This window comes from Hyperoodon ampullatus (genome assembly GCF_949752795.1).
Source record: "Hyperoodon ampullatus genome assembly, chromosome: 17".
Taxonomy (NCBI): domain Eukaryota; kingdom Metazoa; phylum Chordata; class Mammalia; order Artiodactyla; family Ziphiidae; genus Hyperoodon; species Hyperoodon ampullatus.
In genome coordinates this window covers 62657287-62799012 of record NC_136930.1, presented here as the reverse complement: position 1 = coordinate 62799012, position 141726 = coordinate 62657287, and the positions used below count along the sequence as shown (strand labels likewise).

The window sequence follows — 141726 nt, the reverse complement described above, 5'->3', positions numbered from 1 at the left end:
GATCACACAGGTGGTAGAGACAGCGCCAAACTGGAGCCTAAGACTCTCTCCTGCCAGAGCCATCCTTTCAATTCCTTGATTCAGGCTCCCACTGAACTGTTCTGCCTGCTGTTCCAATGCAGATAATGTTCATTTAAAGTCAACAACATAAATCCCCCTCAAAAATATTTTTTGAATAATTAAGTGTAGAAGAACTTATATTCTTCCAAAGTCTAACTTTGATTTAATGCAATGTAACAACGAAAATTAAAGTCAACATAATTTTTAAATCTTTGTAAACCATTGTTTAGGGAATTATAGCAAACATGAGCACCTGCTAAATTCATCTTTTTTGTTTATCAACAAATATTGACTATAGTGTAAGACACATCAAAAACTACAGAAGTAGACAGGGGATGGTGGAAGTGAACTTACACCTGCTAAATCAATAAGACACGGACCTTTGGAAACTTGACCATCAAAAGAAAAGAATCTAACTCAGTAAGTAGAATAGGAAAGATTAGTATAGAAAAGATCCTAATGCAGCAAGTAGCTGAGAAAGAAATTTGAAGGAGGAAATGGTAATGGGTCAAAGCTATGTATGGGAAAAATCCAAACAACAAGCTCTTCTAAGTAGGAACTGATGACAGAGTTTGGCTTATGAAACACAGGTGCTAATTAAAATACTGATCTGCCTCATTTCCCCCAAGGCGCCAGTCTTTGAGAGACGGGAAACAAAGCAGTTCAGAAAGACCATAGGTTAATCCATAGGGCTCAAAGACCCCTGTGCTGGGAAGTTCAGGAACAGGACTGCTCCCTCAAACACCAGGAAGCAGGGCTTCCCTGGTGGCGCAGTGGTTGATGATCTGCCTGCCGATGTAGGGGACACGGGTTCGAGCCCTGGTCTGGGAAGATCCCACATGCTGTGGAGCAACTGGGCTCGTGAGGCATGGCCGCTGAGCCTGCACGTCCGGAGCCTGCGCTCCGCCGCGACAGTGACAGGCCCGCGCACCACGATGAAGAGTGGTCCCCTGCTCTCCGCAACTAGAGAAAGCCCTCACACAGAAACAAAGACCCAACACAGCCAAAAATAAATATAAAAATAAATAAATTAAAGAAAACAAAACAAAACACCAGGAAGCAAAAACAACTCCTTGGGCTCCACACATAGCATTCATTACATCATGGAGCCTTTCTGGTAAACAATGATGTCCATTCTTTTAGGTCCTTGACTCAGACCCCCTACTATTTCTGCTTCCGTAGACCTTTGCTATTCGAATTCCAGAGAGGTCAGAAACTGCAGAGTGTTAGAAACCCGATTCCAGAAGCTACCATTCAAATTAACCTTATGGGTAAACAGTGTGTTCAGAAACACAAGTGCAACGACATTCCATCTTATCCGGCTTTACCAACGTGGACTAAGGAAAATTACTCAGTTGTCTTGAGCAGCTGCCCTATCAGAAAGACTACAGAACCATTTCATTCCCACAATTCCAGCAAAAATAAGGAGCAGAAACAACCCGGAAGTAGGGCGCTATCTGGTGGACTAATTTCACAGACTCCAGAGTATCACTCCCTGTGGTAGATAGAATAGCCCCCAAAGATGTCCCCATCTCACTCCCTGGAACCTGAGAATATGTTGCCTGATATGGCAGAAGGGGCTTTGCTGGTGTAAGTGAAGGATCTTGAGATGGGGGTATATCCTGGATTATCCGACTGGGCTCAATGTAATCACAGGGTCCTTAGGAGAGGGAGGCAGGAACGTCAGTCAGAGACGGAGACGGGACAACGGAAGCAGAGGTTGAAGTGACACAGGGCCCCAGGACAAAGAACATAGGCAGCTTCTTGGATCTGGAAAAGGAAAACAGATTCTCCCCCAAAGCTTCCAAAAAGATCATAACCCTGCCAACTCATTTTGGACTTCTGATCTCCAGAACTCTAAGATAATAAATTTGTGTTGTTTTAGGCCACTAAATTTGCGGTAATCTGTTACCGCATCCATAGGAAATGAATATACTCCCACAACCATCAAATACTCCAACACCCAAACAGCTGATCAAATTCATAATTTCATCATTAAATCATATTTCATAATTAAACCATTGTAGTTGAAGTATAAATACCCTTAGGAGGAATAATAGCTTTTGAGCCTTATCGTTTTTTAGTATGTACAAGCTATCACATCTTTTTCTGAGAGGAAGTTTGAAAGAGAAAGAGCTTGGGGATTAAATGAGGCCAAGGGAGGACCTGTAGAGGAGGAAGGGGTGTCTAGAGAGAAGAAAGAGGAAGTCACTGCGAACATTTTCTGTTTCACAGTTTTGCCTGGGCCTGACCTTGGCCATAGTTTTACCTCCTGCACGTGCTTTGCTCTGTTCCACGAACCAAGGCACCACCCCTGATGCTCAGCACCATGACCTAGCTTGTTACCACCTCACGGCTTTTGCCCTTGCTGTTCCCTTGGCTTTGAATGCCTTTCCCCAGACCTTTGCAAAGCAGGCTCCCTTCACTCCACCCATTGTCACTTAGAGTGGCCTTCGCCAAATTCTCTGTCCGACCCAGCCACTTCTCCCCCACCACTCTGCAACACATTATCTTGGTTTATTTCCTTTGTTGCAAAGAATCACTAATGGACGTTATCCTGCTTGATTTCTTGTTTATTATCTGTCTCCCCAGCAAAAATACAATCTCCATGGAAGAAAGAACTTTGTCTCGTCACCAGTCTATCCCCAGTACCTAGAATCATGCCTCACACATAGTAAGCGCTCAATAAATCCCATTGAATGTACTGAATGAGTGAATCAGTTATGTGACACCCGAGCTCTTCCATGTTACCTTCTTGGTTCAGTCTTCCCCAACCACGTTATTTAAAACTGTAACACATCTCCAGTCCTTCTCAGCCACCTCCCCTACATTACTTTTCTTTATAAGATTTATTACCATCTAATATATTTAATAATTTACTTAGTTTTTAAATTATTTGTCTCCCCTATCAGACGTGAAACACCCCAAATGTAGGAACTTCTGTCTGCTTTGTTCTCAGCCTTGTCCTCAGGCTTAGAACAACACATAGTATCGAATGGATGAACAGATGTTGCATAGGGAGCAGAATTCTCCTAAAAATCCAGATTTGGGGATCTTCTTGAAAATGTGGGAAATCCCACAGCATTGGACACCCTTCCCCACACCAGTCAGTGGAGCTGAGGACAGGCTACCTGGATTAGACAGGACGTGGGCTTTCTCAGGGCCACGTTCTCTACCACCCCTACCTCTGTTAAGAAGTTGTCAGTTGCAAAACCCATCTCACTTGTACTTTGTTTATCTCAGGGTAGAGAAATATTTCTCTAACCTTGTCTCTGTCCAAACTGAAGGAAATGGACGCTAGACTGGAAGGCCCAGCCGTCCATTCTCACTCACATTATAGACTTCAGAAATACCAAGACATTTAGAATTCCCTAAACATGCCATACTCCTTAATCCCTTTGGGTCTTTGCATGCAGAATACCCCTGTCTGGAATGCTTTTCCTCCTTCTCCACCTGAAAACCTTCTCATCCTGACACTGTGAATGGAACACTGAAGAATCAGGAGGTGAGAATGGAGAGGTGGGAAGAAGCACGATCATATGGGACCATTGTCCTCTACATTAGGGAGTTTCTAGGATTTTCTTCTACAAGTGATAGAAAACAACTTAAGAGCTGTCTGTTTTAGAGAGAAGCTGAGAGATCCTTTGCTATATAGCCTGGGAAATATGAATATGATATATAATAAAGAGAATGTTATATTTCTGCCATCTGAAGTCAGTCTGTGTTTAGAACATTTGTGGTCTGACGTGGCAGTGAATACTGTTCCAATGGCAAGCCTCGTCACCTCAACACAAAGGCTGAACAACTGTAATCGTTACAGTGCCCACTAGGGGCTGATCTCACACAGCATTTCTATACCTACAACCTAAGCTCTACCCTTCCTCATTTCTGACTATTGACTTTTATCCACACCATTCTCTCAAGCCTCCAAGTCCTTGAAATTCTTTCTCTAATTTGTCTCCAGTATCTGATAGCACCAAATACTTCCTTGGAAACGGACGGAGTCAGGACTGCTGAGCACTGGTCCAGCTGAGGTTTGTACCTTCTCAAGGTCACCACTGAGCCTCGAGTTTTGTGCTCCTTGGTAGCTCTGGTAGACAGGATAAGTCCGTCAGCTACAAGGCATGGTTTATCCTTAACTGAAAATATTTTCACAATATCCATTATGGGGAGTAAAATCACATTTTGAGTGAATAGGATTTGTGAATTCTACAGTAGGTATGCAACTTAATTTTTTAAAAAGAGGTTGGACTAGCTGGAAAAATAACTATAGAGGTAAAAGGGACAAGGTTATGAAAGCCCAGAGAAGTGAGGAGGCATCTGGAGAGATTCTCTCATTTCTCCCCCTTTACCTCATCAAATCAGTTAATTTAAGTAAGTGGATAAGATACAGAATAAAAATTTTAATGCCACTTATTTTACTGGGGGGAGAGGGTAGTTCTAGGAGCATGAGAATCACCTGAGAAGTTTTTTAAACTTACCAACATCCAAACCTCACACCAGAGCAATTCTATCAGAATTCTTCAGTTGGAGCCCAGGTAATGCATGTTTTTAAAATATTCCCAGGTGACTCAAAGCACAGTGTTGGCAACCACTTCTCAGGCCTCTTTGGGCCTCAGGTACTCAATGAGCACTTGTTGAAATGAATTTGTAAAATGAGGAGATTAACAAAGATGACTTCTACTGTCCATTCTAACTCTACAGCTCAATAAGTCCATGGCCAACTATAACTTTTTTCATATTCAGAATAATCCCCCCAATCTAGACTTTTCTGTACGAGAAATAAGCAGGCATCTATTCAACACTGGTGTAGACCGAGGAAGTAATTTCTCTACCCCTTGGTATCCGTTGGGAGAGCCATGAGATAAATGAAGAATTACATGCTATTGGACTAATATGGAAATTATCTGAGTTTGCGTTACACATATGGTATGGGTCCATCTCAGATCTTTTTAGCTTATTTGGGTGTATTGTCACAGTGGCTTAGAACTTGGCTGAAATGAAATATTTTTTGTTTCCTTCTACATTGTGTCACTCAAACTTTGCACCTTTAGCAACAGGTAATCTAACTGTCCAATAAGAAATACGAGTTCGTCTACTAGTATAATCTGTGATCAAGGATTAAGTGAAGTATAATAGGACTGTTTCATGACCTCTGTAAATGAGATCTCAGTGACAGACAGGATATTTTCTTGGCTCCCATTACAACTGATTCCAGGAAAATGGAAATTGGCACTTTCTTGGCCCAGGTCTATGTAAGCATTTGTTCTCTCAGTTTACAGAAGTAAATTCTCTTTCTTTTAGAATTTACAAAGATTGAATTCAATGTCATTAGTGACCATATCTTTTTAGAATTTGTATAGCCTTAATGCACAGCAATTTCTTTCTTTTTTCTTCCTTCCTTCCTTCCTTCCTTCCTTCCTTCCTCCCTCCCTCTCTCTCTCTCTCTCTCTCTCTCTCTCCCCCTCTCTCTCTCTCTCCCTTTCTTTCTTTCTTTCTTTTTAAAGGATATTAAAAGCCAACTGAATCATGTACCTGGTAAAAGGTAAGCCCAGGAAAGCAAAAGTCAGGAAAAATTAATTAAAAAGCCAGTATCATCCACTTGCCTTTGAGCAGATAAGGATTATTACAGAGAAAGACAAAGTCAAGGTTCATCTTTTGAAATAAAAAAATAGGATTTCTGAGTCTAAGACAGTAGTCTTGAAAGCCAGGCTTTGTTGAGAAACAGTTTTCTGAGTTAGTTTATTTTAGTTCCCACTGGCATATCTTGAGGAGAAACAGGGGAGAAAGATGAAATCTTCAAGGTGGAGCATAGCTGAGTAGAAACTATTGCCCCAATGAGATGGCTGTATTTAAACAGGAAGAGACCAAATTAAGAGTAATGTATACCTGAAATTAACACTATTATAAATCAACTCTACTTTAATTTTTTTAAAGAAGAGTGTCTTAAATGGTAGATTTAAGGCCCCACCCCCTGCACACACACTACCCTGTGGGGTGAGAGTGTGAGGACAAACTGATCCACCTTCAAAAATAAAGCAGCTATAATATTATTTGTCAGTGTGAATGGTCGTGTATGAACATCCTCAACCCCAAAGCAACTGCCAGCTTCAATCGGAGCTAAGACTTATTTTCTGCACAGAAAAGATAAGGAGCAAGACTGAACTGGAGGGCTAGTCCCTCACTTAATTCGATGCAATATAAAGAGGACTACAAGGATGGGTACAAGATGATAAGTGGGGCCAGTGGAAAGAAGTGGTTCTTCTGATTATGACTTCTGGAAGCAATCGTGAAGGAGGTGACTTTTTTGTTGGGCTTTAATGCTCAGATAGATCTGAAGGGATTGGAGGGAAGGTTTTGGCTGGCAAAGAATGGTATGGGAGATGCCATGAAGGCCGGGGCACACTAAAATAAAAAGGATTAGGTGATGCTCTTGCTAGACTCTGGTGTCTAGTAAAATTTAATGATTTAATGACCAGAAAGCCCTACCTGAGAGATGATTTGTCCTTTCATAGCTCTTCAATGTTTTATGATGTATTAATACATCATGAACATAATATTGATCATTGTATTGAAAATCCTAACAACCATATTCAAATATAGAGAATGGACATAATTTATAATCTGTCCTATTTTTACATAGAACATCACCCGCAAAAAAAAAAAAGAAAAAAAATTCTTGATGTGATCAAACACCAAGTCAGGGAAAGAAACATGTACTGGCTTAAAAATCTAAAGAGACTGAGGTCACCTGTCATTTCTTGCCAAGTGTACAGCCACTGGATTCTAGAAAAATGAGAAGCTGGTTGTTCATTTTATAAGTAAACCACAAAGTTAAAGATTCACCACATATTGCATTAAAAATCAATAGCTGGTACAAGCTGGTACTATGTATTTATTTCTGATATGAGAAATCAGACACGCCTGCTGTTAACGAATAATGACATGATACTGTGGAAGACTACCTAGGAAAGCATACCAGAGCTGCTTAGTCATATCAGTTAATCTTGCTGGTAATTATTTCAGGGCTTCTCACTGAGAGACTTCAGAATTCTCTAGGCCAGGAGTTCTCAACTGGGGGCAATGTTATCTCCAGGGGACATTTGACAATGTCTGGAGACATGTTTGGTTGTCACAACTGGAGAAGATATACTGGCATCCAGTGGGTAGAAGCCAGAAAGGCTGCCCTAAAATGCATAGGATAGTCCCACACATACACAGAAAAAAGAATTACCTGCTCAAAATATCAATAGTGCCGAGGTTGAGAACTCTCCTTGGCACGAAAATGAGTACTCGAAAAGCATTCACCCCCAAATTTCTGACTCCAAATCCTAAATCGGTTCTGCAGATTTTTGGTGCAATCATTGTACAGGAATCTATATCCACCCTAATATATGCAGTTGTCAGGTAGAAAGTAGTGGCATGAATTCAAATCCTCACTTGACTATTTATTGAGTGAAATCTCGTTTAACCCCTTTGGGCCTTAGGTCCTTAGCTGTAAAATGGGGAAATAATAGTAACTATCTCATAAAGTTGATGTGATGTTTAACTAAATAAACAAATGTAAAATTCTTAGAACACGGTCTTGCCCACAACACTAAATAAATGTAAAGTTTTGTATTGTTAGGGTTAATTTTATCATCATTATCATCATCATTACTTGACATAAAGAGAAATGTAAAGATTTTCATTTATCTAGACTAACTTCCAAAAATTCAGTCATTTGAATAGTAATTTTATTATTTCCAGTATCATCTAAACTACTATTTACTTAAGATTTTTCTTTAAATTGTCACACTTCACACTCTTCATAAACTTTTCCTGTCCTTTGCAGGTTTGATACCTTAACTGTATCTTCCTAATGCACATAAAATAATGCCATGCTATCAAAGCAAAGATTTATCTTGCTGGAGGCAGAGTCCACCTCCCATCAAAGAAGTTATAAATGCCAATATTCCCTTTCCCAGCTGCCTTTGCAGCCGAGGCATGAGCACGTGACCTCAGCCTCACCAACCAGACGTGCTCAGGCTGGAGTGTGAATCAGGAGCTGCTGACCAAAAGAAGCAGGCATGTGTCAGTCTTCTCAGTCTCAGCAAGATGAGCTTCAGTGGCTATAGTGGCATGCAGCCCTGTGAGGCTGAGGTGGCAGAGATTCTCTCGCTGACCCAAGATTACCCAGAATTGAGTGGTTTCCCAGAACTGCAAACTCAAATGCTAGAGGGACCAAGGCAAGTAAATGAGCAACGGGAGCCAGGTCAGTGGGTAGCGGGGACGGTGCAGTCTTGAGCTCTCGTATCCACTTCTAACGTGGGCATCTACTGCTCGGTTCCAGCCATTGGTTTTCCTGTGGAGATAGAAGCCCTGTACTACCAGGTCTGATTTTTTGAGAGAAACAGGAACTCTGAATTTTATGTGGACTTGATGGGCAACCAATTCAAACACACAAATAAACACTCACCGTGTAGGGCATCATTGATGGGCACGTGCCTGTGAGCCGGCTTCTGTCCTCAGGCCACCTATATGCAAATGTCGGGGTATTCCTAAATCCTCTCACTTCTTATCTCGCCTTCAGTGGAAGGGTTAATGAAGAGAGAAGTTAAAGCAGCCTCTCTATACCCCTGTAATATTTGTAAGGCTTCAAGTAGCTGATAATATTAAGTAAAAACATCATTAGTAATAATAATATTATTAAGTAGTAGTATCACTTATTACTTATTAATATTATTAAGCAGTAATAATAACTGTAATATTAGTAGGACTTCAAGACTTCCATATTTTCTTCTTCTTTTTTTTTTTTTTTTGCGGTAGGCGGGCCTCTCACTGCTGTGGCCTCTCGCGTTGCGGAGCACAGGCTCCGGACGCGCAGGCTCAGCGGCCATGGCTCACGGGCCCAGCTACTCCGCGGCATGTGGGATCCTCCCGGACCGGGACACGAACCCGTGTCCCCTGCATTGGCAGGCGGACTCTCAACCACCGCGCCACCAGCGAAGCCCAAGACTTCCATATTTTCTACTAGTCTTCCACGCAGAAGCCTTATTCCCTGAATACAACACAGTTCCATGTCTGTATTTTGTTCATGTGGTTTCATCTTCCTTTATCAGCCCCATTTTGCCTGACTCCTTTTCCTTCTAGACCCTATTCAAGGCTCACCTCCTCCTGGAAGCCTTTCCTGGTTTCCTCTCCCACTTCTTCCTCCCCCACTCATCCACCTTAGGTTAGGTACCCCAAAATAGGAACAAAGATAATGTTCCAAACATTAAAAAAAACACAATGTCTTTGTACCAATTCTCTAGAAAACAGCTAGACAAAGCTTACCTCTTAACAGTTTATCAGGGGGTATAATCCCAGGGCAGCAAGAGTAAGGGGGAAATGACTGGAGTTGGGAAAGGACAAATAACAAATATAAGATACTACGTTCCTAAGCAGGCCACCACTTCTCAAGAAAACACAGCTGGTTGCTAAGTCCTGTGTGATACCTCTCAGACACAGTGAGTGAGTGAGTGAGAGGAAGGAATTCCTTAGAAAGCTGTCTGTCACAGACCAGATTTTGTTGTGACAAACCTCAAGGGATGGAAACATTTCTTGAGCAGGAATTTAGTTCGTGCAAATATTCCTTTAATAAATGGATGATTTGGCTGGAAATAGCTGTGGGGTGTGTGTGTGTGTGTGTCTGTGCATGAGGTTTTTCTCACTTTAAACCAGTACAGGTTAGAAAGGCTGGGACTCTCACCTACATACCCACAGATGAAGTATGTGCGTGTGAGTGATGCTGTAATTCTTAAATTGTTTCCCATGACCAAGAGTTCTTGTAAGTGTGGAGAATTAGCGCATACTAATCCACTACTTCGTTCATGAATGAAATAGATCATCTATTGAGTACCTACTACATGCCAGTGGCTCTGGGGGTTGGTGGTGACAAGGCCAAGTCCCGGCCCTGGTGGAGTTCACATTCCATTGGAGAAAACATAAAGACTAGACAGTGACACAAACAACATAGTTACAGATTGTGAACAGTGTGAGGCTGTGAGGAAGGAAACAGGGTGACCTCAAAGCAGTTACTTGGGTGATAGGAGGGGTGAGGGATCCATATTTTAGCTCCTTCCTGTCTGCAGCCTCCCACTGGTCAAAATGTGAGCCGAGGGTTGGTGACGTCCCCACACCAGAATGAGTGGCCACGTGCACACAGATCTAACAGTGGGCCTGCCTCGCCCGTGGCACTTCCCCATCATATGAAATGATGTGTATGTGCTTTGTTCAACAATTACACGACCAATGACACCAATAGCATCCTTATCACTTACGTCTTTAGCATTTACATATTGCCCAGCACACAGGAGGGAGGGAGGTGAGTTTGGTTTAGGTCGGCAGATATCCGTAAAACATCTAGAGGTTGTCAAGTGGAATGAAACCCATAGGTGGGTGATAACCATGTTGAAATACAAAAATCCATCTTTTTTGGCTGTGCGGCTTATGGGATCCTGGTGCCCTGACCAGGGATCAAACCCGGGCCCTCAGCAGTGAAAGCTCGGAGTCCTAACCCGTGGGCTGCCAGGGAATTCCCAATACCGCAGCTTTAACGGGCCTTGTTGTATAAGTCAGGGTTCTCCAGAGAAACAGAATCAATAGGATATATAGATAGTTATATATAAGAGGAGATTTATTATAGGACTTGGTTCACACAGTTACGGAGGCCAAGATGTCCCACAATCTGCCATCTGCAAGCAGGAGAAGCGGGAAAGCCCGTGGTATAATTCAGTCTGAGTCCAAAGGCCTGAGAACCAGGAGCTCCGAAATCCCAGGGCCGGAGGAGATGGAGGAGAGCAGGAATTGGTTCTTCCTTCACCTTTTTTGTTCTATTAGGGCCTCCGGAGGACTGGATGATGCCTGCCCACATTGGTGAGATCGGATCTTCTCTACTCAGTCTACTGAACCAAATACTGATCTCTTCCTAAAACACCCTCACAGACACACCCAGAAATAATGTTTTACCAGCTATCTGGGCATCCCTTTCCCCAGTCAACTTGACACAGAATTAACCAGCACACCTAGCAATCCAAGGTGCATGGGCTTCTGGCCTTGCTCTCCATTCCTATACCTCCCCCACTGCCTCTCCTACCCCCTCTGGCCTCGCAGGCATCTAGATTCTCTTCAGGTACCACAGGACAATCTTACCTTGGGCGGTGGCTCTGGATAAAATGCCACCAAATTATAAAAACCTGCAGTGTATATAATATCTACCACTAGGCACCTGGGGTTTTACTCTTGTAGATGTTGTGTGATGTTCACACGCCTATACGATGCAGTTGACTTTTCTACAAGAAGGTTCTTGTGTATTTTTTCAACCAAATAAAAATGTTCCTTTTAATGGTCTCTATTGTACTAATTAGTTTTCAACACTTGCCCCCAGCAGAGTTTCTCTCCACCCCCAGAATTCCCCTGATGACACAGAACCAACAACAAAGGAGCATTTTTACATAGAAAAGGAGTCCTCACCCATATGGAATTTTTGTATTTATTAGGGGGTAAAAAGTGCCTTTTGCAATTCTTTTCACGTTTCATTTTGTGCATCCACTTAGCACATAATTATTCTTTGTGTGTTTGTTTTCTCAGCTATTTACTAGATGTCTGGCTACATAGCACCTGGCTAGATCTCTTCATTCACTGATACTTTAAAAGGCTTCATGTTTTCTAGCCATTTAACATGTATCCCAAAAGTAAACTGCAAAATTTTCAATTTTCTCTTCTCCAGGGGCTAATAAATATACGAGTGGGATTAAAAGGTGGATTTTAAAACATAAATTATGGAAAATAAAATAAGTCACTGTATCTAAATTACGAATTAAACTCTTAGTAATGCTTGATTCCACTTATTACTTTAAGAATCCTATCTCTAAGAGTAGTCTTGACGATCAGGAAAGATAAAGAAACCTAGTTATCTGTTAAAAAGTGACACATAAAGTTCACCACTTCACCCTTTTGGCAACTACATTTTGAATGGCATACTGGTCAGCAGGTGATTTTTTAACTTTCTGTTGTATCAATTACTTATCTGTTATCACTGTGCATGACTTATATTACAATTTGCTACAGCCTTTCTTTAAAGATAGCTTGGGAATATTCATGAGATCTGAAATGCAGGCTGAAAAAAAAAGATTTTTATGGAACTGCATGACTTAGTCTACCTTTTGCCATGTGTAGTTCATCAAATAAAGCTTAATCAGACTGCTAAGAGGAGCCCACACAGGCTGTGGTCCCTGGGAAAGCAAAGGGCCTCAGAACAAATAACTTTCAACATGTACCTTCTTTATAGAAAGTTCAGGCCTTGAAGTCAGCCAGTAATATAGAGCCAAAATATGGGGGAGTTCAAAAGGCTTGGAACCCTTATCTCAGGCATCGTAGTCACAGCGTACCCTTAAAAAGTAAAATTTAATTTATAACATGAGTCAGGCTTTAAGATGCCATAAAAGTAACAGGAGTTTGAAAGTGCGGATTTTGCATCTTGCTACTGACACTGCTTTGCCCAGAATCATGAAATGAAAGTCAGAAATAAAAATATTCTTTTGCACATCGACACAGGCAATGTTAGCCTTGGGCAAATTTTTGGAACAACGACGAAGAAAGTCTTTCATTGGTGCTAATACACTTTAATAAGAAAGGTCTCCATAAATGGACCTAGGTGGAATCACAGAATCAAAGTCATCTTAAAACAGAAGGAAATTTACAAGGTACTTGGCCTAACCCTCTTGGCTTTAGAGTTATAAGAATGGAAGCACATAAAGAGGAGGGAACTTGGGTATGGTCATCAGATAATTACAGAGACACGGGATGGTGTGGAGCATCTTGTGGCCAAGGTGACCAAGGAGACCCACGTGTCCTGCGTGACCTTGTTGTACACTGCCACGTGCTCTAACTCACTGCAATCAGGCCAACTCTGATTCTAATCAGCCCTCTTTACACAAATGAAATTATATTTACTAATGAAAAACATTAAAGTAATTAAAGTTTACTATTAATTTGTAATGAAAAAATAAAACCATCTGAGAGAAGATTGCTTCTGTTCATGTGATATGTATATTCCTGAAAACCTGCAAGGTTAATGTTTACAGTCAAATATAGTTTAGATACTTGTGCTCACTTCATATGACTCCCAGGGGTACTCAGCATGGTTAACTGCTTTCTTTCTTGAAACACTCTCTTATCTTGCCTTTCTAGCCACCACATTCTTCCAGTTCTCCTCTGCTCATACTCACGGCTCCTTCTCTGCCTTCTGCTTTCTCTGTCCAGCAGGTGACCACTGGCACAGGTAAGGCTCAGTCCTGGGCCTCATTTCTCTTTCCTTCTCTCTCCTTTTCTCTCTCCTCACACTCTCTATCAATAATCTTCCTCTGGGACTTCCCTGGTGGTGCAGTGGTTAAGAATCCGCCTGCCAATGCAGGGGACACGGGTTCGATCCCTGGTCCGGGAAGATCCCACATGCCGCGGAACAACTAAGCCCATGCACCACAGCTACTGAGCCCGTGCGCCACAACTACTGAAGCCCACGTGCCTAGAGCCCGTGCTCCGCAACAAGAGAAGCCACTGCAATGAGAAGCCCGCACACCGCAACGAAGAGTAGCCCCGGCTCGCCACAACGCAGCAACGAAGACCCAACACAGCCAAAAATAAATAAAATAAAATAAAATTGAATTAATTAATTAAAGATACTACTAATCTCCCTCCAGCTTATGACTTCATATATGCCAACGATTCCCAAAGTTTTCTCTAACCCAGGCATCATTCATGCCCAATTGCCAGTCTGCCGTCGCCACCTGGGTATCTAATAAGCATCTCAGACTGAACATGACCAAAGCCCCAAATCTTGATGCCCTGCTGGGAGATCCCTTCAATCCACCCCAGCCTTCCTCACCTCACATCTGGGAGGGACATCCTTGATTTTCCTTTGCCCTCTGTCCCCACATCCAATCCATCAGCCAATCCTCTTGGCTCCACCTCTAAATCCGAGCCCACCTCTAAACTCCGCCTTTGCATCCAGGCCAGTTCCACCGCTCACCTGCTCAGCTGCAAAAGCCTCTTCACCTATCTCTTCTGCTCTGCTTCCCTGGGATCCATCACGTACACACAGCAAGGGCTATCTTTTAAACGCTAAATCGGATCGCGCTGCTCTCTTCTCGAAAATGCTTTAGTGATTTTGCAACTCTCTACGAGTAAATTCCAAATCCCTCACCACAGCCCTCGAGGCCCTGCTCGGTCTGATCTGCTTTCCCTGCTCTGCACTCAGCCCACTCTCCCCACCCTCCCCTCCAGCTGCCACAAAACATCTTTCCTCTGTTATTCAAAGGCACCAAAGCCTTTTGACCTCAAGACCTCTTTTGGCCTGAAATCGCCTCCCTTTGTCCTGCAAACGCTGTGTCTGTTCTTCAGGGCTCATCCCCCAGCCCCTTCCTCCTACTTGCCTCTCCTTCCTGCCCCCTGACAGGTGGCCTCCCCAACTGTTCACCCTCATATCACCCTGTTTCTTTCCTCACAGCCTCACACTTTTCACAATCTGTAACTATGTTGTTTGTGTCACTGTCTAGTCTTTATGTTTTCTCCAATAGAATGTGAACTCCACCAGGGCCGGGACTTGGCCTTGTCACCACCAACCCCCAGAGCCACTGGCATGTAGTAGGTACTCAATAGATGATCTATTTCATTCATGAACGAAGTAGTGGATTAGTATGCGCTAATTCTCCACACTTACAAGAACTCTTGGTCATGGGAAACAATTTAAGAATTACAGCATCACTCACACGCACATACTTCATCTGTGGGTATGTAGGTGAGAGTCCCAGCCTTTCTAACCTGTACTGGTTTAAAGTGAGAAAAACATGCACAGACACACACACACACACCACAGCTATTTCCAGCCAAATCATCCATTTATTAAAGGAATATTTGCACGAACTAAATTCCTGCTCAAGAAATGTTTCCATCCCTTGAGGTTTGTCACAACAAAATCTGGTCTGTGACAGACAGCTTTCTAAGGAATTCCTTCCTCTCACTCACTCACTCACCAAATACATGTTGTAAGTCAGCTGCTGTTATTTCCACGTGACAGGTGCCATACAAGCTCCGGATATAGAAGGGTAAAGAGGAGATATTCGCTGCCTTATTCCAGGGTGAGAACATGCAAACAGAGAAATAAAAACAATCCAGTGGGGTGAGGGCTGACCTGGAGGAGACAGCCTGCATCCCACGATGCTACATATGCATTTGTTTTATCTCGTTTCTTTTTTATCACTTTCTCTGATGAACCATCTGACTTCTCTGACGGGCTCTTTCTTTTTACCACCCACCAAATATGCTTTCTGAGCCCCATCTTCAGCCTTCTATTCCCTTTCTCCGTGCTCGGCCTCTGCACATCTCAAGACGCTAGCACCCCCTGCGTGGATGGCTCCCTGACCTGGCTCCGTCCCTGTCTTCTCAGACAGGCCCAGCTCTTCTTCCTCCGACTGCCCTCTGAACTCCTCTCTTTGGGGGTCTTCTGGAACCTTGGCTTCCACGTTTCCCTCCTTCCTTGGTTGCCCTATTGCTAAAGGTTGGCACCAAGTCCCAGTCACTCCCGTTGGAAACCTTGGTTTCAAGTTTTCCGTTTGCTACTATTCCAGTGCAGCCATTCTCATCCACATCAACTTTCCAAGGTCTCCTCAACCCTCCCCCTGTCCCCTCCACATATCACACTCCTGGTCGCCTCCTGATCATTCCCCAAACAGCATTCACCACTTCCAGTGCTGTGCCCCCATGCCCTTCCCCCACCCCTTTCAAATTCTTGCCACGTCACAGCCCCCAGAGTAAGGTTCATGCCCCCAGGAAGTCTTCCTCATCCCTTTGGGATAGTCATTTACTACCTCAATTATATCTTGGCTTCCAACTGTACTTTTTAATATCTATCCTCTGCAGATAAATGTTAAGTGCCAGGAGGGCAACCACTCTGTCTTTTACCTTCCTTTCTTCTGCCCCGTGGTGCCTAGCACAGCACTATTACGCTCCTCACTTAGCGACTGATACGTATGTGTTGATGAGTCAGTGCTGGGTTCTGAAATCCTGCAGTGTAGACCGAAGGTGTTTCATCTTCAGAGAAGCCCTGACAACGGAGCCCTGTCAACCAGTCAGCACTGAGGCAGAACTCACAGGGGCAGAGTCTACAGGATGGAGCCATCAGGAGAGGGATGCTGTGCGGGTACCCGGGCAGCTGTTGAAGGTGCCGGTGGCAGTGGCCAACCGCAGGCAGATCAACCCAAGAGGATGCACAGAAAGCTGTACCGGAAGAGAAAGTTCCAAGGGAAGGGCATTCTGCTCCCCTTTTGGTGGCTCCAGTCAATTCTCAGCCTCTGAGAGGCTTCAAAACACTCTGGGCTACTATTTCCACCTCCTCCTCCCATTCTCACAATTTCTCCTTTTTCCCTTTCCTTTCTCTTCTCTTACTCCCATTATGCCTTCCCTTTTGCCCTTCTGCAGTGGACATCTCTTGCTTTGGCCAGCCTACCATCCATTCACCCTCTTTTTATTAAGAGCACCCCAGTTTTCTCTGGGTGACCAGGCCCCCCCACACACTCAAACCTCGTGGTTTGGAGGGGGTTGGCTCCACTCTCAGCTCCAGAGGTGACATGAAACCCAGTCCTCACAACCTCCCTCCAGCTACAATGGCCAGTTCACAGATGCGTGATGAGTCCCAATTTGGGCCAGAGAATCGGACCAGGACATACAGTGAAACTTACAGGAAAGGAAAAGCTCTCATGTTCTTTTCTATAGCTTTGGAAGTGGGAGGATGAAAATATGAATCCGCTGGCAGCCATTTTGCCTGTGAGAGGGGGGATCCCTTTAAATGGGGAGAAAGCAGAACTGGGACATGGAGGGGGACAGTGGATCCTGGGGACATAGTTTGAGTAGCTGGATCCAGCTATGCCGGAAGCTAACTACGTTTTCCAGTTATAGGAGCCATTAAATTCCTTGTTTGTTTAAGTTATTGCTAATCAGATTTTTAGTCACTTGCAACCAAAAGAGTCCCAACATACCTTCCTAAATCCAACTGTTCGTAGTATTTTAGGACTGGAAGTAAATGTAGAGAGGAAGTCCAACTCTTACATTTACTTAGTTGAAACCCAAGAACAGGAGACTGTGACTCTGATAGTTGTACCAGAGACCAGCCTAAAATTCAGGTCTTTGCTCTCCCAGAGCTATGGTTTATTTTTTGGTTTGGGTTTTTTTTTTTTTTATCACAAAATGCTACATTAAATCAAGGTGTTTCCTCTTATGTAGATGCTTTATTCCTCCAACCAGAACATAAGCATCTAGCTGTGGGAACTGTGTCCTAAATTTTTCACATGCCCTGCAGCTTAGCATGATGTCTTACATGTGGCAAATATGCAATAAGCCCTTGTTAACCAATCAGTGAGTTAAGAATGTATTTTGATCTGTGAGAGTTTTGCTTTTATGCTTACAAGATGAAATGTGTTACTTTCAGCGTTTTTACTACTGAAAAAAATTTGGAGTATGAAAATACAGTTGTTTTCAGAAACTATAATCATTTCCTGCAGATTTTAGTCTTTTTGTCTTAAGCAAGATTTATTAGCATCTACATTTATTATTTAATGTAGAGAAAAAAAGTATAAACAAACATGACAAAATATTAACTTTTTTGCTTTTGTTTATGTGGAAGAAAATAGCAGTCCAGGGACTTCCCTGGTGGCGCAGTGGTTGAGAATCCTCCTGCCAATGCAGGGGACACGGGTTCAATCCTGGTCTGGGAAGATCCCACATGCCGCGGAGCAAATAAGCCCGTGCGCCACAACTACTGAGCCTGTGCTCTAGAGCCCGTGAGCCACAACTACTGAAGCCCTCGCGCCTAGAGTCCGTGCTCCACAACAAGAGAAGCCACCACAATGAGAAGCCCGTACACTGCAACAAAAAGAAGCCCCCGCTTACCACAACTAGAGAAAGCCCTCACGCAGCAGCGAAGACCCAATGCAGCCAAAAAAAAAAAAAAAAAAAAAAAATCAGTCCAAAAATCAACTATAATTTTTGGGTTCTAATTAAATTGCTCTAAATAAAGAAAATACTATTAATTCTCCCTGCAGAAATAGATATTAGGCAAGTGTTCAACTTGACAGTTATATTTAGAAAATCAGCATCTGTGTATTTTTGTTATTTTGAATACTGTATGGCTACAATATAATCTGAAATACTTGTTTGTATTATCATATGAGCTTTCACCAGGGTATTTCTAAATGGACGTTTTATTAAATACAAATTATCCAGCATAATGTATTTGCTCTGAGAATCATAGCAACTGATGAGATTCTTTTGTTTGTTTTTTGAGATGTTGCATTAGTTTCCTAGAGCTGCCATGACAAAATGCCACAAACTGAGCAGCTTGAAACAACAGAAATTTATTCTCTCATGGTTCTGGAGGCTAGAAGTTCAAAATCAACATGTTGGCAGGGCTGTTCTCCTTCTGAAATCTGTAGGGGAGAATCCTGCCCTGCCTCTTCCTGGCATCTGATGGTGGCTCTCAGTCCCTGGTATACCTTGGCTTGCAGCTAAATCACTCCAATCTCTGTCTCTGTCATTGCAAGGCCTTCCCCTGTGTGACGGAGTCTTCATATGGCATTTTCCTCTTCTTATAAAAACACCAGTTATAGTGGGTTCTGGCCCATCCTAAGTACCTCCTCTTAGCTTGGTGACATCTGCAAAGACCCTATTTCCAAATAAGGTCACATTCAGAGGTACTGAGGGTTAGGACCTCAGTGTGTCTTTTTTTGGGGGGTAGGGGTGAGATACAACTTAACCCATAACAGATATATAAGTAACATTTTTAAGAAGTGTTAGAGGGCTTCCCTGGTGGCGCAGTGGTTGAGAGTCCGCCTACCGATGCAGGGGACACAGGTTCGTGCCCCGGTCCGGGAAGATCCCACATGCCGCGAGCAGCTGGGCCTGCGCGTCCGGAGCTTGTGCTCCGCAACGGGAGAGGCCACAACAGTGAGAGGCCCGCGTACCGCAAAAAAAAAAAAAAAAAGAAGTGTTAGAAACTTAACCTTGGTGGGCTAAGGAGGAAAGACTCTCTGGCAGGATTGATTTCTGACTTGCTATTGAGACACATAATGTTAGGAGATTAGAACTTTGCCTGGCATCACCACTCTGAGAACCACCAAAATCCAAGAGATGTAAATAAACAGGCCCAGCCTAATAAAGAAAGATGCAGCACCTGTAATAATTTGGAATCACTAAATGTTTATAAAGATACCAAAACATAAAATCCCCAAACCCCTCCCATCATCCCTCTTGCGCCCTCTTTTCCCCCATCAAGTCTGCTCACTCTTCTTTCCTAGGCAGTTCTTTTTCTGCCCTCTGGACCTCCAGCTATGACATCCTTCCAGTAATGGCCTGGGGTCATAGGAATTCCCCCTTGCTGCTGTTGCTTGGAATTATCCCAGCCACCTCCTCACACCCCCATGGGGAAGGAGAAAAGGATGAGATGATACCAGAAATAGTTCTGTTTCAGTCAAATCCAAACTTGGCTGTGGGTACATTTAAATTATCAAGAGGTGGCTGTAGTGGTGGTGATCTAGAAAAATAAGGTGTGTCAGCTTCTTTCTTGGCCTCTAAGCTTTCTATCTTTCACCTCCCTGGAGCCATAAACCATATCTCTTCTTGATGAATTGCCGGTGTTCCATAACTGGGCAGAACTTATCTCCACGCTGAGCACGGCACTGTCAAATTGCCCCTGCTCCTCCTGAACTTTGAGCTTCAACACCCTGGGGTGGGAGAGGAAGGGAGGGAGGAAAACTGTCACTGATCAAGGGTTCTAGGAGGGGTTAGTGACACAGAGATCATTCCAAAGCCAGCACGGAGGTAGGGCAGGGAAGACTAGGCCCTGAGAAGTCTGGGGCTGGGAAAAGGAGGTAGTGAACTACAGAACGCAAACTAGACACCAAAGGCAAAGTAATCAGGAACGGTCAAAGCGTTAGTTGTTAACTTATATCTTCTTGCCTTCTGCCCTATTCCACTGTCAGTACCCAGAGGACAGCTGTGTCTTGTTTACCACTGCATCTCCAGCAACCAGCATCCCACCTGGCACACAATGGACTCCAATCTCTTTGGCCATCTTTCATTTCCTGTCATTTGCAAAGCCCTGTCCTATTTCTGAGGTGTAGCACAAACTAAAACATCTGACCTGGAACACTTTCTCTTTTCAGATGATGCTCTTCTTCTCATCCCTTGGTTCACAGCCTAAATGTTAGCTCCTTGAAGAGTTCTATCTCTATTTAAAGTAAATTATACATACTCTCATGCACACAAGTGTGCTCGTGCACACACACTTTAGCTTCCATCACAGCATCCTGTTTGGTTTCTCCATAGCCCATACAACAATTTGTAATGATTTGTTCTTTGTATATCTCCTCCACTTGGCTGTACATTCCAGAAAGAGAAAATTCATATCCCTTTTGTTCACTGTTGTAGTCCAAGCAATTAGCCCATCCAAGAGATGCAATAGATAAAGGTTAAAGAACAAAAGAATGAATATATAAGCAGAAGCTAATAAACCTATAAGAATTTTCATACTATGTTACATGGGAAGGTAGCATAAAATAAGGATGGCATCTTAGACCAGAAGAGGAAAGAGGAAAGATTAATAACATCTAGGATCGATTGAATAACCAAAACTAAAGCTGAATCTATTTCTTCCTTATTCTACATCAAAATCAATTCCAAATGAATCAAAGATGTAAACCTTAAAAAATGAAGTCATTAAAAAAAAATTGAAGAAAATGTACAAGAAGTCTTAATCATCTTAATGCAGAGACTTTTTCTAAGCAAGTGAAAGAAGAAAAGATAGTTTTTATGTATTTAAATATATCTAACACTTTCTTCACACACATATATGCAATGAAAACATCAACAGAGACAAAAGATAAATTGGGGAATTATAACTGTTATGCTTGACAAAGGCCTGGATTTTATTATATATATTGTGACAAGTATATAATGAAAAAACTAATAACTCAAAAATAAAGGACATAAACAAGCAGACCACAGTAGAATTCATGCAAATAGCTTTTAAGGATCGGGATATATAATTTTAAGAATATCAAAGGAAAGGAATGTAAATTAAACAGTGAGATAACCATTTTTTATCTTTGAAATTGGTAGAAATGAAAAAGTTTGAAAATCTTCAGTGTTGGCCATTATGTAGAGAAAGGAGCACTGGCATATTACTGTAGGAAGGTATACACTTTGTCTTTTTTTTTTTTTTGCGGTACGCGGGCCTCTCACCGTTGTGGCCTCTCCCGTTGCGGAGCACAGGCTCCGGACGCACAGGCTCAGCAGCCATGGCTCACAGGCCCAGCCGCTCCGCGGCATGTGGGATCTTCCCAGACCGGGGCACGAACCCGTGTCCCCTGCATCAGCAGGCAGACTCTCAACCACTGCGCCACCAGGGAAGCCCATACACTTTGTCTTTTGAAAGACAGCCTCGTGGGTCAGCTGGCCTTTGAAAGTCGTTCAGCATTTTTATGTCTGTGTATGGGACAACTTGGCAACATCTCTCAGAATTTTAAAGCATATACACTTTGGCCAGCTATTGCATTCTTAGATTTTATTCTACAGATAAACATGTACACATATGCAAAGATGCATAAATGAAGATAGTCATTCAAAAGACCAAAATAACCTAAATGACCTTGAATAGTGGACTGATTAAATAAGCTTTGGTTCATACCCATAGTAGATGAACATGCGGTCACTGAAAAAGAAATGTGCCAATGTCTTGTATCTATTTAGTATATGAAGCCCAGAAGGCATGGAACAGAAGGCAATGTACCAACCCATTTGTTGAAAGAAAGCATACCAAAGATAGCTAGGCAGATAAACAGACAGATAAACATGGCTGTGTATGCATACCATTTCTGGAAGGGCTCAAACCTCAGAGGGCAGGGACTGAGTGGTCAGTAAGCTTACTTTTCACGGTACCTCTTCATATTATTAGGGGGAAAAATGTACCATCTGCACATATTACTTTTTAAATTTAGAAACTAGCTAAATTATAAAAATGATGTCAGCATAACTCAATGTAGCCTTCAAAAAGATCCTTTGTAATAATAAGGGTGATGTTAGTAAAATAAGACGATTTTTCAGTCTTGTTTGGTTAATGCTTTTATCACTCCAAGGCATAAAATCTTAGTGAAAACGTACACTTTTTTTTTTTTTTTTTTTTTTTTTTTGGCCACACCATGCAGCTTGCGGGATCTTAGCTCCCCGACCAGGGATCGAACCCCATATCCCCTGCTTTGGGAGTACGGAGTCTTAACCACTGGACCACCAGGGAAGCTCCTAAAGGTATAAAATGTTAAATGAACACCTAAAATAAAAAAGAGTAACTCTTTCAATAATCCAGGAGTGAGAAAGGTTTAGCCCTTTAGTTGTGAATAAGATATTCAACTTGAAAAGCCAACACTCGATTTATTAATAAATATTTTAGTTTTAAAAGATGGCCAACCAAGGCAGTGTGGGCAGGTTAAGATCATTTGTAGCTGCTGCCACTCCCTACCCATCCCCAGCAATGTGTTCAAATGCAATGCCAACGGTTACTTATTAAACTCAAGAGATATTATGCCCTGGGAAAGCCATTATAAACTTGGCCTGTAGGAGAGCTGACCTCTTAATGAAATACAGAACAACTATCTCTGAAAAAAAGAAAATGGGCAATCGCAGTGTAAGTATTTATTGCTTTCGGGAATCAAACCAAGTTCTAACTTTTGGTTAGCATGTGGAGAAATTTAAACTATGAAATCATGATTGATACTTTTATACTTTATCATTGTGATCACTCCTAATTGTTGGTTTTCACAACAGCAAACCATGCTTTCAAAATGCATTTGGAATATATTTTTTCTCCATTAGTCAGAAATCTCTTTGGAGGCGTGAAAGAGAAGTATTTAAAACAAGGTGGTAAACAGTGCCTTGCAGAGAGCAAGTAGTTAAAATAGTATTTAAGGAATATATGACTAAAGATGTTAGTTTGCAGCAAAGCTGCACAAAGTTTCATAGACTGTGCCCATCGGTGTTTTGGGAATACAGGCTCATGTTGCAAATATCAGTAGATAAAGATACAAGTACTCTCACAAACCTATACAACTTGGATTGAAAGGCGAAAATATCCCAGTATTTTTTTCTAAACAGCACCAAATGCCCAGATATTTGCAAATACTCACGGAATGGATTTAATATTTTACTTTTCTTCTGAAATGTCTAGGCTCATGTGAATAGCATGTCTATAAACTATTAATGGCTAAAAACTGACAAAAATACTACCATTTGGAGCTAACTATGCACAAGGCAGGTCAGAGTTAAATCTTGATTTTTTTTTTTTTTTTTACAGCGAAAAAGGTATACTTAAAGCTATGGCAATAAGAATTTTAATAAGGTTTTGCTGCACCTAATGTGGCTTCCCACAGGAAGATGGATTTATTGTGTGTACACTAGGAGCGAAGAGAATAAAACTCCAAACTCTTCTGTAAACTAGAACTTTGTTAATACGATTTTCTCCTTTGCTCTAAATCAAACTTGTGCTCAGATGGTGGCAAATCTACAAGCGTTTTCTTCAAAGAGGCATTATTTTTAAAATCATCTGTAAGTAGCATTTTCATACTAGCCAAGGCTACGAAGCTTCCATTTAGATTATCTTTCAGAGAAACTGAAACCTACTTTTAAAATACTTTTGATCCTGGAAAAAAAAATTTAAATAATAAAATAAAATACTTCTGATCCTGCCTGGGCTCCCTGGTGGTCCAGTGGTTTGGACTCCAAGCTTCCAGTGCAGGGGTCATGGGTTTGATCCCTGGTCAGGGAACTAAGATTCCACAAGCCGTGCAGCGCAGCCAAAAGAAAAAAAAAAATTTTAATCAATAAAATAAAATACTTGTGAACCATGCAGAGGATCTCAGGAAAAATCACTGGCTCCTGGTTTAGCAGCTTAAGAGGATGTTTTCACCCTCTGAAAGTTACCCCTTGAAAGCGGCAGCTGGCTTGTGTGAGTGGTCTAGCATTTTATGTATTTCTTTTTTGACTCCCCAGAGCCAATCTTACTCCTTGTCAGAAGGCAGTCAACAGTTGTACGGGCAGGCCCAACCCTCGGCAGCCGTGCAGCCTCTCAGCCACCCATCAGGGAGTGGAGAGCCAGAGTTCCATCATCCTGTAAGCACTTTATTTTCCCTCCAAATCATAGGTATGACCAGGCTTTCTCATGGGCCCGTATTACTCACCAGTGACTTGTTATACTGGACCGTCCACAATCCTCTGGTCTGAAAATGTCACCATCAGGCATTACTTCCAAGCAGGGAAATTTTTCCCTAGAAAATGTTTGTTATAATATTTGCAGCTAAGGTAAAAATGTAATTTAGGAACTCAGCTTCTCTTCCCAACAGTGTCCGCTTAATGGTGTCCTGGAACAGAGTACGTGATCCTACACTATGCCCCTGTGACGTTGTAGAAAATATTAGTGGAATTTAACATGTGCATAAAGAATGAATATGTTCTAAGACTGTGTTTCTAGATGAGTAAATGCGAAACCTTTTTAAAGGACAAATTACTGCATTAGACAATGACTTGAAGAGGTACAAACTTAAAACTACGACGCTTATAGTTTTAAAGCAACTACACACCAAAACAAATTTGCAAACTAAATGCTAGTAAAATTCAAGTCCATGATGTGCAAAAGTATGTTATTGATTTAGTGTAATAGATAATGTTATTTTGCTGAGATTAAATGTAAAAATGGCGCAGATTGCTATAATGTGGTTTTTCTGAGTTGCGGCATGTCTAAAATATGATGCAGTGTGTGACTTCTTAGTTCTCCTGTCACGTTTCTCTATCCAAACTACTGAGAAACTTTTGTTTGTAAGACTCCCTGTAAGACAATTGGGCCTTCTCTTGGCTAAAACGCAGGCCTTTTATATTAAACCCCCCTCTGTTCTCTGTTCTTTTACCATGAGTTTGTAACAATTAAAGAATGGCTATTTGGCATGCTTTTTACATAGAAACACAAATGCAGGCATTGAAATCATGTGCTAGCCCCTGCTCATCCTGATGATCCAGTATGCTTTATATTTGTTTTTATATATTAGTTATTATCAGCACTAAAGACACTATATAAAAAGTCTACTAGGAAGGTTGAATTCCCAAAAATATGTCCACAAACCAGAGTCCGCAGATAACTGTTTGACAAATATTGCTCTAAAGCCAATAGAATGTTGGCCAGGAAGTTACATTTTCCAAGGTACTCTGATATGGAATCCTAGCCAATTCTGAAAACTTAAAAATTACTTTTTTTTCGCTTTGTGCTTTTCTCCAATCCTTTTGCCATCATTTTTTGAACTCAAGACATGGTGTTTGTGCCTAACCTATTTGGAGCAGTAATAACGGATACTTGGATATTATCATTTGCTGAAACACAGTGTTCAGAGCTTGCTCAGCCTGGAGGCCATGTCCCTGTGCTCAGTGAGCTCTGTGCAGAGACAGAAAAATAGATCTACAGGAAAAAGCTTAGGTTCAGCCAGATGACTCTTCTATTCTACTGTGTGAATTGTTTTCAAGAGAATCACCATCTAGAGGAAAATAGAATATTGACACAAAGAGTGAGATGACTTTGCCATAAGAGTGTGGCTATAGGTGGCAGGGTCATAGACAGGGAGCAAGATCTAGGGGTGCCATGGATAAATGTGGAAATAATCACAAACTCAAGAGGACTGTTGATTTCTGGACATTTTTTTCCAGACTAATGAACAGGCGCTAGAAAGGACTGCTGCCTTGTTACTCATAGTATGGACCCTGGGCTAGCAGCAACATCCACATGGCCTGGGTGCTTTTAGAAATGCAGAATCTCAGGCCCACTCAGACCTACTGAATCAGAATCTACGTTTTAACGAGATCCTCACGTGATTCCCATGCACGTTAAAGTCTGAGAAGCAATGAACTGGGGAACAAGTTCTTAAACTTGGCTGAGTGTTGGAGTCACCTGGGGAGTTCTAAAAATCACGGATGCCCGAGTCCCACCCCCAGAGAGTCTGAATTAATTAGTCTGGTGGTTGGCCCGGGTGTTGGGATTTCTAAATGCTCCCCAGGTGATGCTAATGAGCACAGAGTTTGAGAAACAGTGAACTGCACACCACGATCCTGACAAGACTAGCTCAGCACACCGCTGATGAACGAAGTGTCATTCTGAGCGTTGGTAAATGAAAACAAACTTGTAAATGTTAGAACATCAGCTCAGCAATCTGCCACAGTGTTTGTCAACATGCCACGTTTATGACTCACTTGTGCTAATATTTAGCCAACACAGATATTGTCTGAAATGGAGACTAGTTTGGGACTTGTAGCAGGAGTTCCAAACCAGCCAGCTCAGATGAGGGTGGATCGGGAACACCTGGGAGCTACATGACAGGGGGGGAACCAGGTCCAGATTCCTGAGGGAGGCTCTAGAGACAGGTGAGAATGTGTTTGGGAATTTGAGACAAAAGTAAGCACGGCTTCAACCAAGAGTGTACATTCAACTGTGATCCTCAAACTCAAAGAATCGCAGTGAACCCCAAGCAGAAACCAGCCTAGACCGTGCAGTAATATATCTCCTATCAGGAAACCTTTTGTCCCAGAAAGTTAGTCCTTCAATTACCACTATCCATAAGAAGAAACAAAAATGGCCTCTGATGTGAAAACATGACATGCACTAAAGCATACCTTCTCTATTTTTTTTTTACATCTTTATTGGAGTATAATTGCTTTACAATGGTGTGTTAGTTTCTGCTTTATAACAAAGTGACTCAGTTATACATATACTTATATCCCCATATCTCTTTCCTCTGGCGTCTCCCTCCCTCCCACCCTCCCTATCCCACCCCTCATATCTTCTCTATTTAATGACAACTCACCCACTTAAAGTCTAGCTACATTTTTGGCACAATTACACAATCTGGGCTGTGGAGATTTCTTGGCTATAATAGATTAAAAGCAGTCCTTTTAAAGAGGTGGTGGGGGAAAGGCTGGCAAGGACAAAACCACCGACAGAAGGAAAAACATGCAAACTGAACACTTGACCCAAGAACTCTAAAGTTATAGGAACCCAGGGTCACTTCGTGCAGGGGATGGATTCCAGCGTATCCCAGCACACCTGGGCAACTCTGCTCTACAGCTCGGCAACATGAATCCAAAGGCCCAGCAATGATGGGCATCCCTGTGGGTTTAAAGGGGCCTTTTGAAAAGATGAAGATGATGATAATAACAGACATTTTTCAAGTGCTTGCTAGACTGTGCGCAGTTCTGAAAGCTGTGGTCCTAATGTAGAAGCATGGGTCTACTATCAGGTATTCCTCAGTGCAATAGTCCCAGATATGGCCCCCAGGCCAGCATCATTAGTATCGCCTAGGCTTTTGTTAGGAATGCAAATGATCAGCTCCCCACCCCCAGACCTACTGAATCAGAAACTCTGGGGGAAGTGCCCAGCAACTGCTGCTGAAAAAGCCCTCCAGGAGATTCTGATGTTCGTTAGTGTTTGAGAACCAGTGTTGAAGCAAAAGCCTCTCACGGGCCTCACTAGAGCTGTGCCCTTGCTCTGAGCATAAACCATCCCCACCCCTCAGCCTGCCCACACGCCCTGACCGTGGCATGTCAAGCCTTCTTAGCCCCATGCCCTCCTCCTGGGCTTCTTACACCAAATGCAACCCAGAGAACTACCCCTTTCTGCTCCTTCCTCCACCCCAGACCAGGCCGCACACTCTCCTGCCTCCCATCTTAGAGCTGCACAGTGAGCTGGCGGCAGAAAGGCAGGGGGCCACTCTCCATCCTCTCAGCCAGCTCGACATATTCTTTTAGAGAAACTACCAGAATCCAGGTACTGTTTGAGGCTCTGGAGATAAAAAGAGGAATAAGATAAACAACCACAGTCCATGCCCTCAACATAGCTCACAGTCCGGTCAGGAGGCACACAAATAAATAATTATAATGACGTGTGGTGGACGCACTCACAGAAACGTGTCCATCGTAACAAGGTTCAAAAGTTGGACAGAGGAGGGAATGATGCCCTGTGGGAGAAGTGAGAGTAGAATAGGGTTTCTAGAGTGGAGAAAGGCATTCCTTGTAATGCAGGAGCACAGAGAGGTCCAGGAAGGCTGGTGCTGCTGGTGAGTTGAGCTCTAGCCCTGCCAAAGCACTCAGCACATCCTACAGCAATTGCCTGGGCAGCTGCTACCCTGTCCCGCAGGCTGTGAGCTTCTGAGGGCAGACGCTGTCTTACTCACTGCCGTAGCTCTGGGGCTTGACACATAACAGGTGTTCCATACATATTTTTGATAGAAAGATCAATGAGCAGGGACAGAGACAGGAGACAAGACTAGACAGGAGCACAGGGTTGAGACCCGACGTCCCTTGCATGCCATGTAATGTGTATTGGTTTCCTAGGGCTGCTGTGCAAACTACCACAAATTGGGGGGCTTCAAACAATGGAAATTTAGTCTCTCAAAGTTCTAGAGTCTAGGGACTTGGAAATCAGCATGTTAGCAAGCCCACACTCCTTCTGAAGGCTCTAGGGAAGAATGCTTTCTTGCCTCTTTCAGACTCTGGTGGCCCTGGGGCACTGCACTCCTTGGCTCCGGGCAGGATAACCCTAATTTCTGCCTCCATCTTCACAGGGCCTTCTTCCATCTGTGTCTCTATGCTTTCTCCTCTTCTTCTAAGGACACCAGTCATTGGAATTAGGACCCTCCCTAAGTCCAGAATGAGCTCATCTTTCTTTTTCTTTAAACCACCTGTAGAGGTTTGGTGTTTCTTCCTTATTTATTTATTTATTTATCTTTGGCTGCGTTGGGTCTTTGTTGCTGTGCGTGGGCTTTCTCTAGTTGCCTCTAGCGGGGGCTACTCTTCGTTGCAGTGCATGGGCTTCTCATTGCAGTGGCTTCTCTTGTTGCGAGCACAGGCTCTAGGCACGCGGGCTTCAGTAGTTGTGGCACGTGGGCTCAATAGTTGTGGCTCGGAGGCTCAGTAGTTGTGGTGCATGGGCTTAGTTGCTCTGTGGCATGTGAGATCTTCCTGGACCAGGGCTCGAACCCGTGACCCCTTCACTGGCAGGTGGATTCTTAACCACTGTGCCACCAGGGAAGTCCTGAGCTCATCTTGAGATCCTTAACTAATTACATCTGCAAAGGCTCTATTTCCAAATAAGGTCACATTCTGAGGTTCTGAGTAGACATGAATTGGGGGGACATTATTCAACCCATTACACCAAGGAAATTGCGCTTTATCGCCTTAAGCTAGTAGTGGTTTTTAAACTTTGCACAACAGATTCCTTTGGAAGGCTTGTTTAAACAGAGAGCTGGGCCCCATCAGCAGAGCGTCTGCTTCAGTAGACACGCTATGGTGGGGCCTGAGAATCTGTATTTCTGACAAGTTCCCTGGTGATGCTGATGCTGCCGGTCTAGGCACCACGCTTTGAGAACCACTACCTTAGGCAGTAGAGAAGCCCTAATCGATCTCAGACAAGGGAATGACAAGGTAAGCACTGCCCTTTGGATGGACTACGCTGGAAGCTGGTGGAGAAAGGTCTGGAGAGAAACATGACCAAAGGCAAGTAAAGCACTTGAAAGTGGAGAAAGATGATGAACCCCTGCCCCCAACTAAAACAGTGACGATGGGATTGGAGAGATGAGGATAGATTGGAGGGTCAAACCGACATAACTTGCTGACTGACAGGATATGGGAGGTGAGGGACAAGAAAGACTACAGCGGGACTCCAAGGTAACTGGCTTGTGCACGCAAGTGGATGATGGCGATGCACCCGGGGGATGAGGCAAAGTTTGCAAGGTGAGAGGATGAGTTTGGTTTGGGGATCTGTTGAGTCTGAGATTTCTGTGTTCCACCTGGGTTTAATGCCTAGCAGGTAGCTGGATCTGGAACTCAAGAGAGAAGTCTGGGATTGAGGGAATTTGTGTGTATAAATTCTGGTTTTTTGTCTGTTTGTTTTGTCTTTAAGTTAGTATGTATTTGTTCACAGACTATGGGACTCACAGTGGCTTAAATAACAAAGCCCTTTGATGATTAACCCTAACAGGAAGTCTGGAAGGAGGGGACTCTAGGGCTGGTTCAGCAGTTCAGTCACGTCGTTAAGGACTCAGGCTACGTCTGCCTTTCCATTCTGCCCCCCTTGAGGTACTGGCAACATCTCCCCTCCTGGATGCAAGACAATGGCCATGTGTGCGTTCAAGTTAGTAATCTCACATGATAGGGTCACAAGAAGGAAGGAAGGGGATGGAGAAAAAAAATGTCTTTCTCCTCCTGTACCAGTCCCCTATCAGTGAGGAAAATCTTTTGGGAACGCCCAGGCAGACATCCCTTTCTATCTCATTGGCCAGAATCGGTCAAAAGCCCATCCTAGACCAATCACTGGCAAAGGTGAAGAGGATAGTGATGGATCCTGATTCCTCTCCAGGGCTGGGGAAATCAACTTGTCAGCTAGTGTTCTTTCATTCTCTTTCTCTCTCTCACACACACTCTTTTTCTTTCCATGTCCTAGCCTTATTCTCTCCTATTGAAAATGAACTTTTTCTTTTCAATGATGGGGGAGGCAAAAGGAGTTGATGAAAGGGAGGCCTGGCCACAGATAGTTCAGGCACCACAGAGAGTTCCATGGCCTCACATAACTCCAGATTAACTACCCCAAGGAAAAGAGTTTTCTCTAAGCTTCTATACATACAATGCCAGGGAAAATTCTGATTGGCTGAGGTATGTGCCTACGTCTTTGAATATCACTGTGGCCAAAGTTGACCTTACCTATCGTTAGGGATGGGCAACATTGCTTTATCAGTATTGCTTTCTTATAACTATTGTTTTTATTAATATTACTACTACTACTTCAACGACTATGACTACTATTGGATGGACTGAAATAGAAAGGGAATGAAGATTTGAAGATCAGATGGGAAGGCAGTAAAATAATTCACCCTTTCAGTGATGGAGGTTTGGATTGTGGTGGGAATGAAAAGGAAGATAAAAATGCTAAGAAGAATTTTAAAGAAATAATTAATTAAGTTTGGATCCAATGCATATTGCAACTCTCTTACCAGGGGGAAGAATAACATTCATTGTTTTGATTCTGGAGGAGACAAAAACTTGCTCAAAGCAAATTTAGCTCTTTCACCTTGTTTCCTTTTCAGCAAATCTGAACTTGTTCACATACTGTTGGTTATGCCCTACTACACAGCACTATTCCATGCTGTAACGGCTCAGCTCAGCCCCCAATATTTTCACTTTTCAATTCCATCTGCCCAGTTATCATTGACTCTGGAGGATGCCAGAGTACACTAGCTTCCTTTTTTCCTGTAAGCGATGAATCCCAAGTTCATACTCTCACTGAATTGGCAAAAAAGAAAAGAAAAGAAAAAAAAAAACAGCCTTTGGCAATAGAAGAAGGAAATGGACAATTCTTTTCCAATGAGAAAAAGGTGCTTCATTTTTCATAACTCTTGAAGACATGGTTCCTTTCACAGTTGAGAAATAGTCATCACCTCCCCATCACCACCTTTCCCTCAACTTTTGTTGAGGCAGTACAGCAGTCATTGGATATCTAGAGGTGTAACCCTCTTCAGAGGTCTCTAACGCCCCAAACCATCAGTGGACAACCTCAAAGCAGACATTTTCCCCAGGACACAAAATCTGGTTTCAAGACAATGCATGTTATTCTGCCTCTAGAAGAAACTCTGAGTGGTCCAGACCAACACAGTACTGAAGGGCCCCCAAGAATGAGCCAACTGGGGCTGCCACTCCTGTGATGACAATGGCAGCTGAGAGGTGGTGGTTTTCCCCCAAAAGGCTGTTTAGCTCATAAGTTAAGTTCTGATGGCGAGAATGCAAAGGGCCTCCCTGCAGAAATACCCAGTAACAAGGCTGCCAAGCTACTGGTTTTCCTGCCTAGATGAACAGTGCTCATCTGGAAAGACATAATCATGAGTGAAATAATCAGGAGTCCATTTGCTCACCTCTTCTCTGGGTGTAGCCCCCAAAAGGGCTGCCCCAATAAGTCTTCCTCTACCAGAGCTCAGGGCGTGGTAGGCCCATCACATTGTTTGCGTTTCTGAGTGTACTGCCAGTAACGTTGGAAACAGTGGTACCCACCACCTTGAAGAGTCTTAAGTTCACATGTCCTTAAGGTCAGGTCTCAACCCCATAGTCACCTTTGATGGTAAATATCACATTGACATGTATAACCCGGACAGCATAGCCTAAGGAAGCTTGTCTTTCTGGAAAATGACCTAACTATACCAATCTTCATTAAAAGGTGTTCTTAAAATGCCAACATAAAAATAACCCCAAGTTTAGGAGAACAATCACTTTTTTAATCTAAAAAGTTTCACTTAGTTTTCAGAACACACAGCATATGTAAGGCTATATCATATTGAGATCTGATCCAAGGGGATGTTTTTTCTATTTTCAGCCTTATTTGATGAATGATGCAAATATTTGTACCCATTTAGAATGATGGCCAAACTACTAATAGTCATACCTGTCACTTTATAACTGCATCTCTGAAAGGGTGAATAAACAGCAGCGAAGTGCTCCCTGTGTTCTCAGCACCCTTCAAAGGTTTCCTAACACACTTTCCTAGCTATCTTGTCTACACCCTTGGCTAGCAGACTTCAAAAGCTGAGCCAAGTGAGAATAGGATCTAAGAACGGGCGGAATCAGCTTTGTTATCAGTGAGACCATGGTGACCATTAACTTTCTGCTCTGACAAGCATTTACGCAGATTTTGATTTAAAACCCAAAAAAAACAAGACTTTTAATCAAATTTATTGTTTCAAGGAAACCACGCCCAAGAAGCAATCAACTTAATTAAACAATATGCCACTAATTACCCAAGATTCATGTTTAAAGATGTGAATGACCCCTCTATTGTGTTTCAAATTGCCCATCAGTGTCTACTAAATGTATCTCTGGAAACGTCACCAGGATATTTTCCAGCTGAATTCAGTTCATTGACTTTAAATAGTGCAATGCTTTGCATTCGTGCTAACTGGTTTCAAAGTACAAATGAGTGACCAGTTAGAGGTGAAAGAACATTGTCCGGAGAGAGAGGAGTCCAGTTTTTACCATAAGCAAGTAAGTGACCCTGGGCAGATGACTTAACCACCAAGCCTCAGTTTATCTGTAAAATGAGGGAATTGGATACATTGAATAATGTTTCCCAGACTTCAGACATAAGTGTGACCTCTTGAACGTTGCCAGATACATGTGCCACATGTTGTACTAATAATTCTAGTAACTATTTTCTTTAAATCCACTCATCTTTTTGACACAAATTTATCTTAAAAAGAAACTTTGTATTAGTACCATAAATGGAAAACCAATATCAGCTGATGTTAATACAGAAAGTGAGTGTATTACATTCGAACTAAATACTATTGCCAGCCAAAGGCTCAGATCCTGTCACCTGTTTTCTGATAAAAAGACCTTTTGCGGGCTTCCCTGGTGGCGCAGTGGTTGAGAGTCCACCTGCCGATGCAGGGGACATAGGTTCGTGCCCCGGTCCGGGAGGACCCCACATGCCGCGGAGCGGCTGGGCCCGTGAGCCATGGTCGCTGGGCCTGCGCGTCCAGAACCTGTGCTCCACAACGGGAGAAGCCACAACAGTGAGAGGCCCGCATACCGCAAAAAAAAAAAAAAAAAAAAAAGACCTTTTGCATGAAATAGAGAAGGTGTTTGCAAAGTAACTATTTGAGGCTTTCTGGACCATACAACCTTTGTTGCAGCTACTCAATTCTGCCACTGTAGTGTGGAAGCAACCACTGACCAAATGTATATGAGTGGGTTGGCTATGTTCCAATAAAACTTTACTTACAAAAACAGGTGATGGGCTGGATTTGGCCCCAGCCTACAGTTTATCAACCCCTAGATTGGAGGAGTATGAAAGACATACTATTACCTGGCAAAGACTAACTACTCAGAAGATTCTAGAGAGAATTTTATTTTATTTTATTTTTTTAACATCTTTATTGGAGTATAATTGCTTTACAATGGTGTGTTAGTTTCTGCTTTATAACAGAGTGAATCAGCTATACATATATATATATATCCCCATATCCCCTCCCTCTTGCCTCTCCCTTCCACCCTCCCTATCCCACCCCTCTAGGTGGTCACAAAGCACCGAGCTGATCTCCCTGTGCTATGCGGCTGCTTCCCACTAGCTATCTATTTTACATTTGGTAGTATATATACGTCCATGCCACTCTCTCACTTCGTCCCAGCTTACCCTTCCCCCTCCCCGTGTCCTCAAGTCCATTCTCTACATCTGCATCTTTATTCCTGTTCTGCCCCTAGGTTCTTCAGAACCATCTTTTTTTTTTTTTTTTTTTTTTTTAAGATTCCATATATATGTGTTAGCATACAGTATTTGTTTTTCTCTTTCTGACTTACTTCACGCTGTATGACAGACTCTAGGTCCATCCACCTCACTACAAATAACTCAATTTCGTTTCTTTTCATGGCTAACATTCCATTGTATATATGTGCCACATCTTCTTTATCCATTAAAAGGAACTCCTTTCTCAGTTGGAATCTAATGGGCTTTAATACCTTCAGTGTTCCATGTCACTCACTTTGAAAAATGCTTGGTTGAATTTCTACCCTAAGAATCTATGATAAACCTCTTCCCTTTATCTTTTGCTCCTTGGATAAAGTCTAGGATTTCTTACTTGTACAGCCCTCAGTGTATATATTTTTTAAGTTGTCTTTCTCATTCACTGGGATGTCAATGGGAAAGTTCCTAATTTTTATCAGACCAATGGTTCTCAACCTTGGTTGCACGTTAGAATTATCTGGAGAGTTTTAAAAATTCCTATACCTAGTATATACCTATATCTTAATGATTCTGATCTAACAGGCCCAGGATGTGACTCAGGCATTTGTGTATGCTCACAATTGGCTGTGGCAAACTTACAAAGTCAGTCCCAGCCAGGGTGACCAACTATCCCGGTTTCCCTGGAACGGGCCCAGTGTTAGCACTGAAAATCCAGGATTTCCGGGGAAATCCCCAACCTTCGGCAGTCAGACAGCTGTTCACCTTAGTGCCAGCCCACCACTGGCAGAAAATCCTCGACTCTCTCCAAGAGGGGCAGGAACAGTTTCAGAGAGGAGATGAGGCTTCAGCAAATTTCCTTAAGTAGATCCATTCTCCACTGTTGCCCCTAGAATCAATGGTGGGCAACCAGGTGTTTAAAAAATGGACGGGCACGAGGCTCCGTGCTGTCAGTCCCCAAGCTTCTTTGGCCCTCTGAGGACTCAGGTAGCACAGTGAGGAATCCATCAAAGCATCTGTCCTCTGCCTCCCCTACCTCACACTGATAGGCCTCTTGCTAATAAGACAAACCGGCAGTCATTTTGCATAGATTCTGTCAGGTAGGGAGAAGTGACCCTTTTTTTTTTTTTTTTTTTTTTTTTTTTTGCGGTACGCGGGCCTCTCACTGTTGTGGCCTCTCCTGTTGCGGAGCACAGGCTCTGGACGCGCAGGCTCAGCGGCCATGGCTCACGGGCCCAGCCGCTCCGCGGCATGTGGGATCCTCCCGGACTGGGGCGCGAACCCGTGTCCCCTGCATCGGCAGGCGGACTCTCAACCACTGCGCCACCAGGGAAGCCCGAGAAGTGACCTTTTACCTGTGAAAATGTTGGACAGTTTATTAGGTTGGAAAGCAGTCACCCAAAAGGAGCAAACATCAGAAACTGGCCATCCTGTTGGCCTCATGCCTTTTCAGTCTTCAAAATGCCTCCACTAAAATGCAACTCCCTGGCACACCGTGGTCCCCGAACGACGATCCCTGTGAGCTAAGGGCAAGATGCTTTAGGAAAGGGGGAACTGGAAGATTTGGGATGAGATGGGGAGATAAGGAGGAAGAGTCCTGAGAGCCTGCTGGAGAAGTTCAGAAAAGCCAATCCCTCCCTGGCCAGCTCTGATCACCATTATGAGATCTCTCTGCCCAGTACTCTCGTCGTCTTTTTTTCCCCTGCTTTATTGAAATACGATCGACGTATAACATTACGTAAGTTTAAGGTGTACAATGTGTCGATTTGATACACTTATATATTGCAAAATGATTACCAGCATAGCATTAGCTAACACCTGCACCGTGGCACTTAGTTACCATTTCTTTTTTGTGGTGCTTTCTTAGCAACTTTCAAGCATATAATACCGTTTATTTACCGTTTATATATATATATATATTATATATATTTGTATATAATACCATTTATGTATATTATATATGTATATTTATATATAATACCGTTTATATATATATAGTTTCTGTATTATTTAACTATCATCACTACGCCGCACATTGGATCACCAGGAAGTATTCATCTTAGAACTGCAAGTTCGCACCCTCTGGCCAACCTCTCCCCCTTTCCCCCAGTCCCTGGGAACCACCATCCCAGTCTCTGTCTCTATGAGTTCAGCGTTTTTCGATTCCACATATAAGTGATATCATACAGTATTTGTCTTTCTCTGACTTATTTCACCTAGCAGAATGTCCTCAAGGTCCATCCACGTTGTCACAAATAACAGGATTTCCTTCTTTCTCGTGGCTGAGTAATATTCCTTTATATATAATATTCCTTTTCTCCCTTCCTTCCTTCCTTCCTTTCTTTCTTTCTTTCTTTCTACCACATCCTCTTTATATATTCATCCATTGACAGACACATATGTTGTTTCCATATCTTGGCTATTGTGAATGATGCTGCAGTGAATCACATTGTCTTATTTTATCTTCCTGAGATTCTGCTGGGTACAGCAGGTATTAGTCCCAGTTTACAGAAAAGAAGCAGAAAATATGATTCTATTTGACTCAGAAGGAATACTGGGAGCAGAGTTTGACAATAACGCCTCTTCTGCACACACACTTTGCCCTGAGAGAGGCTGTCCCTTTTGCCTTGCAAATAGTGATAACTGGCCTTCATTTTTCATTTCACTTCCTATTTTCTCATCATCAAGAACATTTATTGATCCCATGGTCATGCAAGTGGTCCTCAGCTTCCCTGGTCAGCAGACAAGTCACAGGTCTCGACTGGTGTTTCTACTAAAAAAAAACAGCATTCTAATAGTTGAAATGAGCTTTCTATCATTAAAATTTTTTAAATAAATAATTCTGGCAGGAACAAAAAAATGCTTGATGAGAAGTCAATAGTAGAGTTTCTGTATCCAGACTGTGTAGGTTTGAATTCCATTACTTACTAGCTGTGTGACCTCAGGCAATTAATTAACCTCTCTGTGCTCTGATTTTCTCATCTGCAAAATAGGAGGTAATACCTACTTCATAGGGTTGTTGTGAGGCCTGAGTGACTATACGTAAATTGCTTGGACCAGCGCCTGGCCCTTAGCAAGTGCGTTATATTCAGCTGTCATTCTCAATTTGAAGTGTTTCTCCCATAAATTTCTCTTAAACTCTTAGCTCCTGTTACTACTTCTCTACAAGTACAAAATCGTTTCTGATTTAGCAGAGAATTATGTAATCAGCTATTTTAAAGTTGCCACACAAGGCACCATGTCAGGCGCTCATTCAACACTCAGCAGGAATCAGGTCAGGAGGGAAGGAAGTAATAAAAATAACGCTGAGCCCTCACCACATGCCAGCATCCTGCTAAGCACTTTTGATCCATATCCTTAGAACAACCCACAAGAGATAGATACTATTATTACCATCTTTCAGATGGGAAAACAGAGACTTAGAAACCATAGGGAGAGAAATAGCATCACGCCAGATTCAAGGGTAGGTGTCTTGGAACAGGGGGGTTACCTATGTGATCAGAAAGAAGTCTCTCTCCCGAAATGAACCTCAGCATCCCCAACTCTATACAAGGCAAGTTTAGCCCAAACGGCCAATGTTAACTCAAGTACCAGTAACTAGTATGGGGATGGTCATTGCTAACTGCTGAGGAGAATACAGGCATGTCTGAGCCTCTCCCCAGCACGGCCTTCCTTTTGCTCCTGTTTAATGAGACCAGGCCATCGCCTAGTTCTAATCCTGGCCCTCTTTCTAGTCTCCCCAGCCCCCCTCCTGATTCCATGTCAGCTCAAACAGTAGCCCCCTTTAGATAGTGCACAGCGAGGCCTCTGCCCTGTGCTCCCCGGCATTTCCTCGGAGACTTCCTGTCTCAGAGTCTGGATACCAAGCAACCACTTTTAAATATTTACTGAGGAGACTGCAGCCAGACAAGCCTTCTGGGGAGCAAACAATCCAAATGCCACTCCCATTACATTCTGATATTATTTCAGAGTTTACAAATGACCCTTACATCCTTATGTCACCCAGCACCCCACCTCCTACGTGCCACCCACCGTGTGCTTACTGTAATCCGGCACTGTGCTACTGCATCCCGGACACGACTGCATCCAAACTTCACGCTACCCATGAGCTGGTGCACATCCACTGGGAAGATGAGACAACAAAGGCTCGGAGAGATGGGTCAGCTTGCCCGAGGTCCTAGGACCAGCAAGAGGCAAAGCGTAATTGAACACAGTAGGTCTGACTCACGATTACATCAATCATGTTTGTTCTGCAGCGGTGCTGTGACACGTCATAGTAAGCACACATGTACACAGACCCAGAAAGCATCATGCTGTAGTCTCTCCCTGGAATATCCTTTCCCCCACCTCCACCCCTCCTCTTCCCCCTTTTTTTCTGCTTGCCTAACTCCTACTCATCTTTCAAGAACCAGCACACATGTCAACTTCTCCATAAAAATTCCTCTTTCTCCTCTCAGCTATTGGCAGCCAAAGTGCTTACCGTATCATAACGCAATTGTCATTGATCTATTTCCACGTTAATTTCTCTGAGGACAGGGACTGGGATTCATAGACATTGAGTACCCCCTCACCTGGGGTAGTGCTTGCCACACAAGAGATGTTCAGTACTTGTTTGCTGAAGGAAGAGGAGGAAAGAAAAAAAGGAGATGGAAGGAGAAAAGGGAAGAAGGAAAAGGAAGAAGAGAAGGGAGGAGAGGAAGCAGGGGAAAAGGGAGGAACTGTTCAGAGGATGATCTAATTTGCCTGCTGTGCATTGCTTTTTAATGAATTCACGTGTCTCTTGTGGGACAGTATATTCTTATTTTCCAGTCTTGATGTTATCCAAATAGAAGATCAGGTCACCTGATCAGGTCGTACCTACTGATGAGCAGGAGTGTATTTAAATACGGGTGTACTCAGGCTGGATGACCCACCTGGAAAATTTTGGTTACTATATAATGTATAGAGCAACGAGTTTGCAAACACACCCCTCAGCTAACTTTTTCACACACTCCATCCCCAGAGTTTGCTGTGAGTTGGAGGCAGATTTCTTGAAACCCCCTTTCGATCATAAGAGTTAAGCCTTCCTTGAACTGTACTGGCTCAGAAGCCTTTGAGCAGGTGTCTGTTGCTCCACTCTGGCCCTTCTGCCTGGGGGTATCAGATACAGAGCCACGCTTCTTCCTGGGCAGTTGATGTGCTGAAGCTGGCCCATCCCTGAGTCATTTCGGAGTGGGTGTTTTCAACATTCTTTCTGCCCAGGTGACACTGCTTCCTAAGCTCCTAAAATTTCAGTTTATTGTCTCTGCATTCTCCCTCCAGAAAAAATCGTTCATTTGTTTCCTTGTTTTAAATGCAAGAACATGAAAACACAGAAAAGTGAGATGTAGACGCACTAGAAGGAAGAAAAAAACAGAAAAGCTCCCAGCGTAGTCACGCACCAGGCAGTGCCCTTTGTAGAGTTAGGAGTATTCGTTTCATTTTGAGCCTGACACACCAGCAAGATGGCCAGCACTGCACCCGTCTTGTATCTCAACGGGACCCTCACACCCAGGGGTGCGAATTAGCACACTAGCCAGAATGTGGTGTTGCGGTGTCAGCCCAGATCACCTGGACTCCACAGAGCCTGAATTTCTAACCATTTTACTGCCCTGGGTGAAATGCATGCCTGGATCCCAGCTGCAGGCGATGAATGAAAAACTGATACTCAGAGTGCCATTTACAAGGTGAAAACCCCTCAGGCAATATTCTGGAAAGGTCCTTACTTGATCTTCCTTCAACAAATATTGTTTACATTTATTGAGCACGTGCCCTCTGCTAGGCTTCATTTTAGATGTTTTGCATGAATGACTTCATGGAAACTCTCACAAGAGACCTATGAGATAGGGGATATTATTATCTGCATTTTGCCATGAGGCAACCACAGCACAGAACGGTTCCCAAACTTGCCCAAGGCCACAGAAGTAATAAGCCGTACCGCTGGATTCAAATCTAGTCTGACTAGAAACCTATGTTCTTAAAGTTGACTATTATAGCCTCTGTGGCTGCCTATTATAAACATGGGGTCTGGGGCATTGCGAGATAGATAACAGATGGATAGATGGATAGATAGATAGATAAATATATAGATGATATATAGATAGATGATAGAATCTCACAATATCAAGTTTGGAAGATGTCTGTATATTTCTATATGTATACCTTCCAAATCTGTCAAGTCAAAATATGCAGAATCAAAACCCTAAATATCACTACAAGACAAAACCCAAGAGTGGACCCAAAGCAGCAGAGGCAGGACCAGCATGCCTGTGGTTCCTCTAATCTGGCACTGGAAATGTTCTCTCATGTAAGCCTCAGATCTCAGAAGGCAGACACTGCTCCCATTTTACAGATGAGGAAATGGTGGCTTAGAGTTTAAATGGCCCAACTTTACATGACTGCTGAGGGGCAGGACCACATTCAAACTTAGATCCACGTGGGCTCAAACCCAGACTCTGTACTCATTTTTTTTTTTTTTTTTTGGCGGTACGCGGGCCTCTCACTGTTGTGGCCTCTCCCGTTGCGGAGCACAGACTCCGGACGCGCAGGCCCAGTGGCCATGGCTCACGGGCCCAGCTGCTCCGCGGCATGTGGGATCTTCCCGGACGGGGGCAGGAACCCGTGTCTCCTGCATCGGCAGGCGGACTCTCAACCACTGCGCCACCAGGGAAGCCCTGTAATCATTTTTATTAACCTCTAACATCATGTCTTTTTTAATGTGTCTTCTGAGTGTCAATGAAAATGCTGTTTAAAAAAAAAAACAAACAAAACCAAAAAAAGGAATGTTGCCCCATCTCTTTTACGCCTTGTAGTTGAAAGCAGGTGGACTATCCATTTATTTGCCTCAACCCTCACAAACTCAACCCTCTGTCCCCATCCTGGAGTCCCCTGCACCCCCATTTTGTGTCTCACTCACATTCCCGCAGACCTGCTTTATATGGAAGTTCTGCTCAGTGGCCTCAGGTTTCAAACACAAAATCTCCTGATGGGCAAACAGGCTCAAGGCCCCGAAGTCAGCTGCCTGGCCCACTAACAATGAACAATGGAGGTGGAATGTCCTTTCCGTGTATATTCCCGATTAATTCGTTACCCAGATCATCAGAACAAGCCAAGGACACCCCTTGCATCAACACTGGCCATCGCTGATGAATGCATCCATTGTAGACACTATCCCAGCCATGCCAAGGGGAAGATTCCTTCCACACAGACTGTTTTCTTTTTCTCTCTTTCCTTTTTAAATCACATCACATGGTTCCTTCCCTCTGACATCAAATATTCTGCTGTTACTAGGAACAAGATGCAATTCTCTTCTGATAAGGAAAACTAACCAACATGGCTGAGTCTTTCATTCCTAGAAGGGGACGGGGACTTCAATCTGCCCTGCTGAGGGTCATGCATCTGATATAGACTTTTACACTGCTTTATTTGTAAAGCAAAAAAGGAAAAAATTAAGTCTCAATATCATCTTTATTCCTAACATGGGGTTCAACACTCTCCCACTGCACCCCACGCCACCCCAACAGACATTGCTATTATTTTGGACTAAAAGGCATTTATTTTTACTCATTTTTTGGCCTTGGATAAACAAACTGGACATGTTTGGAGGGTCCTTTTCCCATTCCTCTGCTCTTATAACTCTGTGATATTTGTATCATGGAACCATCTTGCTAAAACAGAGAGGGAATGTCATTTCCTACCTGTCAGTCAGACAGTCCTGGTTCGAGCCCTGGCTCTGATTCAGCCGTTACCTGGCCAGCTGATCTTAACCAAGTCTCCTCATGGCTTCTGCAAGCCCTGACAGCACCTTTGAGCAAATGAGGAAAAAGTATTCCTCTGGGGGAGAAACAGCCCTGCCAGCACAGAGCTCGGCAAGTGTATCCCCAGCAAGACCCAGCTCCCACTGCCCTCAGGCCGGGCATAACCTGAACAGCCATTCACAAGTTCACAGCCATTCTCTGTTCCAACTTGTCAGTTGTGAAGTGGGATAGATAATAAGTCCACCAAACTCTTGCACCGATGAGGCTAAAATGACACACAGAATAGTTTATGAAGCCTGTCGCGAGATTTCTGCAGCTCCGGTTTAACTCCACCTCACTTCCTGAGTCGCACCTAATACTCCTGATGAAAAGCAAAGACAATTTACTTCTTTGAGATTGCTACTTCCCACACTCCCACACCCAGAGAACCAGCCCTTTTAGAATGTGATCAAATGGCAGGGTGGGCTTGGTCAGTGTGCAGCCTGTGCAGCTGCACAGGGCCCCACGCTCAGAAAGGCCCTGCTCTTCGTTAATGCTCTGACGTCACCATCTTGAAATTCTTAATCATTTTTGAACAAGGAGCCCTACACTTTCATTTTCCACTGAGCCCCACAAATTACGTCTCTGGTCCTCCCAACAAGCCTTCAGAAGCACCAGATAGCCTTCTTACGGCCCACAAAAGACTGGGAAAGGAACAGGGGACATGCCATCGCTCTGCCGAACACGAAGGCCCCAGTCATAATTAGAGTGTGAGGCAGGATGGTGCACGGGACCCCAGAGCATGAGCTTTAGGAGGCAGATTGAGCTGGTGCAAACCTGCATCCTGCAAGACCACAGACGAATTCCCTAACCTGCCTGAATCCAGGCTTCCTCCTCTGTAAAGCAGACAACAAATGCCTACTCCTCCCTGCGAATGATGAAGAAAGGTCTGTCAATGAAGAAGTTGTCTAGCACATGGCGGGCGCTCAACAAATATGAGTCCCTCTCCCAGCTTGTCTCAGGAATAGATACTTCAAGCTGAGCCAATGGACTACATTCCAAAAGGCAGTGGGGTGAAAGGGGCCCTGAGATCCCTTTGGCTCTTAAGATTATATGATTCTCCATTAACCAAAACCTAGAAGCCAGCCTTCCTCCAGTCCATAGTTATTCAACCTCAATCTTTCTCTCTCTCTTTCTCTCTCTCTCTCTCTCTCTCTCTCTCTCCATATTTCCAACCTTCTGGTCTTTGCTTCATTCTGAACCCATGCTTCTTTCATGTAGTGGACAGCATGGCTGCCAACAGCCCTAGACTCACACTCTGTTGGCTTAGCAAACCCAGCAGGGAGAGACATCTCTCTCTCAATATCTATATATCAACCCAGGGAAAACTCTAATTGACCCTGCTTGGATTACATCCCCACTCCTGAACCAGTCACTAGTGCCAGAGTGACAGGGTGTGTGTCCACCCAAGGGCAGGACGATGGGGCTCAAGCTTCGTGACTGACATCCCCCCGTGAGACCACATGAAATGGGGGAGGGGAAGTCCCCCAAAGGACACAGGGATACCAGGCAGATAAATGCAACTCGTCCTCTGTGCTTTATGTGGTTTACTGCTCATTGCCAATAGGTGCCCAAAGAAATGAAAGGAGGGACAGGGAAATCGGGGAGTGTAGACAGTAGCTCTTAAACCAGCCTTCACTGAAGGATGGGAAATAAGTGACATATGTCATCAAAGACCACCTCTGTGAGGAAAGACAAAGACAAAGAGAAAACACAGGGTGTGTTCAAAGCTACTCGTTGCGTGACTGCAATTAACCTGACATCTTTAAATTTTTAATAGCCATGCATTGATTTTTATGCTTACCTTTTGTTTAGGCAAGCAACACTGTTTTCCACTTCAGTGCTAATAGAAAGTTTCTTTTTGAAAAATAACTTTAAGCAAATACAAAGTAGGTCAATTGAAAGAAAAATAATAAGCAAATAATAATAACGTAGACATAGATAGCTGTGGACATTCAGTGCATGTATTATGCCAATGACTGAAGTATGGGAAACACTAGTATATATATAGAACTTTTTCTCACCAAGGAGCAGTAAAAACTAATAACTCTGCTATTGCTGGTCCATAGGGTTATCTCTGGCAAACTAAATATTATGTCTCTCATTGTGTGAATGGTAAAGCTTTTAGCCCAGATTGTCAAAGCGATCTGTAATAAGATCCTAGAATCCTCAGCTTCTGGCTGACAACACCTATTCTCTAGACATATTGTGTCTCGTGGCGAAGGTTGAAAACCAGCATTCCAGGACATTGGCCCACTGTATTACTCTCTGTTTCAGAGACAGACACACAAAGGTGGGGTTGATATGAAAATCACTTCTCCCAGAGTTGGCCGGGCTGATTGTCCTTGAGAACAGAGGGGGCCATTCTCCGTGGTCATCCAAGTCCAGCTGGATCCAGGGAGTACCAGCCATCTCTCTGGGGCCAGTTTCCCCAGCTGATTTCCACATGTACCCATGTGTAAAGCGGCAGCTGGTCCCTCGTTTGGATGTCTGCTTGGTCTTCCCATTAGCTGCCAACTTCAGCCAGAGATAATTATTAAATGCCTATATTGTCCATTCAACCTTTTCAATTATTTTTTTCTAGGCCAAAGAGAGAAGTCATCAGGGTTTTGATGCTGATAGAGATGCCAAAAAGCTGAACAAAGCCTGCAAAGGAATGGGTATGAAAGATATTTTGTTTGCTAATTTACTACTGAAGTTGATTAAACTTGATCTCATGTCCAACTTTCCCACGATCTTAGGAAGATGACCTCCCAATTATCTCGTATCTTCCAAGCTAAGTTGATCACTTTTAAGGTTCCCTTTATAAAAGTTCTCAAAGTTATAAGCAGATCCTATTACTCGTCAGGATTCAACATCACAGCTAGAAATTTAATATTATGACATTTAATTTGAACTTGAGATGGGGGAAACTTCATGAGAAGTGTCGTTCATACAATTCTAATGTCATCTAAACACTCTGATGCCTTTTATGGGAGCTGGTAGGGAATCAGGGCTGATGAGAACTGGTTTAGGGACCTGGAAGCTATATCTACGAGCAGAGCAAGTGGAGATAAAACTGTGGCCAAGGTTGAGAATCAAGGGGCAACACTGGAGCAACTATTTACAGCCAGGCCTAAGTGCATGGCCAAGGATGGGAGACTAAGCAAGAGATCAGGAGTAAGGTAAACCCAGGAACAAGGTGAGATGAGGGACGGAGCATCTAGGGCTAGGGCCGTGAAAAGAGGCTCTGGAGCCCAAGGAAGTCACTGAAGCAGCTGCATAGCACAGGGAGATCAGCTCGGTGCTTTGTGACCGCCTGGAGGGGCGGGATAGGGAGGGTGGGAGGGAGGGAGACGCAAGAGGGAAGGGATGTGGGAACAGATGTATATGTATGACTGATTCCCTTTGTTATAAAGCAGAAACTAATAAAAAATAAATAAATAAATAAAAAACAAAACAAAAAACAAACAAACAAAAAAAACAAGGTTCTAGTCCCAGAAGCTTGGAAGAAGGTGGAATTCGAAGCTCAGATAGAAGGATTTACCTTGAGTGGGAGGGGGGAAGGGAGGGAGGGAAGACTGAATGCAGAAATAGATACATTCATGGGTGTTGTAAGAGGAGAAGGCTGAAGGTGGTCACGTCTAGTAATGGGACATGGCTCCATGAGTGTGAGGCAAAGTTATCTGCTAAAGACATGGGTCTGACAATGGAGTATGGAGTTTGGGTGATAATTTGGAATACTAGCTCTTGAGTAGAAAAGAAGGCGGAGGTGGCCAGTATCGACTTCTCATGCTGAGAGCCCTACTGAATAAGAGAAGAAAAAGAAGGAGGCGGCCAAAGAACAAACTTACCTGGCTTCAATGGTATCTTAAGTTCTGGAGCTGTACAGACAAGGCAGCTTTACAATAATAGGTAATGTCTATTGAACTCTTTTGCCATACATGTTGCCTGCATTACTTCATTTGACAATAGCAAACCTCATTTAATCCTACTTTTCCAGATGGTTAAAGTGAGGCTCAGAAGGGCTAAATGACTTGTCCAGACTCACACATCTAGTGAGTAAGTGGTCAAGCCAGCATTAAGCCCAGGCAGGAATTAATTTCCTGCTCTTGACCACCAGCTGATGACCTTCCAAGCTTAGGGCAGCTTTCATCTCCATGGGGGCCTTCAGAGTTCTTTAACACACATCTCACATTCACTCAACAAAGCAACAAACACTTATTATTAAGCACCTTCTCTGGAGGGTCATGTGTGACATGTTTAGGGACCTGTACTTTGTTCTGACACAAGGTGGAATCAAGCAAGAATTCATCTGGAAAGCAACATAGAGAGTTGACTGGAGGACGGTGGGAAGGGAGATAGGGGGACAAGTTAGGGGGTGACCAGGGGACAGATGATGAGGCTGCTGGGCAGTGAGTACAGACAAGAAGGAAAAGATCGGAGGCAGTAATGGTCAGACACCACAGGGGCTGGTCGCAGACCAGTCGGCGTGCGAGGTAAAGTGAGAAGTCAGAAAGAACCCCCAGCTTTCTGTCTCAGGGAACGAGATAGGTGTTATCATCCATCAAGAAAAGGAGTATAGGGCTTCCCTGGTGGCGCAGTGGTTGAGAGTCCGCCTGCCGATGCAGGGGACACGGGTTCGTGCCCCGGTCTGGGAAGATCCCATATGCCGCGGAGCGGCTGGGCCCGTGAGCCATGGCCGCTGGGCCTGTGCATCCGGAGCCTGTGCTCCGCAACGGGAGAGGCCACAACAGTGAGAGGCCCGCGTACCGAAAAAAAAAATAAATAAATAAAAATAAAAAAAATAAAAGGAGTATATAAAAAAAAAAAAGAAAAAAAAAAAAAAGAAAAGGAGTATAAAAGGAGCCTCCAGTGTGCTGGTGAAAGTGTAGGTCTCACTTTAGACATGTTGAATTCAAGTGTCTGAGAAAATCCAATGGAATGATCCACATTAGTAGAAATATGTCTAGAACCCGGGAGAGAGATGTGGACAGAGACAGTAGACTTGAGAGACACCAACACGTGGGTGGCGGTTGAAGCTATGGGTGAGGATGCGCTCACCCAGGAAGTCTGTGTAAAGAGAGGAGAGATGCAGGAAATCCCAGCATTTAAAGCAAATGTAAAAGTAAGACTTGGAAGGAGTGGCCAAAGAGACAAGATGGGAAACAGGAGAGAATGTGTCTCCAGAAGTAAAGGGAAAAGAGAGTTCCCAGAAGAAAGGAGTGGGAAACAGTATAAAACCCTATTCACCCTGAAGTCAAGTAAGATGAGGAGTGAGAGTTGGATTTTACAGCTAAGAATAAATTGACCGTCTCTGCCAGAGTGGTTCTCAGCGGACAGCTGGAAGTAGAAGGCTCACGGCCCTTCACTGGGGTGAGAATGGGGATGAGGTCCTATCCCATCAGAGAAGAGAGAGGCTCACAGTTGACAGAATGTGGAGGTGACGGGAGACTAGACACATAAAGAAGGAGTCCACTGAAAGGGAGAGCTTGTAAATACAGGAGGGGAAGGGGGTTGCTGACCAAAACAAGATTTTAGAAAGCCTGGAGGAGGGGGAAATTCAAAACACAGGTATCAGGATTGACCTTGAATGGAAAGAGGAGGTGCGACTGAGAGCTGGAATTGATACATTCATGGGGGTAACAGGAGCAGAATGTTGAAGGAGCTCTGGCCTGGCAACGGGACATTGCGCAGTAAGGTGGGAGGCGAGGTTATCTGCTCAAAGTGTTGGGTTTGACGACGTAGTGTGAGGTCTGAGTGGTGCTTTGGAATAGACGTTGAGTAGAGATGACCAGGAAATGACTGCTGACCCCCTGTGAGGTCTCTGTTGACTAGAGAGACCACGATTTCACATGGGCTCAGTCCACATGGCTCTGTGATTTTCTCCTGCAGCCTGAAGGCAGGACAGGGGAAATGGATGTTAGGTTGACCCCAGGTTTGCTGATCAGGGGTTCCAGAAGAACAAGAAAGTGAGGGCATTTGAGGGGGCAGTACCTTGAGAGAAAAAAGATAGAGGGATCAAGGGGCAAGGTTGATTAATTTCCTCAACTTTATTTTGTTACATCTACTGGGGAACTTTTAATATTCTAGGCGTTGAGCCAAGCACGTTATATACAAAATCTCATTAAGTTATTCTCACAAAAATCCACTTTTCAGATGAGGAAAGAGGCTGTGACAGTTAAGTAACGTACCCAAAGCCACAACCCCGTAAGTGGTGAACACTGGGATCGAACCAATTCCTATCATTGCCTGAAGCACAGAGGCAGTGGGTGGGGACAGGGCTGTTTTATTAAATTTTCCTTTTCCTTATTGTGCTATAATTCACCTAGCATAAAATCCACCCTTTGACAGTGTATAGTTTAGTGGCGTTTAGTATATTCACAGGATTGTGTAATCATCACCTCTAAATCCAGAACATTTTCATCACCTAAAAGAAACCCCACATAGATTCACAGCCACTCCCTTCAGGTCCAGTCAACCACTGGTCCACTTTCTGTCTCTACGGATTTGCCTATTCTGGGCATTTCATGCACCTGGACTTATACAATAGGTGGCCTTTTGTGTCTAGCTTCTTTCACTTGGCATAATGTTTTATGAAGACAAGTGCCAGATTTTTACTTAGAGGTAAATTAGTGCAGATTTACTTTCCTAGGAATGGGTGCTGTGGTAGAATAAAGATGGCCATAAACTCTTTGTGTGACTCCGGAGAAAAGAACTGGGATCCACAGTGGAAGTTCTAGGAAGCCATCTTTTGCTTCTGTATAAGGAACTATCTAACTATAGAACAGTCTGCCTTGCCCAAGAAATGCTGAAGTCCCAAGGGAGCTGGGGTGGGAGACAATCTGGTAGGAAAGTTGTAGAAGGGATTTCTACATAGTAAGTATTGTTCAATAAATGGGTGGGGTGGGGCTGGAAGTGAAGGATGACAAGCAGGCTGCTTGGTTTGGGGGCATCAGAGGAAAGCTCAGCAGAGAGGAGCTGGTCCTTGCTCACATCCTGGCTAATCCTGTATTCGGACAACAGCTGTTGGGAGGTATGTTTGCCTGCAAATGTCAGGATGTTTAGAGTTCTGAGCTGTGCTGAGCGGCTGAGCCAGCCTCACAGGTGTTTCCCTGCTGCCTCTCGAGTGAGGGCCTGGCATCTGGATGTGGGTTGGAGACAGGAGCTGAAGTGGGTGTGGGAATGAGTCAGCTGTGGTTTATGATAAATCCCCAAGCTCTTAGCCACCACACAAGTTTAGTTCGCTAAGCACAGATGGAGCACCTACTGAATGCCAAAGTCATGCAGTGTACTCCTCCCCCTCCTTTGGGTGTGGCCACAAGGCGAGGCCATTCTTGTGCTGGTGACTGTTGGAGAGCCTCTTCTAGGTGCCAAGCTCTATGCTGGGTACCACACGCACATCACCTTGTGTAACCCTACCAACAACCCTGTAAAGTTGTACTATGATGACAACAGATGAGAATGCCGAGGTTCAGAGGTTAAATACTTATCCAAGGTCAAAAAGATATGAGATGAGGGTAGGGTGATTGCAACCTAGGGCCATCTCGAAAAGACATCATTTGGATGAAGGTCTAGAATTCCCACCTCTACGAATAAGAGCAAGCCCAAGCAGAATCGTACCATTGGCAAAATTCGTCTGCAAGACCATGCACCTATTTTGTTGCTATACCAGCCCTGCAAGGTCTGGATTTAAATGTCTAGGGCCATGCTGTCCAATAGCCACCAAGGTGAGGCATACAGGTCACTTTTAATTTTTTTTTAAACAGACCTCTCTCAAACTGCTTTTTTTTTTTTTTTTTTTTTTGGCCACTAGGCACGTGGGATCTTTGTTCCCCGACCAGGGATCATACCCACACCCCCTGCATTGGAAGCTCAGAGTCTTAACCACTGGACTACCAGGGAAGTCCCCATTTTTAATTTTTGAGAAGCCAAATATTTTTTAAATGCAGGTGAAATTAATTTTAATTATACTTTAGCTAACTCAATACTGTATCAAAAATATCATTTCAACACATAGTATCAAAGTTATTCATGAGATACTTGACGTCCTGTTTTTTTTTGTTTTTTTTTTTTCGTTTTTTTATGTGGTACGCGGGCCTCTCACTGCCGCGGCCTCTCCCACCGCGGAGCACAGGCTCCGAACGCGCAGGCTCAGCGGCCATGGCTCATGGGCCCAGCCGCTCCGCGGCATGTGGGATCTTCCCGGACCGGGGCACGAACCCGTGTCCCCTGCATCGGCAGGTGGACTCTCAATCACTGCGCCACCAGGGAAGCCCGATGTCCTATTTTTTGAATTAAGTCTTCAAAAGACCGTATGTATTCTACACTTGCAGAACATTTCAACTTGACCAGCCACGCTTCGAGTCCTCAGTCGCCACATGCATCCACTGTATCAGGGCGAGTGAGGTCAGAGGCCCTAGGCATCAGAAAGATTACGTGCACTCCTCACCCGCTCACCCACCTATGCAAGTCAAAGTAATAAGAATGTTGTACCATAAAATAATATTTGATTCTTACAAATAACATAAAACTGACAATTTCCTTGTTTGTGGTTTCTTTGGTGCCCCTGCTTTCCTGGCTCCTAAGTACCTGCTTGGTCTGGGTCTTGGTTAACCCAGAACCCCCGACGCTGGCGCTGTCAGGCTTTCCTCTCAGGACTCCATGCCCACCCTGTTGCCCCCATCCCAGCAAGGCCCTTCTGAAGATGACGTCTTAATCCGATAGTGTGTGGACCCCAACATTCATTATCCTCTCTGAAATGTAAGAGGATGTTTGTCATTCTCCCTCCGAGAAACACAGAAACAGGGGCTTAGAGGGAAAAGCTGCTATGGAGCTGCTATGGGCAGAGACGGCTGTGGCTGGCTTTGGGGCCTGCTGGGAAGTGGCTCACTCATTAGGCACCAGAGTCCCAGGGGTATCGGGGAGGGAACTTCAAACCCAGAGGTTCCCACCCTGCTGAAACTCAGCTCAGTGTGTTCCCAGAAAATGGCTGGAAGAGCCAAAGCCAGGAGGCCCTGCAGCACTCCCGGGGTTGACAGTCACCCAGTTCTGACCTCTACTGTGTAATTACTGTGTCAGATGAACAGTCAGAGCTGAGGTTCCTTCTTTTCTCATTTTTTTAAAAAGTCTTTCCCAGAACCACTGGGGACTGGTCCCAGTGCCTCAAATCATTGTAAATGTTTACAGGAAATTGTTCCACTGCACAGACTGCTTATATGACACACATACTGTGAAATGTAAAATGAGGTCACTGTTCGGTAAATCGCTTCTCGGTCGGGTAGTGGGAACAGCTCCCTGGATAAACTTGATACCCGGACTCAAAGTGCTCAAGAGAAATCTAGTCATTTCCAGGCTCTCCCCCACCTCCAGGCTGCTGCTGGGACATCCCCAGACTGCTTTGCTCTCTGCTTTCCTTTTAAAAAAACATTCAGGAAGGAAAGTCTAAAAACCCTTAGTTTTAAAATTTTAACTCAATTTTCCTGAATTATGCAGATATGGGTTGACTATAGCGACAGAATAGAGAATTTCCTACTGGTCCCTGCTAAATACAGGCCACGTGAGTAGCACACACAGCTTACAACCATGCAGAGACCAGCTCCATCATAATGCAGTGCAAACCTCTCCATGCATGCATTTACACATTCCTTCACTCAGCAAGTCAAGTCTGATGAATACTGAGAGCCTTCTCTGTGGATATTGCAATGAGCAAAGCCCCCTGCTCCCGTGGAACTTGCAGTGTGGGGTGGCAGAGACAGGAGAGAGGAGGAGGACAGGTAATGTGAGGGACACCGGCTGGTGTCCCAGAAAAGTCCAGTGAGTTGAGTCCTGAAAGAAGAATGGGAATAAAGGTGAGGGAAAAAGCTAAAGATCTTGCAGGCAGAGGGAAGAGCCCAGGCTGTTATTCTGGATTTGAAGGGGCCTAGATAGAAAGGTTTGAAGCAAAAGAGTGAGCCCGCTGATGTGCTCCACAGAAAGGTCACTCTGGAGACTGTGGATGCTGACTGGAAGAGGTGAGAGTAAGACAGGAACACCGTCTGGGGGTCAGCTCTGGCGAATGATACGACAGAGGTGAGGATGGAGAGAGATGGGTGGGTCTCAGGGCTACCAAGGAGGTGAATGTTGAGGTCTTCGTGGTGACAAATTAGATGTGGGGCGAGGGAAAGAGAGAGCGAGGGGTGGGCACCCGCACCCCTCCATTCCTGGCTGGCACAGTACAGCGAATGGGCCACCTGGGAGGCAGGAAGCCTCCTTCCAGAGATGACAACTGTAAGGGTAAAGGTCTGAGATGCGGAGGCCCTAGACCTGGGCTGGAGCAGCCCATGTGAAAAAAAAAAAGTTGGGGGGCTGGATTCAGAGATCTTTTATGAGAAAAAGAAATCCCTTTTGAGGTGAGATTTCGGACACTCCCCTGGTTAAAAAGAAACAATGTCACAGAGGAAGTAACTGGATACACAGTACGCAGGTGAGGCTACAGGGGGAAATGAAGAGGAAGGACAGAAATAAGTGCTGGAAATGAGCCGGAATGAGGCAGGCAACGAACGCTGACTATTTTTGCAAGTGAACTCATCCTAGAATTCTCTGTTTCTCCAACTGGAATCAGAGAGCTAGATCTTCCCGGAACCGTAAAGGTGGAACTAGTCCTTGAGACTAGGTGAACAGTCCACGGACACAGAGCTGGTGGCTGTCCTAGCAGCAGCGCACAGCTCTCTCACCGCTGGGTCAGAGCCATGTTTCTAAGTCCCAGCACTGGCTTTCCAAACGTGGCACTGAGGGCTGGGGCCAGAGTCAAACACCTGAAGTCTTTGCCAGCACCCCTTTTTCTTCCCTTCCCCGTCTCCAGCCAGGCCCCCCTTCACCCCTTCCCGCACCCTTGACCCAGATTTTTCCTGTTCCCAACCCGTCTATCAAAATGCATCTGCCCCGTATTTTGTTCCTTCAGGATCCTGATCTCTCAACGGAACAGGAGCCAACGTACAAGTCCAACTAACTCAATTCCACGGAAAAATTGCCAAGCATGCGATTTACAGGCAGCAGACATTGAGAGGAGGGCTAGGAACAGGTGAATGCAGGAAATCTCCAGACTTTGGGCTGTGAAGAGGGTTTTTTTAAATTCCTTTCTTGAAGTCTTGAGATACTGCTGAGGACAGCGGATGGACTGGCTTCCCAGGGCTGCCATAACAACGTACCACACACTGGGGGGCTTTAAACAGACATTTATTGTCTCTCAATTCTGGAGGCCAGGAGTCTGGAACCAACAAGTCAGCAGGCCATCCTCCCGCAAGGTGCTAGGGAAGGGCCATTCTATGCCTCTCTTCTAGCTTCTGGTAGCCGCAGGCGTTCCTTGGCTTGTAGATGCATCACTGCAATCCTCCGAACTCACACGGAGTTCTCCTGTGTCCCTTCACACCATCTTCCCTCTGTGTGAGTCTCTCTCTGTGCCCAAATTTCCACTTTTTATAAAGACACCAGTTATACTGGATTAGGTCCCACCCTAATGATTTCATTTTCACTCGATTACTTCTGTAATGACCTTATTTCCAAATAAGGTCACATTCTAAGGTACTGGGGGTTAGGACTTCAATGTATTTGGGGGAGACACAATTTAACACATAATAGTAGGTGTCCCGCAACAGCCAGGTTACAAGAGAGGAGTTGGATGGGAGGTCTGCCAGTGCCAGGATGGACAAAGCGGTAATATTCGAACAGAGCTTTACTATTGTCTAGATACGAATTTTTAGAGTCTCTGTCTCATCCTCTCACAGCCCCTATGCGATCAGATTGTCATAACTTCCTTCTACCAGAGAGTAAAAGTGAGACTCGGGGCAGCACTGCCCAATAGAAACACAATGCAAGCCACACATGGAATTTCCAAATTTCCAGAAGCCACATTTTTTAAAAAGTAAAAAGAAACAAGTGAAATTAATTTTAATAATATATTTTGTTTAACTAAAGACATTAACATTCTAACAGGTAATCAGTATAAAAATTATTGAGATAGTGCTTCCCTGGTGGCGCAGTGGTTAAGAATCCACCTGCCAATGCAGGGGACACGGGTTCGAGCCCTGGTCCGGGAAGATCCCACATGCTGCGGAGCAACTAAGCCCGTGCGCCACAACTACCGGCCCGTGAGCCATGGCCGCTGAGCCTGTGCATCCGGAGCCTGCGCTCCGCAACGGGAGAGGCCACAACAGTGAGAGGCCTGCATACCGCAAAAAAAATAAAATAAAAAATAAAATAAAATTAGGGAGTGAAATGAGCACACGCGTACTTCCAAATGATGATTCTGGTGGCAGTGTGGAGGGCAGGCTGCAGAGACCAGAGCCTGGTGTCAGGGAGACTGAGAACAAGCAGCACCTGTTCCGCAGTGACGGGGAATGAAGAGGGAGGAGTCATCTCGTAGCTGAGACAGATGTGGGCGTGGCGGTGTCGGAAAATAAAAGAAACGGAAGGTGGGCCCGCAAGTGACTTTGGATTTTTTAATTCAGGTGATGCCACACACTGAGATGAAATTAACAGGGTGGGGAGTGGATTCAAGGATAGACCAGATGAGCTCAGCTTTAGCTCCATGGGGAATTGAAAGGCCCTGGGATCTCCATGGGAAGCTGGCCACAGGCAGCTGGAAATGAGATCTAAACTCAGGAGGGGTAAGGGCTAGAGGTGCTAGTTTAGGACTCATCAGCCAAAGGGCAATGGTCACGGGTTGGCGTGGGGGAAGTGATGGCCATTAGCAAGGAGACCTGGCAGCTGAGTGCAGAGCGCAGGTACAAGAAGGGCTGATGGAGGATGCTGAGTGGGAGATGGTGGAGGGGCTGGAGGGAGGGACGGGGGGCAGACGCAAAGCACTCAAGCAGAGGACAGTCAACAAATTCCAGTACTGCCGAACAGTAAGGTACACGCGGCAACGAAGAAGAGGGTCTGAGCTGTGCCTCAGTTTCCTCCTCTGTAAATACGAGTGTGAGCCAGAAGACTTCTGACGCTCCTTCCAGCTCAGTCATTGGGGTGACAGCCCAGGGACAGTGGCCTCAGCACAAGCCTTGCGTGGATCTGACACAGCCCTGGGGCACTTGGTCATGTATGCTCCCCAGTGTCCCAGGACCCATGTGCACCTCAGGGCAACCATGGACCCCTACTTGGATTTCATCCTCACAACAGCCTTGTCTATTATCACCCCTATCTTATAGGTGGGAAAACTGAGGCTTGGTGAGGCTAATTATTTGCCTGATGTCATACGGTTTAAGGGATTTGAATCCAGTCCGAAGAAACTGAATTCAGGGTTCGCTGGTCAAATAGTCTTTCTCACCCTCACACCTGCAACACCTGGGTCATCTTTCCAATCCTGTCTCCAGGGTCAAAAAATGATACGTTCCCCTTCTTTCTTAGTCATTATCGTTTCAGTGCTGATCAAATACCTACAATGAACAAGTATTACTATGAACATCAGAAAAAAAATCGTTTTAGGAAGAGTGTGATTCAAAAGAGTTTAAAGCGGAACTGCCCCACATGCTCCCAATTAGGACTTTTCTCCTGAGATTAACAAGCTTATGGATGGGCTTGATACTATAGCAATTTGGGTCTATATCTTTTTTTTTTTTTTTTGCGGTACGCGGGCTTCTAACTGTTGCGGCCTCTCCCGCTGTGGAGCACAGGCTCCGGACGCGCAGGCTCAGCAACCATGGCTCACAGGCCCAGCCGCTCCGCGGCATGTGGGATCTTCCCGGACTGGGGCACAAACCCGTGTCCCCTACATCGGCAGGCAGACTCTCAACCACTGCGCCACCAGGGAAGCCCTGGGTCTGTATCTTAATCTCTTCCACTCCATTTTAAGTACCTGCAGACCAAGGAACATACCCTTTTTTTTTTTTTTTTGCAGTTTTTTGGAGGTATAAGTCACACACCTACAATTCACCCATTTAAAGTGTTCAATTCAGTTGTTTTTAATGTATTCACAGAAATATGAAACCATCATCACAATTTAGAGCATTTTCATCACTTTAAAAAGAAGCCTCCTTACACTTCAGCTATCACACTTCTGCCCACCCCCTCCCCAGCCACTATTCTACTTTCTGTCTCTGTAGAGTTCCCTATTCCGGACTTCCCTATGAATGGAATCATAATATGTGGTCTTCTGTGACTGGCTTCTTTCACTTAGCAAAATGTGTTTAAGGTCCGTCCCACTCATACTGTAGAATGTGTCAGTACTTCATTCCTTTTTCTGGCCAAGTAATATTCCACTGTATGGATACAGCACCTTTTAATTATCCACTGTCCACTGATGGACATTCAGGTGGTTTGCACATTTTGACTATTATGAACGATGCTGCTATGAACATTTGAATACAAGTTTTGTGTAGACATAAGTTTTCATTTCTCTTGCATTTAGGCCAAGGAGTGAAATTAAGGAATAGACCATATTTGTTCCTCTTTCCACTACAGTGCCTAGCATTGTGCTTCATGCAGTGTGAGGCCTCAGTGGGTATTTGTCAAGTGAGTGAAAAGAATACAGTTCTCAGCATAAGATATTAAAGCCAAAGGGTCCACCTAGGTTCCACCAAAGCCTGTGACCACAACCCTGGCTTCCCCAGATTGACTAAAATAAACGTCCATCTTGTTTCTTGCTCATTGTGATTTTGTCTCTCTCTCCTGCACTTCAGGAACTGATGAAGCCACCATCATTGAAATCCTATCAAGCAGGACATTGAATGAGAGGCAACAAATAAAACAAAAGTACAAGACAACGTATGGCAAGGTGACGCCGAGGGTCCTCGGCCGTGTGCACATGGCCTTGGTCTTGACTGTCTCTTCTGCTTCTTTTATGTTCCCAAGTCAGTGAGGACTATCTGTAAAGCTTTATTGAGTTAGCCCAAGAGAAACGAAATGAAACAACTATTTAAAACTTTAATTGACTTCAGAACAACTGAAATGGCCTTGTTAACAGCCTGTAAAATCAATATTGGTTAAGTCATTATTTTTCCAATTGACTTCTTTTTAAGTTGATTCCTCAGTCTTTTTTTCCCACTCATTTGGATTAATTCCACATACTAACTTATAGATAGGCCAGGGATTTGAAAACCAGTTTTCACAGGTGGGTCTTTATGTAAAAATTCTTCATTTATTCAGGTGTCTTCAAGAATGATATATTCTTTATAAGTGATTGTTACAAAAACTAAAAAACCAAAAACCAAAACCAAAAATCCCTCCATTTCGTTAAGCATCAATGCCTTTTCCTTTCTTTGCGTTATCTTTTCTTTCATTCTTCTTGTTGATGGTGTTACATTTAGAAATCTTTAAGAATGCATTAGGCTTTCTGTTTTCTTTATTAATATAGCATGAACACGATTTAACATTTTCTTAATGTCATTAGAATTATCAGTTTGCCAAGTAAATATGAATTATTAGGCTGCATTCTAATCCAAATGTATACTTCCTTTACAGTTTCAATAACTCTATGTATAAATAGATATAGAGACAGAGGTGGATTTTCTTACTTATTTGTCACTGGGGAAGCAACAATCTCTCTAGGCCTTGGTCTCCTCACAAATAAAATGAAAATGGTAATCTGCCTCCCTTCTCAGGTTGCTGTGAGAATCAAGCAGGGTAATGCTGGCACCTACCAGTAAAGGGAGGCTGTGATAGGTATGACTGTTTCCACCTTACAGAGAGAAAAAGTGGAGCTCATCTGTTTAAATGACTCATGCAAAACCACACACTTAGTAAGAAAAAGAACCAGCACTCAGATCTATGTCTTCCATCTCCAGGGCCAGTCTCTACTCCTGAAGAATCCACTGCCATGAGAGGAGCTATTTATTTATCCATTAAACAGTCCAGATGTGCTTTTGCAGTTCTTCTGCTTCCCTCTTCACAATCAGGCTTGTCAATGTCACTCATTGATGACCTTGGTGAAAATAAGTGAAGCTTCAGTTCAGCTGCATTTAATTGAATTGAATGACATTGAACTTTCATCCTTGTCAGCGTGCCTGACTATAGCATCCTCTCAAGTGCTGTGTCTACTCATATCCTACCGATATGGAAAGTCAGATACAGGCATTTTAAGCTTTGGTGTAAAATAAGTGTAAATGGGTTCAAAGTGAGGACTCAGGGGCTCTGTTAAAGTGCGTGTGCTCTAGCGCAAAACTCTGCAATACCTACATCTGCCAATCATTTGCTTACTTTCCAATTCTCAGCTGTGTTTCAAACAGCTGAGACTGCCCAAGAGGTGATCGAGAATCATACCACAAAGTTAGAAGACATTAGAGACAATCACATCTAAAGTCAGCTGAGCTCCAAAGAGAATAAGTAACCCAAGGTGACACAGCTAGTTAGCAGGAAACCAGGATTAGAGCCGAAGAATGCTGAGCTGGCTCCTAGGTCCAAACAGAATGTAAACACACAAGGATTTGTTTTCATCCTTGTGACGTACGAGAGAGGCAGCTGGGATTTCTCTTCTCTACAGTTCTATATAATGCCCATCTGACTTGAAAAAAGATTTCCAGTCTTCAGGTGGATCCACACCAGAGTACTGACCAAAGGCCTGTCTTCACAAGATCAGAGTTAGATGCAGCAACTGCCATGGGATGGAGCCAGTAATATCACAACCTGCTATTAAGACTGCAGATCCCAGGGCCTTGGACAAAAATCTTCTGGGATTTTCCTCCCAGGCCCGGAGCTCAGAGGTTCATTTGAGAAATAGCTGATTTGCCTTCTCTCTGAGAGTTCCTTTCAACATGAAATAATCATCATCATCATCATCACCACTTATTGAACATTGAAAATGTGCCAGGCACTGTGTTCAGTGTTTACAAGGATTGTCTTACTTAATTCTCCCAACAACCTTAAGAAGTCAGTCTTATTATTCTTCCCATTTTTCAGAGAAGGAAACTGACAGTTGGTGAAATTAAGCACATTTCCTAGGTCACAGAGCTACATGACTGTGTTGTTAGACATCATGCCATGGTGCTGAGTAGCCAGGCCCACACCATGCTGTAATTTGGTCTATCAGCTTCCAGTCTGACCCACACGGGGCTGTCTCTGTGTGAAGGTCTTGCTCTGAGGTCCTTCATTTAACTTGGGACATTGATGACTCTAGTTGGACTGAACGCCCATTCTTGATGCTTTTCTCATTAAACCATCAGGTCGGAGGGAGACGGTAGGAGCAGGCGGTCCACCTGTGATCGGAGGAGGCTTTGCCCAAAACAGGATGCCAGAGAGAATTTCATGCACTTCCCTTCCCCCACCTGAGTTCTTTCCCACGTGTGTCCCTTTCAGAATTTAACAAAATGCCAAAGTGACTGTATATCAGGTTTGCCCAGGACAGTCCCTCTTTAATTCCTGTTGTCCCCCTGCAATTATTAATAGTGCCCCCCCTTTCACTGTCAAAAGCATCCCAACTTGGACAATGAATGATCTGGTCTCCTAGAGATGACAAACCTGTATTTCAGTCTTCTCTAGCCAAGTATTTGGAGATGAGTCCTTTATCTTATTGAGGTCCAGTCCACGGGAATAATGCAATACCTCTCCTGCCAGGGCTGTTTTAGGGATCCGTGAGGAAGCTCTCTGAACCCTAAAATATTCTGCAAATGCTGGTTGTTACTGTGATTCATCTTTGGGGTCCCCAGCCCCGAGCAGGGGATCTTCCCTCTGCCTCTCTGCCAGCCTTGGCAGAAGATGGATGGGCACTTGGGTGACGACTGTCCTCCAGAGCAGGTCACTCATGCCTGTAGAGCTCCAGTCTAGATTGTGCCCCGTGTGTCCACGGCAGGTGTCCTGCGGTGGGGAGAGCGGACACCCGTCCCTCTGCTCTCAGCACGTTCCCAGACAAGACTCTCGCTGTCTTCCCACAGGACCTGGAGGAGGTGCTCAAGAGCGAGCTGAGTGGAAACTTCGAGAAGACAGCCTTGGCCCTTCTGGACCACCCCAGCGAGTATGCCGCCCGGCTGCTGCAGAAGGCCATGAAGGGCCTGGGCACGAACGAGGCGGTGCTCATCGAGGTCCTGTGCACGAGAACCAATAAGGTGAGTCCCAGCCGAGCCCTGGACCAACTCCCAAGGGAGCGTCCATGTGCCCATCAGAGGTGGTTACAGCAGCCAGAAGGGAAAGTCCTCCCTGCATTCCACCCACGGGGTGAGCAAGTGTCTGGGCAGAAACGCGTCCACTTGGTTCACACTGGAGAGATCCCTCTTCCAATCTTCTGATGGTCAGTCTTGGTGTTGCTGCTCCTGGCTTGACAGGATAGATCCTTCCAGAAGCACAGTGTCAATCCAGCTTTCATTTTTCTAAAGAGATGCACAGTTTTACATGAAGGAGGAAAGTTCTACTTTACCCTCCCAGCCTGACTTTGCGGGTCTCCTGGTACAAATAATACAGTAACAGTCCAAGCGTGGCTGCATCTAGCAGAGAGCACAAGAACAGGCAGGGGGGTGGGGGGTGCCAGGGGGGGTCCCAGTGAACACCCCCGGGGCCGCCACCACTTCCCCAGAGGTTTCCATGTCCTCTATCCTGTCCTCCCCTGGTCCCTTGGGCACATGCCACCATTTCAGGAGCTGAGAAGGACGTGCGTTAAGGCCCTCGCAGAAGCCCATTCATCTCTGGTTCCAGAGCCCATAAGGGCCAAGGACTTCATCAGGAGAAGAGAGGGCCCACGGGTCATTATCTGGGGACCCCCTGCCTCTTCCACAACACCCATCACATAGAATGGGGAGGTCCAGCGAGGAAATGCCAGGAAAATCCAACATCCTTGAGGCCTCTGGGTAGGAAACAGAAACAGCACTTGGAGCCGATGGCGAGGAAAGCCGCCCCAGTGCCCTGACACTGCAGTGCCGTTTGAGCCCCCGAGCGCCTACCACCTGGGCTGGCTCCTCCTGCCCAGCCTGTGTCGTCCACCCACGTCTCCTGAAGCACCACCAGGCTCCACGCTACAGCTGCAAACCCCTTTCCCGAACATCTCTGGACTTCTCTTCTTCCCAAAGGATAATAAAACCCCTCCATTCGGGGGAGTTTCAGGTTAGGATTGTGCCTTAAGGGAGGGTTAGTGCAGGAGGGCGGTATCAGTTCCGTCCAATCACCACACAACTCTCCCTACTCAATATTCCCATCCTTCCCAGAAGCACCAAAGTCCTAGCGACCAGGCAGCCAATATTTGGGCAGCCTGCCTTGGCAAGAAGGTTAATTGGGTCGTTACTTTTCTTTTTCCTTTCTTTCTTTCTTTCTTATTTATTTACTTACTTATTTACTCATTTATTTATTTATTTATTTATTTATTTATGGCTGTGTTGGCTCCTCGTTTCTGTGCGAGGGCTTTCTCTAGTTGCGGCAAGTGGGGGCCACTCCTCATCGCGGTGCGCGGGCCTCTCTCTATCGCGGCCTCTCCCGTTGCGGAGCACAGGCTCCAGACGCGCAGGCTCAGCGGCCATGGCTCACGGGCCCAGCCGCTCCGTGGCATGTGGGATCTTCCCGGTCCGGGGCACGAACCCGTGTCCCCTGCATCGGCAGGCGGACTCTCAACCACTGCGCCACCAGGGAAGCCCCATGGTCGTTACTTTTCTAATCACGCTTGCCTACACGTGGTTCACCCTCAGCCTAATCTCTTTCAGGTCCTGGTCTCAAACAATGAGCAAGTTCTTTTGTTTTTTTTTCAATCAAATAGATCTGACAGTAAAAAGAAGAAACGCAGGGAGAGAGCAGGCCTGGGTTCAGGCAGATCCTGAGAGTGGGCTGGAAGGAGGAGAAAGGGGAGGGGGCTGCAGAGTCACCGGTGTTCGGCCCCCACCTGCTTCCTCCTCTCTCCCACCCACCAAAGCAACATCGGCCTGGCCCTCATCTCCTGTCGCTCCCTCTCCCTTCTCCCCACCACGGCCCCATGACTTTTATTTTAAACAGTTTATGAGAGACGCTGTAGAGAAACGCCTGCTCTTATACGCTGCTGGTTCAAGTGTAAACTGAGGCCGCTCCCAAGTGGCTCAAGCCATTGCAATATACAGCCGCACCTTGTTTTATTGCGCTTTGCTTGATCGCGATTTTACAAATAGCACATTTGTGGCAACCCTGCATGGAGCAAGCCTATCAGCCCCATTTTTCCAAAAGCATTTGCTCACTTCCTGTCTCTGTGTCATATTTGGTTAATTGTCACAATATTTCAGAGCCTCCACTGGCAGAAAGATGGCGACTTGCTGAAGGTTCAGGTGATGGTTAGAAATTTTTAGCAATAAAGTACTTTTAAATTAAGGTATGTGCATTGGTTTTTTAGATATAATGCTATTGCACACTTAACAGACCACAGTAGAGTATAATCATAACTTTTGTATGTACTGGGAAACCGAAAGATTCGTGTGACTCGCTTTATTATGATACTCATTTTATAGGGGTGGTCTGGAACCAAACCCACAATCTCTCCAAGGTGTGCCTGTAAAGCAGTTCTTCCTGGCACACACCCTAGAGAGAGACTTGCACTCCTGTACACAGCAAATTGTTTACTGAGTGCAGCCTTGTTTGAAGTAGAGAAAAACTGAAAACAGCCTAAATGCCCATCAATCAGAGGCTGGCTAAATAAACAGGAGCTTACTGTAGGATGGAACCTTTTGTATCCATTTAAATAAAACACTAGGTGACTAACTAATGTGCAAGCATAGCTGGACCTCCAAAACCTATTACTGAGTGAAAAAATAAGTCAAAGAACAAACAATATGAACAGTATTCCACTTTTTGAACACATACGCAAAACAGTTCTATATATTTGCGGTAGCACAAACATACGTATACAAATGTAAAGGGAAAATATGCACTGAACTTCTAACACTGGCTACCTGGGTGGGGAAGGGGGGAGTGAGATGGGGTGAAGGGGTAGTGACAGAAGATGTTAGCTTAGCTGTAATGTTTTCACTTTTAACTAAGGATGACATGTGCTAAAGGACTCCACACAGCTGGGGACTTGCTCTAGGCCTAGACCTTGACCTGTAGGGACAACCCCCTCTGGAGCAAGTCATAAAGGCATCCTGTGTCCAGAGACAAGCTCCTGCCTCTTCCCTTTGCTTGTCTCTGCCTATATTATTGATTAACCCCACCTTGGAGTACTGATTTTTTTTTATTACCTCTCCTAGGAAATCATCGCCATTAAAGAGGCCTACCAAAGGTGTAAGTGACCGTTTGTTCTGACTTTAAAGAATGTTCCTTCCAAAATACCTCTGGGGGACTAAATCTGCTTTCTCTCCTCCTTTCTTCTTCCCCAAAAGTATTTGACAGGAGCCTTGAATCAGATGTCAAAGGTGATACAAGTGGAAGCCTAAAAAAAATTCTGGTCTCCCTGCTACAGGTAAAAGTAAAAAGGTCTAACCTGCTTTATGATCTTGGGAAACAGCCCTTGGCAGCATGGGACCATGATGAAAAAGGCAATTTAGATGATAAACGTTTCCTTCTTTTATTAAAAATGTTACTGAGGGATCATCAACCTGTGTTCTGTCAACCCAGCTCTTGTGAAATTATTCAACGGGTATTTTTCCCATCATAACAATCCGCCTAGTCATTTGCAGTTTACAATCCCTTTTTTTTTTTTGCGGTATGTGGGCCTCTCACTGCTGTGGCCTCTCCCGTTGCGGAGCACAGGCTCTGGATGTGCAGGCTCAACGGCCATGGCTCACAGGTCCAGCCTCTCTGCGGCATGTGGGATCTTCCCGGACCGGGGCACGAACCCGTGTCTCCTGCATTGGCAGGCGGACTCTCAACCACTGCGCCACCAGGGAAGCCCTACAATCCCTTTTTGTTAGTGAGTTATCTCATTAAGCATCATCACCTCACTTTGCCAGTGAGGAACCTCTAGGTGTACACACAGTAAGACAGCTTAGGAGCAAGAACCAGCCCATCTGACCCCAAGTAGGGCCCTTTTCATGACACAACTTACTTCGAGGATTCACCCCAAGTCTAGGCCTGTAAGAACTGCTGCAGGCAGCTTGGCCTGGAAAGCAGGGCTTTAAGAATTGGCCCTGCTAGGACACAGCCCCCGCGGCCCCCAGCCAGATGGCATCTGCACTCTCATTGACACACCCATCTTTATGAGCTTTGTGTGTTTCCTCTGCTTCATTACTCTCTATGTGGAGAGACTGATAGCAGAGAATACACAGAGTAGGCTTCACCTGTAGCACGAAGAGTATATGTGTTCTCCTGCTGTATAACAAATCGCTGCAAACTCAGCAACCTAAACTATGCAGACCCATGATCTAGCGGTTTCCATGGGGCAGGGGTCCTGTTGCGGGTTAGCCAGGGTCTCGCCAGGCTGAAATCAAGGTGTTGGCCAGGGCTGCCATCTCACCTGAGGCCTGGGGTCCTCTTCCAAGCTCACTGGCTGTTGGTAGATTTCGGTTCCCTGTGGTTGTACAACTGATGTCCCTGTTTTCCTGCTAGCTGTCAACCAGAGACCACTCAGTTCCTAGAGGCCATCTGCAGTTCCCTGTCATGGCCCCATAGACAGTTCAGAGCATGGCTATTTGGTTTCTTCCAGGCCAGCAGGAGTTCATGTCTCTGACTTCTTCCATCTCTGACCTTAAAGAGCTCACCTGATTGGGTCAGACCTACCCAGGATAACTGATTAGGGATTTTAATTACATCTACAAACATCCCCTTTGCCATATAAACATAATATGATCACAGGAGTGGTATCTCACCATATTCACAGGTCTTACCCACACTCAAAAGAAGGGGATTATACAAGAGTGTGGGCCACCTGGGTCATCTTAGAATTCCACCTGCCACTAAGGGCTTAGGTTAGACCTTCAAAACTTTCTATGACCAACATTCAGGGCTCTTCAGGGCTGGGACCCTGAGAAGTGACATTTGATATTTTGGAAGGAAGACTAATAGCTTCCCAACAGACTCATTCTAGGGGACATCATGAGGTTTCTTAGAGGTCAGTGGGGTTTGTGAGTGACCCTGGTTTCTACAAAAAAAAAAAGGAAAAATGTGTTGTCACAGAAGCTACTCTGTTTATCAGTTGTGCCCAAAAGATGGCAGCAAAGAGCAGCATGGCCACTTTGCCAGGTTTTGTCTAGCTTCAGGCCACCCCTCTGAAATGACCCCCTTTTCTAGGACTTTCCCTTTTTGTTTTCTGTGGTCAAGCAGGAACTCAAGTTAATAACACTGTGTTGATTTTTCTAGGCTAATCGCGATGAAGGAGATAATGTAGACAAAGATCTAGCTGGTCAGGATGCCAAAGATCTGTACGAGGTAAGTATGCAGATGTGTCAGTCCCTGCAAATCCTTTTTTTTTTTTAATTAACATTATTTTCAACAACTGTTACTTTATTTTATGCGAATTGGAATTACTTGGGAAATAAGTATGATCTTTAAAATATTTTTCATATATACGGTCTTCATGAACCTAAAAGAATTGCTTTTTCTATTCTTATATTCTGGGGTTAACCACCTTAGATCCATTTTGGAACAAGGGAAGGTATAAATAATATAAATATGTGAGGTATACTTGTGGGTTAGAAGTTTAAAGTGCTAGATCGATCAATGTGGCTTAGATTCAGTGCATATTTTACCGTTTCCTGTTAGGGAGGCCTGGTCACACTCTGTTTATTCAGTCTTTTTGCAAAAGGCTTTTTCAAAATGTTTGCACTCGGCCCCTAGGCAGGGGAAGGCCGCTGGGGCACGGACGAGCTTGCCTTCAATGAAGTCCTGGCCAAGAGGAATCACAAACAGTTACGAGCCACCTTTCAAGCCTACCAAGTCGTAAGTGATCCAGTACTAAGGCAAGGAATTCACACAGAAACTGAGTCTCAAGTTATTTCCAAAACAAGCCGAGATCTGGGATATGGAACTGGGCGGCAGGGGGCGGGGTGTCTTTTACAACAGTGGTTCTCAATCAGGGGTGATTTTGCACCCCCAAGGGATATTTGATAATGTCTGGAAACGTGTGGGGTTGTCACAACAAGGTGCGCTGGGGCGAGCAGCTATTGGCATCTAGAGCGTCAAGGCCAGGGATGCTGCTGAACAGCCCACAGTGCACAGGGCACCTCCCACAACAAACAGTCATTCGGCCCCCAGTGCAGTGCTAAGTTTGGGAAACCCTGCTTTGCAACAGAGGCTAGGCAAGCAGGAGAGTGTCAAGTTTAGGAGAAAAGCCCTAGAGTCAGAGGGTACAGGTTCAAATCCCGGTTCTACCACTAACAAGTGACCTGATGTCACCATCCTCATTTGTAAAACAGAGACCGTGAACATCAACATCCCACGCTCACGGGGTTATTTTAGGTGTTAAGTAAGACGAACATAAAAGGCTCAGGACAGTATCTGGCATGTGGTAAGCTTACAAATGGTTGCTGTTACTATTATGCCAATTGACAGTTGGGCTAACAGTGCCTGCCGCTCCCAAAACAGATGTGATAATACCTCAGAGATACAGTCTTGGAAAGATGTGTATCAGTTACTTTCATACAATTATTTTTTTTAATCTAATGATAATTTTAAGTCAACGAGGTGAATTAGCTATTTCAAGGCACTTAGTGGTTAGTCCTTCCCTGAAAATCAGTCTTTAATTGCAAGAAGACTTTTGTGGAATATCAGATTTTGTTTTGGTCTCCTATTTTATATTTGTGGAATGCTTTTAACTATTCAAAGGACATCTGTGCCCTGTGTCTCATTTCAATTTCACAAGAATACTGTAACTCAAATGTAGGCCGAAGAGCCATTGTTAACCACAACTGCTGGAGGAGGAAAATCTGTTACAAGTAAGGAACCATCTGTAACTTATCAGGACCACACAGCAAGTCAGTAGCAGAAAGTGGATGAGAACTCCAAGATTCCCCAGCCTGAGCTCCTACCTCAGCTACAGCTGGCCACTCCTCACTCAAAATAGCATTTCCTATGTGTTGCCAGCAGATGAAAAGACAACAAAGCTTTGGAATTTTATCATCACTGTATATAAGCCCTTAGGGCCCTCTGCTTTCAAATCCTGCCCAGAGCCGTGATCAAAGGCAGCTGACCCTGTGCTCCCCTGGCCCCTGGGCCTGGAGCTGTGCAGACTGAGCTGGAAGCCTTCTCCATGACCTAGACCCTCTTCCCATAAGACTGCGGCCATGGATGGAGTTTCTGGGGTGGCTGTCATTGGGGATCACTATAGAAACACACATGTGTGTGAGGGTGTGTGTGTGTGTGTGTGTGTGTGTGTGTGTGCGCGCGTGTGTGTACATGAACTACTGACTATCTAAGGATACTCCCTAGGTCGACTGTTCTCAAAATTAATCCCCAAACAGCAGAATCCATATCACTTGAGACAATGTTTAAAATGAGAATTCTTAGTGCCCCGGCCCTGGACCTGCTGAATCAGCTTCCTTGGAGTTAGGGTCCTATAGTCTGTGTTTTAACAAATCTTCCAGATTCTGATACATGTTAAGGTTTAACAAGTCTGCTCTAGGCTACTAGCTGCATGACCCTGGGCAAGTTATGAAGGGTTCTGTGCCTCAGTTCCCCCAACCGTATAATAGGGATAATAACAGTACCTACTTCACAGGGTTAGTAAGGATTAAATGAATTAACAGATTTAAAGCATTTATTGCCTGGCATGCAGTAGGTGCTCAATTAACATTAGCAGTTGTTATGAGTCACCTTATGTGAACCGACAGTGTCAAAAAACAGAACTAAAACTCAAATGGTCAATAAGATAATCAATTGATCTGATAATTCTTTACATGAAACCAGCTCTAAAATGTTACCTATTCATCATTCCGAAAGCCTTGTTGGAACATTGTTCACCTTGATCTTTATCATTGATCTTCCGAGTTCATCCTGATCTTGGGAACCTGGCTCCTTAAATCTTCTCATGGTCTCTGGCTAAAAGCACTAAGATGCTAGGGTCAGATCAGTGAAGTGTATCATACGGCATAGGTTGTCCTGGCATAGAGTCGAATTTTAATTTTTGGCGCTAAAACTCAGGTTTTTGCCCTTAATCTGCCCTCTAAACCTGAGTCTTAACTGTTGACACTCTCAGAGATCCCAGCCCAAGCAACAAAGCTTCCCCAACTCCGCAGCATCATGAAAGATTATTACCGTCCCCAAATCTACCAAATATGAAAGGCTTGTAGAGTTACGAAGTTCCCCAAACATGGCTCAGTATAAACTGTAGGTACACATACCCAGAGCCCCAGGTCACTGCCTCACCACCACACCCCTCACCACTTCTCCCCTGCCCTAAAGTGTTCCTAAGCCCATTCCAGAACCTTTAGCCCTTTAACTGCTATAAACAAAGTCAGAGTGCCCAGGGTTCTGCCGTGGGCACGCTGTCAGTTTGGGGCATTGGTTTTAAAAGAAAGAAATGTGTCTCCTATTCTTCTAACAAGCTCCCCACAGGCAATGCTACCTGGTAAACTAGAAGCCTTTGAGGCTTGTCTGGAATCCACCCTGGCAATGGGTTTTTGTACCGAGATCAGAAAACCTGGTTTTGTCCAAAGAGCCCCCCTAAGAATTAAGTGTTCCGATAAGTGAGAAGCATTCCATTTGCAAAGGAGCATCTCAGTAGCTTGGGCCAGTGGATTGTTTTCCATCTGTGCTCAATGGAGTCCCTGGAGGTGCCTTGGTAGCTACCAGGAGAGAATGGGGGGGAGGAGGTAGGTAGAGAAGAAAGGGCAATGCCATCTCACTGTATCTCATGAATAGTGCCCCCGGAGTTGGGCAGCAAAGAGACTGAGAGGGTGGGAACCTGGCATTACCGTCTAGGGCTGCGGTAAGGAGCCCATCTCCCGCCTCCCCAGAACAGCTCTGCTTTCCTGCTTTTATCTGTTGTGTAGGCTGAGACGCTACAGAAAATTTAAAAACACTGTTCTAGCCCAGTACTAACAATAATAATGGAAAGTGGTTTAATGTGAGGATTTTTTTTTTTTTTTACTAAACACAGACCTGTGTGAGGACAATGTCCTCTTGAAACACAATCTCAGTCTACACAACAAGAACCCTGTTCATGGGAAAAGTGATAGCAGTTTCTTCTGAAATACCAGCTCCCACATCCAACCCCCAACACCTGAGAACAGCTAAGAAAGGGACTGAAAGCCCCCCCAACCCAATCCCCTTCTTATCTAGGTCGATTCCACACCAGACCTCTAGATGGGCCAACTATGATGAGGAGATCAAGCTACGGGTTTCATTAAATCTGGACCCTCCTTCCCCCCACATCTATTGTGCTCGTATCACAAAGAATATGTTGTTTACCAGTGTTTTCAGCATAAACTACATAAACTCCACTGTCATGTCCTCAAAGGCCCCAACTATTTATAGACTCACAATTGTGTCATATCCTCAGGAAATAATTTCTAAGAAAGAAGTTTCAGCATTTCTAATGCTTAATTGCATTTCCCAAACCCAACCAAAAGTGCTCCTTTCTCTTTATATGCCTGCCCTGAGCTTGGCCCAGGCGGTACTTGTGTTAAGCATGGTCACAATTTACTCTGAACTTCAGCTTCTATAAATATTTGGAAGGAAACCTAATGTGTAATGCTGTGCAGAACGAGCTGGCGGTGAATATAAGATCATCTGGAGTCTCCCCAGAGGGAAAGAAAGCAGCATTTGACGTGGTCAGCCCGTGGCTCCCAGCCCAAGGAGCCCCACAGTAACAGAAACATTAGACCAAGTCCTTACCATGAACTTCACAACCTCTATTCATGTCACGCAAAGCGTAGGTGCCCGAGCTCCCAGTCTCAGTCCACAACAGAGGAAGGTGTGGGAGATGATTACAACCAGAGCCTCCTGGAAAATTGGAAATGGACAGAATTTTTATAAACACATAGGAAACTCAAGTACATAGAAACATAAAGAATATTGTTGCAGTATTTATTATTCATTGTTTTTCCACTCCCTGATTTCACAGAGGAGGAAACTGAGGCTGAGGGAGTGGTCCTGACTGGGGTCACATCCATTAGGGGTCAAATCGGGACTAACTCCTAGGCCATGAGAGTCCCCACTCGCATGGCGGGCAACCATCCCCAGCCCTGCAAGGGCTGAGGCCAGAGAGGAATCCCAGAGTTCCTCTGGTCCTTGCATGACCAAATCTGGAAGAATCTATTGCTTTTTGTAGAAGAACGAGCCTCAAGTGCACCAAGGCCAAAAGCAAAACCTGGACTAACAGCCGTGCTTTCTTTCTGCAGCTCATTGGCAGAGACATCGAAGAGGCCATCGAAGCAGAAACGTCAGGAGATCTGCAGAAGGCCTACTTAACTCTCGGTAAAGTAAAGCTAGGAAAGCCCCTGATTTGGGTTGGGCTCCCTGGAACCAGACTTGGAGACAGAGGTTTGTGTGCAGGAAGCTTTCAGGGAATAGCTTGGGAACCACACATCCAAGCAGCATTGGGAAGGGAGAGAATGAATGTGATGCAGCTGCAACAGGAGCTGTGCTGGTCCCCCAAGGAGCCCTGAAGTCAGGATGTCCAAAGCGGAGGCAAGGGGACCAGGTCTTCACATCCCACATCAAGCAGCCGTCTGGCTGCACCCAGGGAGCATTTGCAACCTTGGGGAAGATAGCTCCCTCTTTTGACTCCTAATGGATATGACCCCAGTCAGTCCCTCCCTCCTGAGAAGGGACTCAACCCTGAGCAGCCAGCAGGTAACACTTGGCATGAGTGCCTGCTGTCCTGAAGACAGCAGCTGGGGGACCTACCACAGCATCCACGACAGTCCCACTAAGATCATGGAGCCCCGAGAGCCTCCATCAACAGTCTGGGACCATTGTCTAGTCTTGTGGGGCAGCATGCGGTTCATGTGACACATACTCAAAAGCACCCAGGTTCGGATCCAGGAACAAGTTTCTGCGGGTGCCTGATGGCCCAAGGGTGACCTTTTCCATTTGGTTCCCTTCAACACTGGAATGAATGAGGACTGTGTAGAAAGCAAGGCGGGGGAGACTAGATCAAGGCCGTGCCAAGCAAACGCCAGGCATTTCTCTCCAGGTGTTGCCCGCAGGCAGGAAATAGCAGAGAGATGGGTACCGGGCTGTGGCTGGCAGGCTCCTTTCTCATTTTTGCAAGCCCCGGAATGAAGGCATTGTCCATTGTCCGCACTCCGGTGGCGAGGAGGCCAGGGCAGCAACCCAAATGGCACGAGAAATGGAGAGAATATCCCCAGAAGAGGAAGAACCAAAAAGCAGCCCCTGGAAGCTAAAAACTGTGCTTTCGCTGCCAAACCCTTTTGTTTTGTTTTTCTGATGGGATTTTGGGGGCAATGTCAGCAACTGATTTTTTTTTCCACCCTCATTTTGCATTCAGATTAGCGGGTCTGCTATTGTTATAGAGGCCTGAACATCCATAATGTCACTCCCGTCCCACAATGGATACACACAGATGACTGTCCTTAGGGCTTTAAGGATTAGTGTCTTAAGTAAAGGCCATGAGAGATCTACTCATGGCCCAGCTACAAGGCTCCAAAGCCTTTCTGTACCTGCAGCGTAAAGAAGAAGGAAAACGCCAGAGTTCAGTCAGAAGATTAATACTAATTCTTATTAGTATTAAGTATTAATGGTCATAAAACCATTCAACCCTTTAACATTTACTTAGCACCGGCCTGGGCCAGCAGTTGTGCCAGGCGTGGGGATCAGAGGTAAATAGGTCCAGCTCCTGTTCTTAAGAAGCTTCAAACTCATGGCAGATACACACAAATCAACAGACTGAGCTACAGTAAAGATAAAACCAAAGACAATCAGAGCAAGGCAGGTTCAGAGGAAGGAAAGCACCCATCCCTGCAGTTGGGGGACCATGAAATGCAGGAGTTGGGTGGACTCCACTGGTAGCAAATATAAAAGAGATTAGAAAAGACCTTGAAAAGGAACCACACAAAGAGTGGATCATGGCTTCATGACTAGATTCTCTACACACTCCCCACCCTACTCCCGCCTAACTCCTAAAGATGCCAGTTTGCCACTAAAATTGAGGAGGAGGTGTTAGGAGACCAAACGGTTCCCACCGCTTGCAGCCTTTGGAGCAGCACTTCTCAAAGTGGGGTCCATGGACCCCCTGCATCAGACTCACGTGGGGAGGCGTGTGAAAGTGCAGTTTCTGGAGGCCCACTCCAGGTTACCCACTTAGGACTTCCTGGAATGCAGCCCAAAACCTTATGCCCCCTGGAGTTTGAGAAGCCCTGCTCTGCAGGCCAGGAGGGGCAACCTCCCTCTCACACACACGAAGATCTTTATTCCCGCATCCTCCCAAGCTGGCCCCACCCAAACTTTCGGGGTATTCCTGCCGCTGAGGACAACAAAGGTTGTTCACCAGGCATAGGCTGTATACGGTAGAAAAGTTGAGAGTTTTCTCCCCAAAATATCAGGAAGAAGGAATGTCGGGGGGGATGTCACTGGTGTGGGGACGGAACGCACTGAAGTTAGGCAGACGATCGCTGCAGCGTCAGTTAGTTCGAGTGCACAGGACGGGGTCCTCGGGAAAACCTTGTGAGGCCACTAGCTCAGAACGTCGCGGGGTGAGCGTCACAGTGAGTCTCAAACACGCTGCTCCCCAGATTGCCAGGTTCACCCCCCACCCCCCCGCCCCCATCACCACCACCACCAATCCAGCAGCTTGTGGATTCAGACTCCTGGGTCTGGGCTTCTCCACTGACACTCTGGTGGCTGCCACATGACCTATAAAATAAGGAGACAGACCCCCCGCTACAACCTAGACTCTGCTTTCCTAATTCTGTTCCTCCCCCTTCCTTGTAAGCATTCTATCGGCAATTACCTAGAAGACAAGAGTTCTCACTGCAGGACATATTAAGGATGTGCATTCCACACTTACGCTGAACGTATTACTTATTATTTATCACTAACATCAAAAGTGTTAAGTGTTCTAGGTAAATGTCAGCAACATAAACAGTAAAGGGTTCATTCTCCCCAGTGTTAGTCCTGGTGGACCCGTATGAGCCTTGGAGGAGGGAAGAGCAATCATGATTTATCGCCAGGAGCAGAGATGCACCCCATCCCCTGATTGGTGAATAGAAACCATACTTTGTGGATTAGATCATACTTTATTCATTTCTGGCTGGGGTAGGGCCAGAAAAGAGCAACTAGCAGCATCACAGGAAGGTGCTCTGTGGACAGGGTCAAACACTGCATCAAGCCCACATCCCAGATGGAAAACTAAGATGATTGTGGGGACCTTGGGAAAGATTCAGAGATGAGGCTCACAAATAAAACCCAGTGAGGGACTTCCCTGGTGGTCCAGTGGGTGAGACTATGTGCTCCCAATGCAGGGGGCCTGGGTTCCATCCCTGCTCGGGGAACTAGATCCCGCATGCATGGCTCAACTAAGATCCCATGTGCCACAACTAAGACCCGGGGCAGCCAAAATAAATAAATAAATATTTTTTAAAAATAAAAAAATAAAACCTAGTGAGGAAAAACAAAAGAAAGGAAGGTTGTTTAGCATGGGCAGAGGAGGGCCACGGTCCAACTGAGCGTATCTTCAAGATTACGAAGTTTTATACGGCAAGGTTGCCAGCCAGTCCGTGTTTCCCCTCCAAACCCGACTCCGACACCAGAGATTTCTCTTAGAGATGAGAAGGTATTTCTGCTGGTGAGAAGCATGAACTTCACAGGGAGGGCCTGAGGATGGTCACAGTCCCGCTCCTCCTCCCAAGGGTCTTCAGGGGACAGGAGAGGTTCTTAGGTGTCTGAAGGGGTTTTGGTTGAAGGGTCCAGATGCCCTGACCCCAGGGGAATCTTCCAGACCCCATTATCAACAGTGTGAAGTCTGCTCCTTTCAAACACCCGCCTCACAATTCCATCAGCTCCAAGGGCAGCCAGGTGACACTCTGAGCCAGCTCTGTTCCTTCCGAGGGTCTCTGTGTTATTCCACAAAACGTGAACACCTCACGTTCTCTCTCCCTTTGCCCTGCCCAGTGAGGAGTGCCCGGGACCTCCAGGGCTACTTTGCTGACTGTCTGTACAAGGCCATGAAGGGGGCGGGGACCGACGAGCAGACCCTCATTGACATCATTGTGACCCAGGCGGAGGTAAGACGCACTCGTTGGGCTCCACCTTCTTGTTTTGCCACCACTGATGTCATCTACAGGTCGTTTTTAGTAAGAGCCTATTTACAGAAAGAGTGAAAACAGAGAGGGCCCTTGCCTTCCCAGACTTGGTAGAGGAGAGTGTGCTGTGCTTCCGTCTGTTTCTTTTTATAAAAATACAGTAACGTTAGCGGCTTCTATTCCTGTCATCTGTGGCTCCGGAGAGCTCGGGGAGCTCTGTGGAGGGAAGCTGGAGGGGCTGTTCCGGATAGGGCAGCTCCATTTTCAGGAAGGGTAAAACAGACACTCTGAAAGGTGAACAATGGACTAGATCACCCGAGCAAGTAATTTCCCGACTCCTGAGCTAGGCCTTTATTTCCTTAAACACACCCCAGGAGCACAATTTTGCACAAAAAACCACATCAGTACAAGACAATGTTTCTCAACCTTTTTTAAATTAGCGATCGCCCACCCTCCCCCCAAGGGAGGCTTCTTAGACCCGGTTTTTTCCTGTCACTCCCCTCCAAGAAATGTTAACACGGCATACACTGTATATCTGTTTATGTTCCCTATGTACATACGTAGTTAATTTTACGTAAAAAGATTAAGATGTTTTTGCACCCTCTAAGAACCAGTTTTTGCCCCCGTTGGGAGCAATATCGCCCCCCTTTGAGAATGCACGAGTATAACAGAGGTACAGGGAGAAGGAGTGGCCAGAAGCTTGGGAGTGGCTGTGAAGACTCAGATTCAGAATACAGGGCCACAGAGAGGAGGAATTACACAATAACTGGGAAATGGCATTTCATCCACAGCAGAGAGGCCTTGGAGAGTGAAGTGGAACTGGGCACTTGAAAACCACAGACATTTTCCCTCAAAGACGTGTTAAATGAGGGGGAAAAGATAGCAACCCAAATTCTGGCCCCCAGCTTTTTGACAAATAATACTTAACATCTGACACTGTTTTGAAATATAACTTAGCAACACAGCTATCCTTTCGTCTTTATTTCTATTCCTGGAATTTCTCCTCCCCCTCTTTCTCCTCCTCTCCCTCCTCCACAGTTCGTATTTCCCTCTCTCTCTCAAAGCCCCTTTCTTTTTCCTCTCCCCCCTCCCTCCCGCAGTCTCTCTGCCACTCTCTCTCTGTTTTATTTTGGTTGCTCTGATTCTCTCTTTCCCTTATCTCTCCAGGTCTCAGCCTTCTCTGTCTCTTAGTAACTCACCACCACCCCCCACCCAAGCCAGAGTCTCTGGAGATCCTAAGACACTCCAAGGAGCAGGTTGGTGACAAAGCCCAGCATGGATTCTAAAGACCCCAGGGGGGTTGGACCACTCCGAGGGCTCCTCAGGGTGCTATATTCACTCCAGCATGCGTGAGCTGTAGCGTGTTTATTCCAAGATGCTCTGTCCTATCTCAGTACTGACCACAGGTCCTGGGTCATCTCCACATGGGGACCATTCCCTCGGAATGCTTCCGGCCCAGCCAGATATATTGGCCAGATCCCCTAATCCCCCGAAGCCAGCCGGTACTAGAACGGAGCCCCGTGAGCCCCGCCCCACCCCTGCACTGACCCACCCCCACTCCCTGCCCCTCCCCCAGCTGAGCAGCCTACCAGCCAGGGGAGCAGGGATCACAGCCCACCTGCCTGATGCAGTCTCCCTCTTGCGCAGCATCCACTGCCAACAATTCCTCCCTCTCCTACCCTCTCCTGCTTTCATCCTTCTCTCTCCTGTTGGGCCCTCTAATTGGGGCAGGAGAAGAAAAGAACCAGAAGCTTGAGCAAGGGTTTGTGAGTCTCTCAAGAAAGCAAGATGGAGCCTAAATTAAAAACGACGACAACAACAAAGCTAAAAACAAAAAACAAAAAACTCCTGGTTAAAGAGAGCTCTGTGATTCTTTTATGAGACTTACTGTGTTCTTTCTGGAATTATATCTTCCATAGTGCAAGTATTATCTCCTTTACTAGGTGGTCAGAATCTTCAGAGCAGAACAATCTTTTTTTCTTTTCTTTTTTTTTTTTTTTTTTTTTTTTTTGCGGTACGCGGGCCTCTCACCGCTGTGGCCTCTCCCGTTGCGGAGCACAGGCTCCGGACGCGCAGGCTCAGCGGCCATGGCTCACGGGCCCAGCCGCTCCGCGGCATGTGGGATCTTCCCAGACCGGGGCACGAACCCGTGTCCCCTGCATCGGCAGGCGGACTCTCAACCACTGCGCCACCAGGGAAGCCCAGAACAATCTTTTTATTTGTGTTTCTTCTGAGTCCTTTCCCCACCTCCAGCACCTAGGTTTTTCAAGCTTTTCAATGAGTTACAGTTGTTCCCTGAACACCACGGATTTGAATGGTGTGGGTGCACCCATACGCAGATTTTTTCAGTAAATAACAGTACCTGTATTTTCATTTTATGGATCTTTAAATTAACTAAGTGTGGGGAGAAGTTTGTGCTCCATAGAGATCACAATATGTAGAATCAAAAGAACTAGGGTTTGAGGCCTGATTCTATCCAAACTGTTTCAGCTTCCTGCCCTTGGGTGAGTCATTGATCAAATTCCTTTGTTTTTGAGGCAGATATATCAATACACAGATTCTAGACTGCAGGCGGGGGGTGGTGGTTGTCTGCGTTCCTAATTCCTGTATTGCTCAAGGGTCAACTGTAGATTCAAAATAAGTCCTAAACATTGATAATGAATTGAATTTTGTTGTTTGGCACTAATATCCTTGCTGATCCGGGTACAAGAGAAAAAAAAAAGGCGTCATTTCAAACTGTGTTGACAATTTTCTTAACCTTATACTAAGAGTCAGCAAACTGTCGCCTGCAAGCCAAATCAGGCCCACCACCTGTTTTTGTACAGTACTGTTACCTGAAAATGATTATTTTAAAGTAACTGTAAAAAACTCAAAGGAAAAATAATACTTTTGTAACACATGAAGTCATATGAAATTCACGTTTTAGTGTCCATAAACAAAGTTTTACTGGAACAGACACACAGACACTGAACTCAGCTTTCCTATTCTCAGCCACGAAATAGGAAGAATAATAACTCCGACTCTGCAGCGTTGCTTTGAGGCATTAATGAGCAAGTGAGAATGACGTGCTCAGAACAGTGGCTGCCTGTGTTTATGGTGAAAACGCTATAAATGTCCCAGTTGCTGCTGTCATCTCTCCTACAGGTGGACCTTCAGGGGATAAAAGCCAAGTTCCAAGAGAAGTATCACAAGTCTGTCTCTGACATGGTTCGCTCAGACACCTCTGGGGACTTCCAGAAACTGCTGGTGGCCCTCTTGCACTGAACCGAGCCAGCACAGCAGGAGCACAGGGAGGAACCACCTTTGTCAAGAGCACCCCCCCCAAACCAGATTTGCAAAAGCCACTCCAGCACGAAACACCCTCACGGGGCCTGGTTTATCTCCTTGGCAGCTTGACCCATGCGGCCAGGGCAAACTGTTTAAGTTAAGGGCAGCAGGCTCAAGACGCTTGACTGGATCACCCTGAATGCTGGTTTAGCGAGTATCTGGGCTGCCTCTTAGTTTTCCTTGAGGGTAGTCACTGAATGCTTTCTGACCACAGATGAAATCTGCAGTTGATGAAAAACTATGCCTTCGTAATAAAACATTTAAAAGACTATGTATCACACAGGGATATGTATGTTCTGGGTAAAGAGCAAATGGTTGAAGTACAAGAAAGACCAAAGTAAGCAATTCATTCATTTTCCTTCTGTGTGCTCAATTTCAAATCCTCCATGTTAACTGAAGATGTGGATTACGCCTACATCACCTGCTTTTCCAAAGACTGGGTTGATTTGCTTTGGTGTTTGTCCTGTAAATAAATGACTTGTGAAATTTCAGCATATTTGGAAAATGCAAACAGTTACATTTATTAATAATCACCAAGGACAGCCACAAAGGCCAGCAGCAAGGAAACAACTGACTTGCCTATTCGAAACGTAACGAGAGGTAAAATTCCCTGATCTGCTACCTGGTTTAAATGGTTTTTCTTGCTTCTCTAGACATCTGAGCCACCTGAGTCTTCCCTCGGATCTTCAAATACAATTAGGCTGGGCACAGTGCCAACAGGATCAAGGTTAATGGTCTGACTCTCAAATGGATTGATTCTGCACCAATAGCATCTCTGTTCCAAGGTGTTTGTCTCATAGCCACGTGCTGCTACACATAAAGGGGTCTGTCATGAGAACACAGACACCTTGGTCCAATAATTATAGTTATCGTTCACTGGATGATGATTTGTGCCTGGCACTGCTAAGTAGCTTACTTTCATACTTAATTTTCCCAACATCCCTATGAGGTTAATATTACTCCCATTTATGAGCTGAAGCAACTGAGACATTAAGTAATCTGGCTAAACTCATTCACAAATGACAGAACCGAGATTTGAATTCAGGGCTGGTGGACTCCAGAATCCATCCTAGTAACCGCTTTTCTTGGAAAAATAACACAAAGTACATGGAAATGGGTCTGTATTCATTGACCTGCTTAAGTTCCTACTATGTGCCAATCACTGTGCTGGGCTCTGGGGATACAAAGATAAAGAGAACACTGGCCACACCTTGGGCAGTTCATTCCCAGGCCAGTAGTGTAGACGGATGCCTCCAATATTCATCAGATGCTGTAAGTGCATTGATACAGGCATGTAAAGCTCTCTACCCATGAGTAAGAAGAGGGAACACAGAGCTCTGCCTGGGGGAACTGGGGAATGCTTTACAGAGATGCAGTTGTGCTGGGTTTTGAATACATAGAAACCTTCCAGAAAAACAAAGAAAGAAGCACATGGGTAGAGGCTTGGAAACATGAGAGAGCAGGATGCGTTCAGGAGGTGCTGAAATCCATTCTCCTGGGGCACAGATGTGGTGAAAGGAAGGAGAGGATCGGGGAGGCGGGTGATGAAGCCTATGTTTGGGTCACATCAGCCATGGTTTTGCCTTCCAAGTGTGAGCTGGGTCCTCTGGGCAAGGGTGGTCATTGGAGATGTTTAAATGAGTGAGAACATGATCAGATTTGGGTCTTGGGAAATCACTTTGGTGGTGTAATCAACACAGAGCATACCAGCCCAAGCACGCTGTGCTGTGTCTTTCCAGCAGCTGTAAAAGCGTGATCAACAAATTAAGAAGTTATGTTAACATCTGTATCCTCAACATACCGGTTTATCTACCTAACAGACACTGCTGTCATTATGAGCTTTAACACGTAAAACGGTTCAGTGACAAAACACACTCATGTTCACTTGTTGTCTTTTAAAAACCAAACGAAAACAACCAGTTCTCGGGATCTGAGCTTATAGTAAGGACAGAAAAACAAACCAGTGGACTGAAAAGAGACCTATTAAAAACAGCCATCCTTTGATGGCTGTTGAAGGCCATGACCGACCTGGAGAAGAGAGGAAAGGGATTTCACAGGGGAGGAAACAGGCTGAGTAAGATGGAGAAGCAAAGTCATTTGCTCAAGGTCACACACAGGAAGAATCAGGGCCAGAATCCAACCGCAAGTCCTTCTGACGCTGATGTCTGAGCTCTTAGCCAATTAGCTCACGTCCATGCGTGCTTTCTCCAGAGCTTGCTGCTCCAGGCACCAGGCACCCCTCTGACTGTTGGACACCACTCACAGGCAGAAGCCAGTTTCCACGCTTGACCTGGGGGCTGCCTCACAAGAGAACTCCCCCGTCTGGTCTGTCCCCAGAGTGCCCCACCCCCCCTGTCCTCATGGTCAGGAATTTCCTCCTCTTCCCTCCCAGACGCCCCTGCCCGGCCCAGCACCCCTCCCTTCTCCCCAGACCCCTAGCTCAGAGGGCAGGGCCCGCCTGGGGACGGGGCAGGAGGAGAGGACAAAGGTAGAGGAAGGGGGGAGAGCAACCCTGCCTTGTCACCCGCCCGCTGCACAGCCCTGTCCTCCAGTCCACCCACCTACTTCCCCCAGGGCCACTGGGGGAATCCTAGCTCCTGCCACCCGGGTGTTCGGGTAGGTGGGGAGGGGGTCTGAATCCCTCCTCCAGGGCTGCATGGGGAGAGCAGGTCCTGTGGGTGCACGTGGTAACTCATCATCCATCTCCCCATGAAATTCTGTTCCGGACCCTGACTGGCTCACCCCACCATGACTCACCTGGCATGGGCCTTAACCACATCAATGGGGCAAAATACCTGCCTCCACCACCACCCACAGACTGCCTTCTGCTGCATGGCGACACCACCTAACCAGACTTCTGGGGCCTCCGCCTTGAGGCAAACTGCACTTTGTCATTTTTCTCTTTTTTATTCTAGGCTCTTCCCTCACCCGGACTCAGGATCGCCAAATCCAAGGGGCTGGAGGGCAGCTGTCTCATGCCTATTCCAATCCCTCAATGAGCAGGAACTGAGAATCTGCTGGGCGTTGAGGACCCAAAGGTGAGCCGATCACACCTGGTCCTGCCCCCACAGAGCTTCCTGTCCAGGGGGGAGGCAGACATTTACCAAGTAAACATACTGAGCTAGAAAATAATCACAGGTTGACATGACATGTCAATGTTTTACTGATTATGCTATTGGTTGTAAATTTTCTAACTTAATAAAGCTCAAGAGTTTTTGCAGTAAATTAAAAAAAAAGAAAAGAATCACAGGTTACAATACCAACCATTAAAGGAATGAAGTGGGTGCTGTGATGGAGGGTGACGGGGGGCTGGGTGGGAAGGAGGGAGAACGGAACCACTTTAAATGTAGCAGCCAGGGCCCGCCTCTCAGGGGAGGGAGAATTGAGCACTAAGACCTAAGGACTAACAGGGAATCACCCATATATTAGGTGGGGGGGATTTCAGGCCTAGAGGACAGATCAGGACAACTTGGGACGACGTGGGAAAGCGCAGGGGTGGTCTCGGAACCCCCCGGCTGGTCAGCATGGTTGATGCTGTGTGAACGAAGGCAGGGCGAGGGGTGGTCAGCAAGGCAGTTAGGGCCTAAACGGAGCACGGCCTCACACGGTAAGGTGTCTGCGTCTTACTCCAAGTGCCTTTCCCGTGCGGGAGCCCCACATTCAGGCTCCAAGGTTTCACCTCTTCTTATCCTCATGGCTCCCAGTATGACTGGGACGGAGTGATGGAGCGGCGGCATCACCCACGCACAGTCCCAGATCAGCCCAACCTCTCTCTTCTCCTGGTTGAGCTTTTCTAAGAGGATTTTGGTGTCCTTTCCCACAAGGTGACTTAATCAGAACCATGTGACATATCAGAGAGTTTCTAGAAACACTGGATTCCACTGGATCACACTGAGGGGTTGTGGTATGTTGGTAAATGTTTAAAAACTAGCCCTCTTGGGGGAGGGGTAGCTGATCTGCAGCACTTGCTGATTTCCATGGTGTAAATACTCCCACCGTAGCCAATTCAAGCTACTGATATGATGTCACCGAACACAGGGTTCAGAAAAGATGGGAGCAGCACACCCGTATACAGTCTTTCCACCACACATATACAAGAGACGCAAAAAACTTCAAGAGCACAGATGATAGTAAAATGTAGTAAGTAATTAGAAAGTAATAAATTTTGAGTATCTATTACATTTTTATCAATATAATTTAATTGTAGGTTTACATAATTTTTTTTTTTTTTTTGCTGTACGCGGGCGTCTCACTGTCGTGGCCTCCCCCGGTGCGGAGCACAGGCTCCAGACGCACAGGCTCAGCGGCCACGGCTCACGGGCCCAGCCGCTCCGCGGCATGTGGGATCTTCCTGGACCGGGGCCCGAACCCATGTCCCCTGCATCGGCAGGCGGACTCTCAACCACTGCGCCACCAGGGAAGCCCGACATAATTTAATTTTTAATAATAACTATGATTAACACCAGCTCGTCAAATTCATGAAAAATTAACAACTGGCTCCCATGAAACCATAGGAGCTGATGCCAGTGCTCCATTTGGTGTGAGTTTCCATCCCATTTCTTCCAGGGGACTCCCGAGACGATTTGTACCCTGTCCCCAGGTACCTGCATAAGAACTGATTATCCTGGGGCTTCCCTGGTGGCTCAGTGGTTGAGAATCTGCCTGCCAATGCAGGGGACACGGGTTCGAGCCCTGGTCTGGGAAGATCCCACATACCGTGGAGCAACTGGGCCTGTGAGCCACAGTTACTGAGCCTGCGCGTCTGGAGCCTGTGCTCCACAACAAGGGAGGCCGCGATAGTGAGAGGCCCGTGCACCGCGATGAAGAGTGGCCCCCGCTCGCCGCAACTAGAGAAAGCCCTTGCACAGAAACGAAGACCCAACACAGCCCTAAATAAATAAATAAATAAATAAATTTAAGAAGTGATTATCCTGAACACTGTTCCCCCAGGACAAAGTGTTGCTACCTACCATACATCTCAGGGGCACAAAGAATGGTTGTGTATGTTGTCCACTGCACAAGGCTGCCTGGTGGAGGGGATGTTTGGGACCTGAAACCCAGCCCTAGTCCCTCCATCAGATTTTGCCTGCAGGACTACAGCTGCCTAGAGAGGGCGCCTTCCACTAATTTTCACTGAGGTACCTTACGGACTGGTCCTGGAACTGTAAGTAATCTATTTTACCTGTGAGAGGCCATTCAAGAGACTCTTCCCTGGACAAAATGCCCGTTACCAGCTTCTTATTCTAAAAAATATTTAGATTCTGCCCCTCTTGGCATATAATCAATAGAGCCATATAATCGATCCCTGTACATCTAAGGAGAGTGTTTAAAAGTGAAGACTGAAAAGAAAAAGGAGACGAGAATAACGGTCCAGAAGAGGAGACAGAGGTTATGCCCCATATACGGAGATAGATGGTGGCGCAGAAGAGGGATATCCAGGCTGCCTTCAGGAAGACGTCAGCCCAATCCGAGTTAGATGTGTCAGCCCCCAGAACACCCCACCATCCTCACCCAGAGGGCACTGGGTCCCTGCCCCAGCAGTGCAGAGTCTGGCTCCTGCAGCAGCAAAAGACTGATGCACAGGACTCCTCCAGGCTGCAAACTAGCTACTTCCCAGACCACACTACAGCCCATAAAAATGCCTCAGATAAGCCCCCAGAAACTAGATAAGTCAAGAAATAAGGGTGCCAGGGAACCAGAAGTGGTATTCGGCTCTCCATACCAACAAGCAGGAGCTGCCACATTGTATTCAGAGAGATGACAAGGCTGCCTGCTTGTGCTACTACAATTTCTTGCATGACCAGGGCACAGAGCGGTGACCATTATGTTAAGAGAGGGTCAAGAGAAAGAAAAGTGGGTGGGGTGAGGGCAGGGAGACAGGGTTTCAAAAGAAACATTTTATTTATTTTATTTCTGTAAATTTTAGGTTTACAGAAAAGTTGTAATTATATTACAGATAGTTCCCATAGATCCCACGCCCAGTTTCCCAAATGTAGCATTAATAGTGTACATCTGTCACAACTTATGAACTAATATGGATACGTTATAATTGAGTAAAGTCAATACTTGATTCACATTTCCTTAGTTTTTACCTAATGTCATTTCTCTGTGCCGGGGTCCCATGAGAATACCACATTACATTTAGTTGTTATGTGTCTTTAGGCTCCTCTAGACTGTGACACTTCCTCAAACTTTCCTTGTTTCTGTTGACCTTGACAATGTTGAGGAGTACTGGGCAGGTATTTTGTAGCATGTCCTTCCATTTGGGTTTGTCTGATATTTTTCTCACGGCTAGACTGGGGTTATGGGTTTGTCTGGAAGGTCACAAAGGTAAGGGGCTATTCCCATCACAGCATTGTCAAGGATACAAGGGTACAAGGGTACATGCCATCAAGGTGACTTAACACTGCTGACGTTGATCTTCTGGCTCAGGTAGTGACTGTCAGGTTTCTCCACTGTACTCATTAAAAGGAAGTCACTGTGCATGTCCCATACTTCAGGGGCAGAGAGTTATGTTCTACCTCCTGGAGGGGGCAGTAGCTACATTATCTGGGATTCTTCTGTTCAGGTTTGTCTGTTCTCCCCCATTTATTTATTTATTCAATCATTCATTTATATCACTATAGACTTATGAATACTTATTTTGTACTTTGGGTTATAATCCAAGACTATACTATTCATTTTGTTGCTCAAATTGCTCCAGCTTTGTCTACTGGGAGCTTTTTCAGTTGGTTCCTGTGTCCCTCTGACTGACCCCCTCACTTTGCTTCTTGAGTACTTCTTTTGTTTCTGGCACTATAAGGTGCTCCAGGCTCATTTTGCATATTCCCTTCCCCAGCCCTAGAATCTGCCATTTCTCCAAGAAGCCCTGGTCCTTTTATGGGAGAATGATATTAGAAAACAAAATCTGGGCACTGGGTGTGCTCATTGCTTCTAGGCCCACTCAGTGGACAGAGCTAGGAAATATAAGTGTATATACTAACCCATGTAAACACACGTATCTATATTTATACATATATGTAGGTAGATGATACAGATGTAGCTGTATAGGTATAGATGTAGACATAGACATAAATCCACCTGTATCTATATTAAGTTAGACATGAGTTCATACAATGTCTTCAGCTTTCATTCAGTACCACACGGCTCATGCTAGTAGGATATTTGACATCTTGAAAACATCACAATGAGACAAGAGTGGGAGGGAGGCTCCTAGAAAAAGGAGCCATGGGGGAAGAAGCAAAGAAAGCCACACAGTGCCCTGCATGTGCCACTGATTGACTGTATTTCCATTTGGTATGGCAGAGTTTGTGCCCAGATCTGGGGAGAAAGGGTAGTCCATGTCTGAATGGGCCTCCACTACCAGGTACCCAAGGAAATATCCTTAGGTTCTGAAGAGAATGCTCCATGGCTCCATTGTGACCAATCCAGAAATACTGAAGTCTTCTGTTCCTAAGGCAACCAACTTCCAATGAGTTCAAAATAATGTTCAGCCAACAAAGGAAAGGGAAATAAAGGCCATCTTCAGCACTAGAATGAAGAGACAGTGGGTTCTTATGTCAGTCTCTTCCTGAAAATGATTTTTTTTCCCCTATAAGTGTAACTTTAGGATTCCTTAGAACAAGGATGTCTCAGAACAAAAGAGGCCTGAAGCATTTTTAGACTCTGGGCTAGAAGAAAAAAGGCACTGGTTTTGAATCATTCCTCGCTGTGAGTAATGTGGCCCAGGATAATATGACTCACAAACCAAAATGGACACACTAACTGGCTGAACTCTGAACCCAACCCAAGTATTAATTTTTTTTAACTACACTGAAAACAAAATCAAAGTTGTTGTTTTTAAAATCCTACCAAACCAGTTCAAATTAGAACCAGTCTTTGGAAATGGTAGAGCCAGAAGAAAAAAAGAATTAGAAAAGCAAAATCATTTCCATACAAGTATTTCATTCAAGTGTCTGGCACATACAAATATGCACTGTATATGTATTTCTATCAGTAGGAGTTCTTTTAAATGAATCTCACTTAACCTATTTGCCAGATGAAGTAACATGCCCCGTACTCTCTATAAAGTCTATTAGTGGAGGTCCTGGATGCTCTGAAGGCTGGTGGCTTGTGGGGCACTGGGTGGGAAGCCCTCCCTTCTGGTGGATCGTGCATTTTGCAAGAGTGCATTGTATTTGTTCCCTAACCTGTCTATACCTGTTGTACTCACTATTGTAATTACATAATTTAATTCAATATTAAATAAGTCGATCAACTGTAAGTACAAAAGGAAAGACTTCTTGTTTCTATGAAAGCTAAATCAAATGCTTTGGAAAGACTAGATAAAGGTGTGTTGCATTTAAAATAAAAAGACTGAACGACAACACTGATGCCCATCAGTGGCTCATCTGCAAAGAAAAAGTTTTCAGTAAATCAGTGTACATTTGAATGCTTTATGTGAAAAATAAAATTATGTATGCTTTATTGTAAGGATTCTCTGCTTTTGGCTTAAATAAAATGGCCAATTGCCCTTATCCAGTGTGGCAGATAAGCGGGTTTCCATTCTGTACGTATCTTTTCTTCCTTCTGAAACACTAATTTGTCTGTGATGATCACACAGGCTTTTCTTTCCAAGGCACCACCATTGCCTCCTCTGTCTCTGGATACCTAACCCTCTGTGCAGTGATTAAGAGCAGGGAGGGGCTGAGGAGAGAGAAAGACCAGGGAGAGGCTCCAGGTGGCTCCATTCACAGGCTGTGCTGTTTTGGGAAGCCACCTTGCTCTCCTGAGACTCAGTTTCCTCATCTGTAAAATGGGGGTGATAACAGTTCAGAAGCTTCCCTACTTAAGGACCAGAAGCAAAAGAGCCTTCATAGATGAGAACAATACACCTCCAGGAGAAACAAGGAGACTGCCTGCTAATAAGAGACGTCTTTAGAGGTCACTTACTCAGTGTCATTTTGAGTTTACCAAAAACAACAGCAACAACCTGTTCATGTATAAGCGGAGGAGCCGAACCTACCTAGTAGGATCTTGGTGAGGGTTAAATGAGATTACGTATCAGAAGCCCTTAGCACAGAGATGGACCCATGCCAAGAGCTCCCTATACACTGGATAAATTTTTGTCTAGCCAAGTCCCCCCATTCTCTGTGCTAGATGGCCATGACCCCTGAAATGGAATCTCAAAGCAGTCTATTGCACGAGGAAGCAAATCTAAGTTGCAAATGCCAGATGGATTCAGGAACCCCCCATTTTCCCACCTGGACTAACAAGACAGACCGGGGTGGTCTCCCCACCTCCAGTCGCGTCCCTTCTCCAGGCTATTTCCCACCCCACAGCCAGCATTGCAGTTCTCCTTACTGCTCTCTCCCACACTGCCCCCAGGCTCCCAGAAGGGTTTGCCACTCTCACACCTCAAGCCTTTATGCTTCCTCTCCACGGGGATGTCCAACTAGCATCTCATACTAAATGCATCCAAAGAAAAATCTTGATTTCTCCCACAAGATCTGTTCCCTTCCTGGTCTTCCTGATCTCAGTAACCACTCCCAGCTACCCAGTTGTTCAAACCAAAGTCTCTTTGTTTCCTTTCATCCCTCAATCCTCAAGGACCATGGGGCAGGTCCTATTAGTTCTGTTACTCAAAATAGCTTCGACTTTCCATGTTTTATCACCTCCAAAGCTCTCACTCCAGGTCAAGCCTCCATCCTCTCTATCCTGAATCCCTACAATGGCTTCATATCTGGGTTTCCTGCTTCCCTGGTTGCTTCCTCTCTGACTCCTTCTGGAACCTCCACTCTCCCCCATCATTCACCAGGCACCGGCCACACTGACCTTTTATCTGCTCCTCAAACTTGTCACGCTTCTTCCTGCCTCAGGACTTCTGTACCTGCAGTTTTCTCCACCTAGGAACCCCCTTCTCCCAGACTGCCCCGTGATCCGATCGCAGTGTACGTCTCCCGCTCCAGAGGCTTAAGTTGGCCATCCTGACTAGTCCCATTCCCAACACTGCCCTCAAAACACACCCAAACTTCCCCTTTAACATTATCTTGTATCGTCTTCATAACCGTTGTCACCATCCATAGTTATCTTATTTGTTTACATATTCATTGTCTACACCCCCCATTAGAATATAAGTTCAAGGAGGGCAGGGACTTTTTCTCTGTTATTCACCGCTGTAACCCCGCACCTAGAGCAATGTCTGGCGCATTGTAGGTGCTCAATAAAATGTGGTTGAACAAATGAACACCTAACACTTTCCCTTTTTCCAGCCAACTTTACCCTTTGACTTCCAAATTTCCTTTCTGTGGCAGCATCACAATCTTGCCTTGCCTGCCCCACCCTCATGTAGCTAGTCTCCCCCTCTAAGCACTCCCTTTTACACAGTTCCATCAGAGCACTTAGTGTATTATTCTTCATCATTCTTTGTCCATATCCCCAACTAGACCAGGAGCTCTGTGAGATGAAGGACCACATCTTCCTCAGCCTTCCAGCCCCAACACACACAGCAATTCTCTATATCCCTCACCACCCTGCCAGCCCTGACCGCTAGATTATTTCATATCTAACCTTTTCCTCCATCCTCTTCTCTATCACAGTGCTGCCTTTATAGCACTTATCATCACCCCAAATCATCTCATCTCTAGTTATTCATTTATTTGTTCTGCTTATCTATTGCCTGCCTTCCAAACTGTATCCCTAGTGACTTGAACAGTGACTGACACATAGTAGCTGCTCAATAAGGATCCGTCTACAAAGGCCTCATTCAATGTGTTTGTTAAATGAAGGACTAATTAATCAATTAGCCACCATGACCACTATAAATCTCGGGACACCCAAAGAACAGGGAGATTCGATGCTATGTTTACAGCAGTTACTCATGGTTTCCAAAACGAGACACATGGACATGATTCATGAAAATCACATTCTGACGCGAACGTCTGTGAGGAGAGCGGGGAGGAGAGGGGAACGGGGCAAGGAGACGTTTGGCTAATGAGCAAAGCGGGTCTCGAACTGCTCCAGGGCACCTACTGCCTGAATGACTGACTGGTTGCTTCTTTTGTTTGGCATTGAGACAGGAGCAGCAGGTCTCTCTGCAGCTCTACTAATTCTATGCCAATTAGTCCAATTAGAAGCAGGTCTATAGATTAATTGCCCAGATGTTTGACTTCATCAGAGGTCACATGGCATACGCAGCCCAAGAAGATTCACATAGATCTTGGCACACAGAGGATGGAGGAAGGGATGACACTCAGCAAAACAGGTCTCAAAGGCAAGTTCTAAGATGACTTCAGGCAGTTTCAACAGCCCCTTTCCAAGAGGGAGACCTCAGGCCACCTGCCTTCACCAGGCCCCTCAACCTGGGCCAGCTGGGGAGTAGGGACATGAGATTTGCTGGTGACGTCGGCTTGGCATCTTCCATGGGACATGTAACGAATATCAACCATATTAAGTCACTCTAGGTGCCCAGCATTGCTGAAGATGCGATAAACAGAAGTTGGGCCATGGGCCACCACAAGGGCAGTGAAAGTGGAGGCTGGAGCTGAGCCAGCTGATGGGGCCAGCAGAACAGAGGCCAGCTCAGGACTGCCAGCCACCAGTCCCCAAAATAATGTTTCACCAGGATGACATGTGAGACCTGGCTAGAACTGGTCTACCCCAGTGGACGGAAATGGATGGCTAATTCTAAACACATTATCAAACATACAAATGTACCCAAGAACCGAGCTGGCTTCACTTCACCTCTGGGCAGGGTGTCTGTAAGGAAGATCAAAAGAAGAGTTATTGGTTTCTACTTTATGTCTTATTATGAATAAAAGAGGCCAGTTAATCATGCCTGAAGTTTGTAAGAGATGTGAGTGGTACCCAGCAGAGTGCTTTCCACCCTTGGCTGCACAGTGGAATCGCCAGGGAAGCTTACAGAATGCTGAGCCTGGGCCTCACCCCAAAGATTTGGATTTTATTGGACTCAGGGGTGCAGCCTGGGAATTGGGAATTTTTTAATTTCCCCAGGGCTTGAATGGGAAGCCAGGATGAGAACCACTGCCCTAACACAGCTGCAGATTGAGAGGCTCTGAAACCCAGCCCCTGCCTTCACCCATGGACACTCCCCCAAACTCCCATCACCCTCCAGACTCATTTTAAGCAAAGAGGAAAGGGAAGGACCACTCACTGACTCCTGTCACAAAGGGCCCTTCTGGGGACATAAAGTGTACCTCTATACAGGTTATACTGAAGTCCTCATAATTTCCTATAAAATCCTAATTCTTAAACTAGAATTCTCGGCCATCTATCTACCTGCTCATGCATTCCTCCAACAAATACTCTTTGAGCATCTGCTATGGACTCAATGTTCTTGCTTGCATGAAGATTTCATTCCATTAGGGGAGACAGAATGAACGATAAGATGTTACAAATAGAATAATTTCATTAAACAAAAAAGTGTAACAAAAAATAAAACAGGGTGACATGACATAGAGAGACAGGTGGGGGGACACAAGCCACTTCAGGTGGCCAGGAAAGGTACTTGTGATGGAGTAACATAAGCTAAGTCCTGAACATTGAGAAGCCAGCTGTACGACTACCTGAGGAAAAGCAAGTGCAAAGGCCCGGCTTCAGTCTCCTTGTAGGCCCACTTCAACTCCTCTGCTGTCCCACTGGGTGTCACCAACTCCCCCACCTTTGCATTCTGGCCTTGTCCTACCAGAAATGCCATCTTCCAATCCAAATCTATGACTGCTCAAAGGATCCCCTGCCCTCTAGAAGCTTCCCTGATCCAGTCCCTTCCTCATTCTGACCGCTCATTACCTCATCTGAAATGTCTGGAAATGCCTTTGATAAATTGCAATGGGTATAAAAGCATAAGACTCGATTATTACTATTCATACCTCCTTAGCCTCCTGCCTGATTTGCACTGAATCATCACACCCTTGATTTTGTGGTCTTGTTGTTTCACCTGGGTACAACTGGTCTCCTTCCATGGGATCTTTGGTCCTTCTGGGCATAAGTCAGGTTTTCTGCTCCTTTGGTATTCCTAGTTGCTCCTCAAACAGAGCTAGGCATTCATTCATAGCCCCTGACCAGAGCTCTTTATAGGAGGATTTGACTAGGTTGGCAATTCAGTGCTTGTTTGAATAAAAGAATTAATTAGTAAGCCTTGCCTCCAAACCACAGCCTTCATTCTCTTTTGTACTAGCATTATCTCCATTTTATAGGTGAGAAAGCCAAGGCACAGAGAGATTAAGTAACTTGCTGCAGGTCACACAGTTGGTAAGTGGCAGAGCTGGGATTCAAACCCAGGTCTACCTGGTACCAGATGCTGGACCACACTGCATGACCTGGTCCTGAGAAGAATGCAGGTCAGTAGTCCCAGCCTCAACTTTTCAACAAAGAAACTAAAACTCATAAAACAATTAACAGAGGTAGCTTGGTTCATAGATTGAGTTGGTGCCAAAGCCAGGGCAGTTATTCATGGCTGTGGATGCCAAGGCCTCTGCGCTTCTGCTTTGCCACATCCCTTCAGAAAAGTCAAAATTCTGGTTAGGATTCAGCCGAAGTATCAGATCATCACTGTGCCCTCTACTGAATTTCAGTGCTGTCAGGTTGCTGCTGACAACAGATGACATAATGAAATGGTCCGTGGGCAGAGGGCCAGGGAATATTCATTCACTTTAAGTAATACTTTCTTTCACTTTTTCCTCTGTTTGGACTGCTGGAGTGGTGGGGATGGGGAAGGACAGGAGCAAGAAGTGAGCATTATCCAGCTCCCTGAGCAAGTCACATGACCTCATCTGCAGTTTGGGCTTCATGAACGGTTGCCAGAGTTAGCAAACGAAGACAGGATACAAACTTAAATTTGCATTTCAGGCTGTGAGAACATGTTTTAGCCTAAGTATGTCTTGCTCAATATTTGGGACATACTTACACTGAAAACCCTACTTAACGAAACCTGCCTCCCAGGATTATGGTGAGGATTAAAGAACACACAGGACATAGAGTGCTCATAGGTACCTGACTATGGCAAAGGGGCGGCACTAGGTCTGTTCAAACACTGCTTTTTGTCCTTATATGACAGCTGGCAACACACCCTGCCCTGGACCCTCATGCAAAATAGAAAAATGGCCACCATGGATGATCGACTCACAGTTTAATAAGCAAATTCACCTGGAGAAGACACTGCTCCTTTCAGTAGGTGAGGCTTTCTTGCTCTGCTTTGCCCCCAGGGAAAACAGGGTGAAAGGGTAGAATCCAGTGGCCAAACCTGGTAAGTCCAGAAAAGTTCCTCATGAGAAACAATAATAGAAGAGATAAAGGGTTAGCAGTTTTGCAAACAGAAATAACTTGGCTAAGCAAAAGGAGAAAATGAGGTGGGGAGATGGTAGGGGGAGGGGTGTCGGTGGGGAACAGGGCCTGGGGAGAACACAGGAAGAAAATTTGTGGGCGAATGTCAAGTGGGAAAGGCCTGTTGCGCCTAAATCAGAACATCTGGGCGCCTTGTACGAGGCATGGGGAGGATGGGAATGTTTCTCAAAGGTCCTCAGACAACCGCAGGCACAGCTGTGAGGCAAACGGGTTTGTCTTCAACACCCTTTCCTCCGCCCTTTCAGCAGTAACTCCAGGTCTGGCCACCCCTCTGCCCAGTGATCCCCCCACATCTCAGAAACATTGTTCTAAGCAAAGCACCACCTTCATCCCCCACTCCCTCCCAGGTTTGGAACTGTTGTGTTTACTTGTCCAAAGTACTCCTTCTCAGACCCCAACCCTTATGTGACAAACTAACCACAGGGCTGGAACCTTCTTTCTAGGGATAATGCACATTTGGTAACATCTTCTAGAATGATCTTTTCCCCTTCTCCCTTCTCCCCTGCACTTTCCTCCTCATTGTTGTCTAATTCATTACCTGCTCTAATTGGCGGAAGGAGTGCTTTTTAGGGAGAAGAGAGGGTTACCGTGCGGCCTGGTAAAAATGAGATCTTCGTGTGTCTCTCCAAATGCATTCCATGAGCAGTGAAGACAGTAGGTGTGCAGTAGGGGTTCAATAATTTTGTGTTGGGATGATTTAATCAATTAGTGTGCGCTGGTGACTCTCCTAATTTCAGAAAAGGTCATCCTCATTACTGTTCTTATGCAATCATTTCTGGAGGAAGATCCACTAACCATTGGGAATCTCAGTCGTGTCATCAGTTGCCCATCCCCCATCTCTATAATGTTCTACTTTGGAACAGAGAAAGTTTCCCTTCAGGCACTTGTGTTGAAGAAAGTTCTGGAGATGACAGTGGGAATGATGTGCACATCTTCCAGGTAGAATGGCAGGTTTCTGATTGCTATTATTACCACCAATATTCTGCAATGCCTTTGGGCGACCGATAATGCACTAGGTGTTATGAAAAGTTTAAATAGCAGATTCCCTGACCTCCAGGTCATGTCTGAAACTCCATGGTCTGTTCTGGCCTGCCCACTGGAATGGAAAACACAAGAAGATACTTCCTACTTCCTTACCCAAAGCCCTGGGGAGTTAGGCAAGCTTTCCTAGCAATGGGGGTTACCAGATCAACTGTGCTGTCTTTGCTCACTCTTTTTTTCTATCTTTTGATTATTCAGGTGTAGGAGAAAGTAAAGTGCTGACAAGGGAAGCCTTTATCCAAAGGGCTCCTGGAATCCCTGGTAGGTTCTGAGGACTGAACCTCAAGAACAATGTGTGAAGCTAATACAAAACAGTGTCTCTCTGGTAGCATCTATTTCCCACCAAAAATGATTTACAAGGAATGGTGAACACTCACCACAACCTCAGAAAGGTAGGACTGATTACAACCCAATATCAGAATCAACTCAATATCAGAAGCAGACACGACTGGCTTGTGAGAAACAGTGAGTGATCTATTCATGCTTTATCTCATGAAAGAGAGGAGATTCAATTCTTTGAAAGTCAATAAAGAGAGAGTTCTTTTCTACACTCCTGCTCCTTGACTCAGAGACAGGACTAATCTTAAAACTGACCAGCTATCCTCTACTACACAAGTGACATCTTTTTTTTTTTTTTCAGTACGCGGGCCTCTCACTGTTGTGGCCTCTCCCGTTGCGGAGCACAGGCTCCGAACGCGCAGGCTCAGCGGCCATGGCTCACGGGACCAGCCACTCCGCGGCATGTGGGATCTTCCCGGACCGGGGCACGAACCCATGTCCCCTGCATCGGCAGGCAGACTCCCAACCACTGCGCCACCAGGGAAGCCCACAAGTGACACCTTTTGAGGCAGCCAGAGTACAGCTTTATACACACACACATGCACCCCCCAAAATCTTTCTGTATCCTTTTAGAGACTACAACTTTCAAGTAACCAATAGTACAAGATGTGGAAGACGGTGGGGAGAGTCCCTGCCAGGGACCCTCTGCATCCTGAAGGTGGAATAGAGTTGGTAAAAATCAAGTTTTGAAAGATGTGGGGAAGACAAGAAGAGCCTGTTGGGGCATTTTTTGGACAGTTGGGGGTTATAGGTTTTTTTGCATTGCAGATAGAAGAAAATCACATCTCAACCCAACAGGGCCAAACTTTGTGTATGTCATTAACCCTGGGAATGGAGCTAGGAAGTGGGAAGAATAATCAGCCATCTCTCCAACTATAGATGTAAGAAGGATATTCAAGTAGCACCCAAGGGGATAGCTAACCGTTCCAAAGGCAAGCTGTATAGTCTGTTATTTGCCCATCCCTGGGTCTGGATTAATCTTCTAATTCAAAGATGAATACATAAAGAAAAGAGACAGACTGAAAGTATACTGCAGGACATGAAAAGAGAACAACACTATTCTGAAGACTCAAGAGTATGTCCAGAAGAAACTTTTTCAAAAACTTCAGCGTCAATAGAAAGAAAAATGACATTCCTTCTGTAAAACTGGCAGAAATCCATTATGATCATACTGAGACAGAAAGAGAGCTAGAAGAGCTATGGGATTATTTTGGAGGGATAAAGATGCGATAACATATTTCAATTCTGCATTAGAAGCAGCAAAGAGGAAAACTAACCATATGGAAAAGTACACCAGTGGTAAAAAGGGTAAATTTGGGTGAGTATTATAGAGTGCAGGGATAAGCAAGGAAATATTTTAAAAGAGATAATAATTTAAATAAGGAGGCCAAATTAAAAGAATATATCTGTGTTGTTCATGAAGGAACAAAACTGCAATAGAAGTAATAAAGATATAATTGAAGAAAAATTTCCTGGGCTGAATAAAGTCTGGAATATACAAATCAACAGCCATGTTTTATAGGCAAAATTTATAAAAAGAATATACACCTGGACATATCCTGGCAATGCTTTTAATTAAAAGGATAAAAAAAAATTTTAACAAACAAAAAAGGATATAAATCAGTCAATTCTCAAACTTCTACTCTGCAGCACTGAACTTTTTCCAGGATAAAATGGGTGGTTTTCAGAAATTTTTGATGAAAATAATTATTTATTTATTTATTTTTAGTTAATATATAATTGACATATAACTTTAGATTAGTTTCAGGTGTACAACATAATGATCTGATATTTGTATGTATTGTGAAATGATACCCACAATAAGTCTAGTTAACGTCCGTCACCATACATAGTCACAATTTTTTTCTTGTGATGAGAACTTTTAAGATTTATTCTTTTAGCAACTTTCAAATATGCAGTACAGTATTACTAACTATAGTCATCATGCTGTACATTACATCCCCATGACATTTATAACTGGAAGTTTGTTATGAAGAAAAAAATTCTTGACCTAAACTATTACACCTAGCCAGAATGTTGTCCGTAGATGGTAGGAAACAAAAAGAGAATCTAAAATAAGGAAGGATTCAGAAAAATGCACCTCTCCCATATTCTACCTGAAAAAATTCAAATCAGTGAACCCCAGTTAATAGAAGGATGAGTCAGAATTAAGCATTTGAGAATGGAGAAGTTGTGCCATAAAAGAACTGGCAGTGAAAATGTAAATCAGCTAAGTATGGAGCTATGTCTAAATAATTTTTGTAAATATGATATAAAGCAAATAATAAAGCCATTCTTAAAAGACAAGCTATACTATATGAAATAATTTGATGACAATAATCTGGGCCTTAAATTCTGACTTTTCAGAAATGGTGAGGACCTGTCCATTTGGGCTGCTATAACAAAATACCAAAGACTGGGTGGCTTATAAACCACAGACATTTCTCACAGTTCTGGAGGCTGGGACTCCAAGATCAGGGTGCCGGCATGGTTGGGCTCTGGGGAAGGCCTTCCTCCTGGTTTGCAGGTGGTCACCTCTCACTGTGTCCTCACATGGTGCAAGGGACAACCTAGCTCTTTGGGGCCTCTTTTCTATGAGAACAAATCCTAATAACAAGGGCTCCATGCTCATGACTTAATCGCCTCTCAAAGGCCCTGCCTCGGGCTTCCCTAGTGGCGCAGTGGTTGAGAGTCCGCCTGCCGATGCAGGGGACATGGGTTCGTGCCCCGGTCTGGGAAGATCCCACATGCTGCAGAGCGGCTAGGCCCGTGAGCCATGGCCGCTGAGCCTGCACGTCTGGAGCCTGTGCTCTGCAACGGGAGAGGCCACAACAGTGAGAGGCCCGTGTACCGCAAAAAAAAAAAAAAAAAAAAAGAAAGCTGGAGTAGCAATACTCATATCATCTAAAATAGACTTTAAAATAAAGAATGTTACAAGAGACAAGGAAGGACACTACATAATGATCAAGGAATCAATCCAAGAAGAAGATATAACAATTATAAATATATATACACCCAACATAGGAGCACCTCAAGACATAAGGCAACTGTTAACAGCTGTAAAAGAGGAAATTGACAGTAACACAATAATAGTGGGGGACTTTAACACCTCACTTACACCAATGGGCAGATTATCCAAAATGAAAATAAATAAGGAAACAGAAGCTTTAAATGACACAATAGACCAGATAGGTTTAATTGATATTTATAGGACATTCTATCCAAAAACAGCAGATTGCACTTTCTTCTCAAGTGCGCATGGAACATTCTCCAGCACAGATCACATCTTGGGTCACAAGCCAAGCCTCAGTAAATTTAAGAAAATTGAAATCATATCAAGCATCTTTTCTGACCACAACGCTATGAGATTAGAAATGAATTATAGGGGGAAAAAAGTAAAAAACACAAACACATGGTGGCTAAACACTACGTTACTAAATAACCAAGAGACCACTGAAGAAATCAAAGAGGAAATCAAGAAATACCTAGAGACAAGTGACAATGAAAACACGACAATCCAAAACCTATGGGATGCAGCAAAAGCAGTTCTAAGAGGGAATTTTATAGCTATACAAGCCTACCTCAAGAAACAAGAAAAATCTCAAATAAATAATCTAACTTTACACCTAAAAAAACTAGAGAAAGAAGAACAAACAAAACCCAAAGTTAGCAGAAGGAAAGAAATCATAAAGATGAGAGCAGAAATAAATGACATAGAAACAAAGAAAACAATAGCGAAGATCAATAAAACTAAAAGCTGGTTCTTTGAGAAGATAAACAAAATTGATAAACCTTTAGCCAGACTCATCAAGAAAAAGAGGGAGAGGACTCAAATCAATAAAATTAGAAATGAAAAAGGAGAAGTTACAACAGACACCACAGAAATACAAAGCATCCTAAGAGACTACTACAAGCACCTCTATGCCAATAAAATGGACAAGCTGGAAGAAATGGACAAATTCTTAGAAAGGTATAACCTTCCAAGACTGAACCAGGAAGAAATAGAAAATATGAACAGACCAATCACAAGTAATGAAATTGAAACTGTGATTAAAAATCTTCCAACAAACAAAAGTCCAGGACCAGATGGCTTCACAGGCGAATTCTATCAAACATTTAGAGAACAGCTAACACGCATCCTTCCCAAACTCTTCCAAAAAATTGTGGAGGAAGGAACACTCCCAAACTCATTCTATGAGGCCACCATCACCCTGATACCAAAACCAGACAAAGATACTACAAAAAAAGAAAATTACAGACCAATATCACTGATGAATATAGATGCAAAAATCCTCAACAAAATACTAGCAAACAGAATCCAACAACACATTAAAAGGATCATACATCATGATCAAGTGGGATTTATCCCAGGGATGCAAGGATTCTTCAATATATGCAAATCAATCAATGTGATACACCATATTAACAAACTGAAGAATAAAAACCATATGATCATCTCAATAGATGCAGAAAAAGCTTCTGACAAAATTCAACACCCATTTATAATAAAAACTCTCCAGAAAGTGGGCATAGAGGGAACCTACCTCAACATAATAAAGGCCATATATGACAAACCCACAGCAAACATCATTCTCAATGGTGAAAAACTGAAAGCATTTCCTCTAAGATCAGGAACAAGACAAGGATGTCCACTCTCACTGCTATTATTCAACATAGTTTTGGAAGTCCTAGCCTCGGCAATCAGAGAAGATAAAGAAATAAAAGAAATACAAATTGGAAAAGAAGAAGTAAAACTGTCACTGTTTGCAGATGACATGATACTATACATAGAGAATCCTAAAGATGCCACCAGAAAACTACTAGAGCTGATCAATGAATTTGGTAAAGTTTCAGGATACAAAATTAATGCACAGAAATCTCTTGCATTCCTATACACTAATGATGAAATATCTGAAAGAGAAATTAGGGAAATACTCCTATTTACCACTGCAACAAAAAGAACAAAATACCTAGGAATAAACCTACCTAGGGAGACAAAAGACCTGTATGCAGAAAACTATAACACACTGATGAAAGAAATTAAAGATGATACCAACAGATGGAGAGATATACCATGTTCTTGGATTGGAAGAATCAATATTGTGAAAATGACTATACTACCCAAAGCAATCTACAGATTCAATGCAATCCCTATCAAATTACCAATGGCATTTTTTATGGAACTAGAACAAAAAAATCTTAAAATTTGTATGGATACACAAAAGACCCTGAATAGCCAAAGCAGTCTTGAGGGAAAAAAATGGAGCTGGAGGAATCAGACTCCCTAACTTCAGACTATACTACAAAGCTACAGTAATCAAGACAATATGGTACTGGCACAAAAACAGAAACATAGATCAATGGAACAAGATAGAAAGCCCAGAGATAAACCCACGCACCTATGGTCAACTAATCTATGACAAAGGAGGCAAGGATATACAATGGAGAAAAGACAATCTCTTCAATAAGTGGTGCTGGGAAAACTGGACAGCTACATGTAAAAGAATGAAATTAGAACACTCCCTAACACCATACACAAAAATAAACTCAAAATGGATTAGAGACCTAAATGTAAGACTGGACACTATAAAACTCTTAGAGGAAAACACAGGAAGAACACACTTTGACATGAATCACAGCAAGATCTTTTTTGATCCACCTCGTAGAGTAATGGAAATAAAAACAAAAATAAACAAATGGGACCTAATGAAACTTCAAAGCTTTTGCACAGCAAAGGAAACCATAAACAAGACGAAAAGACAACCCTCAGAATGGGAGAAAATATTTGCAAACAAATCAATGGACGAAGGATTAATTTCCAAAATATATAAACAGCTCATGCAGCTCGATATTAAAAAAAAAACCCAATCCAAAAAATGGGCAGAAGACCTAAATAGACATTTCTCCAAAGAAGACATACAGATGGCCAAGAAGCACATGAAAAGCTGCTCAGCATCACTAATTATTAGAGAAATGCAAATCAAAACTACAATGAGGTATCACCTCACACCAGTTAGAATGGGCTTCATCAGAAAATCTACAAACAACAAATGCTGGAGAGGGTGTGGAGAAAAGGGAACCCTCTTGCACTGTTGCTGGGAATGTAAACTGATACAGCCACTATGGAGAACAGTACGGAGGTTCCTTAAAAAATTTAAAATAGAATTACCATATGATCCGGCAATCCCACTACTAGGCATATACCCAGAGAAAACCATAATTCAAAAAGACAAATGCACCCCAATGTTCATTGCAGCACTATTTACAATAGCTAGGTCATGGAAGCAACCTAAATGCCCATCAGCAGACGAATGGATAAAGAAGATGTGGTACATATATACAATGGAATATTACTCAGCCATAAAAAGGAACGAAATTGGGTCATTTGTTGAGACATGGATGGATCTAGAGACTGTCATACAGAGTGAAGTAAGTCAGAAAGAGAAAAACAAGTATCGTACATTAACGCATATATGTGCAACCTAGAAAAATGGTACACGTGAACCGGTTTTCAGGGCAGAAATCAAGACAGAGATGTAGAGAACAAACGTATGGACACCAAGGGGGGAAAGTGGCGGGGGTGGTGGTGGTGGTGGGATGAATTGGGCGATTGGGATTGACATGTATACACTGATGTGTATTAAATTGATGACTAATAAGAACCTGCTGTATATATTAAAAAAAAGATAACATTCTTTTCTCCCAGTTAAAAAAAAATAAAATGAAATAAACCGTCTGGAAAAGGCAAACAGTCTCCAGTGTCAGTCTCTGTCAGGAAATTCCATTATTCTTCTTCTCTGCCTTTCCTAATAAGGGCAGGGGAATACGACTTATCCCTGCCCTCAAGGAGCTACAATACAGAAGAGAGGTGAAAACACGTTATTAAAATTCATCCTGATGTGAGAGCTTTTCAAAGATGTGTGTATAAAATTCCCTTTTGGGGGTGACCCAGAATTCATGGTGGGAGGGGAGTGAGGTGGGAAGGAGAAAGGTTGAGGAAGACTTCCCTTCAAAACACTTAAGTCATTAACTTGTCTGTCTACCAGATTGTGAGCACCGCAAGAGCAGGGACCTTGTCTTACTCAATGGATGAATGGATAGATGGATGGATGATGAATGGATAAATGGATGATGGATGGTTGGACAGACAGATGGATGGACCCTTAGTTAATGAGACCAATTCAATTGGTCTTGCTCAATTCACATTTCCCCTAGGGATTCTAATTAATCCTACTTCTAAAGGATTAAAGTTCATCCTCCCAACAGACCTTCCTCTGTAGGTCATCCACTTTCTATACCACAGCAGCAAATTGCCAAACTATGCCTCAGTGGCCTAGAGAGAGTCATGTTCCTGTCTAAATTCCTATCTCCCCATCAGGGAGTGCCTGCCCGGGGGAGCAGAGACGCCAAGGCAGCGTATTATTCTTTGTGACTCACAGTGCTAAAACAGCAGAATAAGAATGTATCCTTGATCATATTATTTCTTTATTCCTGATGTGATTTAGAGCTCAGAAAGCTGATTTGTGGCCTAAATGATGTATGAAGCCAGACTTTAGCTTGTGGGGAGAAGTGGGACCAGACAGCCGGGTTATGTACCAACCATCCCCTAGCAGTCCTGACATCATCTCTGTCGGCCTTTTTTCCCCCTTGCTCTCCCTGGGGGAAAGAAAATATGAAGAGATTTTCTGGCAGTGGGACAGCATGGAGGAAGAGTTGGGAATGCAGTCATTTGCACGACTGGCCTAGTAAAATTAGCTCGGCTTTTAGCTCTCAGAGGACAGTCGTCATGGCAACCCCAGAATCAAGGAGCAGGATGCCTTTTGGCCATTGTCTGGAGCACAAAGTCCTTATTCAGCTTTCCACCAGCGGGTTAAAAAAACACACCCAGACAGATAGGTACAGATGCCGATAGACAGACACTCACAGGCACAGAAAGGTTTTCAAATCACATAGCAAGGGGCAAGTTCCTCCCTACAGCTTCTGATGATCCAGATCACTGAAACCGTATTTGTCTGCTCCTCAGTTTTCTCCTGCACCTGCAGACTGTGGGAAGTGGAGATACTCTGATGCCATCAGAGAACAGTCTTCCCGGTCTCAAGGAGCTGTCCCAAAGCCTTTAAGTGTACATATGTCCCTTCTTGAAACACAGGTCCTGGGAACTGTCCCAGCCATGGTTCACTGGTTAGTGTGAAAGTAACACCTTGCCTCTGAAGGGTCTTAGGAGGACTGGAGATGTGTGATATAGCGCATTTTGTGGCTTCCTTGTCTGTAGTTGTCAGACGTGAGGCTGACCTGAGCCAGCAGCACTGCCCTTCCGTGGGAATCCAGGCCCAGCTCACCCAGACAGGAAAGAAACCAAGGGAGGCCTCCCGAGTCCAAGCAGCCTGCAATATCAATGCAAAACTCTATGGGGAAACTGAAGGCTTTCTGAATTTACTTAAAAGGGCAAAATAATAAAGAGTACCAGCTGGCAGCTTGACTGGTGTTCAGACCAGAGCCTCTGGCTTCGGGCCAGAGATGTGCAGAATCTCGGATGAGGCCCTTTGCTGAGGCTCAGCCCCTAGCATTCCCTTCTCTGGCCTTTTCAGGGCACAAACCACAGGGTGAGCTGAGAGACACACGGCTCAGAAGTCACCTGCCCATATCTTCGTGGCCAGGTGAGAAAGTACAGAAAGGTTAGGTGACTGGTCTAAAGACACACAGCCTGTCCATGACAGAGCCTGGACTGGAATCCAGGACTCCTGAAAGCTGAATAGGAAATGAGAAACATAGCAATTGCTCAGGGCAAAGGAAACAGATAGAGTGAGTAGGAGACTAAATTAGATGCTGAAAACTGGGCATCAGGACCTACTGGAATCTCATGAGGCTATTTTCAGAGTAATGGTATAATACTAACCACAATTCACTGTGAACCTACACTGTGCCAGCACTTCACTAGATGTTTCTCATACATTATTCCTCTGTGACAAGGTTATCCCCATTTAATAGATGGAGAAACTGAGGCTGCAAAAGTGGTTACCAAAGGGGAAGGGGAGAGGGACAGATTTGGGGTATGGGATTAAGAGATACAAACTGCTATTATAAAATAGATAAGCAACAAGGATATATTGTATGGAACAAGGAATTATAGCCATTATCTTGCAATAACTTTAACCGGAGTATAATCTGTAAAAATACTGAACCACTATGCAGTAAACTAATATGACATTGTAAACCAATTATACTTCAATAAAAATATAAGCTACCTGCCCAAGACCACACAGATGCTGAGAGGAAGTGTCAAGATTCTCCCGAGTCTTCATGCCCTCGAAGCCTGACTCTTTTTTTTTTTTTTTTTTGCTGTACGTGGGCCTCTCACTGTTGTGGCCTGCTTCCATTGTGGAGCACAGGCTCCGGACGCGCAGGCTCAGCGGCCATGGCTCACAGGCCCAGCCGCTCCGTGGCATGTGGTATCTTCCCAGACCGGGGCACGAATCCGTGTCCCCTGCATCGGCAGGCGGACTCTCAACCACTGCGCCACCAGGGAAGCCCGAAGCCCGGCTCTTGACTCCTTAGGACACCAACTTTCATCACAAGGAGAGGCAAGGAGCTGAATGTCCTCATTTATCTTAAGTTCCCATATGTTCAGACCCTAAACTAAGACATCTCCCAGAGAAGGTCAGGACATAAAGTTAAGACAAAGAACATAACACTTTGGGAGACAAATAGATTCATGAATTGAAAGTAGCCGGCTGGGGTTACATGCTGTGGGTGATAGATACGTTTTCTGGATTGGGCTTAGTGTTATATGTGTGTGTTTGCTAGGAGGTAAACACCAAGATTATTTGTGTCTTTTCCTTATGTTTAATGTAGAGCCAGAATTCTCCTAGTAGGCCAGGCCAATGGAATGGGGCCTGTTTTTTTTAAACTTCAGAATCCAAAGGATTTATTAAAGTTGGTCAGACATTGAGGCTGCACACCAGGGCTCGTCTGAAGACTTGACAGGGCTGGATTCCAGAAGGTCTAATTAGTTAGAAAACGTAGGGGAAACTTCAAGATTCCTGCCAATGGGTGGCACCATGTTAGTTGCCCTCACAACAAACTCTTGGCTTGCCCACTGGCTGGAAGAGAAATAATATAGTCATTTCAGAACAATAAGGAAGTTATTTTTTCCTTGTGCTGACTCTGAGGCCAAGGGCTAAAGCACTAGCTTTGGAGTTGAGAAGACCTCAGTTCAGTTCCCAACCTTGAATTCAACTCTTGCTCTGTGGTATAAAGCAATTATTTTACTTTTCACTTCATCATGTTATTGGATTTGATCAAAATGAGGGGCTGCTCCAGAGCACAGTCTGCATTGCGGAGTCTAATGGACATGCGCCAAGCTGTACATGGCAGCCCTGCCTGACTTATACAGCAGGTGGGGCAGGAAGGCCACCCAGCAGAGCTCCCTCTCTTTCCCGAGTCTCCATTCTGTTATGCTCAATCCAGGAACTATATATAATTCACCCACTATGTGTCAGGCACTGTGCTAGGTGCTGGGGATAGAGAGACAATTGAGACAAAGTTTTTGCTGTCCAGACACTTCCATTCTAACAAGAGGGACACAAACAGGCAAACGTAATTGCAATGAGGGTAGGAGGCACGTACTATTGGAAGGGTGCAGAGGGTGTGGAAACAGTACAGAGGAGTACTGAGAGGGTCGAGGAAGACTTTCAGAGATGCTGATATACAGGCAACGTTTTGAAGGATGATTCAGAAGTGAAAATGGAAAGGACAGCAAAGGGAAGAGCAAATACAAAGGCCCAGAAACGCAAACAGGGACCTCAGGCCCTTTCAGGAATTTGGCCACTTGCTCGTACGTCCCCAGCACGGCTCAGAAATGCAAGAACAGTCACCAGCTCTGATAGCTGTACAAACAGCCGCTCTCTCCAGCTCCTTGCTTGTACCTCCAAGGGTCTCTGACCCACTTGGCTCAGATCTTTTGCTCCTAATTCTGGCCTCCAGGCGTCTGGCCCCAATGACATGGGATGGACATGTTTTCCTGACCTTGATTTTCTTCTGGGCGTGATCTACTCTGTGATCTGCCACTGTGAGAGACACTCCCCCTCCCACCATGCTCTGTGGTGCCCTAAAGGCCAGCCCAGCCCAGCCTTCCCAACAGGGACCAGACACAAACAAGGATCTGCAAGTTGTCTGAAGGAGCTAGAGTGAAAAATATAAGTGGGACAGGGAAGTGGCAGGAGACCGATATGGTTCCTGCTAAAGAGTATGGACTTTATCCTAGAGACGGGGGAGCCCCTGAAGGGCATGATGCAGTGGTGGGGGGAGCATGGAGACTGGCAGATTCTGATTTGTCTGCTTCAGGTTGACGCTGGTGGTGACAGGGTGGATGTACTGGAGGGAGAGACAGGAGCAAGGGGAAAATCAGTGCAGGAGGCTGTTGCAATAGTCCAAGCAAGACTTGAGCAGGAGAGAAAGCGGGGCTTCCCTGCCATTCACTGCTGGTACCCTCAATCGGGACCTCCCCGGAGGCAGGGCCAGGACAGACCTGGGGTCCCTTTAACTCATCCTGGACGTTCTATAGCCCTCCATCATGGTTCTCTTACATTTGACGGCCGCATCCTATTCCGTCACCATCATTGTTCTCCCCTCCCCCTCCCCTCCCCTCCCCTCCCCCTCCCCCTCCTCCCCCTCCTCTCCCTCTTCTTCCTCCCCCTCCTCCTTCCCCTCCTCCTCCTCCTCCTCCTCTTCCTCTCCCTCCTCCCCCCTCCTCCTCTTCTTCCTCCCCCTCCTCCTTCTACTCCCCCTCCCCCTCCTCCCCCTCCCCCTCCTCCTCTCCCTCCTCCCCCTTCTCCTCATCCTCCCTCCTCCTCCTCCTCCTCCCCCTCCCCCTCCTCCTCCTCTTCCTCCCCCTCCTCCTTCTACTCCCCCTCCCCCCTCCTCCCCCTCCTCTCCCTCCTCTTCTTCCTCTTCTTCCTCCCCCTCCTCCTCCTCCTTCTCCTTCTTCTTCCTTTCATTCTCTCTCTCTCCCTCCCACCCAACCCCCTCTCCTGGAGCAACATATTTTGCCTCCTTCCTCTAGCACAAGCCTCCCTGAAGGAAGAAAATGGAAAAATAAAACAGAAAAGCAAATCTCAACTATAAAAAACTAACTGAAGAATAGTCAGCAGGAGTCTTGTGAGAAGCAGGTATGACCCACAAGACTACTGCCCTTGCCACTTTAAAACAGAAGCCCCTGTGATAAGGAAGATCAATAAAGGTTTGGTCTTTCCCACGTCTAGAAACTCTGGGATGCTCCACAAATATTTCAAACAACTTTCATCACAGACACCATCACCTTGGAGCCTGGAGGAGGAACTCTCAGCCCTCTGCAATGATCCTGCCAGCAGACAGTAGGAAATAGAGACCCGCTAAACAACACCCTTGGGCCCATGTGCTGGCTTCCCTGTGACCATCTGCCACCTTCAACTTGCCCAGGACTATCTTCAGCGACTTTCCCCAGGTCACAGCAACCTGTTTACAGACATCTAGAATTCCCAGGCACTTTTAGGACAAGGGACTCGGGATGTGCCCAAGTGGGCAGCAAAGTCTTCTCTAAGAGAAGCCATTCCTCCAGATCTATTTCTGCCGATGTAAACACTTGCCAAAGAAACAAGGCATGTGGGCATGCGCCGGCCCTGCAGGCCCTCAGGTTGCTGCAAAAGGCAACTGGAAAGTCACATGTCGTAACAGTGCAAAGTACATATGCAACTATTCTTAGCCCTGGAATGTATACACTGTCTCCCTGCCCAGCAGTTCTTTCACAAAGGTCTAGAAAACTGTGAAAGTGCCTTCAGCATAAACACATCCAGAATTCTCCCAGGACAAATTATTTGCCAACTGAAGGAAAGGCCTGGGTTTATGGTTTCATTTGGAGCGAGAGGTGGAAACTCTCCGGAGGGACCAGCCGGAGCAGGTATCGGTGGATGTCACTGCAGCAAAACAAGGTAAATAGCTCGAACGTTTAATTCTTCTGCAGGTAGACGGGCAGCCAGGTGTCATCCAATAAACCCTGTCCAGGGTATTGTTCGGTCTCTGCTTTCTATTTACCTCATTTTAAAAACAAATCCCACAAGACTCTGTGAAGTCATGCTTTAAAAAAGAAAAAAAAAATCTCAAAGGTCCACTTTCATCCCTCATTTCTGTCTTGTTACAGAGGCCACACCCCCAGAATGACATCTGTGGGGAATGACTAACACCCAGAAAGATGTTTAGATGAGTTTACTAAATAACAGACATGCTGAGAATCTGGAGAAAGGTTCACAGACTCCTGCTGGTCAAATGCACAGACTGTCATTTTGCTTCAGGTTAACATTTCAGACCATGTGACCATTTGCCACCTTCAACTTGCCCAACTTATCCAACCACCTTCTCTTTTTTTTGGTTTTTGTTTTGTTTTGTTTTGTTTTTCTCAGATTGTCCACAGATGCTATTTGCCTGTTACCTTTGAGAGTAATCGTAACCAAAAAGAGAGGTGTCAGCTGTGAGGCCCACGCCACAGGTGGTCTCCCTTTCTGATCTTCACTGAGCCGTATTCTTGGCAATACCCACAGGCGTGTTGGTGAATGGACATAGGTGCTCTAAGTCTTGGAGCGGCCGCAGCTAAACCCTCCAGCACGTGCTCCCTCTAGGGACTTCTCCCCATCTTTGTAGGATGGACGAGGAATCGCCAGATGGGCTGCTCTTCAAAGACCATGACTTCTCCTCTGACTTGTTGAGGCAGCTCAATGGCTTGAGGCAAAGCAGGATCCTGACCGACGTGAGCATCTGCACTGGGGCCTGGGAGGTCCCCTGCCACCGCAACGTGCTGGCCTCCAGCAGCCCCTACTTCCGGGCCATGTTCTGCAGCAACTTCCGGGAGAGCAGCGAGCCCAAAGTCCAGCTGAAAGGCCTCGACTCCGCAACTCTGGAGCGGATCATCCTGTACGTGTACACGGGCGAGGCGTACATCACAGCGGAAACCGTCCTGCCCTTGCTGGAGGCCGCCTCCATGCTGCAGTACCCCAAGCTGCTTGAGGCCTGCTCCTCCTTCCTCCAGAGCCAGCTGGCCCCCAGCAACTGCCTGGGCATGATCAGACTCTCTGAAATCTTCAGCTGTGAGACCCTCAGGAAGAAAGCCAGGGAGGTGGCCCTGACGTACTTCCCAGAGGTGGCCGCGTCGGCTGATTTGAAGGAGCTCCAGGCCTTGGAACTGAGAGACTACCTGGGAGATGACAGGCTCTGTGCGGAGGAGGAGAAGGTGTTCGAGGCCCTCATAGTTTGGATCAAGCATGACCTCCAGACCCGGAAGCAATACATGCAGGAACTGTTCAAGCAGGTCAGGCTGCAGTACGTCCACCCAGCCTTCTTCTACCACTTCATCGCCAACGACGCCCTCCTGCAGTCCTCGCCCCCCTGCCAGACCATCTTGCAGACAGCCAGGAGACAGATGTTTTCTTCGTACAGCACCACCAGTGCCCCGGACCTCCAACCTCTGTGGCATGTCCCCCCAAGAAACTCTTACCAAGACTTCCTCATCCTCTTGGGTGGAAGGAAGGACAACCAGCAGACCACCAGGGACGTCCTGCTGTACGACGGACAGACCGGCCAATGGCAGAGCCTTGACAAACTCCCGGCCCGGCTGTATAAGGCCTCGGCCGTCACCTTGCACCGCAGCATCTACCTGCTGGGAGGCATGGCGGTGGGCGCCGTGAACGGCGTGCCCAGTCCCAAGGTCTACATCTTCTCCCTGAAATCCAATCAGTGGAGGCTGGGGCAGCCCATGCTGGCAGCCCGCTACTCCCACAGAAGCACTGCCCACAGGAACTTCATCTTCTCCATCGGGGGGATTGGAGAAGGACACGAGGTCATGGGCTCCATGGAGAGATATGACAGCATCTGCAACGTCTGGGAGAGGATGGCCAGCATGCCACTGGAGGTCCTCCACCCTGCAGTCGCTGCGAAAGACCAAAGACTCTACCTTTTTGGGGGAGAGGACATCATGCAGAACCCTGTGCGCCTCATCCAGGTAAATGGTCCCTCCCACCATGGCTACACATACACACACGCACACCACATATATACATACACAAATACATGCATATACACATACACGCATATACACATACACACATATACACATGCATATACACATATGTACATGTACACTGCATACACATACATATATATACATACACACACATAATATATAATACATACATACATGCTTGTCAGTTGCAGGGGAAGGAAAAAGGAGAGAGAGAGAGAAGGAAGGAAGGAAGGAAGGTAGTTTAATTTCAGCCAGATTTTATCCATTTATGAATTCTTTTTGTGTAAGATTAATACATACAAAGGTACATCAGATACATCTAAAGGTTCTACCTAGAACACATCGAATGCCAGATAGTGAAGTCCTATAGGAATATTGCAGATGCTTCTAACCAAAATCAGTAAGGCCTTAAAAGAAGACTCCCAAGCACTGGTCCATAGTCTGTTACCAAATCCCCTGGAACCTGACCTCAGATCTGCTGAATCAAAATCTCTATGTATGGGGTCTTGACATTTACTGTTTACAAACGTTTACAGGAGATTCTAAGGCATAGCCAGGTTGTGGAACCCCTGCCTTAAATGATAGGTAGATGCTAATTTCACTAACAAGCTCTCTGAGAAGTGTGATTAATAAAGATCAAAATGTCAGAATATTGGGTGTTTTCCACCTTGACACAAGTTCTAATCTCTGCAGTTCACCTAGATATGAAAAACTTCAAGCCTCTACGTGATATATAAAGATAATCAAGGAGGCCCCTGAGATCTGCTGTGTTCATTCAGAGGAGTTATATTGGGTGCCAACTACAGAGAGGGCCCTGGGGACGTGGACATGAGCAGTAAATCCCACTTACCCTCCAGGAGCTTATGAGACAACTGAAATTCAGATGCTGAACAGAGGGGTGCTCTAAGAGCATAAGGGGTGCCCTAAACCAGTCTCGAGGGAATCGGGGAGGGTGTGAGGGTTCAGGGAACTTTGGAGGGAACTCTGTGAGGTTGGTTTAAGCTGACTTGAGCAGAGAGGCCGAGGAAGAGAGAAGGCAGGTGAGGCTGAGAGTAAAAGAGGAGGAGGACGCACAGGGTGGACAGAGGGCTCTGACATGGACAGAGGTGGGCGGGCAGCTTCTCTGAGCAGATGCGCCTGCGTCTGGAACAGGAGTCACACTCATCTGCTGAGGGAGGGGTGGCGTTCCCAGTAAGGGAACAGCTGGCACGAAGGCCCTGAAGCAGAAAGGGGCACGGCCCTCCGCCTGGAGGAGCCGAAAGCATGACCAGGTTGCAGCAAGTCTGTGCACCAAGGCGGAGCTGGGGATGGTCAGTCCCCCCATAATCTCTCTCAGCCCCCTTCCCAAGCCACGCAAGCAACCCCCTCCACCAGACTGCTGCCCCTGAGACCCTCCTACAGAAATTCCAGAACATTCCTGGGGGGATGAGCGTGGAGATGAGGCTGATCTGGCAGGGCTTTCCAGGCCTTGTCAAGGAATTGGGGTTCAAGCCTAAGAGTAGCAGGGTAGGTGAAGTAGTCAAATTTGCATTTTTAGAATTTCCTTCTGGATGCTATGTGGAGAAGGCACTGGAAGAGGCCTGTGTGGACAAAGGAAGGAGAGTTGGGAGATTCTTCTAGAGGTCCAGGCAAGGGATGATGGCGGCTCAGACTACGCTGGTGCCAGCGGAAACACAGAAAAGTGATAATTTCAATGCAATCCTTTTCTTGTTTTTCTCTCTCCTTCACTTCTCCAGCCCATATTGTCGACTCTTCCCTGACCATCTAGGCAGATTCTAAGTCTGTTCCAAATCCCACTCATTTACTTGAGCCAAGGGAGACATGTTCTGATCCCCTCCAAGCTCTGGCCACACAACACAGGTGTAATAAAGAGCTTCTGTGTAAAGCTAGAGCCCCTCCTACATTTTTTTAAAACTATTTTTCAAAATAAAGTCAACAACTATGTTGATGATTTCACATTACAAAATTGTTACCGATTCCTAAGAATAAATACAAAACTCAAAAAAGCTTTTAAGCTACCTCATCAAGAAATGCTTATTTAGGACAATTAAACAAGAAGCTTAAATAGCCAAAAAACAAAAACCAAAACACTAACATGTGAGGGATCCTTTTACACTGCAGTCATGAGAAGGGGAAAATGGGGCAAGTATTAATTTGGAAGCTCTTCTTATCTACTTAGCATTAGCTTTGTAATGGAAATTGTACTCATTCAGATATCGTTCAAGATGAATGCTTGGGGTTACTTGATGGGGTAGGCTGGATGTTCAAATATAGGTTCAAAGATGTCTTCGTCGGATGGTTTATCTGCACGCAAGCATTCTTTTTAAGGACGAGGCTGCCATGGCGTTACTGTGCAAATTGTGTGTGTACGCGTACCTTTCTACCTGGCTTTCTTTCTACCCCTATTGCTGGATGGCGTTAAGCAAATCCTTTACTATAACAAAGTATCACTTCATCCATGGGTCAAAGACCATCCTTTGTTGTCCTTGTCTCATCCTCTCTGGCGGTATGGTGAGGACTGTGAACAAATGTTTAATCTATTTTTGAAACCATCCCCAAAGCTAACAGAGAACAGAAAGCCAGGAGCCAATTACTCAAGTAAAATGCAACCAGTGTTTGCTTTTCCCCCAAGGATCTCATGTTTCCAAAGAGTGTTCCCTACGTATTTGCAGATGAAACCATGAGGCTTGATGGCCACTGTGGTTGCCCCTGTCTCTAGCTGTGGCCTCCTCTATGCTTCACCAACTTTAAGGACTGACAGAGACTTCAAGAGGGCTTCAGTCTTGAAAGCCTCCATCAAGAAAGCCACACCGAAGAAAAAGGAACCGTCCTACACTGTTGGTGGGAATGTAAACTGGTACAGACACTATGGAGAATAGTATGGAGGTTCCTTAAAAAATTTTAAATAGAGTTACCAAATGATCCAGCAATCCCACTCCTGGGCATATATCTGGAGAAAACCATAATTCAAAAAGATACATGACCCCAGTGCTCACTGCAGCACTACTTAACACGAGCCAAGACATGGAAGCAACCTAAATGTCCATCAATAGATGAATGAATAAAGAAGATGTGGTATATATATACAATGGAATATTATTCAGCCATAAAAAAGAATAAACTAATGTCATTCACACAACATGGATGGACATAGAGATTATCATACTAAGTGAAGTAAGCCAGACAAAGACAAATATCATATGACATTGCTTATCTGTGGCATCTAAAAAAAACAAACAAAAAAGATACAAATGAACTGACTTACAAAACAAAAACAGACCCACAGATATAGAAAACAAACTTATAGTTATCAAAGGGGAAAGCTGGGGTGGCAGGGGGATAAATTAGGAGATTGGGATTAACATATACACACACATATATAAAATAGGTAACCAACCAGGACCTACTGTATAGCACAGGGAACTATACTCAATATTTTGTAATAATCTACAAGGGAAAAGAATCTGAATTCAGTTATATATATATATATATATATATATATATATATATATATAACTGAATCACTGTGCTGTTCACCTGAAACTAACACAACATTGTAAATCAACTATACTTTGATTTTAAAAAATTTATAAAAGGGACTTCCCTGGCGGTCCAGTGGTTAAGACTCTGCGCTTCCACTGCAGGGGACACGGATTTGATCCCTGGTCAGGGAATTAAGATCCCACATGCTGCGGGGCACGGCCAAAAATACAAACCATCACCAAATATCTTTAAACACTGCTAATACTGAAATAAAAGCAAATTAAAATAGTAAATGCTTTTTTAAAATCTATTTAAAAAAGAAAGAAAGAAAAGCCACATCTCCATGGCCCCAAGCAGAGCCACAAGTGTGGTGGATAAAGGCATGGATTCTGGGTTCAATCAGACCAGCTCTTCTACTACTCTAGCTGTGTGACCTTGAGCATGTCATTTCACCTCTCAGCCTCAATGGTCTAATCTGGAAAATAGAGGGAAGTAATGGTATCTACATCATAGGATGGTTGTGAAGATCAAATTTGGTAAAATGATAAAATATAAGGTCTTTAATATGGTGGCAAAAACATTTTGTACAGAAAGAATTTCCAGTCAAGAATATTGGAATATTTTGCTCCTTCGTCTCTTATATGAAGTCCATCCTATATCTCTTGTGCTAAATTCTCCAGTAATGAACTAATTGGCATTGGACATCTAAACTTTAAACTGAGGGATCTAACAGGAGCACGTGTTCTGGGAACCATGATTTGCTGCTCTATTTCAGACCAAGGCCAAGGAGTCCTGCCTCCACCTCTTTGCTCTTTCTTCCTTTTCTCATGCTTACTTTTTTCTAGGGTTCTAATGACTTTCAGGCATGACCTGTTGTCCAAAAGCCTTCCTCCTTTAGCCCTAAATTTATTCTTGGCCCTAAGAGCCTCTCAGATACACTGGAACATTTTGAAATTTAAACATGAGCCAGAAATAAAAATGATTGAAAAATCACTGGTTTTATGCACGTCCAAGTTGCTCTATTTCCCATTGAAAGGAAAGAAATGCCCCAAGCAAGGTAAGCAAACACATACTACAAACACTTAGCTCTCGGTCCATTCCACAGACACACAGCCACTGAGCTCACAGGGCCACATAAAGACCAATTTCTGGGAACATTCTTCTTTCTGTTATTTAATTATATTTTGTCTACTGATAGTAAGATAACTACATTTTAATAACTGGGAAAAACAGCTTCCCTGATGGCGCAGTGGTTGAGAGTCCACCTGCCAATGCAGGGGACATGGATTCGCGCCCCGGTCCGGGAAGATCCCATATGCCGCGGAGCGGCTGGACCCGTGAGCCATGGCCGCTGAACCGGCGTGTCCGGAGCCTGCGTTCCGCAGTGGGAGAGGCCATAACAGTGAGAGGCCCACGTACCGCAGGGAAAAAAATAAAATAAAATAAAATAAAAGAACTGGGAAAAAAGTGAAAAGAAAGAGAAATCACCACTCTTTCACCCTCTTAATTACTATTCCTATCTTTTAAAAACGTTATCACTTTAAAATGCAGTGCCGTGATTATATTTCTCTGTCAGGTTTATCACATTTCCAGAAACACGTGGTTCAAAATGGAGACGAGAATGATCAAGAATGTATGTGCCCCTGCCGTGGTACTTGGGGAGCGGATTGTCATCGTGGGAGGTGAGTTTTAACAGAAAATCGAGAGGCTGGACACGAACTTGGCATCTCCCATGGGAAAACGGTCACTGATGTTTTTCTACGAGACAGTCTTTCTTTTTTCTATATAAATTTATTTATTTAGTTTTGGCCGCATTGGGTCTTTGTTGCTGCGTGCGGGCTTTCTCTAGTTGCAGCGAGTGGGGGCTGCTCTTCGTTGACGTGCACGGGCTTCTCATTGCGGCGGCTTCTCTTGTTGCGGAGCACAGGCTCTAGGCGCGCTGGCTTCAGTAGTTGTGGCACATGGTCTTCAGTAGTTGTGGCTCGCGGGCTCTGGAGCGCAGGCTCAGTAGTTGTGGCGCACAGGCTTAGTTGCTCTGTGGCATGTGGGATCTTCTTGGACCAGGGATCGAACCCATGTCCCCTGCATTGGCAGGTGGATTCTTTAACCACTGCACCACCAGGGATGTACCAAGACAGTCTTTTTAAAAGCACATAACTGAACCACTTTGCTCTACACCTGAAACTAACACAACATTGTAAATCAACAATTCCTCAATATAAAATAAAAAATAAATTAAAAAAATAAAATAAAAGTACACCCATCCAACTAGCAGAGTGTGGACGACTTGACAAAGCTCTTTTCTCATCCAGAAGTTTCTCCCTGTCAAACAAGGAATGAAATAATGAACCTATTTCACAGAGTTGTGATCATAAAATGTGCTCATCTATCTAAACCACTTAGCACCATCCCAGACCTGGGGCAAATACTCAAAAAAACATTTGCTGTTGTAAATAAGATTAGCTGCTAAGGGATCATTTCTCTGTAATTGTAGTATAATACTATGGTTAAGAGGGCTGGTTTGGGGGTCAGATAGACCTGGGTTCACATCCTGACTCTGCCACTAACTGGCTGTATACTCTTAGGCAAGTTATTCATCTCTTTGTGCCTCTGTGTGCTGATCTGTAAAATGGGGATCAGAAGAGTACCCACCAGATAGGGCTGTCGTGGGGACCCACTTCTGAGTTCCCAAAGGCTCCGTCTTGGGATTGTTAAAGCTCTTGGATGAGCACATGAGAAAGATGAAAAAACTAATGAGGCTGAGAAGGCCACTGGAATCTCTGCTCTCAATCTAAGAACGAACGACATAAGTGTTGCCCTCACTTCGAGTTAAGATGCAAAGACTGAGGTCAGACGGATCTGGGTCCAAATCCCAGCTCTGCCATACACAAGACCTTGGGCAGGAAACAATGTTATGGAAACATTCCACGCTTTAGCTCAAGAGTCCAGCCTCAGGGTTAGGCGATGACAGAGATCAGACAGGTCCCTGGACCGCTGACCTCCAGTCCCAAATAAGCATTGCTGACCTTGTCGATATGCCATTTGGTTTTCAGGTTACACAAGGAGGATCCTTGCTTATGACCCTCAGTGCAACAAATTTGTCAAATGCGCAGACATGAAAGACCGGAGGATGCACCACGGGGCCACGGTGATGGGGAACAAGCTCTACGTGACGGGTGGGCGGCATCTGACCACGGACTGTAGCATCGAGGACTCGGCCTCCTTCGACTGCTACGACCCTGAGACCGACACCTGGACGTCCCAGGGGCAGCTGCCTCATAAGCTCTTTGACCATGCCTGCCTCACTCTCCGGTGCATCCCTCACCCCTCCACCACCCCCTGAGGCCCACGAGAAACTGAGACGCCATCTGTCCTAGTCAAGATGCTCTTGTTGCAAGAGACAGAACGCAACTCCAAAAAGCTTAACCCTGGAAGGGTGCAGGGAGAGCTCACAGAACTGAAAGTTCCAGAGCCTGGAGGCCTGGGACCAAGCACACTGTTGACAGAACACTGTCTCTCTGTCTCTTTCTTTTCTCTCTCCCTTTCCCTCTCTCCCTCCCTCCTTCTCTACCTCATCTCTGTTAGGCTCTACTCTACAAATAAGCTTCTTTATCCACACAGTGTGCGAACAATGGCAACTGATAAATCCAGACCCACACTCTCTAGCTTGGCATCTTCGGGAAGAACTTTACCATTATCCATATAGTAACTGCCTCTCAAAACGATGCTGATTGGCCCTTTTTGAACTCCATGCCTCCCTCTTGAGCCAATCACTGTTTCTAGATTGTGCTACTATAGTTGGCTTGTCCTGGATCATGTCTCTACGGGCAGAGGTGGGGTTAATGGTTGTCATTGACAACCTATCTGAACTGCACATAATGGGATAGAAATGGTTCCCCAAAGCAAGAAATAAATGCTGAGCTGATTAAAAAACACATCTTCCCAGGACATCACAGAAGTTCAGAATGAACAAAGACACCCGAGAGGGTTTCTGGAAGCCCTTGGTCCAGGTGGTAGCAAAAGCAATCGTCATGACTGTGTTTCTCTGCATTCTAGGATGTAGTGCACTGGAATTCTAGAAGAGTATGTGAAACTCAGTATCCAGCGTTTGCAAAATTATCTGCACCAGCAGAATAAAGTGTGTTTCTGGTGCCAAATGATGTTTTTCTTCTAGCCTCTGTGGCGCTGTAAACCTACAGAATTAAGCAAGATTTTCAATTTGGTAAATGTTATGAGAATTGCTGTTTTGAGGAAAGCCAACAAATTCCTTCAGAGATTACCGCAATTACGGCCCTTCTAACGCCAGGGCTGACTTTCCCTATGGCCCTCTTTGTCTCAAAGAGCCTCCCACACTGGCTCAGTCCCAAACTCAGGAATTAGTTGAAGCTGCTAGCACATTACAATCACCTGGGAAGATGTCTGAAAATGGGGCCACGTCCCATTCGGGATGGACAGACAGGGATTCTCACAGGTGGGACCAGAGTTCTGTATTTTTGAAAAGCAGCCCAGATCATTGTAATGTACATGCCGTGAGGTCGAGAACAACCCCCCGCTCAGCTGCGGGCACAGAAGACCTTCACCTGCTGGCCCCATCCCCATCCTGGCCTGGCCCCCACCCCCAGCCCAGCAAGGGAGGCGAAGTCCTCTCCCCACCTGGGATGAGTCTTGCCGCCCTGAGCCTGGCACCACGGTGCCCCCACGCTGACGCCTTCCTCCCCGTCCAGCTCTCCACGTCCATGTTCTGGACTTTTCCTTTCTTCCTAGTTTGTATTTTTTGCGCTCTTTCTCCTGCTGGGGTCTGAAGCTCTGACCTGCTCCCCAGACCACTTGGTTGTGGTCCAGACACCCTCCCCAGATGGTCATCCTGGACGCTGTCGCCTGAGCTGTTGGCTGGCCTTACTTCAGCCTCTTCTCTTTTTTTTTTTTTTTTTTTTGCGGTACGCGGGCCTCTCACTGTTGTGGCCTCTCCCGCTGTGGAGCACAGGCTCCGGACGCGCAGGCTCAGCGGCCATGGCTCACGGGCCCAGCCGCTCCGCGGCATTTGGGATCTTCCCGGACCGGGGCACGAACCCGTGTCCCCTGCATCGGCAGGCGGACTCTCAACCCCTGCGCCACCAGGGAAGCCCAGCCTCTTCTCTTTGAACCTCTTTGTTCAGGCTCTCGATCCCACCTCTCCCTCAAACCGTACTTGTGAAAGTGACCAGTGACTCCGACAGTGCCTACACGGCAGCCCATTTTCACTTCTTGTCGGACTTGACCAGTCAGCAGCATATGACCCACGGACCCTCTCTCCATCTTGAAATACCCTCCTCTCGGCCTCTGGGACACCCACTTGCTCTTGCTTCTCTTCCTCCTCCCTGCAGTTCATTCTCGTCTCCTTGTTTCCCTGGCAAACACGTGGTGGTTGACTCACCCCAGTGCTCAGCCCTGAGACCGTTTTCTTATCTACTCTCACTCCCGGGGTGCATGAGCTCTCCCAGTGCCTGGCTTTCCATACTGTCCCAACGCTGCTGCCTTTCCAGCTTTCTCTAACTCCGGACTCCACTGCTCGCCCTACGCCTCCACATCAGTGTTAAGTAGACACCTCAGACTAAACATGGTCAAGATCAGTCTTTCCTCTCCAAGACAACTCCTCCCATGGGCTTCTCCACTCTGGGACAGAACAGTACCTTCTCCCAGCTTCTCAGGCCCAAAGCCTTGGCCACTACTCTTGGCTCTTTCTCTCACACTTCACTCCATTTGTTCCAAGAATATGCAGAGACCGACCGCGTCTCAGCACCCACAGCTCTGTCTCTGGGCCCAGCTGCCATCTTGACTCAGCTGGACGATCACCATCATTTCTTCACTGGTCTCTCTGCTTCCACCTTTGCCCCTGAACCTCTTCTCAACGCAGCAGCCTGTGTGATCTTTCACACGTATAAAAAATAAGTCAGAATAGGTCACTCCCTTGTTCCCTCCAAAGCCTCCCCAGCTGTCTCAGGCCACCTGCAGGGAACTGCGAGCTCGCTCACCCACCGGCCCTGCCACCGCTCCGCTCTGGGCTCCTGGCCTCATCTCCCACCATGTACCCCTCTCCCTCAGCATTAGCCTCCAGCTCACACATTCCCAGCAAGTCTCCACTTTCTGTTTCCACCCTTGCTGTGCCCTCCACCTGAAAACGCTGGCCCCGGTTCATAACCACGCGGCTCACTCCCTCAAGTCCTGCTCAGAGATGCCTTCACTGACGGCCCTCATCTGATCCATCAACAGGTCCCGTCCGCGACACCCCTGAAATAGACCACGAACACCTCCAGTGCCTCTGTCTTCATTGCTGCTTCTCTGAGTGCAGCCATCCCCACCTCCTACCAGCCTCCTAATAGACTTGCTGCTTCCACCCCGTCCCTCTGATCCTTCCTCAAATAACAGGTATTCTTTTTAAAACACGGACCTGATCATGTGACTTTCCTGCTTAAAATCATGTTGAGTCGTCCAGAGACGTTTGCCCGAAGCCCCCAATCCTCCATCTAGCCTCTAGGGCCTTCCATGACCCAGCACCTGCCTATCTCTCTGCCCTTATCTGTTGTTACTCCTCTTCCCCACTCCCCCACACCCGCAGTCATCTCTGCTTCAGTCATCCTTTATTAGTCCCCCTCCTCTCTCTTGCCACAGGGCCTTTGCACTTGCTCTTGCCCCCGCCTGATACACACCTCTCTCACCTCTTCACCTAATGTAATTTCAATTTATACCTGACACTCCAGGTTTAAAAAGTCACTGCATCAAGGAGGCCCTCCATGCCCCCTGCCACCCCAGCCTGGGTCGGCTCTCCTATATGTCCCCTTTGAGACCCTCATCCTATTTGTGATGACTTGATCATTGTTTGCCCCTCTAGAGTCTTACATCTGTCCTGTTTCCCTCTGCATTCCCAGAGTCGGAGCTGGGCTCAGTGTCAGCCACATGGATCATGGATCCTCAATAAACGTATGACGAGTGGATGAAAGAATTAGTAAATGAACGTGGAAGCTGAATCAACACTGTCTCTGGGATCTCAAACTCAGAGGTAAGTCTGGGTAGGCACTAGTTTATGCCCCCTCAGGCCCTCTGCTAAGGAGGGCAGTCTGTCCTTCCCTCTTTCCCTCCCTTTTCCCCGCTTAAACTGAGTCTGGCAAGTCTGGTTGGCACGGCCTACCTCGGTCAAGCCTGCAGGGTAAAGGGCTTTGTCCACAGGGCACTATTTGCCTGGGAGTCTGGCCATCTATAAACTCCTTCTGTGGCCTCCAATAGTCCTTCTGTCAGAGACTTGCTAATGCCTTGACTTTCTTTTCCCTTCGTCTCAGTCCAATATTTAATAAGCTGCCAGAGTCTGTGGCTACTCAGAACTAGTCCAAGTCTCCCTGGGGCACAGAAGAACTATGTAAATTGTCTGCTGGGATTTAGAAGGAAAGATGGCACCGGAGCCAAACACATTCGGACACACACGGCAGGCCAGCTCGTGCATCGAATCAGATGCATCTGTGACAGGTGCATTCACACACCTGGGCATCCTGAGGGCCAAAGCCTGTATCTGAACTGGGCTGCAAAACGACCCTCAGGACACGAGGGATCCTTTCCAATCTGCTGAGGATAATCTCAGTCCAACGAAAGAGAGAGAAGGTTTTGGCACAAAGCTTCCTCGGTCTCACTGGCTGAGGGGAGAGTCACAGTCCAGAGCTGAGGCCAAAATATATTTAGCCAGCAGCAGTTAAATTGAAACATTTTAAGTAGAAAAATGTCAACTAGCCTGACTGATCATCTCAACAGGCAACAAGGGAAGGGGGGGAAATGAAGCAGAGCTGAGTGCTAAGCAAGAAAACATTAACAAAAATATCAAACACCCTGACCCAACACATCCCCGTGAGCAGGAGCGGGGCCAGCAGAGAAAACAGCATCAGAGGAAAGGAACTGCAGCAGGGGTGTGGGAAGTGGGGCGCTGGAGGGGCTTCTAGCTTCAGCGCTTGAAACACGCCCCTCCCAGCCCCAACTCCCAGCAGGCATCTTGGAAGAAGGTCTGCTGTGCTGAGGCCACAGTGCATCCGGCCATGCACTGACCAGGACATGGCCAGCAGACACTGCACTGGCGGTGGCCTTGCAGAGCTACAAGGCCCCAGCGGGAGAGAGTTGCTGGCATCCTGGCCCCATGCAAACCCTCCCTGACTCTCGGCCCATGAGCAGTGGTGGCTTTGAAGGTGAAAGCCGACCTGGAGCCTCCAGTCTCCCCTCCAGGAGGTCTCCTTATGATCCTGCTTCACCCGCTTCTGCATCCATTCTGTCTGGTGAACACGAGCAAATCCCAAGTATCCACATCTTAAAACCAAAGTCACGAGGTAGACTGAATTTACCTTTGCCACCTACAACAAAAATCTGTAACGTCCCAGAGGCAAGGGCTGTAACTAGCTTTATTCAAACACGTTCTCAGGCTGTCTGACACCACCCTCCCCACCCAGCTCCAACATGCCCCCGTGCCTTTGCACATGCTACGTCTCCTACTATGATGCCTTCCCCAGCGCCACCTACTGAACTCTTACTTGGCCTTCATCTCCTCCATGGAGCCCTTTCCAACCTTTCTACCCTCCTCCCTTCCCCCCTTTATTCCAGCTCCTTTCACACTGCAGCACCACAGAGACCTGGCAAATGGAACTGAAAGGGGAGCTCTTCATGGAGGCAAAGACAGACTCTCAGTGCCCTAGAAACCCCGGGCCAAATTCAATCAGCACTTGGCACACAGACAACGCTGACATATTTGTGGAATGAATGAGCGGCTGCACAAACGAATGGGTCCTAAACACCACTGGGGTGTCCATGCTGCTCTGGGTGAGAACAAGGGCTTAATTATCAGACGCATTGGGCTTTAAGTCAGGGAGGACCCCCGATGGTGTCTAATCTTTAAAAATTATTATTGCAGAATGAAAAACATAGACTAGAGTAGTATGTAATATGGTGGGGAAGACAATGACACTGATTTTTACCCCAAGAACACTATTCAAAAGGGCACAGCTGGGGCGTCCCTGGTGGCGCAGTAGTTGAGAGTCCGCCTGCCGATGCACGGGACACGGGTTCGTGCCCCGGTCCGGGAAGATCCCACATGCTGCAGAGCGGCTGGGCCCGTGAGCCATGGCCGCTGAGCCTGCGTGTCCAGAGCCTATGCTCCACACAGGAGAGGCCACAACAGTGAGAGGCCCGCGTACCGCAAAAAAAAAAAAAAAAAAAAAAGGGCACAGCTGACGGCCTTCAGATGATCCAGGTCCCCAGAACTCTCTGCATGCCTTCTGTCCTCTTGGATCATTTTTCAGAGAATCCCCCCTCTCCAGTCATCTGGACTTGAAAAGCATTAAATCCTTTCCCAGCTTCAGGGACCCCCCGATGACCTTCCTTTGCCAACAATTGTTTATTAGTGGAAGCAGCATGTTGTGCTGCAGAGAACACAAACGTGGGAGCAAATGAGACCTGGGCTTGGATTCGGGTTCTGCCCCTCACTGGTAGTGCAACTTTTGACAGGTTACTTCAACTCTCTGAGTTTCAGTTTCCACATCTGGAAAACGGGTGCATTTTTACCTACCTGAGGGATTATTTGGAGAATGACAAGAAAGATGATGACCGTTAACAGTACAGTGTCTGACACTGAGTGGGCAGTGAACATGGCCAAGTTCCTTTCCCTTCTTCCCTATTTGGTCCTTCTCCCTGTCCTCATTACTGGCTAGTCTGCACGCCCCCGATGAAAAACTTCCCTAAGAGCTCACTTTGACCAAGGAAGAGCAAATGACTCAGAAGAACAGCCTCTCCCCTCTGGCCGCCACAGCTTCTCACACCTGAGGATCTGATTCCTGCATCTTGCTACTGGTCCTCCTCTGAGAGCACTCTTGTCTTCTTCCTTCATTCACTCATAGACTGTTATGCATGCAACAAATACTGACCAGAGACCCCTACATGCCAGGCACGGTGGTAAATATGGGGGTCATGGAGTGAACAAGGGGGTGAATGAGGCTCCTGCGGTCACCAAGCTCACAGACTGATGGGAGTTTTCCCAACCAGATGTGCTCACACAGGGAAAGGATGGGAGAATGAGGGCAAGACTCTGACACGTCCTTTAGGACTCAGCTCAATGTGTTGGTTCCCAAGGGTTCCCAAGGCTGCCATAACAAACTACCACAAACCTGGTGGCTTCAAACAACAGAAATTTGTTCTCCCACAGTTCTGGAGGCTAGAAATTCAAAATCAAGGTGTCGGCAGGGCTGGGCTCCCTCTGAAAGCTCTAAGGAAGTATCTTTCCTCATCTCTTACAGCTTCGGCTGGCTCCTGGAAAACGCTGCCATTCCTTGGCTGGTGGCTGCATCACTCCAATCTCTGCCTCTGTCATCACAAGACCTTCTTCTCTGTGTGTCCTTCTCTGTCTCTTATTGGGCTTTGGGCCCACCCTAATCTAGTATGATCTCATCTTGATCCTTACCCCATCACATCTTCAAAGACGCTGTTTCCAAATAAGGTCCCATTCTGAGGTTCTGAGTTGACATGAATCTGGGGAGGAGGCACTGTCCATCCCACTATAGATCTCCCCCAAGAAGGTATCCTGATGAGCCCTCATCGCCCTCTGTCCCAGGCTGGGCCACCATGACACCGACTCCTCCTTGTCTCCCCATTTCAGCAGGGGCATCTCCTGGCAGGGACCATGTCTGAGAAGATACTCAGTAAATGTGTACTGAGCTGAACTAAACCATATCACAGGGACTAGCAACTCTTTAATGGATTCCAAGGTCAATGTATACGAGAAACAGCTTCCGAGTAGCTTCCCAAAAGTCCAAGGTGAGCAACGTTTGCCATATGCCAATCAAGAAGGAGTTAGGGTCCATAAGAAGTCCAGGGTCAGGCATGAGAAATGATCTAAGAGAACTAATCTGTTAGCATAATGTTACCACAATGTCTTATTCTCGGTCTTGCCAACATAAGCCTTTGGGGTGACGTCGTGAGAGGCTGCACCTTAAAGCAGAAGCCAATGCTGAGGGTGCTGGAGGGAGGGGGTCTGGTTTCTGAAATGTCAGCTCTCATGCAGTCTTACAGGAATTCTAGGCTCCTATTCAAACACCACGTCATTCTCTTCATGTGGGGAATTGGGGTTTTGTTTTCCCTAAAGATAGGCACAAGTCTCTTTTCCTCTTCATTTCACTTGTTTAATTAAGATTCCAGGCCCTGCGGTCCAGAAATCTCTGGTAACACTCCCAGAAGAAGCTGATGATCCGGAAAATGGTGCTTTGAGGACAGAGATTCAAGAATTCCAGGGGTCTGAGAGACGCAAGCACAGAGGTAGGTCCTATTCGAAATCAAGAGTCTATCTCTGCAGTTTCCCCAAAGGACCCACTGGCTCTACTCACGTTCAGAGACAAGAGGCCACCTCAGGGCAACTGCAAAATCAACACCCTCTGAAAGGGGCTGGAAGGGAAGCAATGTGGAGACATCTATACTCAAGATAAGACCAAGGAGAAAATGGTAGAATTCATTAGCAGAGCCTCTGAGACACTTCTCTTTTGTGGCGTATTGGAGAAGAAAACAGAATTAATCCCCACTTTGGCTATAGATTTATTGGACTTATCTGAAGGGCAAAACTAAGAATGCTAATGGATTTGAAAGAGCCCAGATAATTCTCCACTTGAGACTGAGACCACCGGGGTCTGTGCCCATGGGTGCAACGATTAGCCCTCAGAAAATGTTTGCTGAGTGAAGGAATCCATGAGTGGTGATGACTAATGTTTATTGCCCAATTGCTGAGCACCGTACCCACATTACCTTGCTCAGGTATCACAAGAATCTTCCAGCATCTCCTCAGCATCCTTCCTGAAACCCTATCCAAACCAGCCTCCACCCCACCCACTGCATTATTCTTGCTCACCCCTTGTATCGTCCCTTCACACCTTTTATCATAATTATTTACTGTTTTATTTGCTTTCCTGAGTTTACTTAGTTTACTTAGTTGACGCCCTCACCCAAATGAGGATGGAGAACAGGGCTGCCTTGGTCACATGTTTCCCTGGTTCCTCACACAGAGCAATCAAAACAGGTTTGCTGAACGAATGAATGAATGAACGAATGGAAGTTGGGCATTAGGATGCAGCACAAAGGAGGGAGAAGGTAAATTTTTAGAATAGCATGGTGGGGGGGTGGGATCCAATACGAGGAAGGAGTTAACTGGCCCTGGGGAAGGCATGTTGTTTGTCCAGGTGAGGGCTATAGGAAGACCACTCTGCAGGCAGCCAGTGGAAGGATGGAGAAATCCAGAGAGTTTATTTATTTATTTTATACATTTATTTTTGTCTGTGTTGGGTCTTTGTTGCTGCACGTGGGCTTTCTCTAGTTGCGGCGAGTGGGGGCTACTCTTCCTTGCGGTGCGCAGGCTTCTCATTGCGGTGGCTTCTCTTGTTGTGGAGCACGGGCTCTAGGCATGTGGGCTTCAGTAGCTGTGGCACACAGGCTCAGTAGCTGTGGCTTGTGGGCTCTAGAGCGCAGGCTCAGTAGTTGTGGCGCACGGGCTTAGTTGCTCCGTGGCATGTGGGATCTTCCGGGACCAGGGCTTGAACCCGTGTCCCCTGCACTGGCAGGCAGATTCTCAACCACTGCACCACCAGGGAAGTTCCCAGAGAGTTTAGATGGGCTGCTATTCCCAGTCCCTGGGAGGGATGATGAGTTCTGGCCACTAACATGACAGTGAGGAATAAAGGGAGGGGAGGACATGTGAAACAAGATGGCAGAATCCAGGGGGAACTGGACACTAATTGGATGCAGAAAGGGGAAGAGGTGGGAAGCAAGGAAGAGAGAGAGCACAGCTGCTAGCCTGGCTGACCCACAGGATGCCTGTGCCATCAGCAGAGAAGTGCAGGACAAAAGCAAGGGGAAGTATGCCATGGGGCTGCCAGCCAGGAGGTGAAAACCCCGAGACAGGTACAGAGGCATCCTGTGTCCAGAGCAGTGTCCCGTGCCCAGGGGTTTGCACAAGCTCCATGGATCTGTAATCTTGCCTATAGTATGTCTCCCCCACTAGATCTTAGGGGCCTATCTTTCAGAACCCCTTTTGAAACTACCCAGTCACCACTGAAAACACCTCTGACAATGGCATGTGTGGTGACCTTTTGCATCTGCAGAGGAGCCTATAAGGCAGTTTCTGAGTGGACGAGAGCACAGATGGGGCCAACGTGCCTGGCTGTGTGGCCCTGAGAAAATTAACCAACCTCTCTGTTTCTCAGTTTCCTCAATCTCTAAATTGGGTATTATGATAATACACCTGCCTCCTCATAGAGTTTTTGAGAGGATTAACTGAATTAATATACATAAGTGCTGCCTGTAGGTTAGCCATTATTACCATTTCTGTCCTTAAATATAATGCACTGCAAAGAGCTATCTGTAACTATGTGGCCTTGGGGACGTCTCTTAACCTCTCTGAGCATCAGTATCCCCTTTGGCAAAATGGAGATGATGATGCTATCACTCTGTAGTGGGTTGAATCATGGCCCCAAAAGATAAAACCTTATTTGGAAAAAGGGTCTTTGCAAATGTAGTTACATAAAGCATCTCAGGATGAGATAATCCTGGATTAACTGGGTGAATCGTAAATCCAGTGGCAAATGTCCTTATACGAGAAAGGCTGAGGGAGATTTGAGACACAGAGGAGAAGCCTGCGTGAAGACGAAGGCAGAGACTAGAGCTATGCAGCCCACAAGCCAAGGATGCCTGAAGCCATCAGTAACTGGAGGAGACAAGGAAGAGTCCTCACCAGAGCCTCCGGAGGGAGGGAGGGCAGCCCTGGCAACAACCTGATTTTGGACTTCTGGCCTCCAGAACTTGAGAGAAATACACTTCTGTTGTTTTAGGCCATCAAGTTGTTTCAGCAGCCAGAGGAAACTAATACACTCCCTCATAGGATTGCTGCAAGAATTGAAAGAGGTAACATCCATAACGTAGCTGGCAATCAACAATTCACAACAATTATTGTTATAATTTACCTCCTTTCTCTGGACCTTCATCTCCCTACCTGTAAAATCAGAATTTAGATGGGATAAAAATGTCCAAGTTTTTGCTACCTTGTGCCGGCTCCTTCACCCCTCAACTCCCTCACAAGGGAGGTTGGGACCATGTTAATTTCTCGTCTCCCTTCGTCTCCCTTCTGTCTCTCATTCCAGGGGTCCATGACAGACAATGTCCCCAAATGACAGGTCTTTACACCTCTGTGTCCATCACGGAGGATGGTGGGCACTTATCCTCATCTTCAAACTGGACGTGATGATGAGACCACAGAATCCTGAGCAGTCACCCTCCCAATCTTCCAACTTGAAAGAAGATCCTGGGCAAGTCACTCAACCCCACTAGGACATGACTGCCCAGATTATATTTTAGGAATTATAATATCCTTCTCCTTCTCAGGGCTTGATGAGGAGGAAGCACTTAAGACAACCATATCAATGTCTAAAGCAAAAATAGTAACCACGAATGGTGGGAGTGCTAACACACATAAAAGTAAAATGTGCAATGACATTAAGAATGTCAGTGACGTTTAAAATTTAAACTTACAATGACATTGTGAATGACAACAGTAGCAGAAAGGATGGGAAGAAGGAGATGGCGATGCTTCATGGGTGTACTGGATGGGGACCTCTCACCAGACTACGCAAAGAGGCCCTTTAACTACTCTCCCTGGCTCCATTCTCTCCTCTTCTCACTCTTGCCCTGCCACTCAAAGTCAGGACTGGAGGGACACTCCTAGCAGAAGGGCGGGAGCAATAGATCCATTTATCTTTCTAAAAAATAAATCTGGCCAGATCCCTCCCTCTCTTAAGTCCCTTCAAGGAATTCAAACTCCACTTCCATACCCATGAAATCCTTTGTATGTGTAAGAATAAACAGCCTTGGGGCTTCCCTGGTGGCGCAGTGGTTAGGAATCCGCCTGCCAATGCAGAGGACACAGGTTCGAGCCCTGGTCCGGGAAGATCCCACGTGCCGTGAAGCAACTAAGCCCGTGAGCCACAACTACTGAAGCCCGCGCACCTAGAGCCCATGCTCCGCAACAAGAGAAGCCACCGCAGTGAGAAGCACGTGTACCCCAACAAAGAGGAGCCCCCGCTCACCGCAACTAGAGAAAGCCCGCATGCAGCAACAAAGACCCAACACAGCCAAAAATAAATAAAATAAAATAAATTAACTAAAGAAAAGAAAAAGAATAAACAGCCTCTGCTTGATTAGGTAACAAGTAACATGGTAGTGGAGGTCCCACCCAAAAGGTACTCAGTGAATGCTAATTTCCTTGCTGCCTCCACACTCCCTGCTTTTTCTTCAACTGGCCAGAAAGAGAACTCTCTTATTTCCTATGAACAAACAATGCTTAGCTATTAGCTGTAGCTGCAGATACATAGAAACAGAGACTAAATCAATCTCAGATTCTTGGCCACTGGCTCCCCATCCTATAGGGACACAGTGACCTACTCTTTCATGCCAAAGGCACAGGACATGCTTCCTACAAGGGCTCAGTCCCAGTGAATGTGGTCAAAGCCTTAGATTCTCAAGGAAATATTTTTGCCCTCAAAACTGCCTCCTTCTTTTTATCTAGAATGATGATTTATTTTGTTATTCAGTGACTGAAAATTCATGAAATTTTGTGGTTAGAGCAAAAACGTCACACATGATTCCATATGTCCATGCAGTGGGGCTGAGAAAATCTGACAGTGAAAACCACCGTTTCCTCCCCTAGAGTTTAAGGGCCTCCAGCCTCTTTTTTTTTCTTATAATATTTTATTCCCTTAAAAACATTGCTTTAAAAAAATCATAACTAGATAGAAGGCTCTATAAATATAGACAATGGTCAAAGCACTGTATTTTCTTAGATTAGTTTCAAGATTCAAATTCTCAAATGCAAATGTAACATTTCCAAGTCATGGACCCAGAAGTAGACCTGAGAGACCAGCTGGTCCAATCCAGAGAGGCAACATGGAGAAATGGAAACAATGGTGGGTCCCATGAGAAGCATCCAAGAACCTGGATTTGAGGTTCAGTTCTCCCTGCACTAGGCATAGGACCTTGGGCAGGTCACTAAACAACCAAGTCTTGGCCTGTAAAACGGATGAATCTCATCTGCCCAGCATGCTTGAGAAAATCGTGATAGTAAATGGAAAAGCTGACAGTGCTCTACAGTGACCAGGGATAAATATTCTCCCACACTCTTCATTCTACCTCTCTGGACTCAAGGCCCATTTGGCCTGGGGAAGCAAGAGTAAAGGGATAATTAGAGAAAGCCATGGAACACACATGCGTAACCAGCATCTGGATCAAGAAACAGGATATTATAGCACCCTAGAAGGCCCCTTCACACCTTGTTCCAGTCATTAGACTTTCCAGGGGGAACCACTATCCTGACTTCCAAACCTCATATTAGTTGTACCTATTTATGAATTTCATGTAAATGGAACTAGATAGGTTGAACTCGTCTACGTGACTTCTGCTCAACATTAAGTTTGTGAAATTCATTCACATTGTTATGTGTAATTATAACTTGTTCATACTTGTTGCCTGTAGTATTTAACTACATGACAATATCACAATTCATGTATCTGTTTTACTCTTGATGAGCATTTGTGTAGTTTCCCATTTGGGGCTATTATCAACATTCATATGCATATCTTTTGGTGAACATTTGTGTGCTTATCTGTTGAGTGTATATCTACTAATGAAATTGCTGGGTCATGGGGTGTGCATAAGTTCAGCTTTATAAAAAACTGATACAGCCAATCAGGTTCCCAAACTTGTTGTACCAACCTCTACTCCCACCAGCAGTGTATGAGAGTTCCAGTTGCTCCACATCTCAACAACACTTGAGAGTGTCTGTCTTTTTCATTTTAGCCATTCTGGTGGGTTGGAAGTGGCGTCACATTGCAGAATGATATTTTTAAAGTGTAAACCAGGTTATGTTTCTCTGCCAATGGTTTCTTTCTGCAAGCAGAATGAAACCCAACTGTTCAACCTGACCTATAAGGCCTTGGTTACCTCTGACCTTCTCTCTGACCACTCACTCTACTCACTATTCTTCCACTCCACCACCTTTCCAGTCTTCAGATATGCCAAGGTCATTCTCAACTCAGGTTCTTTATATTTGCTGTCTCCTCCATCTAGGAAGTTTTCCTCCAGATCATCCCATGAATAACTACTTCTGGCTCACTCATACATTCAAAAAATATTACTGAGTGATTATCAGGTTCCTTCTCAAATGTCACCTCCCTCCAAGGATCCTTCCCTGATTACCATCAAATGTAGTCAAGATTACTCCACCGCCACTACCACCACCCCACGTTCACTCTCTAGCCCCTTATCTTGCTTTATTTTCCGTTTAGTACTTATCACTACCTCCCATTTCCTCTTCTAACATTTCTGCCTTATCACACTAGGATATAAACTAAGAGCAGAGACAGTCAGTGGATCTTCAACTAGAACAGTGCACACGGTAAGTATACAATAAATATTTATGGGATGAACAGAGAATGAAAGGGAAGGAATTCACATAGCCTTCTCAAAGATAACCATAGAATATTAAAGCTAATGGAGCCCCTTCTATGTTTTTCTATCTTACTCCCCGCCCCCATCCCACTTGACTGATAAAAATGAAGCTCAGAAAGATAAAGTGAATTGGTCAAGTCAGCAGCAGAAATGGAGTTTGAATCCAAGCTCATGATTTCTAGTTCTAGTATACTATTCTGCCTACAAGAACAGGGGACAAAGTCTAATCCCATTTGAATGAGTCTCTAATTATTGAATATTGGACATTAGGAACTGATTCAACCTGGAGAAGTCCCCTCTCATACCATGAAGGTAGACAACACATCAAGAGAATATGACACAGGAATCACTTCTGGTTTCAGCCCAAATCATCTCTGACCTTGGTTCAGAGGAAGAGGATGACACTGAGAGGGTAAATATGGACGAGGGTGGCTCTGAGTCTACCTCCCATTCTCTCAAGAAAGGAAAGTGAACCATCTTGGCAGGAATAATTTCCCTGGGCTCCAAGGGCCTGAGATCTACCAGGATATCATGGCCTACCGGGTGAGGGCCCTGTCTCACATGCTTAGTTTGGGTGAGAATCAGGTTGTACCACAACGCAAGCCTCACGGCCAGTTGCATAATTGGATATGTAATCAGTACCTTCAAAAACTTCAGCCAGGGCTTCCCTGGTGGCGCAGTGGTTGAGAGTCCGCCTGCCGATGCAGGGGACACGGGTTCATGCCCCGGTCTGGGAAGATCCCACATGCCGCAGGGCGGCTGGGCCCGTGAGCCATGGCCGCTGAGCCTGTGCGTCTGGAGCCTGTGCTCCGCAATGGGAGAGGCCACAACAGTGAGAGGCCCGCGTACCACAAAAAAAAAAAAAAAAAAAAAAAAAAAAAAAACTTCAGCCAAAAACACTCCTGACACCACTTCGATCTTGCTGAATCAACTCCAAACCCCATGACTGGATGATTCACTGGTCTCCTCTGGGGTCATGACTATCAGGTGCTGACCCAGGAATTAGAACTAAATTCATAAGGGGAAAGATCCACTAGTTGGCACTCTGGTTTTTCCAGTGCTTCAACCTACTGCTCCTTGGGTTGCCAAGCAGCGATGGAGGCCATGTTGGTCTCTTCCTCATCAATCCAAATAAATGGAAGATAACCAGAGACCAACTAGATAAGATAGGGAGCTACCGTTTGGGAAGAAATCAACCTGGAATGATTAAAAAACAAAAACAAAAACATACAAAACCACAACCTCCTATCACAATTCCAAAATCCAAAAACCTCTGCAAACTGTTTTTTTCTTTTTTTTACAAATTTATTTATTTTTGGCTGCACTGGGTCTTCGTTGCTGCACGCAGGCTTTCTCTAGTTGTGGCTACTCTTTGTTGCGGTGCACTGGCTTCTCATTGCGGTGGCTTCTCTTGTTGCAGAGCACAGGCTCTAGGCGCACGGGCTTCAGTAGTTGTGGCTCACGGGCTCCAGAGCGCAGGCTCAGTAGTTGTGGTGCACGGGCTTAGTTGTTCCGTGGCATGTGGGATCTTCCCGGACCAGGGCTCGAACCTGTGTCCCTTGCCTTGGCAGACAGATTCTCAACCACTGCACCACCAGGGAAGTCCCTGAAAACTGGGTTTTTTGCTTGATTGTTTTGTTTTGTATATTTGCAGCTAATTCATCTGGCAGCAAATCCTGAGAGCGAAAACTGACGTGAGACTATTTTTAGCCTTTATTTATCCTACTTCGGGTGCATACTCATACATTTTGATGTAGAAATATTACCGTTTGATTTTGAGGTGCTGAGTCAGACCCCAATGGAGTGATCAGAATCTACAGCATATTGTACATCTTATTACTTTAATGAAAACTGAAAAATTCTTAATACCAAAGCACATCTTGCTCCTAAGATTTCAGGTAAGCATGGCAGACCTGTAATTCTTCACTTACCTTACTTGTTCTGCACAAAAAACTAGAGCAGACAGTATTGTCCTCATTTAACAAATGAATAAACTGAGGCTCAGAGAAGTTATATGACCTGTTATCTATCACTGCATAACAAATTACTCCAACACTTAGTGGTTTAAAACAAAAATAAACATTTATTGCTTCACACAGTTTCCGTGGATCAGGGATTTGAGAGTGGCTTAGTTGAGAGGTTCTGGTAATGGGCCTCTCATGAAATTGTAATCAAGATGTTGACCAGTTATCCAGCGTGTTTTATCTGAAGGTTTGACTGAGGCTGAAGGATCCACTTCCAAGATGGCTCACTCACATAGCTGTTGGCAGGAGGCTTTGGTTTCTTGTCACATGAATGTTTCCCTAGGTCTGTTTCAGTACCCTCCCAATATGGCAACCAGATTCCCCCAGAGCAAGTAACCCAAAACAGAGCAGGATGGAAGCCACAATGTCTCTTATGACCTAGACTCACAAGTCGCATTCCATCATTTTCATAATATTCGACTGGTTACAAAGGTCAGCCTTTCAAATATGAGGAAGAACTACATAAGAACATAAATGCCGCCACAATTATATAATATTTTGTTTATGTTTTACAGATAAAGTCTAAGCAACTGGTCCAAGGTTGCACAGCTCATCAGATGCAGAATAGGACTTGAAGCCAGGCTGACCAGTTCCAGAGTCCATACTTTTAACTGTCACATGATAATACCTCCTTCAATTTACTTGACTGTCCTCTAATATATTGGACATTTAAGTAAATTCCAATTTCTTGTTACTATAAATCATACTGAACACTTTCCACATAAATCTGTATCTCCAGCTCCTGTACTTTTGTTAGGACAAATGCCTAGAGGCAAAATTGCCAAGTCAAAAGGTATGAACTTCTTTAATCCTCTTGACATATATTACAAAAAATAATCTCCAGAAAGGAAACACCAATTAACAAACTCAGTGAGAGTTCCTGTGAATGCCTCACTACATCCTTGATACAACTGAATATCATTATTGTTTAAATCTGTTAATTTTATAGGCTATAAATAATTGATTTGCATTTCTTCATATAGTTAGTATTATTTATCTGCACATTTAGGAGTTTTGGTTGTAAGCAACAGAATTTGACTAATTTAAAGTTTTCTGTTTCGAAAGGATACAGGTGGCTCAGGGAATTAAAGGGAAGGTTGGAAAATATGGCTTGTAAAGAAAAGGAGACCGACCAGAGCATGCCGAGGGCTCTAGGCAACAGGAAGGGATGGATGGCCTTAAAGGCCACAATCACTGGAATGAGTCAGTTTCAACATTCTATCCATCCTTGGGTCAAAGAGCCCAAGCCTGAATCATATATCTCACCTTGGGTAGGGCAGGGCAAGGTGCCTTGATTCAACCAAGACAGCACTTAGTGGGGGAGAGGTAATTACCCAGAAGTAGGTAAATTGCTGTTACCAAAAGAAGGAATGGATCCTTTATAGCTAAAGAGCAATAAATGTCTACTACAGGGTTCAATTTGATGGCTCCCAAACCCATGCTGTTAAGTTAAAAAGTCTCTGCTCCTTATGCTGGCTCATCGCCTATTTTTATTCATCAGTCAAATAAAATAACTTTACTTTGTTTTTAACCTAAGAAGTTCAGCATCATTGGAGTCCCCACCATGGACAAGCCAGGGCAGAGTTCTCTTTGGTTGGGAGAAAAGTCTAAAAATGTAAAAATGTGGACAAACGATGCCTTCAACTTTGCCAAGTAAAATAACCAAGAACAAAGGGATTAGACCTGCTCTGGTCTGAATGTTTGTGCCCCCCACCACCACCACCCCCACCCCACCCACCCCCCACCCACCCCCACCCCGCCCAAATTTATATGTTGAAATCTTAATGCCCTATGTGATGGTATTAGAAGGTGGGGCCTTTGGGAGGTGATTAAATACTGAGGGTGGAGCCCTCATGAATGGGATTAATGGTTTTATAAAAGAGACCCCAGATTGCTTCCCAGCCCAATTCCCATCACATGAAAATTGATGGGACGAGAAGTTTGCAGTCTAGAAGAGGGCCGTCACCTGACCATGCTGGCACCCTAATCTTGGACTTCCAGCCTCCAGAGCTGTGAGAAGTAAATTTCAGTTGTTTATTAGTCACCCAGTTTATGGTATTTTGTTAGACTGAGATAAGCCCTTTACCAGGGGTTGGCAAATGTTTTCTGTAAAGAACCAGTCAGTAAATATTTTAAGGTTTGAGGGGATAACATTCTCTACAACTACCCAACTCTGCTGTTGTAGCACAAACGTACTCAGAGACAATAAGGAAACAAATGGACCTGGTTGTATTCCAACAAAACTTTACTGACAAAAACAGGTGGCAAGCAAGATTTGGTCTTGGCGGGGGGGGGGGATACTTTCCTGACCTTGTCTTTAAACCAAACAACAACAAAATGTATAAATGCTTCTGTTTGTGGTTATTTTAATCTCCTGTGGTTTTAAAGAATTTACCTTCGGATGCCAATATTTAGGACAGTGTTCACTTGATTTATCACCTGCATTTTAACTATAAATTACTTCAGGTGATTTTGGCTTGGAGAAAACATGAGAGCAATAATGAACTATTTGGTAGGGACTCAATATCCACCTCAAAATCAACTTCACTATCCATGTAGATGGGGACAAGCAGATGTGTTTATTCATTCAAGAACATTCAACATGCATTTACTCAGCACCTATTATGTGCCAGGGACTGAGGCTAGATACACAAAATACACAGGCCCAGGCCTTAAAGAGTTTAAACCTGGTGGAGAAAATTACAGTCTAGAAAAATAATACATAGTTGTTGAGTGTTACTCTAGTGGATAATGGATGGGTGTTACAGAGAACTGGAATCAGGTTTGAAGAGCTGTAACTGTCTGAAAATGGAACAGGGTGCCTCATGGACAGGTCGGAAGAACTCCAGCTTTTCGGGATAACCAATGCCCAAGGCCAATTCCTAATCTGGGTAAATCTCAGACGGTATAGCTCTGTAAGATTCTATAATCACCAGATATCCCTTGGAGTGCCCGCAATATTTATAAGAATTCCCCCTTCAGTGGGTGTCCTCCTCAATATGTCATGTTGAGCTCCCAGCGGCTGAATCTATACTATGTTCTGATGCCTGTGTTCATGACTGATTGATCCAGGGGTTGACAACTGACCCAAGTAGGGTACAGTAGAAAGTCTCCAAAGATGGCCACCATTGATTCCTTTCCTCCTTCTGTGCACATGCTACTCCTCACACCCAGAAGGGAAGTCTATTTCGCCTATGCTTCAATCTGGGTTGATCTTAGTGAATTTTTTGACCAAAGGTAATGGCAGAAGTGATGTCATCTGACATCAAAGGTTAGGTCTGAAGAACTTGTCTTTAGTCCTTTGTAACATTTGCCCTTGGAACTCAGCTGCTGTGCTGTGAGGAAGTCAAGCAGTCCCATGAAGAGGCTCACATGGCGAGAAACTGAGGTCTCCCCATTGATGGTCTGGCTGAGACCCCAGCTGACAACCAGGAACCACCTACTAATCATGTGAATATGCCATCTTGGAAACGGATCTTTCAGCAGCACCAGCTGATGCTGCATGAGCTACGTCGCTGAGCCCTGCCCAAATTCCTGACTCGTAAATCATGAGATGAAATAAAATCATTGTTTGGGGGCTTCCCTGGTGGCGCAGTGGTTGAGAGTCCGCCTGCCGATGCAGGGGACACAGGTTCGTGCCCCGGTCCGGGAGGATACCATATGCCGCGGAGCGGCTGGGCCCGTAAGCCGTGGCCACTGGGCCTGAGCGTCCGGGGCCTGTGCTCCGCGGCGGGAGGGGCCACAGCGGTGAGGGGCCCGCGTACCGCAAAATAAAGAAAAAAAAAATCATTGTTTGAAGTCACTAAGTTTTGAGGTACTTTGTTATTCAGCAACAGATCATTGGAACGTGAGCCAACCACAGTCTTTCTCTCCCAACAATTTGAAATTTCGGTTGGAGATAAACAAAATATTGGAAATTTTAGGAGCTGAGTCTCATTAAAAGCAACCCTTGGTGTGCATTAGAATCACATGGAGAAACTGTGTCAAATGTAAAGTTCTGGGCTACAACCCTTCCCCTAAAGTTCTGATCCAGTCAGACTGGGTAGAGCTTAGGGATATTTTAAGCAAACATTGTAAGCAAGCATCCCAGGTGCTTCTGATACTATGGACTAAAACCATGATTTGGACGCACAACTTAGAGAAACAACACACACACATCCACTTAGATTTTCCCTCACCCTGTGTTGCCAAACTGGCCTTGACTTGAGCCCCTGACAATCCAGTGTTAGCTATTTGTAGCCTAAAAACTAGTTGGATCTCAAGGTGAAGAAAAGCCCACATCAATAAACAAACTCAGTAGAGGAATGGTGGTGCTTGAATCCTCATGAACCACAGTTCTCTCTAAATTGAACTTGAAGACTTAATCATCTCCCTAATTTTAGAATCCTGAAATATCTAGGATTGCGAGATTAAAGACCTCTTTAAACTGCAATGTGAAATGTGTTCTGGTCCTTGCTATATTTTTTCTCCAAAAGGCAAATCTCATCAGCCACCTTGGGGATTCTTCTGGATTATATCACAGACAACAGGATTCTCTCAGTAAGACAAGCTGGCTGTGACTGCCAATATCTGCAGACAGAATTTCAAAGGGCTGGTCAGTATGTGTGAACTCTAGTGAGGCGATTGCTTCGGGGGGAAGATTTCCTTTGAGGAGTTCAGATAGGAAAGCTGATTTACAGGCACTGGACTCCCACAGTCCTGATCTAGTTAGACATGAATCGGGTCAAGGTCTGTGCGTTCTTTCCTGCTTGAAGGTTTATTTGGGAACAAGAAGAAGAGAGAAAAAAAAATCTCTGTAAGTTAAGTTGGTGGACTATTCACTTTTTCCCACAGCCAGTCCAAAGAGGCAAATACTATATAAATGAGTATTTGATAAGACTCAGAGTGACAAGCCTGGAGTTTTCAAATATGGGGTCAATGCCAGCAAGCTTGGAAAGCAGGTGACATTTACTTCAGCAAAGTTCTCCCAACTCTGTGTTTCATAATACCTCTCCTCGCTTTACCCTCTGTCTTCCTATTGCCCTTCTGTTCCTGAGTCTTCCCCACATTAAGGTTCCCCACCTAGAAGTAGCTTCTTTAGGAAGTACCTTAAGCTCCAGAAGTGTCTTCCTCCTCTTTCTTCAATCTGCCCACCCCTCCATCAAAACACACCCTTCCCAATATCCATGCCCTCTGGACCCTCCTCACACCTCATCATGATTCATCCTTCTGGCAGCACTAAGTAGGGGAGAATTTTTATTATTATCCTTCATGTTTCAGTTTTGCAATTTACAGGAAACTGGAAGAAGCAATCCCTTGGGGTAACTAGTAGTTAACGCTTCAGGCTCATAGCAGTGAGGTGATAGGGTTTAAAGCAATGCATGGCTAAAGAACATAGGATACGCGCGCATGCACACGCGCATGCACGTGCGCGCGCACACACACACACACACTGGAATACTACTCAGTCATTAAAAAGAATGAAATTTTGCAATTTGCAGCAACATGGATAGACTTGGAGGGCGTTATGCTAAGTGAAATAAATCAAACAGAGAAAGACAAATACTGTATGAAATCACTTATCTGTGGAATCTAAAAAATACAACTAGGGAATATAACAAAAAAGAAGCAGACCCACAGATACAGAGAACAGACCAGTAGTTACAAGTGCGGAAAGGGGAGGGGGAAGGGACAAGATAGGGGTTGGGGAATAAAAGGTACAAACTATGAGGCATAAAGTAAGCTACAAGGATACATTGCACGACACTGGGAAGAGGACCAATATTTTATAATAACTATAAATGGGGTATAACTTTTAAAACTGTAAACCATTATATGATATCTAGTATATAAATACTTACATAATATTTTACAGCAACTATATTATCATTTTTTAAAATGTTTATAGCAGCTTTATTCATAGTTGCCTAAAACTACAAATAACCCAAATGTTCATCAACAGAATGGATAAAGCACAATATACATATATCATGAAGTTCTAGCCACACTGAGGAAGAAACAAACAACTGCTCCAGGCTACAATGTCGGTGAATCTCAGACATAATGAGCAGTGTATACGTCAATTCTTTTAAAAAAGCACTGAAGGAGGGAAAAAAAGCAATGCATGGCTCCTTCTTTGTACCAGGCAAACTTAGAGGCTCAGGGGAGTTGCAGGGTCCTGGGCACTGAGGAAAGAAGAGTTCCTTCTTAAATGTGGGTTTAATTGAATACGCTTGGATTTTTGGAATAAAAATGACCTCTCCTGTAACTTAGAATCTATTTATTCTTCCCTGTGCAAATTAACAAAGCTTATTTTTAAAATCTGGAAAATAAAACCAACTCAAAAATTAAATTTAAAAAAATGGAAATCTGAAATTCACCCTCCCAAGGTTCTACTGGCTGACTCTGTGGCACATTTTTGTGGGCAGTTTACATTCAAGGCACGTCACAGCCCCTGGCCCTGGCTCAGCATGGAGAAGGGGGCACTGATCAGTCTGTCTGACCAAAGCTAATTTCCCAGCTTGTCTACCTTGGATCCCAAGATTTCCAACATAACTCTATTTTCACATGAAAAAAAAAATCCAGACTAGAAATCAGAAGACCTGACTTGTAACCCAGGTTCTGCTGCTAAATATGGGGTCTTGAACTTAAGAGAAAAATGAAGAGTACAAACCTGGGAAATTCTCTTCACCCTAAAAAATCTAGGATTCCAAGACTGAAGGTCTTTGTTTAAAATACACATTAATTCCCTGAAAAGAGTGACACATTAATCATCTACTACCCACTGCCCCTTAGCTCAAATGAACTTCCCAGCTTAGCTTATTCATCTTCTTCTCACAGATCCTAAAGGAAGCCACAGAAGATGAGCAATTTAAACAGGATGATGAGAAGGGAAAGTTCTACAATATGGAGGCTTCTCAAGGGAGGAAAGGAATGTGGTGGGAGACCCTGCTGGAGCAGGGGAAAGCATAAGGCTCTGGGCCCCCACTGTGGAGGCACCGAAAGGAAAGGGAGGCCATGGACACGGCACAGAAAAACGAATTTTTTCCATTTCACATTTTTTCCCTTGGCTGGGGCTAAAGAAAAACTGCAAAAAGTCCATCATAGTGAGAGTTTTTGTGGATGAGACCCTTGTGGATGCTTATTAAATGGTAAATAACTCCAGAAATAATGATCCTCAGGAATTCCCATCACTGCCCTGACCCAAGTCAAAATAAGTGCTTTCTCTCCTTCTCAAGAAATTAGACTCAGCTGATGCGGGGTCAGCAGGGGTTAGGAGGGGGAGAAAAGAAGAAAATAATCAGCAGTTGCCTTTATCAAGCATCCACTCTGCACTAGGCGCCGTGCTAGGGTCTCTCGCTGACGTGACAAATCTGCCGAGACGAGATTTATCATTCCCATTCTACACACAGGGGCCACTGAGGCTCCGAAGAGGTTCCCTTACCCAACATCACCCAGCTGTGATGGGCACAGCCAGGATTTAAACCCACACCTGGGTGACACCAAAACCTCTTCTCTTTCTACGATGACCACGGACAATGAGTTTTAGCAAGTGAGTTTTAAATTCCCACTTAAGTGATAAGCAAAGTAGTACTAATGATTAACATCCAGTGAGGGCCCATTATTTGCCAACCACTGTGCTAAATGCCATCATTTATCATGACATTTAATCCTCACTCTGACCCGATAAAACAGCTAATATTTGCCCATTTCACTGCTGTGGAACCCGAGGTTAAGCAATCTGCCTAAGGACACATGGTTAGATAGCAAAGATTGAAGCCAGACAATTGGACACAAAAGACCATAATCTTAACCACTGCACAGAGCGAACTTATCTTAGTCCAGTCCCCCCATGGATAAAAACGTGTTACTGCTCAGTGTATTAAAGGGATGAAGATAGAGGAGATTTTAACTACGATCCAGGCTGGTGACAGATCCAGAAATCGCTCTTTGACAGCAGCGTGGAGTGACTGAGGGGTGAATGTCTTCAGAGTGACAGCCCTGCCCCCAAAGCTATTCAGGCCCCAAACAAAACCTTCTCTGTGTCCTTGATATTCTTAAAGAACACAGGCCAATTTCAACAATCCCGGACAAACGGCTGCCACCGTACCACAGCCTGTGGAACAGCACCCTGACCCTCTCCTGGAAAATGGTTCTGGCATCTTTGCAAAGATGGGAAACCGGAGTGAGGACGAGACAGGGAGGAGAGGCAAAGTGCGGAAAAAGCAAAACAACAACCAGTGTCCACGTACGTAAAATGCAGAGGGAAGCTGAGCTAATGAAAGAACATATTTCCACAAATGGAACCAAAACATGTCTCACAAACTCTCTCGGCCTTACAAAGGATTAGCTGCCAAAGGACATGACCGTGGGTACCACACTCTGTTTACAAGCTTCTCCTCCATGCTGCATGGAGACGTGACTTTCCGTGTCCTCGCTGAAGGGCTAATTATCTCCTTACCTGAGCTGCGTAAACCCAAACAATTCCCGGAGTCTCTAGGACAGGAGTCAAGGAGCAAGGCCTGGAGGGGCACTGGCTGTTGACACACGTTCACTGTCAGGTGAGATACGTGTGTCTTCAAGAGTTTTCCCACCACAAACAACTAGCCTGTGTGCTTCAGAAAAGTCGGTGTCATGAAAGACAAAAAAAAAAAAAGCTGAGGAACTGTTCCAGATTAGAGGAGATTAAAGGGGCATGATCACTAAATGCAATGAATGATCCTCCACTGCATTTTGGACTGGGGGTGGATATTGCCATAAAGGATATAATTGGGACAACTGGCAAAATTTGAATATGGAGTTAGCTAACAGTGTTTTACCCTAAAGTTAAATCTGAACTTGATGGTTATACTGCAAAATGCAAAGAGACAATGGCCAGACCATATCTTAAAAAAACTCTGACCCACAACCTGTAGCCACCTGCCCAGGAAACCAACCCCTTACCTACAATAAACAGCCCAGGTACCCAGTCTGCTATAAGTCAGATTTGCAGGAAGTCAGATTGCCCTCTCTAGTGACAATGCGAGAAGCTAAACAATAGTTCTGTGACAACTGGCCCCAAATGGCCAGGACTTGATTAATAACTGACAACTTCCCTAAATTTTGTTCCTGTTTCCAACTTAGGACCAGCCAGAGAAAGTCAATCATGCGCCCCTAACCAATCACGTGGATCCCCCACTTCTAGTTAGCCCGCCTCCAGCATCCCCACACCAACAGCCTCCAATCAGTGCATACCTGAAGCCTTCCCTTTTCTCCACTATAAAGCTTTCTCAACTCCTCTGCCTTTCTTTGCATCTCTTTCAAAATTCAAGCGATGGTGGCCGACTCCCTTGCTATTGCAAGCTCAGAATAAATAACCTTTGCTTTTTTCATTTGGTGGGTCTTTATTTATTTCCACAGTTCTGTGGTTATGTGAGAGACTGTCCTTGTTCACGGGAAATATACGCTGAAGTGTTTAGGAGTAAAGTTTAGGAGTAAAAAAATATATATACATCTAGAGAGAGAGAGGGAGTGATAAAGCAGATGTGGTTACAAGTTAACGATTAGTGAATCTGGGTGAATGGTGAGGAAGTTCTTTGTACTCGTCTTGCAGCATGGTTTGTAAGTTTGAAATTACCTCCAAATGAAACGTTTTTTTAAAAGAGTCTCACCAAAAAATAAAATAAAAAAATAAAGTGTCCCCAGCTGACTGCCTACATCCTGACCAGACAGACCACACCTGTTCAGCTAAGATCTCAGATGATGGACTCTTGTCTTGTCTCTGTCACTTTATCCACTTGCTCCCCTTGCAGAACCACAAAGGCAGAAGCCAGGGCTCTCTTGACCCGACCCCTGAAGGGCGATCACACATTCCCCACACTCACACTTTCCTAACCCTCTTTGGCAGGGATCTTTTCGGATCCCTGGCTGCGTAGAGCGTAGAGAATCAGAGTGATCTTGAAGTCCCTTCTCCCTTCTTCCCTGGGCCAAGGGGCACAGAAGGGGCACAGGATGCTCCTCTCATTATCAGCCCTCACATGTACCCTGGGCCTCGTGATGCAAATGGCTCATGAACTGAAGATTGCAAGGATGTTTGGAGATTGGCCATCCGTTTCTTAAGGCTAAGCTGAGTTCTTGGAACTGGCAGGACTTAACTATTACACTCCAAAGCTGCTGTATATGACTGTTCCCCAATCTTGCCTTCTTCCTTTTCTTTCTTGCTAATTATTGGGGCTCCCTCTTCTTTCTTAAGCCTCTCTTATCCCTTCACCCAATGGTTCCTAACCTTGGCTACACAATGGAATCATCTAAGGGGCTTTAAAAAGTACCGATGCCGGGTCCCGTGTCCCACAGACTCTTATTCAATTGTTCCAAGGTGCAGCCTGGGATTGGGGAGTTTTGTTGTGTTTGTTTTGATTTTTAAGTTCCCTGG

At 45.2% G+C, this 141726-nt stretch overlaps 2 protein-coding genes across 2 annotated transcripts; both read left to right on the top strand.

Moving 5' to 3' along the window:
- Positions 1 to 22759: 22759 nt before the first annotated feature.
- On the top strand, positions 22760 to 77468 carry ANXA13 (annexin A13; the record flags this gene model as incomplete). Its single annotated transcript, XM_079722323.1, has 12 exons — positions 22760 to 22810; positions 24172 to 24291; positions 44828 to 44903; positions 56877 to 56971; positions 60063 to 60233; positions 63315 to 63348; positions 63447 to 63526; positions 65362 to 65430; positions 65839 to 65940; positions 70341 to 70416; positions 74074 to 74186; positions 77349 to 77468. The coding sequence occupies 12 exons, from the start codon at positions 22760 to 22762 to the stop codon at positions 77466 to 77468; spliced, it is 1107 nt and encodes a 368-aa protein (XP_079578449.1).
- Positions 77469 to 106190: 28722 nt separating this feature from the next.
- KLHL38 (kelch like family member 38) lies at positions 106191 to 115123 on the top strand (the record flags this gene model as incomplete). Its single annotated transcript, XM_079722766.1, has 4 exons — positions 106191 to 106216; positions 106923 to 108276; positions 113357 to 113462; positions 114834 to 115123. Exons 2-4 carry the CDS (start codon positions 106924 to 106926, stop codon positions 115121 to 115123), a joined length of 1749 nt encoding a protein of 582 aa, XP_079578892.1. The 5' UTR covers positions 106191 to 106216; position 106923.
- Between the last annotated feature and the right edge of the window lie 26603 nt (positions 115124 to 141726).